The 118,237-nt window shown below is 40.7% G+C and overlaps 1 protein-coding gene across 8 annotated transcripts; it reads left to right on the forward strand.

Moving 5' to 3' along the window:
* The first annotated feature begins 18,353 nt into the window (after nucleotides 1-18,353).
* On the forward strand, nucleotides 18,354-116,399 carry ctnnd2b (catenin (cadherin-associated protein), delta 2b). 8 transcript variants are annotated; one of them, XM_044021071.1, is made up of 24 exons: nucleotides 18,354-18,490; nucleotides 31,375-31,487; nucleotides 48,911-48,945; nucleotides 53,717-53,833; nucleotides 57,085-57,236; nucleotides 57,917-58,090; nucleotides 60,263-60,408; nucleotides 61,345-61,589; nucleotides 62,530-62,661; nucleotides 67,021-67,348; nucleotides 70,420-70,476; nucleotides 76,110-76,242; nucleotides 77,502-77,715; nucleotides 89,399-89,585; nucleotides 91,674-91,791; nucleotides 93,077-93,259; nucleotides 95,420-95,593; nucleotides 96,519-96,669; nucleotides 100,627-100,888; nucleotides 103,955-104,048; nucleotides 105,152-105,278; nucleotides 109,314-109,442; nucleotides 111,066-111,142; nucleotides 112,623-116,399. In XM_044021071.1, the coding sequence occupies exons 1-24, from the start codon at nucleotides 18,359-18,361 to the stop codon at nucleotides 112,884-112,886; spliced, it is 3,744 nt and encodes a 1,247-aa protein (XP_043877006.1). In that variant the 5' UTR covers nucleotides 18,354-18,358; the 3' UTR covers nucleotides 112,887-116,399. The 8 variants fall into 8 exon arrangements, with proteins under 8 accessions (XP_043877006.1, XP_043877016.1, XP_043877038.1 ...); XM_044021081.1 differs by having other exon boundaries at nucleotides 103,964-104,048; XM_044021103.1 differs by having other exon boundaries at nucleotides 67,105-67,348.
* Nucleotides 116,400-118,237: the final 1,838 nt, after the last annotated feature.

The raw sequence follows: 118,237 nt of genomic DNA on the forward strand, positions 1-118,237 counted from the left end.
GCAAATAAGTAAATACAAAAGATTCAGGAGCATGGATGCTGTGACGCGACATGTAAAATCACTAACTGTTCAGCGAGAATTCATCAAAAAGCCTAGGTCATACTCCATGTAAGTCCAAAAAAACCGGATAGCGAGTGTTTCCCGTTTTGTCCAGTATTGATCTAACGCAAGTTACGTGGACCAAACGTTGCGGGTTAAGGAAACACGAAAAACGAAACATTGTTGAGACACATGTGAGACATATTTTTGAATCATAGCAATATAGACCACAAGCTACGACATTGTTTTCACCAAAAGAGACGTCTTTTGAGCTGGAGAAACTACTTTGATCTCTATGTGCAGTCATCAGTGAGACTGGAGGGCAGGGACCGTCTACAAAGTGCAACGCCCGAAAAAGATATTAAAAAAAACATTCAATAACTTCACCATAATACAGTGTAGTGTCATCAAACTTTCTGTAGACTTTACGGTATAAGAGCATAAAAATGTCACTTTGTTGATTTGCAGACAATTTTGTCGTTCATGATACATGGATTCATGTAAATGAGTCTGACTTGTCTGTAACACCACACCAAGTAAACTGAGGACACACTACTGTATTCTATTGTAAAAAAAAAAGAAAATCAACAAGCTTCATTTATTTAGCCTGAAGCCGGAGACAAGTAAGGGCACATTGATATTTTAGCAGCTGAGAAAACAGCACATAAGGAATTCCCAGGCCGGACTGACACACACTGGAGCTATACATGGTATGTTAGAGCTGAGTGGAAATCTCAGAGGGATTTGACCCTTCGCCAAGAAACTGCAGTGTCTATTCATCTCTCGGTCAGAAAAAAGCTGAGTCATGAGTGAGACGCTTAGCTCAACCTGACAAATCCTCACGAGGCAAAGTTAAAAGGTTTGAGAGAGGAAATATTTCTTTTAAGCTCTGTCGGTCTCTGTTCCAGTCCTATAAAGTCACTTTTTTAATCAAATGCTGATGTAATTTTTTTTTTAGCTTAACAGAGACTGGTTGGTGGGGGTACATCAATAAATGTCCCTTATAGTTTCCTAACAGCTGATTCAGAGCAGCTATAAATAGTAAAATAATCTTTGATTTCATTTCACTTCCATCTCTTCCATGTCAATTTCCCGGGGGAAATGTCCTGTTTTCTTTGTGACATCAAAGCTGATTAAAATACCTCCATCGTTTTTATTTCCCAAAAGACAATCACTTTTACAAAGTCCAGTCTATAATCTGATTGGATTATCACTGTGCACATGTGAGTCAGGGTTAAAGATGATGTATGTAAGTGCTGCACTAGTAATGGGGATGCTGTTGTTGTTGTGGAGGAAAAAAATGACAACGAATATGGATGTGAAGGTGAGGTTTTATTCTGAAGATGTGTCTCTGTTCGTCTCTCTTTATGATCTAATCTAATCAGATTAAACCAGTACAACACTCCTATAGATCTTGATGACCCTGTTCGTTCATGATCAACTGAGAACAATGAAAACATTAAATAAATGTGGAAGACGATTAATTATTTAAGAATGACTAAGGGAGAAAGGGTGGGAATAAATAAGTTGTACTTCTTCCCACTCCTTTTCAAACATGTACATTAAAACTTTAAAGTGTTTTTGCTTTGTTCCTTGTTGGAAATAAATACATTTCTGTTGAGCTCTGGACATCATGTGACTCAGTTTGCTCAGTGTCCACCATGTTGGCAGGAAAATCGTCTGGAATATGGATCGGTACCAGTGCTCGTTTCAAAGCTTTAAGAGTTCCAGCAATATATCACATATGTAATCACACATTATTGTAATCTCATTGTGTGAATGTAGTACAGTTGGTGCGACAGGTTGCTAGTCCATCGCAGGGCCAGTAGAACTACGGTCAACTTAGAGTGTCCACTTAACCTCAGCAAGTTTTTGGACTGTGGGAGGAAACCAGAGAACCCAGAGAAAGCCCACCATTCCTCCGTGTGGCCCTGTACTTTTTGTGCCATGGCTAAAATCTTTCTTGTTACGCAATTTGGCAATGCCTCTGGTAGAGTTGAATATTGCTTGCGTTTTTCCCCTGCCCCAATACTGTTGTTGTTAGCCCAGTGAGCCAGAAGGGTCATTACCTCACGCTCACACACTTCACCAAATGAAACTATCAATTTAAACCATTGGTTTCAAAGGGCTATACCTACTTATTGTTGATTTGTGATGACCTAGTGGTCCTCACTCCTCCTCCTGAACAGAGTAGTTACCAAGGGCTCATTTTCTGATTAGAAGCTGAGCACTGCTGCCAATTATGGCCTGTTTTTTAGTGTTCCTTTTTAAAAAAATCTCCTGAAAACCTTCACTAGACACAGTCTATAGCTGCTCTAACAATATTAGATAATCAAAACATGTTTAATATTTGTTTCTTGTTGGGTAGACTTTGATGGTACTCATATAACAGAAGTATATTAAGTAAAGATGGATGTTGATAGAGATGTCCAGGCTGCACTTCTGTCCATTGCTATTCTAAGCACAGCAACAATCACGGTTAGAGTCCCAGAGCACTCGTAGCACACTGGCTACAGCTACTGTAGCGCAATGCATAAAACATCAGCTGGACTCTCAGCTGGGCTTTTCTCCAAAGAAATGACATCGCTGAAGTAATTACTCGGTGGAAGGAAGCATCAAAGAGGCACAGCTGCCCTCAGCTTCTGCCTCGGACCATGGATAAACCTCTGATGGTGTCAGACGATGAGGGTTCTGGGTCACTGCATGACAACTAAATCATGACTGTCAGTGTCTGGATTTTTTTTATTAGCAGCTTCATCTAAACATAATACAACGCAGAATATGTTTTATTAAAACAGCGTTTCCCAAACTTTCTACATGGGGAGCCACCTTTTAAAGATGGAAAACTATTGTGGAGCCAATTTGTGCATAAAGTAGTGACTCATTTATAACCATATCTGATTAATTGTAACTTGTTATTTGCTTGGGAGGCACCTGCGACCCTTCTGTGGGTCCCAGTGTTTGGGAATCACTGGATGCATTCATACTAGCCCTTCTTGCCCGGAAAGTCTGGGTCGTTTGGGTCGGTGTGAACGTGCAACTGAACTCTGATGTGCATCAAAGACGCGAACTCTGGTCTGCCTAAAAAAGTAGGTCTCGGTTCACTTTAAGTTCAGGAATCGGACTACAACGCAGGCGATTATGGGTGAACACAACCAAAACATAAGAGTGTGTGTAGAACGATAGCCTGAAAGGATTTGATGCAGCTTCATGTTTTGCTTATGTGGCGGAAACAGAGGTTGTCCTGCATTAACCAACAGATTAGCCAGTTGTCTTGTTCGCCTCAGGCGAGGAAGGGAATGCGTTATAAAAATGGTTCGTTTCACTAAAGTGCGAAAGTGTGACAGCAAACTCGGACCGGCTGAATGTTGCAACCCCCCAATTGAACCGAGTCCCCAATTGTACCAAGTTTAGCCGACTATCTAGCCGACCTAAATCCCCTCTTCTGAGGCTAACTCTGCCCGATGCCGGATTTTGAAAAATGCCAAGAAGTGGGCGTGGTCTGGTAGTGAAATCTGACAAAGTTGCAACTTTGTGGAAAAATCCCCCGCCGCGGGTGGACCAAGAAAGGCAAAGGGGAAATTTTAATTGACCAGAGAGAGGCAGTAGATACACTAACTTGTATCCCAACATGTATAATTTCAATACTTAAAACCTAAAGATTTGCACCTATATACACCTGAAAAGGTATTTTAGGGGTTAAGTTACACTTTAAGTTTTGCACTCCCTTCGCTGTAGCTTATTTCATTATTATCTCCACCAGCAGAACAGGAGCAGAACAGGACTTTCTGTTGCGTTTCCCTGCAGCGCTGATGCATTTTTAGCAGTTTGCACAAAACAACACTGAGCTGCAGATGGAGCCGAGTCAAAGCGACAGCTAAAAGCCATGAGCGGCATTTCGACCTCAAGCATGTGTTTATCTAATTAAAATTAAAAATAGTGATGTCCAGTGGAGATTCTCATTCGTCCAGGTCCTAGTTCTTCATAGATCTGTAGCAACTGGACTCAGGATGTTTCACATCTCATACCAGTGATTCCTAATCATTTTTTTTTTTTATTGTTGAGTCATGCATGCAGAATAATAATGCATTCTGTCAACATTTCTGGATTTTGAAATGACAATGTCCCTCAGAAAGGTTGTTTGTTAGTTTATAGGACAACACAGAAGAAGAAATGATAATTAACATGACCTGTTCTGCCAACTTCCAGGGCGAAGGGAAGAATTTGTGGTCTTAACGGAGCACATAAAGATCACTGACATGGTTTCTTTGCTCCATATCACAAAGAAATCATTAAAACTGAATCATTTTGGTTTTTTTGGACAAAACAAGACATTTGAGAACTTTGTCTTGTCCAGGTTTGAGAAACTTGTTTTAATTGTTCAAAAAAACACTCAAACTGATTAATCGATTACCAAAATAGTTCTTCTTCTTATTGTCTTTTTACTGTGCATTACATAAACGTTAATTCTAATGCAATGACTCGTGGAAATGGAAATCTACACACACAACTCCTGACTGGCCTCTGACAGTCAGTGCTGTTAATGACATGAGCCTTTATGTGTGTTCCTGTAAAAGTGGGTACAAATCCTCTTCAGCCAAAGACAAAAACCATCCACCCTGGAGTGGATTTGGTGTGGCCGCTTTCTCTCGTCTTCAACTCCTTCTCTCCTCCAGTGCTATAAATAGTTGAGAGTGCTGCTGTCTCTCATATTTCATGTGTCAGTGGCTCCCGCAGTCAGTGGTGAAGAATGTTTTCAGCATATAGAAAGCTTCCTCTCGTTCCGTATTCCTCTCCACTCCCCTTCTCTTCTGCATTCCCCACGTCCTCTCTTCCCTCTTTACTTTCATCTTCATCCTCCAGCCGGAGAAAAACAAACTTAAACCACATTTCATGTGTCAGTTTCATGTCCCACAATCGGCAGTGAAGAATGTTTACAGCGGACAGAAAGATTCCGCTCGCCCACCGCTTCCTCACTTTCCTGTCTTCATGTTCTACTCTCTATTTCCTCTTCATGTTTCAGCCTGAGAGGAAGAAAATCGGAGGTAAAAGACCCAGAGTCACAGATTTCTGGGGCAATGTAAGTGAAAAAAGTAAAGTTCTGTCACATGGATGTAGATCAGGGGTCGGTCAAGTGGAACTTGTTGGGGCATGGGAGCAATATGATCTTACAACTGTAATATTTCATATAATTTCAAAACAAACAAGTGTTTGTTTTGTTACAGGATGATATATATTTTACAATAAAATGCATTTATGAAGAAAAAGGAATCTTTTTGTTTTTAAATAACTCACAGAAATAACAAATTTTAACGTGATAATTAGTGGCAGGCCGATTTGAAGGCCACATGTGGCCCACAGGCCGCGATTTTGAGACCTCTGATGTACTTGGCATCGACTTACAGTACTTGTTTTTGCAAGTTAACACATACTTATGTGCTCTTAGAAACCTAATAAATGTGGCATTTTAATTCATTTTGTTAATATAAGCTATTGTGCTGATTTCCGTTGTCTCCACACTGGTGCGATGTAGCTGATGTTACGTTACGTTGTATGAGACACAACTCACACTTAAAAACCTGAAGTATAACTTTAAGTCCACATATGTAGATGTGCAGCTAATGTTAACTGTCACTGATTCTAAACTGACTGTAATATTATGGCAGATTTAATGAGGTTTTGTCATACTTAGACAGATATTAATAGGTTGTGCCATTTTAAGGGCTGTTGGGTGTGTGGCCAAAAGTGACACACATTCACCAGCCTCTTTATTTTTCCAGTTCAGTTCACCTTTAGTTTCTGTTTTATTACTGGAGTTGAGCCTGTATATACAGTAAATATGGATGTAGACCTCAACATGCAAAACAAGCTCCCGTTAGGAAGCCACATGAACACAAGTAATCAAAATAAAAGCCTGATTGGAATAAAAATATCACGTCAATGTGCCAATCTGAAAACTCTACTTGATGCATGTACGCACACCTCAATCAGATCGTTTTATTTTGTGTTCATGTACATGATGAAACTGTAAATTCCAACTGGTGCTTTTCAGAAATAATACATTTTGCACATTTAAACATAGCTAGTTTGTGTATCCAAAAAAGTCTTGTGTCTCAGTCTATTTTTCTTTCAAATGGATGTATGCGCCGCCCTGTTACGCCTCAATCACGGCAATAACAAGTGACCCAGTTTGAGTCCTCACGTTGCCCATAAGAATGAAAACTTCCATTTTGAAGCCATGTTGACGTTTTACTACTGGAAGTTCAGAGCCAGGCATTTATTGGATGATGCCAGCTGTAAATCACACTGATGACCACACATGTGGCAACATAAATTCACCAATGCAACACCACGTTCTATTGAAGAAGAGCTGAAACTAGTGATTAAGACTAATGGTGAAAAGTAGAAGCTTGTTTTCTCTTAGACAACCAGTGGAGTCGCCCCCTGTTGGCTTTTACTGTTGCTTTTGTCCTACTTCTTGGGCTCCATCTTTAAAACCAGAAAACTCCATGTTTTCATATGCAGTCTGTGGATGGAGGCTTATTTGATTGTCCTGTAGTTGTACAATAACTACAACATTGCCCTTTGTATTCACTTCACTTGTGAGCTTATTAAACCCTCAGGGATTTCACAGTGAACATGCTCTGGCATCTTCTTTTTTATTATTTTCCTCCAGTAAAACAACGTGGTTTTGCTGAGCCTGTTCCTCTCTCGGTCACAAACGGCATCTGGCGTCACGTGAGCAGGGCAGCAATGCATTTTAAAATGTTCTCCTGGCTCCGTGTTTATCACTGCCGTCATAACCTCTGTAATTATATCATGTGGTAAAGCCGCTTGTGAACACAGCTTGCCCAGAGGATCTGTGGAAAATGTTTAATTCATGGTGTTGATTGTATTTTTAGCTCGTTGTTAGAAGAGATGAAGCGTTAAAACAAGGGCTACTTTGTAGTGAAGATGAGGATCCGCTACTCGACGGAAGAGCGGTTTGTTTTTCCTTCTCTTTTAACTTTCGTCCACTGTCCTCTGGGAGGTTGCGCTGTAAGAGGTGGAGTCTTGTTTCTTTAATTTCTCTGTTTCTCGGGTTCTCCCTCATGGGTTAATGTTTTTCTCTCAGTGGTTTAAGAAGAAAACTTTCACAGCCATGCTTTTCTAGCGAGTGCCATTACATTCCATGAAACATTTATTATCTTAACTTCTGACTTGCCCCTGATTTCCCCCGTTCATTTCAGTGCCATAATTGAATGTGAAACCTGGGAATGCTGTCTCTCATCTCAATGTGAAGAGGGTGATATTTGAGTCATGAGGAGCAGATCTGTAAGAGCGCTAACAAGCAGTCATGCAAGATTATTTACTTTGCTGTGTTTCTGCAAAGGACGTTTACTGGTATAAACACTAATGTCTTCTTTGTCATGGAGACCAGAGCCTTACACTTAAAGCCCACATAGACCGGAAGCTCCAATTAACGCTGCGTTTGTGTGTGCATCTGTTTCAGAACAAACAGTTCAGCCACTGCTGAGAAAATAGTGTTGTATTGTTTTCCTGGGCTCTGCGAAGCGGATCGGCACTTCCTTAATTTGATGTCGTCATCAAAAATCCTCACCACTCCTCTCACCACCGTAGCGCCTCCTGGCAGAAGAAGAAGAACTACTCTCGTAGCTGCTGAGATGCAGAGCATCCACTGTGCCAGAGGGGGAGCTGTGTATCTGAGAGCTGGCCTATCTATTACGTCACTTACAGGTACCTGGCCAATCACAGGACAGTGGGAAAGCTCTCGTTGGCTGGCCAATCACAACACAGTCCACGTTCTGGGGGTGTGGTTTTGGTCTGAAACAGCGTGGCTGACGAGAGCGTCAGTGAGGAGATATTTTGATCGGCTCGTTTGCAGCGATTAGGAGGTTTTTAATCATGAAAACAAGTTAATATATGTAAGTAGACCTCCATAACTAACATATATGTGTGATACAAGCATTCTTTGTCCCCTTTAAACAAAATATAAACAATCTTTAGGTTTTCTATGAATAAATGTGGAATTGTTTCAGGAAAACCTCCCAGAAAGGATGCAGTATGCATGCCAGGCCTGTATGTGGTGCCGTAACACTGCTTCACAAAAACTGGAGAAGAAGACGTTGAGTGCACTGTGTTCGCACACTTTTAAAATAAAGCTTTATTCAAATAAGTATACGGTACATTACGATTAGGGATGGTAACAACATGGCATTTTGAGAGTCGACTGTCGAGCCCCCCGTGTCGATTTTTTATCGCAGCAGCGAGGAGGGTGGAAAATATTCTACACAGTTCTACTTAATTTTAGGCTCAAAAACATGGCTGTAATGTCCTATATTGACCATCAAAGCAGTGACCAACAACTAAGCGAAACAAAACAATCAGCAGTGAAAGTGAAATAGGTGATAGATATGTGCGGATGAGCTGTAATGTCATCCACACCCACTGCTAAATATCAATAATCCACCCGAAGCAATTTTTTTTTCTGCAATTAATACTGAGTTTAAATTTTCAACTTCCAACTATGGTGTGAAGACCAAGCAGTGTTGAGATTATTTATTTTATTTATTTATTTATTTCGGTCATGACATTTAGATCACTCAGTTCACACAATATACATAACCGAAAGGGAAAGCAGGAGAAGCAAAGCTTAACTAGTCCCGCCCCCATTATCATCATACATTTCATTTCATAATTTTTTTTTTTTTATGACATTTTGACAAAGAAAACATGTTTCAGCATCTGGTAGCACTCAGAGATAAAGTCTAGCTCTAGACAGTCAACTCAGACTCCATGTGTGTCTGTACATCATGAATGTGAATATGTACACATCCTCGACATCCTCTACATCCAGTGCAGCAAGGCACACGACTTTCCACTTATCCCATCCGTCCCGAATGTAGCCAGCCATGTAGGTCCCAGCTGGGCAACTAGGTTCACCAGAACCTGAACTTCTTGTCGAGAACACTCTGTCGATCGCATTCAATGACCAGCTTAGCAGTTCCATCTTGGATCAATTGATTCTGATTATGATGTCACGTACTTGCCGGCGTACAGATTCTGCTGAAAATGGAGGAGAAAATGATCATTTGTGTGCTCTATGATGAGAGAGTGTGGCAAATGGTCAGCGAAGAAGTCGGTGATGTTGGCGGTTTGGACTCGGGCCGACCGGCTGATGATACAGTGGTGATCCCATGCCGCGAATGGCGCGATGTGAAAACGCGCGTTTGGTGTGAACACAGCGTTATGCTTCAGCTGCTGTTTCACTGAGGTTCGGTTGTTAGCCTCCAACTTAAATGTTTGCTCCTTCAGAGTGTGGGTCCATCATCTATCACAATATTTTTTACTGTATAAACATCACAATGTCCTGAAAGTAGACTCCTATGAATCTTATTTTCACCGTTTCTCCACTGACTATTTAATGACTGCCATCTCAGCTCATAATTTCATGGTTTTATTGTGAAGCCACCATGATTGGTTGTCTGTATTTGAGGGCGGGCCTTAGTTAAATTGTTTGTAAATTGTCTTTTGGCTTGTGTTGCCCACTATAGAGAGGTTACCTGCAGGAGCTTCAGCGTACATGCTGCCACTCGCTGAGTCATATTAGTTCGGTCAAACCAAATGATTTGAATAAAAGAGAGCACTTTTGGAAATAAAAGAAAGTGAGAGTGCTATAAACAGCACAGATTTACTGCTGTGCCGTCGTTGCCGTCAAGCTGCTTTATTCCCTCCCCTACTCTCGTTTCTCTGCGTTATTTGCAAATGTAAAAATCTGTCTCTGAGGTGTTATTGCAAGTGCACTGTACATGTGCTTGAGCAGGTAGAGGAGGAGAGAGGGCAGGCTCTCGCTGGGCCCTAGAGAGGTAGTTCCCCTTAGTTGCATTACTAATTAAAATGGGAGAGTTGGATCACAGAGAAATGCTGCTAATTGAATTCCACTGTTGGATGTTTATTTTAGCCTGTGTGGAGTTTAAATTTAGACACAAATTAACCAACACTTTCATATGTGAGTGCGTGCATTCAACATACAGTTGTTATGGCTTTGTTTAAGTGAAGAAAATGGTAAGACTGACCAAAAGTTCTCAATAAACTTTGATGTAGTAATGCATATATTGAAAACACCGTTGTGATAACAGTGCCATCAGCAGGCAGGAGGGAGCTTGATTTGGCTCGGCTTGGTCTCCCGTTACTGCAGCGACAGGTGATCATGTCGACAGCTGGGAAACGAGATGAGCTCACACTATGAGGGAGACTCCCTCACTGCAGCGACATTGTCTCCACCTGCTCTCTTGTATTTGCAATTCTCTGTGATGTTCCGCTTGATGGGAGCTCAAAATCACGCCACTCAAAAACTCCCGAGTGGTGTGATGTAAGCTGATTTCGGTGTGTGTCAAGTGCAGGGGTTCCCCACGGGTCCTTGACATCCTTGAAATTTGAATTTTGTACAAGAAAGTTGGTATAGAGGTAAATAACTCCCTTGTTTGTTACGACGCCACCAACTGTTTCATGCCCTGCTTTGCTTGATGTAGGTAGACTAGGCCTACGCAGAACAAACTTTGAGTCATAATTACTGACGGTGGACACTGTCCACCGTTGATGGGAGATTCCTTGCAGAACAATGAGCGAGTAAAGTTAAGCAAGAGAGAGCAAATTAATTGATGTCTGGGAAATGAAAATTCCAAAGTCTCTGTCTCATCAAAGAAAGTGACAAAGACTGACTTTGACCAAGATCTCAAGGACAATCACTTGTCCAGATGCAGAGCGTGCTGCAAATCAATATAAGTGGACACCATGGGCGAGGACGCTCTTACGAGTTGCCCTCAGATCTTAAGTTGTGTCAGCAGATTTGGTCCTTGAATTTGAGGGAATTGGTCCTGTAAAGATGTCAATGTGGTTCTAGTCTGTTACATCACATATTGGGAATATTGGGTCATCATATTGAGTCAATCATCTTCAGAACCTGTGGTAGGCCACATCCACTTGGGCATAGTTTTTTGCCACCAACTTAATTTAGCCATCATATTTAAAATTAAAATTAAAATTGTTGTGCACAATGCAGGAAACTCTAGCAAGAGCGGCTGTATTTATGAAAAACTACAACTGTCACATCCTGCCCCCGTCCGTTAAAGCTGACGCACGGAAGTGGACATACTGTACAGCTCCATGACTCAATAAACTCTTAATCTCAGTGTCCGCATGTCTGACTCACCCGTCTGGATATAAAGAATAAAAAAAAAAATCACATCTCCGATTAATACAAGCACTTACACACACATATAATTACCTCTCTGTGTTGCTTTTCAATCCGTTCAATGGCTCCAAAAAGCATCACCAATGTTCTCAGGTTTGGCCTCGTCTGCTAAAACCTTTTCATGTACAAGGCCTTTTGATCGTCCCTGTTTTCTTTGTTGAATGTAGTTGAAGGAAGAGTAAATTAGTGTCTCTGCCATGTTTTTTAACTCCTATCTGGCCGTCTCTGCTTCTGCATTTAAGGCGAAATGTCGAGTTCTGAATCCCGAGGCAAGTAATACCTGCACCATTTATATTTGGGCCAGCAGGCCTGCCAAAGATTGATAGATTGACGCTAGCAAATCCGAGGTAATCTGATCAACGATTGGTTGTGTTTACTTATCAGTGCACAGGCTTGAACCAATGTTTATTTAGGGAATCCTATCAGTGTTTAAATCAATTAAGACCAGCACCTTTAAACGCTTGTTAGAGATCTTCCTGAAAGTGTTTCTTGGAAAAAAAATATTCTTTTTAGAAACAAGGTTGAAAGAAAATCTCGCCCCCACACGGCAGAACTCCTACAGGTGACAACTAAAAACTAAAGACACAGTCTCTCTCTCTCTCTCTCTCTGTGCTGCTGATGCTTTGTCTTGTTAAATACACAACGAGACACCTTTAACATTGTTCATTTAAGTTTTTGAAGTGTTGTTAGCTTAAAAAGCGTGAGCTCGGGGTCTACACTAAGAGGACAGATGACTGGTGAAGCCAAAACCAAACGCACTGCAGCAAGTTTTAATGAGGCGACGGGGGACTGCCCGTCAAACACACAACAAACACTCACATCCCTGAAGAAAACACAGCGTTCAACGCACAAACAAAGGCAGGCATTAGTGCCACGATGGAACCAAGTCTTCTGGTTTTGGAAAAGTGAAGCCCAGGAACTCAGTTTGAATCAAAGTCTATGAGATGACTAAGGGTGCATTCACACCGACCCTTTCAGGGGTTCAGTTGGGTTGTGCAGTGTCAAAAATCAAGGAAACCACCACATGCTGCTGGTTTTGTTGAAATTTAATTGCAACTAAGCCCATTAGGCAGGCTTGGCTTTGGTTACACTTCAACCCAATGTGGAAATGCAAAATTGTTTTGTATTATTCCTTTTTCTACTGTGTTTTTCAACAAAGGATTTTACTTTCATGACCATTATCGTGAAGCTTTAATAGAGGAGTTCCAAGTAACCCTCCTGAATGAGGTAAATGTAGCTCGTGCCACTGGGAACAAACTACAAAATAGTTTGAAACTGAAGGATCCAATGTTATTGGACACTTTTAAATTATCATCTGGTTGTGAATGTTTTGCCTAATTGCACTTTTATTGATTTAACTGAATAATTGCTGGTTTGACTGCATTTTGTATAACCATTTTTATGCGTATTTTATATGCACTCTATATTGTAGTCAGTATGCTGTATGGTTGAATTGGTTGTATCCATGCTCTAACCTGTTTGTATGAGTTTTATTCCTTGGAGTCTTGGTTTGAGAGTTGACATTTAATGAACTGGAATGATATCATTTGTGGGTTGTGAGGAAGGCAGGGTTTGGATGTCTGGCAGATTTGAGGACCACGTGAAGGACTAAACATTCTGGCAAAGACTAGAGAGGAGAAGTTGAGTCAAGCCACACCCACACACCCACCCACACACACACACACACACAGGGAAGACAGGAAGGGACAAAAACACAGCGAAAGACAGAGAGAAATGGTGCGTCTGACTTTGGAGAGTCGTCACCTTTGTTGGTCACGTTCCAGGGGAGAAGTCAGATACATGAATGCTAACTATTGCTAACAATACGAATCAATAGTGATGCTTTATGCGGTATGTTACACACACAAACAGCGTAGTAACATGTTTGCAGATAAAAATTAAACCGTATTCTGTGTACGACTGATTTAATGTAAAATAAATAAGACAGAAATTGGGTTAGCTGTAAAAGTAGTTGGGTGTTTTTATTATTGTTGCTAGCGGCAGATATCTTGAAATCATGTGTTGGGGTTTGAGAGGTTGTTTTTGCCAGGGCCATGGCAACACCAGTATGATTGACAGCTAGTAGGAGTGGGAGTACCTTACAACACGATACATGGTCCACGATACCAATAATATCGCAATACAATGATTCTGAGATTTTTCTATTTATTCACATAGTGAACAAAGTGCATAAAGTCTATGTATTGAACATGGATGGAGCATCTCTTAAAGTAGCTTTCTCTTTCACCATTATCCCGCACAACTCCCTCTTCTTTGGTCAGGTAACTTTCGCCCAAGTTTCCCCTCATTGTACACGACTGTTTACTTTAGAGCGCCTTCATTTCTTAATTAAGTTATTGATTATTGCATTGCATGTGGAAGGACAACGATATATATCAACAAATCGTTATTTTTGACCCTCCCCTGATGGCTAGTATCGTCTAACATGCGCTTGCCCGTGTTATATCTGACGTCTGAATTTCTAAGTTGCAAAAACCGTCATAACATCAGTCAAATTGTGAATCCCAAGGCATCAAAACCACGTCCATCATTATACGCAGTCTATGGTCATAGTGTTAGAGAAAAGGAAGAGTTACCACATGCATCTTTACTGCAGGATAATAACATTTCTATGCAGATATTTAGTCGATTTGATGTTGATCTGCATTGAACTCCCGTCTTCCCCAAAAACACGCCCCGTCTCAGACTCGACTGATGGGTTTAAAGGGTCAAAAGATTAAAGCTCGATATTCCCTCAGCCACGTCAATCATTGAGCGCCAATCTCAACATTTAGAGATTACCACTTTGAAATGTAGGGGATAAATACCCAAGCATTACCGCGCTGAAATATAGAATCTAAGATTATACTTCTGTGAAATAAAGCCTCGGGGCCCTAATCCATAAATCAAAGTCTTGTCTCGATCTGGGCTGTGGGCCTCTGTATCCCAGTTCTGATGGCTGTTACTGGGCAAAGCTGCTTTGTGTTGGTCAGTTGTTGCGACAATGGCTTGGACACAGTCTGTTAAGTTGACCTATATTTGGCTCTCCGCCCTGTTTAACGTGAAAAAAACCAACCTGTGCAGTCTTTTCTGCTCACTGCTCTCTGGTCGGATTTAAGTTTGAATAACCTGTCATATGAAATATTTAATGCAGAGAGTAGACACTATCTGGTATATAGGCTGTACAGTTTTAGTGTTTAAGGCAGAATAAATACTTTGAGATTTATAGATAGAGAAAATTTACTCAAGCAAATGTACAACACATCATAATACTGTAGTGTAATAAATTTTGTATCGGTGCCTGTGTGACATCAACACCTGACTTTAATATTAAACAAAATATAATGAATTGTGTTTTTAATGGCATTTTTGACAACTTTCACATTAAATTAGAAGAGATTCCATAAAAAAAAGAACTGTAATTAAAAGAAGTGAAAAAAGACATGTTAGAAATTATAATGAACAGCTTTAATTGAATCTTATAATTAGTGCAACATTATCTTCGGTATAAAATACAAATTATTTCCTTCTGTTTTTTGTTTTTGATAAAATATTTGTATTGTAAATTTCTCTCTTCAGATCACAGCGTGTGACGTAACTTTTCCTCCTCTCGTCTATCCCTAGAGTGTGTGGCTGCATTTTTATGAATGCATTAAAAGAAGAAATAAAACAACAATAATAATAACAATAATAATAAAAGCAATTCTCCTGTGGAATAACACAGGGACCATGTCTGTATGAGTCATGCACACTGACTCAGTGTGGATTTCAAAGTCAAGCAACGTTTCTGTTGGTCCTCGACAGCTACAATTTCATTTATTGACACGTTAGATTTGAACATTTGAAAGTTACACATACAGCATATGAAATAAATACCACACAGATAAAAATAATACAAATACAATCTAATATTAATTCAAAATAAACAAAAATGCTCAGTTTAATGTCAATCATGAACATTTAGCGGGAGAAAATGGGCCAAGGAAGACTTATAAAGTCAAATGAATAAAAGAAAAGGTCTTTAATTTACAGGGCCAGTGATAAACTGGGACAAAGGTATGAGAGTATTATTAGCACAGGTGTGTCCAGGTGAGGACAGGTAAGATTAAATTTGATGAAAACAAAAATCTATATTTCTCCAAATGTACAATCACAAATGACATGTGTTAAGAATCCACATATAGATGTACAATTTAATCCTATGCAAAACGGCGGAAGAGGATTAGGGCCGCATGGAAAATACATTTGGGAAATAAAATGAAAAAATAAAAAATACAACTGACTAATCTCACAATTAAAAGTTAGAATTTTGGGAGGAAAAAAACTAAAAATCCTGGTTTCTATTCTGAGAATTCTGAGAAAAGAGAATCCTCTGGGAATTCTGAGGGGATAAAATCAGAATCCTGACTTTAATCTGAGAATTCTGAGTAAAAATAATCTGAATTTTGACTTTAATCTGAGAATTCTGAGAAAAAATGAATCCAACTTTAATCTGAGAACTCAGAGAAAAAAAATGTACAAACAGAAAATTCAAGTGACAAAAATAAATCAATATCGTGACAGAGGAACAAAATCTTAACTGTAAATCGACTCAGATGACCATATACATTTAATCTGAAAAAAACACATTCATACATTTACAAAAATTTCAAAATCTTCATTTACTCCTGATAATCCAGATTTTTGGTGCATATAGCAAAACTGTGCTCAGCTACTCTGTCCCTGAGTCTTCTTTTTGTAAGGCCACAGAGACACTCACACTCATACACTTTCTTTGAGCACCAGTAACACTGAAAATGTGGATTATAAAGATGTGATGTACCTACAGGAAGGAAGGAGACAGGAGAGGAAAGAGGCAAATTGTGACATGGTAGCAGCTGCAGAGGAAACACTCCTCCAGGTTAAGGAGGAAGGAAAAGTGAGACATCTCGATGACGGTGAAGCATGTAGTGGTGTCACAAGGTCAGAGTTGGACTTGGACAGGACGGGTGAGGTGTGCTGCAGGTTCAAATCCGCTCCCTCGCGTCAAGCTCGGCTGCGCCACCTAATGAAGCGGAAATTTGCCAGGAAAAAAATGAGAGGAGACGCCGAAATGGGTCGAGTAAGTGAAGACAGTTTAGAGGCGGAGAGACAACAGCGGCAGGGAGACGCAGGTGAAGGGGGGAGAGAATGTGACGAGGGGAGGAAAAGTAAAGAGAAGGAGGACAAACACCAAAATGGAAGACAAGCACAGAGAGGTCAGCCATATTAGCAGCTTTCAATGACCAGAGATTGTTGCCTAGCAGCAAGCAGGAGTAATCTCTACTCTTCTCTTCTCTTCTCTCTGGCTGTTGCTCTGTGCAGCATCAGGATTACATGGCACATGTGTCTTTCTACACACGGGTGACAAAAGGCATCGATTGTGTGTGTTCTTTAAGGACCACTAGTCTTCTGATAAAAAAAAAGGTCAGAATTCTGACTTTAATCTGAGAATTCAGAGTACAAAAAGTCAGAATTCTGACTTTTAGGGTTGCAAATTTCCAGAAACTTTCCTTGGGATTGGAAACTTTTGTTCAGGAATTTTTGGGGGGAAGAAATCCAAATTTGACTCTTCTCGTGGGAATTAATGGGAATTTTTGCAATCCCTAATTTTGACTTCATCTCACAGCTGGAAAAACACGTTACCAAATGCAAATGCAAAAATGATCCAGTGCAGAACTCTGTTCTTAGTTAGATCATCATTTCTGTCATGATGAATGTGCAGAAATGTGTCCAAAAATGTGTGAGCATATGGACAGTGTGCAAGGTACTGGTCCTGGTCCTGGTCCAGGTAGGACACTAAAGTGGATCACATGCACATGTACCAGGCTGACATGTGCCCTCATTTAAAGTGTGACTGGAGCGTTATATACACAGTGGAACAGTGGAATGTATAAGGAGACATTTTAAAGTCTGTGCTTTTTTATTCTAACTGGCCTAGATACAGAAAAGTACTGGTGCACCTGTCCAGGACGTGTCAGTGACACTTGCCAAATGCATGCTGGGATAAGCTCCAGCTACCCATGACCTGAACGTCACAGAGTCAGAGTGGAAAAGCAGGAAACATCGATCAGCTGGGGTAGAAGAAATGTGACATTAGTCATAATATGGACCCGTTCCAAGTGTCATTCACTCTGTTCTGAATGAGGATGAGTGTGAGGACGATGAGGTGAAATATCTTCAAAAATCACATTCTTCTAAACAATCAATGATTTGATCAAATAATAACGCGACAACTAAATGGGGGAGGGGGGGAATCTACTTTTTTAAGATAAGATAAGTCCTTTATTAGTCCCGTACAGTGTCACAGCAGCAAAGACAGTAAAGATAAAGATAATAAATCATAAACATGCATTGTTTCATAATATGTGAAAGTACAATATAGAAAGATATTAATTATAAAAAGTTAAAAACAGAATGTACATTATAGGCAGTTACCAGAAAACATGATTAAACATGATATGTGATATATGTATATTGCACTTATGAAAACTGACAGTGTTAAAATAACGTGTTGCATGAGAGCAGTGCTTGTTATTTCACAATTCTCTTATTTTATGGAATAAATAATTTACAATAATAATATTTATCAGATTAAAAGATAATGAAAATAATCTTTAACATCCACATGTGTGTTATTTATGTGTCTTTTTGTGCTTTTGATATTTATAAATATGTGTATGCTTATATAGACAGGCAGACAGTAGCTCAGTGGTTTAGAGCGAGTCATCCTTCAGCTTGAAGGTTGTGGGTTTGATTCCTGGCTCCACTAGTCTACATGTCAAAGTGTCCTTGGGCAAGGCACTTACAGTAAGAGGGCAGCGTGTGAATGGGTATGAAAGATGAGTGATAGAAAATGCGCTATGGGAATGAACTTGTTATATTGTTATTGTATATTTTTCATTTTTGTATATTTTATGTTGCTTATTTTATATCGTAGTACAACACTGTCGAGTGAATTTCCCTCGTGGGGGAACAACAACGTCAAATGTAATCTAATCTAATCCAAGTTTTATAAATACAAAATTCCCTTGTTTTCCAGGAGATATGCCAGTGCCTGAGGTGGCGTCTGACACTGCCTGCGCTGCCGCCATGTTGAGCCCTGTCCTCAATGCCTCCAACGGAGACGGCTCCGAGTCCGAAACTACATCCGCGATCCTCGCTTCAGTCAAAGAACAGGTCAGAACTCTCTCTTTTTCTCTGAATGTGTGTGTGTGTGTGTGTGTCATGAATGACTGAAATCTGAATATCACACTGATGAGGATGATCCCTCGTGTCCCAACAGGGCGACACAAGGTGACAGATCAACATAAACCACAATAATTAAAAGTAGACTCATCATAACCATGGTGTATCACGACAGAAATCTTATCTCTGTACACGTTTTAATGTAATTCAATATGGATATAAATCAAATCAATATTTCTTCAAGGCTGGCCGATATGGTTTATTAATAATATCTGGATATTTTTAGCCTGTATCCCCATGAATGAGATATATGTGGTCCTCATGAAAAGTTTTATTTTGAGATGTTTGGAGTGATACACTCAAAAATAAATAATATCTACTGTTTATGATCTGTATGACATGATCCCAAAAATACACTTATTATTATCACCTTTCATTTCACATAATACTTGCTTTATTTCTTGTGTTAGAAACAATGACATTGGCTGTAAATATGGTCAAATTCTGCTGTAACACAAGTAAGTAAGTTATTAAGTGACTTTTCTAAATATAATTTTGTTGATCCCATGTATTTTTATTTCTTCATCTTTGACTCAAACGCTGCTGCTTGTACTGCCACCTGGTGGCCTGGTGGTCACAAACTGAAACCATGTGATCCTACGACTGGAGCCTGAAGTTTGTGTGTGTGCTTTGTAAACCTCTAACTGTCCACGCCACAGTGTATTTAAAAAAGAAAACTGTGGTGATTTTTATCTCACAGGGGAGTTGCTAGTATTATGGGATGTGAGGGGAAACAACTCAGAAGCTAAAGATAACCAGTGAAAATGCTGAGAGTAGAAGAAGAAGAAAAAGGAAATAATGCATCTTTTAGACCGACGGCATCACTCTGAGTTACAGAGAGACGTCGTGGAAGAGCATTTCTAGTCCAAGTAGGTCATGAAGACGTGGACACACACACACACACACACTTATAGAGGATGTAGGGCATGATAATGGCCTTCTGAGAAGAATGTGTAAAAAGTGAAAAGCAAAAGAGGAGAATAATGGACGGAGCGTTTGCGTCAGCGATTTGCACAACGTGAACAGAGAGTTGCTCACTCACTCACTTCTCCGCCGCCTCCTTCCATCTTCCTCTGCGAGCTGCAGTTGTTATTGTCCATTCTTCTGCCATTGTTATGATTTTCCAAGTCAGTCGTTTGTCAAATTCCCTTCACACTTGTTCTTTTCAGTGTGATTTTTCTACATTGTGCAGCTATTTTCTCTGCAGTGTTTCTTCTGACTTTTTATTGTGTCATTTCATGTAGAAAATCAAGGCCCCTGAAGGTACCAGATATGGTTCCTTGCCTGTTTGTGGTAAAAAAAAAGAGGCAGTGTATATTCTGTATATATATATGTACAGATTATAAGAAAGTACAAGAAGTGTTTCCCAGTCCGAAATGAGGTTCTGCCTCATTAGGACTAGAGCTGCAACATACGATTATTTTCCTAATCGATTCATCTGCCGATTATTTTCTCGATGAATCGTTTGATCCATAAAATATCAGAAAACCTGTTGGTGTGCTCAAATGTCTTGTTTTGTCCACAAACCAAAATGTTTAACTTTCAATGATTTCTTTGTTATCCAAAGCAAAGAAATTAAGAAAATATTCACGGAACTCTTGTTTTAATCATTAAAAAGCTTCACTCCAATGAATCAATTATCAAAATAGCTGTGGATTAATTTAGTATTCGATTGTTTGTGTCAGCTCTAATTAGGACCAGGTTTTGGTCCTACTGAGGACTACTGGTCCTGACAAGGTCAGTGCCAGAAAACAGTCCCAAATACAAGAGCACCGACTCACACACTCACACACAAAGCCTGTTCTGTTTCTTCACAAAGACAAGGTCGGCCATGAGAGACCAAGAAAAGGCTTCACACACACACACACACACACACGCGCTCTACACACACACACGTACATACATGCTGCCAGTCAGAGTCCTTTGCCTCTGCTGACTCACACCAGGAGAATCCCCGCTGATGTTTTTACATCCATTTCCTTCCACCCACGCGAGATTGATTAGCCGTTTGACGTGGTATTCATCACATCTGTCAGCTTTTGTCAACGTGTCGTTCATCATCGCTGCCGTCAACACATCTGCCACTGGAGACGGAAGGAGCGATCGGGCGGGGGCCCTTTGATGAAACACCGCGTTGGCCGTGCCACCACCTCGGCACCAGGGGCCGTGCCAACCGTGTATGAAAATAGAACATTATGCAAACATGCGTTTGCATAATCTCTCTCAAAAAAATGTCATTTTCATGGTACAATTAATGACATGTTAAACAAAAGCCTTGTTCAGCCCAACTGGAAAGAAGCCAACTATTCTTAAATGGAATTAAATGTTCTAGCTTATAAATCTGCAGTCACTTTCAGACACTAATGTTCCTTAAAATGAGGAAAAATAGGCCAAATTTTTTGTAGAAGATTAGATTAGGCTGTATTGATCCCACACTGGGGGAATTCACTGTTAAAAGGACAGAAAATAGAAAATATAACAAAAAAAATACATTTAAGAAAGTTTAAATAACCACTAGGAGAGAGATTCTGCCATGTGAGAAATAATTTCTTTACTTGATTTAGCTGATTTTAATAATTCGCACTTAGAATTTCTTATACTGAATTTCCCCTCTTGGCCTGTTTTTTAAAAATTTTTTTATTAAACTTTTAGATTGAGATCATTTTTCTCATGCAAAACTTGCTCGCCAAGATTATTTTTCCCAATTCCTCCAGAAATGAGACTAATTTTTCTTTCTTGAAAATCTATTTTTGCAGTGTACACCCTGATGGGACTAGGTTTTCATGTGGACACGATACATAATTACATAGCTATTTACATTATATGTGTCGGCTACATAAATAGCGTAATGTAATACCAGCGCAGCACAGTGTAGCTCACCGATAAATTCCACAAAGAAGAAGAAAATTGACACAACTGCAGCATTGTGAGGTGTTTATCACAAGAAGACAAGCTTTGTTTTAGAGAAAGATGCAGGCATCATTTTTCTCTATAGTTGCACATAAGTGATGATTCTGTGTTAACAAATCAGTGGACTGCAGTGTGTCTAGCTCCACCCTGTCGTAGCCGGATGATTATTTTTGTTAACCCAACTGCAGGGTGCCAAACCTGGGGTGGTACGGCTCGGCTATTTTGGTACACATCTCAACGTCTGACAGTGGAAACGCAAACAGTCTACAACATCTTCAGCATATGTTTACCAGGTTAATCTCACTTTTAAAAAGCCTTTTCTGATCGAACCACTCGCTCTCCCGCACCAAACCTCATAGAGAAAATCATCAATTTTACATCACAGCACACAGGTTCTTTTCATCCATTGTCGCCTCCATTAGTAAGTTGAAAATGTATTATGTGTTGAGATCTACATAAATGACACAAACTTAGCAAACAGGGCAGCAGTAGACCAGCTGCTCCAGTGTCTCCATGAACTAAAAATGTGGATTTTATCTATGGACTTTGGTGCAAAACAGTTAACAGCTCCCAAACGTCTATTTTTTTCTGTGATGTAGATGCATCCACTGTGGCCCAGTTCTGAGAGGAATTCCTTGCTATGCGAGATGTGACCTATTTAAAAGAAGAAGTAGAAAGAAAAAAAAGCGACATTGGAGTTGTCTTGTTACTCGACAGACAACGTGAAAGTGGCACAGACCAGAGTCGCTGTCTTCTGCTCGCAGTCTGGTAACATGTCAAAACAGTCCAAGCTGGAAAAATCACACCAACGCAACCAGAGCATCGCGTTTTTCAATATTTTAGTTCTAGTAACTGCCAATCACGTGTAAATTATGGGATTTTAGCTGCAAGTTGGCTAATGATTCTGAAAGTTATTATACCAAGTACTATGGAATTAGATTTGTGTCAATATTTTCAACACTTTTTTTAAAAGCAAGCAACACTTAATGAATCATTCAAAAATATTATATTTTATTTGTTTGAAAATACACTTTCTGATCGGAATTTTGCTCCCTCACTTTTTGTTTGCGGCGTCGTTTTTTGTTTGCGATTCTGACCATGGGCGGGACTTAGCGAGCTGCCTGCTGATTGGCTACTGAGTTTTGGAGCGACAGCTCAATGGACCCGAAGTAGTCACGACTTTGAAATCACTGTCTGTCTGGAACTCTGACAAATTAATTGTAAGTATCGATCGTTTGTCGATGGCGACGTCGACTCCAAGCACAAATCATGGCAAAAAATAAGTGAGGGAGCACAAACGCAAAAGAGTCGCAGCAAACAAAAAGGGTATTTTCAAACAAATAAATGCTTGCTTCATGAAAACAGTGTCTCAAATCTAATTCCATAAAGTACAACCTGAGAAAATAATTTTTTTTCCCCTCATAAAACACATTTCTTCCGTTTGTAAATTATATGTTGTTTGATGTGAATCATCGGTGTTCAGCAGCAGCAACAGCACGCACTCCTGCTGCAAATAAAACACCGTGCTTCGATCAATGGGAAAAGGTATGTCGGGCCGGGTCAGGTTCAGGTGTAAAGACCCGCGGGCTGGATCGGGTCGGGTTGTAATTTTCAGGCCCATTGAGAACTCTATCTTGAAGTAAAATACAGCGGTGCAAATCGGCTGAGCCAAGTCAACTACAAAGCTTTCACAGGAGGCTAGAGCTGCAACTCATGATTATTTTCATAATCGCTTCATCTGTCGATTATTTTCTCCATTCAACGAATAATCGCTTGGTCCATAAAATGTCAGAAAACGTTAAAAAAACGTCGATCAGTGTTTGTCTAACCTGGAAACGAATGTCTTGTTTTTGTCAACAAAAAAACAAGACAAACAAGACAACAAACAGTTTTTAATGATTTCTTCCTGTTCATGCATGTTTGCATGATTTCTTAAGCAAATAAACCAAAAAATGTTCACATTTAAGATGCTAAAACAATCAGAAATCTTGTTTTAATCATGAGAAAAGCTTTAAAACGATGAATCGGTTATCAAAATAGTTGATATCGAGTAAATGTTTCAGCTCTACAGGAGGCAGATTTATTCCCAATAACATAATCTGCTCTCTCATCATCTTCCTCTTCCTCACATATACTTCACACACAGGTATAGTGATGATTAGATTAAGATTAAGATGACTCTATTATAATTTTTTTGTTATTTGCTCAGCTTCATGCCGATCATCTTCCAGTTTTAGTCGCATTTTAGTCATTTCTATGTGTGATAGTTTTAGTCCAGTTTTAGTCGACAAAAACTCAAAAAGGTTTTAGTCCAGTCAGTCAGAAATCTTGTTGTAATCATGAAAAAAGCTTCAAACCGATTAATCAATTATGGCGGTGATGTCGCAACCCGCCTGACCCATCTTGAAACACGGACCAAGGAATTGTTAGGTTTTAATTGACAGATTACACGCACAATAAGCAGAAATGTTGTGCATTTTGAACGCCTGACAAGCCACCCACTAACATTTCCGTCATTTTTCGTCTCATCAACGAAAACTCGTCATGTTTTTGTCATCAGAGATCCATGTTCGTAATTTCGTCATCGTCATCGTTGACGAAAACAACACTGTCACGTACCCTGGTAAATACAGTAGAACAGTATTTCTGACCGAGTACCACCAGAGGAAGCTCGCGTACCGCTGGTGGTACACGTGCCACAGTTTGAGAACCATGGAGGTAGCTTCAGAGAGGGAGTATCCATGTGGTCTCGCTTCTACTTCCAAACTGGTGAGACACTCATCACCACTGCTTCAACCCTCATTTCCATCATCCTGGCCACGCGGCCTCCCCGCTGTTCTGTTAAAAGCCTCAGCGCTGGTGAAACATATGGACTGTCAAAGAAGAGATGCTGCTTTCACCGCCTCATCAGAGGGGAGGAAAAACATGACAGCGCTTTCAAGACGGCTGAGAGGATTGAAATGGATGAAAACGAGGCAGAAAAACGTGCGGCGGAGAGAGAGAGAGAAGTCGACCAGCGGGGAAGAGATTGTTACACGGGCCGTTTTGCCAGTTATCATGGCCGCCGCGGGAAAATGAACGTGAATCATGGTGTTCTGTGGAACTGTTCACTCTTAATTGGTGCTGCAGCAGGAAAAACATCTTCTCTCTAATCTGCCCTACAACACACATGAATCCAATCAAAAGCAGTTTAGGCTGAAGTCACTGACATCACTTTCTTTTTCTCTCATATTTTTAATTCATGATATATGCTTTGGATATTTGGCACCTGATTACTTGGCTGACTGTCCTGATAATCAAGCCACCTGGATTTATTTTGATTTTATGGCTGTAGAATTGTCAATGAGTGAGCATTTCTGCCCCCTTTTTCCAAGATAACTTTCACTTTCCATATCTGGCAGTGATTCAAGCTGAGAGAAGCTGATGTCACAAACGTGTGACACGCCGGTGAATCTCGTCTGTGGTCAGACGGTCGTTCCGCAGAAGTCCTGAGGGGCTACCGTAATGACAAGTACATGGGTGCAAAGCTTCATCTTCTAAAGCTTTATCCTTTATAAGAAGAGGCTTTATTAGAAACCAGAGAACCTGCAGAAAACCCACGCAAAAAATCCTATGTATAACCCCAACATTTACGTAGGAAGGTAGGTGGTAGTCTTCCCAGCAACATGCAATAAAAAGCAGGTGTTTTTTAGTAATTCGTAAAACTCTAAAACTCATTATGGCTTTGAGCAATAATCGTCCTTGAGTTCTTTATTCTCTTTTTGCCCTGCAGTTTGAATAAACTGTATTATTGCTGACTGAATCGTTTCCCCCCTCTTCTTGCAGCACAATGAGTCTGTTTTACACTTGATCATAATGTGCCGTGTCTGTTCCTGTGCTTAAAACCATCCTTGGCTCAGTCTCGCCCAGCGGCTTGGAAACACTGACGCTGGCGAGGAGCGGAGTGAAACATCTCCGGCTACAGACGAATAAATAAAACAAGACAAATGGCTGTGGTTTGGGATGAACATTTAAGTAGTTTTGGTATCTGCAGAGCACTAAATCTCCTGGAATCTGTCTCCTGTGTTGTCTTCGTCTTTATCTTATTTCACCTCACCTCCTTTCATGCAGGCTTGCTTTCCTCTGCCTCCAGGACGACTTCATTTCTGACTTCTCGTACTTAATCATTTTTCCAGCCTCAAAGATTTCTTCGCTCCAGACGGCAGCGGGTCTTTGCTGCCTCGACATTTTTCCTCATTGGACATCCTCTCTCTTCTAAAACAACTAAATGCCAAGCGAACACCACAGGGCACAATTAGACTCCTTTACACCAGACTGCGGCCCACGCAGCCCACCACTGTCCTGCGCTCTTTCATTTTACTTTACTAATTGCTTTAATGGTGTTTTCAAGGACCAGCCTGTTCCTGTTAGCTCGTGGCTGCACACTAACTCACTGTCCGTCTTCTCCCCGTCTCCTTTAATAGGCTCAAAATGGAGCCTCGATCTTTGGTAATGCAATCAGTTGACAAGCACTTGGTGCTCATTAAAACATCGTAGTTAACTGCTGTCGTTTCTAACTTAATTGCTTATCGGGCTGTGTTACACTCACACGTCCACACCAATAAACCTGTCATTCATCCAGTGCGTTGCGTTTCTGTTGTGTAGGAGGTACTGTGTAATTCATAGTACCTAAATAACGTTGAGGAGGACGTGTCTGACACCAGGAACTGTATAATGGAAAAGTGCCATTATATTTGCATCAGGAGTGGGTATTTACCTATAGAAGCCTCTATGGTTTTAATGGACAAACAAATCAGCTTTTGAGCTTTACTGCAACCGTAGACTCTACTACATGCTTGCCACAGGCATTTTTACCACTAGATGCTGCTAAATCCTACACACTGTACATTGAAGCCACAACCAAGTGGAAAAAGGGTGTGATTTCACAGAATCTGAACTTCTCGGTTTGAAGCCTCTTTTGACGGCACAATGTTGACATTTTGCAAACTAGGGCTTCCACAACAATACGATAGTATCACAATATTGCAAAATACTGAGTATGTGCGATTGATGTTGCAAATCAAGTGAAAAGTAGGTTTATTTATTTTTTTACCATAGACGTGCATTCAAGCTTCACGGAGAAAAAGGGAAAACTAGGTCAATTTTTTTATTTACGGTCCATAGTCACACCCAATCATTGTAGCATGTGATACTCCATGTGCTCAAAATGTGGCTTTTACTTGAACTTTTCACAAAAAAAACCCAAAACAACAAAAAACAATAGCAATTTTTGTTTTTCATTTTCATAATTTCAAAGAGAAGAGCTTTTATCTGAAGATTTGCATCAACAGAACAAAACTGAAGCTTGTTTTGCTCCTATCTTTTTAAATGACATTTAAATGACGTTCATTAGAGATGCAAAAGTGAACTAAAATAGTTTGCTTTAAATTGTTATGTGGAAATTGGCAATATAATTTTTGCACTTAAGACAAACTAAAAACTGCTGAAAAAGTATGATTATACTTAATATGACTTAATTTATGAGTTCATCACTGGATGTTTCCTAAAGAAATTATTCTCCATGAGGAGCTAATTGAATGAAAAGAAACCATGACCCAGAAACAGCAATTAAAACTGAAATAAAACTGAACCATAGGTTTGCTGAACCACCTGCTTATGCACATGTATACATGATCTCTCAGACTCAGAAACACTGTATTTTCCATGTTTTTCAGCATTATTTCTTTGGCAGGTGAAAGATTTTAAACTCCCACAGAGACTAAAATCATAAAATCATGGTGTCTGCTGTGATCCTGGTGCAACCTGAGCCAATGCAAATTGGAATAAAGAAATGACTGGAGGCTGGATCTTTGCATGCAGCATGTATTCACACTGACATTCAGTGGCATTCAGACGGAGCGCTCACGATAAAAGAAAAGGTTTTCAGGAAGTGTCACAGGTTTTTTTAGTGTTGTACCTATTTCTGCTGCAAAGCCATGGCTCTGAAATTTGAATCAGATTGCATCTGGGTAAGTGACCGTGGGTCATCTGAGTTTCTACTTCATTTCTCCACATATTTGTTTTTATATGAGCACAAAATAACACGGATAAAGGCTTTTAGAAGTGTGTTCAAGTGCTATAATTAAATGTGATACTTCTTTCCTTCTTAGGGGATTGTTACGAAACTAGTGAAACTGTGAGGCTCACTGGTTACACTATTGCTACCTAAGGGCAAATCAAGAGAAGTGGATTATATTTATGTGGATTAAAAGTACACATTTTCCTCAAGGGGCTATTGAGTCTCTACAACATTCTTACTTACATTCTTACATTCATACTTACTGTACATGTGAGATTTAGACCAAGAAAAGAACAAAAGTGCTAATGAAGAGTTATTCCACTCAATTTCTGTTCAACCAGAGAAGTATCACAAATATGACACTGATCCTGAGGACAAATGTTCAAATTATACAAGGTGTAAGATACACTCAAAAGTACAATTACACAGAAAATAAAAATATTAAAATTCCCAAAATAAATACACAGAGAAGGGAATGACAGACTTTTGTACACTTACTTTTCCAACTGACAATAAACACTAACTACATAACTACTTTTTCTTTTACTTTTAAAAGAATTTCAAGTTTTTGCCAATAAACACTTGCTAGCTAACTAGCTAGCTAATGAAATAAAAAAAACTTTTATGACACACTAACTTTTCCAACTGCCACCGCCGCTAGTTAGCTAGCTAGCTAACTAACTAACTTTTATAGACTACTTTTAAAAGAATTTCAGGTTTTTATAGACTCACTAACTTTTCCAACTGCCAATAAACACTCACTAGCTAGCTAAATAAAAACTTAATTAAATAAATAAATAGACACTCGCTAGCTAGCTAGCTAGCTAACTAACTTCTCTTAAAAAATATTGTCTACCACAGAGCCACCACATTTTTAAAATGCTTAAGTACATATGTAAATGTAATATACTTGTGCTTTTACTCAAGTATCCCTTTTAGGTTCTTTATACCAGACTGGTTTCAATTCTCAAACTTTCAAGGGTTTCAAGGACCTGTAGGAACCCTGATGCATTTGCACCAATGCTGTTCAAAGACCAAACCAAATAAAAACCCACATAAAGCTGATTAAACACATTCTCACTGGTTTAAATGGGGAGTTTTTAATCACTGGGAGTGAAGTATTCGTCCACTGTTTTACAGGTTCTCTCCTACTCCCGCCCCCTATTCTCCTAAAATCCTTTTCTCTGTGATGTGGGGGTTATGAAGGAGGGATTGACGGGTGGTGGTGGGGGGTGCAGATGGTCTGGTCAGAGAAAGAGAGAGAGAGAGAGGGGTGGAGCAAAGGAGACAGAGAGTGACTGGCAAGCAGCAGGCTGTTTTTTGGGCAAGGTCGATCGGTGGGAGGGCCCATTGTGATGCAACGTTGCATAAATAATGCCACGGGGCTTCTAAATGCTCCGTTGCTATGGGGACCTTTGTGCCTCGGTGAACACACTGTGTGTGTGTGTGTGTGTGTGTGTTTCATGGCCCCCGAGGAGGGACGGAGGAAAAAGACATAGAGAGCGAGGGGAGCTCAAGTGACACTTGTAGTCTCTCCCTCTCTCTCGCTCTGTCTCTCTGTTTTGCTCGCTGTGCCCTGACCCGGGACGGATGAGTGTCTGGAGGAGGGAGAAAGGCGGGACACCCTGTGATTTTTGTGTGCGTGTGTGTGTGTCTGGTGAAAGATGGTCCATGTGAAGGTATGTGTGTTTGTTTATTTCTGTACATTCTTTTTTTTCCTCTCCTAAATCCCACCACCAATCTGTGGCAGAGCACATTCCATCATGGTGTGTGTGTGTGTGTGTGTGTGTCTCCATCTGCAGTAACAGGTGTCTGTCTGTCAGCCTTGAATTAGAGGGAGCAGAGATTGGAGAGGCAGGGGTGAGAGAGGTGGGGGGGAGGGTGGGGTGAGAGGGTATCGCTTTTGGTTGTTTTCGAGGAGCCTCACATCCAATATTCTCATGGCCTTGCTGCGTCAGTCTCGGGAGTAAAAGAAAAAAGGCAAAAAACTTCTTGTTCTGATGTGATTTTGCCCTAAAAGTAGGTTGATTTTACTCCTTTTTCAAGCAAATGAGGTTTGGTTTCTTTTGAGATGTAAATGGAGACGTTACTTTGTTACAGCGGATATGTGTTTACATCAAAGGATTGCACACGCTATATATTTTATTTTATTTTTTAAAAAGGCGTTTGTGTGTGTTGAAATGTGTACCCTGAATGGATTTTTAGTGTGTGTAATGTGATTTTTCGTCCTTTATTTACGTTTTATTACTTTTCTAACCGGGTTTATATCGAGCTCCATGTTCCATCTCATTGTTTACACTGGCAGTTCTCTTGTCTTGAATCTCGGCTGAAGTTTTAAGAAGCAAGTTTTCTTTTTCTTTCTTTGTTTTTGTCGTTTGTTATTTATTTGCTAAATAATTTATGGTCAGCCCAGTATACACAGAGGTGATTTTCTGCTCTGTCCGCTGTAGAACAGTGGATATTATTTTCTGCAGTCAACTGTAAACACGTTCCACACGCTGTGGAGCTGGAGGTGTGTAAACAGGGTCGAGTGCATGTTCCTCTCACTTTGCAACAGTATTAACACATGAGTGGGTTCGCATGAATGTGTGTGTGTTACAGCACGTTACATAGATTTTTCTGTGTCCTAATTCGCTGCCATTTCAAGTTTGATGTCACTACACTTAACTATGTCATGAAGACAATGGGAAACGTTGTCCACTTTACTGTGTGACACAACAGTTTGTCTTAATTTATGTATGGGAAAAATGTTTGTGTGTGTTCTCACACACTGTAAGAGGCTTTAGGCTGTGGACACATAACATATAACAATATTCCACAGAAATGTGTGAAAACAATATTTATGATGATATTTTAAAAGAATGGAACAATGTTTTATTGATGATTGCAGACAGCGGCATTTATTAGTGCCAAGAATGTGAGAGCATTTCCATAATTCTTTACTGAGTTGACGACTAAAGTGCATTTATTACAAGGTGGAGGCAGCAGTAGCAGCAGCACGGTTGTACAGTACTTGGTAGAGTGCATGTTTAAATATTACGGTGTTTCCTGAATGCATTTCTTGCCTTTTTCCTTTTCGCTTTGTCCCGTGTTTTTACACTGTTAAAATGTAAAACGATAATCCTTACATGTGTCCACTTCTACCACCACGATAGTATGTTTGCTCATTTATTCCGTTGTTACCCTACTAACACACAATGCTCAAAGAACGTTCCTTCAGCCTAATGTTCCCTAAATGTTGAGGGAATAAATTAAGCTCCTCGGCTTTGGAATACCCTGCCATGTTACATCAGATAGTCCCGGACTCTTGAGATCAGTGGTTACATACAGTGTGATGACCGGGTTTAGCAGGGTGCTGATTGTCGCTCGAATACAGTGACAGACGTGTGATGTTTTTGGCCGTGAAAAACTTTTCCACCCATCTTCCACTTCTACTGTATCCAGCATCGTATTAGCAAAGCATGGCAAGGCTTCGGTGTGATTTGATTTGTCAGGCGAGAATTAGACGACTGCTTTCATGTGACGCTGACACACACACACACACAAAGAAAAGAAAAGGAGACTAATTCTCCCCTCAGACTTGTTCCTCCGCTCCCCGGACTTTTCCACTCGCAGAGTAACCCCTCAGTTCTGCGACGTATCAAACTCTCTCTCTCTCAGTGAATATCTGTCAGACCCACGGCTGCCTGCTCTGTTTTACCACCACAGACTGCAGACTCCATTAAACAACGATTAAAAATGTGTTTCCGACGATGGAGCCAAAATAATGATGAGGATGACTGTAAATGTGACAGTAAATAAATGGACAGATTGTTTTGACACACACTCTCTCTCTTTCTCTCTCTAGGAGTTGCAGTTTGAACGTCTGACCAGGGAACTGGAAGCCGAACGACAGATTGTTGCCAGTCAGCTGGAGAGATGCAAGCTTGGCTCTGAGACAGGAAGCATGACAAGCATCAGGTGTGTGTATGTGTGTGTCGGCTGTGCTCGTGTCAGTGACTTTATGGCTGTACAGCTGGTCACTCTACAGAAACACGTCTTGATTTCTATCCAAATCTCATCTCTTCCTGGCTCAAACCACAGTTGAAGAACGTGGGTGTTTTGCTTTTGAAGTCAGAGGGTACAATGTTCCTGCATTCCTCTGGTGCACTGGCTCGAGTTCCTTCTCCGGTTACCACATACTTTCTACTGTAGCTTTGCGGGAGAGTTGTACTGTACTCATACTACAGTCATATTGTTGTTTTCTAAGATTTTTTTAGCTTCTGTCAGTGAAATGCTTCAGGTAAAATATTAAGATCTCATCCAACAGCTCTATATTCTTTCTAAGTGTATTCTCAGGTCTCTAAAGCCTGTTCCACACTAGATTTCGGTCTAGATCTGGACCTGCAGTGTGAGCGATTAACAGACGCGATTTTATCGCAAGTATTAAACATGTTTGATATTTACGACTGAACATTGATTAGGAGCGTGAGCATAATCCTGCAAAAACCAACGAGAACGAGTTGATTGGGTAACGGATGTTGCCTACTTTTGTTTATGCTGACAGTTAGCTTCCATGTCTGTTTACATTCTGAAATCACGCGAGTTTCTGTGAGATCTCAAATCCCTGGAATCTCCTCCCTGAAGTGCCTGGTCCTGCGTCCTAACTGGATCTTTTAGTCTCTACTTTCTCAGGATTGAAACATTGAAAAATAGGTGTCAAAGTTCATTGTGTCTGTGGTTTTCCATGTTTTTTTGTTTAGTTTCCGTTCACATTCAGCTACAAGTGAAAAAAAGTGTCTACCTCTATACCAACTGTGTCCAATATTGATACCTATATCAGTCCGATACAAAGATTTAAACGTTTATGTCTTCACGGCAAAGGTAAAGATTGTTTCCATCTGGACGTGGCCTAAATTAGGATAGAAATCCTGAATAGTTCTGCTTTCAGTACTAGTAATAAGCTTCTGTGATGCATATGCGAGTGCTTTTGGAATTTAAAAGGAAACTTGTGTGAGGTATGATGACACAAGAAACACATTCTTACATTTTTCAAACACGACGTGCAATTTTCTGTCAATTAAAACTTTAATTACTTCACACAAAGAAGTCAACAATGTGCAGCTGTCACAGGAGTCTATTATTCTACTCAGGGCCCCCATTTGTTTCCCGTGAAAACTGCACACAATGTGAAGGGACCGTCACATTATCTGCCCGCTGATTGAGTTTGAACCCGAGCCTCCTCTCTGCTCTGAGCCCAAAGAGCACATTCTACTCATTCCCCGCCAGTGTCAATGTGAGAACAGCACTGCTCAAACTGTTGTGCTAATGCACTTAGCCTCCCTCTCAGGACAATGTAACACGATTAAAGCCTCCGTCTCACCCCCCCCTCTCCCCATTCACACATAAATAGACACATACAATCCATCACCTTTTGGAGCAAGTGGGGATTCCATCCAGCTCAAACTAATTACTCATCTGCCCTGGACTGTAACTCTCATTTCAGTGGGGTTCACCAACAAAGAACAGGAAGATGCTCCAAACCTGATTCATCCACACGTCTAATTAACCAGCGTGTGCAGTTAGCTCTTCAGCGCTGTAACACGAGGGCCTCAATTTAAAATCTGCGGCAACGTGGGAGATTGAAAAGAAAAAAAAAAAACATGTTTGACTTTCCCATCTGCACACAGATGGAACAAAGACTCTGCCATTTCGCTAACTCGATTAGATGCTTTTACGGTTTAGTGAGGAGCAGATCACTCTGCCGTCTCTCACTTTCTGTATGTTGTCCAACGCGTTTGACTCGGAGGTAAATGGACAAATGGTCCAGCAGAAACGAGTCCACAGAGGAAATATGCTGGGATTTGCTTTAATGCCTGAAGTGTCGGGTTTATGGTTTAACACTCTTATGACCATCAAGACAATCAGGCCGTCTGGATTTATTTTAATTTTATGGCTGTAGAATTGTCAAAAAATTAGTGCTTCTTTCTGGCAGTTATTCAACCATTCATTTTATGTAAACTTGTCCGTTGTGAACATAGCATTACTCAGTGTATCTTGCTCTCATGCTAGCTGGCTAGCTAGAAGTGTTGCCAACTCCCCAGTAAGGGACGTAGCTATTAGCTGGTCCTAAAAGTCGCTAAATTACATCATCACCTAATTTGAGCTTTAATAAAACAAGCTTCAAAGTAGTTTTCACCAACAAATGTTGTTAGTTGCTTATTTGAAAAAGATTAGCTAGAGGAGTGTGAATACTCGCTAAGTAATCTACATAATGCTAGCTAGCTAGCGGGTTTGTCACCTGTCAAAAAGTATATAAGTAGCTAATAAACACCTGTGTTTATTAGCATTACATTCTTCAAAAGTATAAAAGTGTGAGCTGAAACCCTGACAACTAAATTGGTAGCCACTGCGATATCGGAAAAGTTGTATAATGTAAGAATTTATTCTTACATTACAGTTATTACAGTTATTTTTATACGTTGATTACAGTATACATCAGTTGAAGGATTTCTGTCGTTTAAATGGAGAACAAATTGTTTTTCTGATTTTTCAGCTTGTGAATATTTTCTGTTTTTTGAGAAATCATTAAATCGGAAATGTTTGGTGTTTGGACAAAACAAGACATTTATGTACCAAACTAGCTAGCTAATCATTTCATCTGGTAACAAAATAGTAGATGTTAAATAGATGGTACATTACAATGTACAATCTGCAGCATATTTCAATTAGGAAATGTCTGTAATGTGTAACATGTGATTGGGCTACAACAATTAATCAAATGTATTGTCCAATATTTTCACAATTTCTTAATTTTCAGTTTCTTTTATGTGATTTTTTTCTAGTTCATTTGCACCATATGACACAGAAATCATTAAAACTGAATGATTTTGGTTTGAGACATTATTTAGAGATTTGGGAAACCAATCAACATTTTTCTGGCCCAAACAAGGACTCAATTAATCAAGATAATAATCCATAATTAATGAATTATGAAAATAATCATGACTTGCAGCTCTATATCTACATCCAAACACTAGCTACAAATCTGCAGCCCGACACATCTTTCCCTATGATGTAGCTCCAATTTCTACACCCAGACAGACAATATATATAATATGACCATCATGACCAGGGACAGTGCAGTCGCCGTGTGGGGTTTTAACCTTGGCAGATGGTTGTGCCAGATATAATAAAGACTGTGTGTCACTGTGCTCAGGGTGACTTTTCATAACTTCTGGCTTAGGAAAGTTGAGAAAAATCATGTGATGGGGGGTAATGTGTCTGAACAGAAAAGCCAACACAAGAGAGTCGGGGAATGTGAATCGTAAGAATTGTCACGTCATCGTAAGGGCTTTTAGTCCTTGCAAGCTGTTTCAATTTCGCTTTAATATTTTTATATGACAGCTCCCCATAAAAAACTGTCGGGTTAAAGCATGAAGAATGTGAATTATGAATGAGCGTTACTTGCAGCTGTGTGGACGGTGGGGGTGCTGCGAGTTCAGAAAGCTGCTCCTGTTGTGTTATGGAAGATAAAGACTTTCAGAGGTGCTAATGAGTTCTTCAGCTCTGCCTTTGTTTCCAGTCTTAATCAGTCACCACAGGTCACAGTGTCTGCCACGGAATATGCTGCTGCTTTAACACCTCAAAAAGCACAAATCCTGCCTCTCTCTTGTGTGTCTGTGTGTGTGTGTTGCTTTGCAAGTTAAATTGAAACAATTATGTCTGTGAGGAGAAAAAAAAAACTGTGATATAAACTTTGTCTAAATTCAGGAGCCGTCTCCTTCACTGAACACAGCCAAGATCACAGACAATAAACTAATATTAGATCGAATATCCTTGCTGCATGTAACGTGAACGGTTTTACGTTTTTTTTAGGTCCCGCTCGATGTCTTGATTTCTTACACCAATATAGAGCAATGGTTCTCAGTCCTGGTCTCATCAGGCTTTATGCAGACCTTGATGACCAGCTGACCGTTTCAATCAGGTGTGTTGGAGCAGGGAAATCAAGAAACCCTTCTATGAGGAGTACGAGTTCAGGAGAATCTGGCTGGTACCAGTGTTTTGGGAGCCCGAAAACCAGCGTGAAAAACTCATCTTGCTTTGTCATCCTTGTCTTTTGTTTGAAGTTCGTACACGGCGCACAACATTTATTTGCACACTCCATGCCTTAGTGTCCATTTTTGGTGTATTTCTGTGGCAGTGTTACAGCGCCACATACAGGCCTGGCATATGTACTACAGGGCTTAGAGTCACTTTGGTGACATGAAGACATACACCTGAATGTCTTCATGTGTATGAAGACATTCATAGAAACAATGCTGTGTTTTAACCATTTAGGTCAAATTCTGTGTAGGGATGGGAATTGGTACCAGTCTGTCACTAGTCAAAATTCCTGGATCGGATATCAGATTGATGCAAAATCTGATTAAAAAATCCTATAAATTGCATGCTTCACTAAGCACAGACTGTAAAAAAGTAAGTAAAAATCAACAAAACCATTTTTTTTCATTCATGTTTAGGGCTGTTTATTTCTTCTTTTTGGGATAACTATCTTTGCTACACAGTTTGAAATGACTCAGCACAAATGTGTTGTTAACAGCGTCTGTCTCGGACTAATAGTTTGTGATTTTGGTGGTTTCGTCCCATGCTTAGTTCTGTTTCCACGTTCCCGCTGATATAAAGCAGACTCGGTATTTCAGTTTTTACCTGTGTGCGTCTCTGCGGCTCCTGCTTCACTCTGCCAGAGGAACGTCCTCTTCTCAGGGTGGGCTGCTTGTCTGTCTGCCTCTTTTTGGCTGTGCATATCTGTGACATTTGTCCACTAATCGGCTGTGTGCATGTCTGGCTGCTGAGTTGTATGTGTGTGTGTGTGTAATGCACCCGGCAGATACGGCCGCCTATCTTCTGGCAGGAAAGGGTGACCCCGTCATGCGAGCCCAGCGAGGGCCCATTACCCAGAAGCTGTCAGGGCAGTGAGCTGCCAGTTAGACTCACTGCACCACCGTGTGGTTCTGTCTTTATCCCCCCCCCCAGTATAAACATGTATACTAATGTCTGCAGAGCTTTACTTTATCACCATTTTCTGTTTGTTTTACGTCAAAGAACAAGATCACATGGAATAATGGGCAGATTAAATGTATTTCTTAGACCAGCTTAGACTGTCTTAGAAATATTGAGCTCTTGAAGTAACTTTACCAACGTTAAAATACAGTGGAATATTACGGACTTTTTCACAGGAGGCAGATTTATTCCCAATAAGATCATTTGCTCTCTCATCATCCTCCTCTTCCTCACATGTACTTCACTCACTGGTATGGTGAAGAAGGTGACTAATTATTTTTGTTTAATTTTCTATGCACTCAAAAAAAGCTCAAAATTCCTCAGCTCCACTTCTGATCACATACTCTACATATATACAGTCAGTAGAACAGTATTTCTGATTTTCACTATGTGTATCACTAGAGGAAGCTCCACGGTTTGAGAACCATATCCTTAGACTTGACTTGACTAGTGACATCTAATGGTTGAAACTGCAGATTGCAGGATTCTTTCAGTTTCTTTGCTCCATAAGTCAAAGAAATCACTGAAACTCAATCATTTTGGTTTGTGTAACGTCATTATTGTCGGCGTTAGACAACACCAATCAACATTCTCCAACATTTTCTGACATTTTCTGGACGTATTGATCTGACGGTGTGTGAGGAGAAGAAGAAGAGAAAAGAAAAGAAGGGAGAAGGTCATCGTTGTGTGACCTATACAGACTGAGCGGAGGGAGGGAAGAGGAAACAGAAGTGTAGCTGAAAGAAGAAGTAAAAGAAGTGTATGATTCACTCATGTCCAGTAACACATCACCAGCTTTTATCTAAACTGCAATTTCACACACTGTGATCTGTGTGCGAGCGTGGACTTCATTTATTATTATTTTCTTTTCCAATAATGAAGCAGCGTTTTAATGTTATTGGATTAATTAAGGATGGCAGGATAGTATTGTCAGTGGCTGGATTAACAGTCAGGCGCTCAGACTCTCAGGGGCATCATAGCGCCTGATTTACATTACAATACAACACACCTCACATTAATAAGAGTAATATTTGTGTTTAATCCAAATGACCTGAAACAAGAATTGCCACTTCATTTGATTTAATTCGTTCAGACTCCAAGTGTGATTTTATTAGGTGAATTTATTTTGGGTTTTTTACTGTGTAATTCCACTGATATAACATTTTAAAACTAACAGATGTAAAGAATGAGGGTAATTTAAAGTTGGAATAGACAATTTGTTAAAACAACAAAATCAATCTATAGGGCTTTAACAAAAGCTGCAGGAGACAAATGCATGGCTTGTTTTGCTTTTCCATCAGTGATAGTACCTGGTGTTTTTTTTTAGTTTTTAATGGTCTCCAACTGGTGGCCCGTTGGCCAAAAGTGGCCCGCCATCAGCATCAGTATCTGTCCAGCAGATGATTTAACAAATCTGATCTGAAAAATATTTGCTTATCTTTGCAAAAAAAAAGTCCTGTTGTTAGATTTGACAGTTAACTGAAATTAAATGTTTGCTTTGGAAAAAATGAAAATAAAAACACTGCTGTTGTCATGGAGACAGCCAAGTTTGGGCAGTAAAGAAGTGCATAGTTCTCAAAGAAGAAGCAATAATTCTTAAAATTTAAATGATGCACAATGAATATTAACAGTACGAGTGCGTATCTCACACGCAAGCTGGTGATTAAAGACAACGTCCACATTATGGTTAATTTAAAGCAACAAACGTGGGGTTTTTGTTTGTGACTGAAGACGTTTTATGGCACTTTGTCTGATGAAGATACAACGTTTTGGCCCAAATGTACAAAAATTGGTCTTCTGCCACATTAGCTGCTGATCCCTGCACTAGTTTGTGTTTGTGTCGCGTATAAAACGACGTGACTGATACCAAACTGAGTAAAGTTAGAACTGTATAAGGGAAAAGTGCCATAAACCTTGGGGAGGAGCGTGAAGAGTAAGAGGGACAGAAGTTGGAAAAGAGGACAGGAAATGAAATGGAGGAGTCGACATGGTTGCAAAGTGGGATAACATGATGCCAGGAGGCAGGGAGGAGGAGGAAGAAGGTTGAGGCATTATCATGTAAAATCCCTTTTAACCTGCCGTGCTGCAAATAACCAAACACACACAGAGGGAGGATGAATCACTCGTTAAACCCAGACACTTTTCATAAACCTCATACCACAGACTGTCTGTCAACATGGCTCTGTGTGTATGTGTATGTGTATGTGTGTGGTGGGTAGACTGAGGAAATGCTCGTACAGTGTTTCTGACACATTTCAGGAGAGAACTAACTGTATTTTCCTTTCTGACGATGTGTGCGCGGGCATTTTTCATTTAAGCCGTAAATTAATACGATGTTTAAATAATGTATCTGCACATCATTTTAATGAAGAAGGAAGTTATTCACCGGGAAAAATGGGGGAACATGGCTACCGGAGGGTTACTGGTTCGAGTCCACACCAGCTCAAAGGGCTGGGGTACCCCTGGGCAAGGTACCCAACCCCCATTGCGACCCCGGCGCCCGGGCACTGCTCAGTGGCTGCTAGGAAGGTTCTTAGTAGAGGATCCGTTAAGTGCAGAGAAAGAATTTCCCTAAGGGGATTAATAAAATAATAATAATAAAAAATGCTGTCATTATGCAACAAACACAGGTGCTGATTCAACTCTACAGCGGTTTTAAAGGCTTTTTATGATTATGCTGTTGGTGTAATGCATTCTTGGCAGAGCTAACTCAGAGGTCTCAAACTCAAATGACTTGGGGGCCACTGAGTGTCTAGTTTGGTGGGTAGTACCTAAAAGTATAAAGTACCTAAAAGTATAAAGTCCTTAAAAGGAATACTTACCAGAAAATAATGACATTTACTTAAGTTTTAGAAGTAAAAGTATTGTAAAAGTGATGAGTTAGGATTGAGTCATGGTGGCTCAGTGGTCGGGCGAGTTATCTTTCAACTGGAAGGTTGTGGGTTAAGTTCCTGGCTCTGCTAGTCTACATGTGTCCTGGAGCAAGGCACTTAACCCCATGTCACAGCGTGCGAATGGGTGAAAACTGTAGTGTAAAGCAGCTCACCAAGGCTAGAAAAGGGCTATATAAATACAGACCATAATACCGCCTCTTCTAATTTTATTTGGTAGTAATGAGTGACAATGATAGTTAGAGGAAACGTAGTGAAGTAAAGGTTGATGTACAGATACATGAATTTTGTACTTAATTACATTATAACAAAGTATTTGTACTTTGTTAAAAAGACATCTAAATAACAATAATTATGATAATACTTCACTTAATTGCAAAAATAAAAGTGTTTGTTTTGACATGGAACAATACATATTTCATAATATAAACATGTATGATTCAAAATGAATCCAAAACATACAGAAATAATTTGTTATTACTTGATATTCAGGGGCGTTTGAGTTTGAGACACATTACTTGCTGGACAGTGGCTGCAGTTGTCTTACCCGGCTCATCCAGTAAAACCCATGACCCACAAAATCCATGATAACTTCATTTGGCATAATTGAATCCATTTCCTCTTACACCCCTCCCCTCCCCGTCTCTGAGCGCCTCACAGACTAGTCTGAATGTTTCGAGTTACACCTCGACACATGGCTTGACGAGACAAAAACGGGCTCCCCGCCACATTCATCCACACATGGCCTGTGGGAGCGAATGAGAAAAAAATCGCGTACCAGTTTGTGAGAAGAAGAAGAAGTGCTGACGGCAAAAATTAATTAACGCAATCCCTTAAATGCAGTGTGACAGAGTGAAAAGCTAAGCACACACCTCTGGAGTTGGAGGCAGGGTGCTGCGACGGGAAGACGTATCGTCCGACTTTTTTTGGCCACAAAGCGATGTTTCCCTTAATTTAACGCTGGGTGTTTGCCATCCACTAAAGTGGTTTGGCTGGAGCAGATCGATGCTGATAAAGAGATCTGGCATATGGCTCTGGATAGTGTGTGTATGTACTGTGTGTGTGTGTGTGTGTGTGTGTGTGCGCCAATTCCAAAGCCATCAAATTGAATTGATATCCAGTTAGTAAGAGAGTAGATGGCCACGGCTCTGGCTTGTCAATCGTAAGTCAAGGAGAAAAAGAGAGAGGATAAGAAAATATGGTTCACTGCTACTGAGGCTGTAACAATTGTGATAAACACTGGGGTTAAATGCCAGGGCGGTTCCAGACTGTAATGCTCTAATGCAGTGTGAACTTCCGGGATTCAAAAACTGACATTTTGGCAGTGAAATCGCAAAACATCTTGTGGCTTCTTAATGTGAGTTTGTCTTGCAACTGCAAGACTACGTCCATTTTTATATAGAGTCTTACAGTTGTTTCTGTAAAGAAATCAGTTGAGTATGTCAGCCTGTTAGAGAAGACAACCTCCACTCCCACTCTGACTGTCCAAAGTTGGACTTTTGCTGATGAGCAACCGTCGCAGACTTTCTGCGTGAGAGGAAACTACTTTCCTGACCAGCAGATGGTGGTAATCCATGTTTGTCAGTGAAAGAGGGAAACTGGAGAAACTGGAAGATTTCGGGAAGCTCATAACTAAGCGCTTGTTTACCTGTTTGGTGTTGAGGTCGATGGACGTGCTGAAGTTAGCATAGAGAACTAAAACTAAATGAGGAACCTATGGGAGAAGATTTATATTGATGTGAGTTTGCTTGCTTCATCTTTTACGTGTCTCTTCATGTCTTCAAATTGGCTGGTTCTAGACTGCCAATCAAAGCAGTCTCACTGGTAAATGGACTCCGATTCAACACGTGGAATCGGCTGTTAAGCCGTTGTCAGGATCTTCTCATTTCCACGCCGACAAATGCCAGCTCTGCCCCGTCGTTCACTGATCGTCCGACAGTCAACCGTCAGTGCCAAGTGTCGCAGGATTAAGACAAAACCTCTACTCCTGCTTCTCTCTGAACTGTAGTCCCAGAGGACGGTTTGTGTCCATTGACAATTGTGCTTATTTATAGCCACTGACAGGCTCAGTATTTTGGCCCTTGATAAGTGGGGAAGGCAAGGGAGGAGACGTGAGGAGCGCTGGCTCTCTGAAGTCGGCACACATCAGTTATTGTTTGTGCCGTGCTCGGGTCTGATCGCGGCGCTCTGTGAAGTCCTGACGTGCCGCGCTCCAGGAGTCTTTTGTTGTCGTCAAGCAAGAAGCTCATTTTCGATTCCGTTTCGCGGGACCACTTGAATGCCTGTACATCACCATAAAAAGAGATTTATCACAGCCAATCACTGTTGACATCACATTTGTCAGAATGTATTCTCATCCACATCTGTGTTTGGAGAAATCCTGACGTTGCTGGAGAGTTTTCAGCGCATGGATTATTCATCTGCCAGATGGAATTATGCATCTGAAGATACCTTCTAGTGACGGCATCTACACGCACTGATGATCTGGGAAGAGTGGCTGGTGTCACGCAGAGATCCAACATGTCTTCCTCCTTTCTCTCATTTAACTTCTGGCCCAGAGTCAAAATGGCCGCCTTCCCCCACAGGCAGTCTCGGGAAGTCAATCTGACCAATTTACTGGGTCACAGGAGACTTCTGCTCCTCTCTGACTCGCTCGCCACAACCATTTGTGTGGAGCATGTGGACGGGTTAACAGAGGAGGCAATCTGCGTCTCATCCCGCTGCGCTTTAATCACTTGCTTCAAAGCCTGTTGTGTTTTTTCCTCTCTCGATGGCAGAGGGGAAGAAAAAGGAAGCCCAACCCCAACTCAACTCGCCTGAATTACCCGTACGTCAGACCCAGACGAGACTGATATCTCCCTTCACCTTCGCTGTCCTCGCTGCAGTCTGGCAGATCATGCTGAGCTTTTCTTTTTTTTATTTTATTATTATTAAAGAATGAACAGAATTTCACAAATAAAATATTATCGGTTGCAGCCAGACACAGAGCTATGCACTCAGTCAGTGATATTCTCTTTGGAGATTGCAATCCACTGCAGCACTTCTGGCAACCCAAATTATTCATACGCATTTGCAACTTCACAAGGTTGACTTTTTATTGCCTTTTTTTTCCCCTCTGCTTTTCTCTTACTTTAGTGAAGACTTATGGCACTTTTTTCCATTAAACAGTTCTAGTGCCACTCCAAGGTTTTTTTGCTTTTCCATTAGGCATGCTATGATGACCCCGCCCATGTTGAGGAGGAACTATGAAGTCATGGAAAACGATGTGACTGATACCAAACCGAGTAGAGTAGAGCCAAGTAGACCTGTAATATATAACATGATTATGGTACATGAAGTTTTCACCAGGACTTTTGCTCCTGTGCATGATTGCAGACCATAGCAAAGGGAAGAACTAAGGGAAAATTTCATTACCATTAAGTTTCTCTATGTGCTCAATATTTACTCTTTTTGGCCGGACCTCGACAACAGCCAGCTCTACAAATGCAAATGTCCTTGATTGACCGATTGACTGAATTAGTGCTTGTCAGCCGGCCAGTCATTGTGTTAATCCCATTGCATGCTCTTTAAACACGATTTAGCTGTTAGCAGTTACTGTTACATCACGAGGAAGTGTGACTCTCTGATATTCTGCTTCTAGCTGCCAAGTAGAGCATGTCCGTCGTGGGAATATTGTTGTAATGTAAATGCAATGCTGCAATAACATCATGTTCTATTTGCTCATGGGTATCAATACTTTTGTGGTATTCACCAACATTTCGGGTCGAGTATTAAGGATAAATGATTTTGAGAGAATATCTAATTGTGGTTTTCCTGACAGATCAGTGCAGTTGATGTTGTGACAGTAACAGTAACTCCTTTGTATTGAGTTGTAAAGATGAGAAGTTAAAGATATGTACTGTTTCTCACGTGATTAAGTTACTTTTTATCCAGAAAAAAACAATAAAACAGAGATTACGTAAAATACAACAAGAAAAATCTTATTATCAAGTAAATTCTTTGTCTTTTATACCTCACTAGCCTTTTTAAACCATGAATAAGACTGAACAGATTTGATATTCCATTCCACGGCTGCCACATATAGAAAGCCGCTCTGTCTCGAGTTGAATAACTAACTGAAACTGTGGCACCTAAGGAGTTAATCTCATCAGCGTCAGTGAGCTAATAAGCATGCAGTGTGTTGTTTGACCGAGATCTAACTGTGCTCGTGTTTGGCTGTCTCTGGACGTGCAGGACATCTCCACCACAGATGGAGTTTATTCCCCAAAGGAGAAAGGACAACGTATGAGAGCAGACCAGCTGAAACTAAAGAATTATACCATCATTTCTTGTTAAAATGGGTTGAACAAATTGGTATCAAATATTGATGCCATATCAAATTTTCAGGGTCCCTCATGGCTCCATGACCCCTGAATTCTTAAATCCTTCCATTAAAAGAATCCTCTACTATGTCATTCCGCCATTATCTTGCCATGTATTCTGCTCTTTATGGCATTCACTGAGTCATAATGTTCAACAGTCTCCCGAGGCTGTTGACACTTGACTCCTCCTCTCTCTCTGCATGAGATACAGCAGCTGTAGATAATACTTGCACAAAAGCAGCAACAGTTCCTCATTATTCCAGCATAATACGCAATTAGGCAAACGTCAGGTGACCAGGTGAGATAAAGCACGTAGCCACAGAACACACTGGGACGCTCCGTCTTCTGACTCAGACTGTAATGAAGGGTCCACAATAGCCCCACAGTGATGTGATGACTGGATGGTGTGGCTTTTCTGACAGTCACTGAAAATAATGACAGCAGAACATCCCAGAACATCACACCTGGAGTTTCATTTCAATAATATGAGCCACATATCTCCTTTCCTCTCTAAGGTCCAACATGTGACATTTAGAATCAGAATCAGAATATCTTATTAATTCCAGGGATAAAATGGCTAAGGACGGTTTTAATGGTAGAAAATGTAATTTATTACCCACAAATATGCGTGTGTGATGTGTTTTAATCACGAGGGCTGCAAATATATTATTAATCTGATAACCTTAAACCTGTTTAAGTTCAAAATATGGAGCCTCAAAGTGAGTCAGACTGTTTGAAGTGCGTACCAGGTTGTCCAGCAGAGGGCATTGTGAGTGCTGCCTGGCCTGACAGTGATGTTATTTTATTTTGCAGAGTAAATGGAGGACAGAAATCATCCTCAGCTGTTAGCAGCAGTGGCGTATTTACCACAGCAGATAAAAAATGTCCAAAAAGAAACAACACAATCACAATTTGCGTGAATTCCAACTTAAATCTCAGAATCGACTTTAACCTCAGAAAGCTGACGGATGAATTCTGGCTTCTTTTTCTTTCTCAGAATTCTGACTTGAATCTCAGAATTTTGACTTAAATCTCAGAATTTTGAGAAAATAACTCACTGAATTCTTATTTTTATCTTAAATATAAACATTTCCCAAAAAGTGTTCACATGTGGCCCTAATCCTCTTCCATACACACACATATTTATTTCATTATTTTGTCTTAAGTCTGCCTCATAGTGCTGAGTAAATGAACAACCACAGTGTGGCGTAATCTTTTTAAATCAAAATCAGCATGGACACAAACAACACATGCAGTGGTAGTTTCTGAAAGCTGAAAGAAGGCCTTTGCTTCACGTCTTTTTTGTTTGTCTGTATGAGTGGCTTTAGTAGTATTATTATTATTATTATTCTTGTTGTTATCTGAAGGCCGTTGTGGACAGAACAGATAAGGGATAATACTCTACGTGAGGTGAAGAAATAGATGGATTATGTGAATTGGGTTCCACCAGAATATGTTTATTGGGCGGATAAAATGACAGGATTTTCATTGCTATATCTGGCTTTCGCACTTTTAAAACCCACGTTATTGGATTTAGCAGCTCACACTCTCTCTCTCCGTCATATTCTGACTCTGGCCCTCTGTGGTTCCCCCTCTCTCTCTCTCTCCCTCTCTCTCTCTATCCCTGTATTATATTCCCACTTTTATTGTCCACCTGTCTGTGCAGCTCTTCTCTTCTCCCTCTTACCACTTGCATATCATGTTCTTCCTCTCTGTCTCTAAGTGTTTCTTTCCCTCTCTGTCCTTTCTTTCTTTTTCTTTTTTGGTTCTTTCCATTTTCCTCCAGGAATATCACAAAAAAAAAACATTAAAGCAGCTGAAAATACCAGGTCAGAACGTACCACACACACGGACTTCATCATTATTTCAAATTGTCACACATTATGCTACTCACCTGCTCTTCTCTCCAGCTGAAAATAAAAGCCTCATGAAGTGCCTTCCCTTTTTTGTGTCATAATTGGGCTCAAGTATCGCAATTGAAAGCTTTTACCTTATTTACAATTTGCTGAATTATTGGAATTGTAGCTCAAATCGGGGGAAATACGCAAAGGGGGAAAAGAGGCGCAGACGTATTTTTTTGACAATTCTACAGCCATAAAATCTAAATAAATCCAGGCTTGAATATCACGATGGTCATAAGAGGGTTAAGAGTTACTTATTTGGTTGTTTGAATGAATATAGCGAGTTTACTGCTCCATTAGTAGATGGTCTCCAGTGGGGGCGATGGAAGCTTGTCTTTGAACTGCAAAGTTCAAAGACAAAGTGTTTGAGTGTTCAATTCCCAGCTTCGCTAGTCTGGGCAAGACACAGCCGGCAGCGCGTGAATGGGTATAAAAGATGTGGGACAGAACATGTACCACCAGTGGTACGCAAGCTTCCTCTGGTGGTACATGTTCTGTCCTGTAGATCCAAAAAAGTTAAATGGTCTGTATTCACATTCACACCTATTCACTCAGCACATCTACGTGCAGCACTTTTTCACATATTTTGTACCCGTTCACGCGCTGCCGGCTTTTGAGAACCATGGGTTTTTGAAAACCCATGGGTTTTGGCTCTCTGGGTTATATCAGAAGTTGGAGGTTGGAACTGGGAGTGTTTATAAGTTGACTGTGTCCTGGTCGAGAATTCTGGGAAAAAAACACGGACACAACCGTACCTCAGGCTAGTCATTGTTAGCAATAGCGTCTACTCAGGGATTTGCACACGCAAACTGCGTAGCAGCTTGTTCACGGATAAAAATATGTAAATATATGTGAAACAAATATTACAGGAGTAATTTTTACAATTGGCGTGACGTCCAGGAATCCCACGCCGAGGTTGGTGAAGTTGGAAATCCGAGTTCCCGTTGAAGGAACACCTTCTCAATTTGGAAATTCCTTCGGCTTCAGCCGGAACACACCATCATGCTTATATTAGCTGTGCCCACTCACTGCTATGTTCGCCCTCACTGATGTCACAGAACCACACTGCTTCTTCTCCTCATCCTCTCCTGACAACTATTTCTAATTTAACTCAAATGTTGGTAAAAGACGTCTTTTCGGCGTACTCTGGAACAGTGTAGGGTGACAGCATCCGACAGTCGCTGTAATTAGTGATTATTATGAACACCTGTGAAATGGAGTGGTACGACCGTTAAACATCCCAGTGCTCATGGAATTACTCTCACACCTGGAAGGAACTAACTGTTGCATTGTTGTGGCAGGGCGGTGTACTGTATATTTGTGTCCTGTTTTTAACTGCGAATACTCAACAAACACTTAGGTTCTTTTGCTCCCATTTTCCCATTCTGAGAGAAAGTGGAGGATTAGACCTGTTTCTCTTTGACTTTCACACTCAAGAAGCTCCTTCGCTGTTGTCTCCCTAATTTCCCAAGGTCAGCCTTTGTAGCTCGTAGCTGAAGGCTTTGGAGATAATCCTGTTGTAGGAACTTCACTCGCAGCCACGTTTGTGAGGATTGTGTAACAGTTTAGCGCTTATCGAATCGCAGCAGAGGGCGAGCGCAATTAAACACAAGATACCATATTTTTCCCCCCACCATTGATGACTCTTTAAATCCATTAGCGTCCTCCAGCTGGTGCGTGTGGACACAAACGAGGCCGCACTCGCCGCTGCCTACACACACACAGCATTATATCATTAGCAGTGATGAAGTGCTGTGCCGTGGCGTGACCTGCAGCGGCCTAGTTGATCACACTGTCAATTAGTTCTCCTTCGGTCCACTAATTATACTGTCACATCTCATTGATGCGCCATAGAGACTCAATGGGGGGAGAGAGAAAAAACAAAAAACACACACCAACTCCCTGTGTTTCCTGGACCAAGAGGTCAATGAGCTGATTCACATAGTGAGTTCTGATTTGTTGCATCAGGCGTGGCTGTTTATGCATGGGATTACGTTTGTGTTAATATTTTCAATAGTTAAAAACTACAACACCACACCGGATCTAGCTAGACCGGAAACAAAACAACAGGCACGCTGCCCTCACTTGTTTGGGCTTGCGAGCCGGCCAGAGGGTAGTAGACTAACGTTACGCTTTGAGTGGATGGCGAGCGCTGTGTGCTTCTCCGTCTCCAAGCGGGCTCTCCGTATCCAACACAGCCTGGATCGTTTCTTGACGCACTCCCCAGATCCAAGTAATGATGTATGCAGTGTTAGCAACCAAGCTGGCAGACCCCCGAACCGCAGTTAGGAGACCCGCGAAGACCGCTAGCTCCTTTAGCTCGTCACAGCAACAACACTTTAAATCACGGGACTCCGTCTGCGTTGAAGAACGGCACTTTATCCACAGCACTGCAGGGTGATACACAGCCTCTCTTATTATTGTGCGGCTCTCACAATAAGAGGAATAACTCAAAATATGCAGAGTGACAGAGACATTGTCTCAATAAAGCAAGCCGATCCACTTTTCTATGTTGATAAGAGCATTAAAATGAGAAGAAATTATGGGACAAAAAGAAATCAAGGGAAATTTAGAATAGATAAAAATGTGTGATTAATTGCGATTAATCAATAGTTTGACAGCACTAATTTAATAACCCTAACCCTAACACTTTATGAATTGAGCAAACTAAAAATTAACCACAAAATCAAAATACACAAATTGCATTCGTTTGCATCGTTCTTTGTGCCGCAGGTTTTTGTTTGCAATTCTGACCATGGGCGGGGCTTAGGAAGCTGCCTGCTGATTGGCTACTGAGTTTTGGAGCGACGGCTCAATGGACCAGTAGTCACAGGCGCTGTCCGTCTTTTCCAACGTAAGCGTTAGATGCTTACAGTTATTTTGTTGGAGTTCCAGACGGACAGCGACTCCAACTATTATTATATTGATATATTATTACAAAACTTACTTATTAGCAACCTTTTGCAATCACTGTATTTGGATCAAATGTATTATTTTTTTAAAATAATAACCATAAAAAGCTTAATTTTCAGTAATTTAAGTATTTTGATGTGTTTCTTCATTTTTCTCAGCACCATGGTCTTGTAAAAACATTCAAAAACACTTGAAAAAAAGCACTATAGCGCATGATATACAGTTATAAAATGTGCTTTTGTAATTTTCTAATTTACATTTTCTTCTTTTTACAGTTCAACAGATGAAAAATTCCGCTGGAACAACCAAGGTAAGAGTCCTCACACAACTTTATACTTTATATGTTTTTGTCTGTTGTTTTCATTATTTATATACATTTCCACTGCAAAAACCAACCATCGTTCATTTAAAACATACTGAAGAAATACTTCTGCAGTTATCATGTTGAATTCAAATCCCTTCCCGGCTCCAAAACGTAAATAAGAACTTTCCTGTCTGTCTGATTCCCATTAACCAAACCCCCTGTTTGACAGCCGAGTAAAGGTCAAAACAGCATTTGCAAATAATCCCCAGTGTTTACACCAGAGATAATAAACCTCATCATCTCACTCACAAAAATCTTCCTCTGACACCGACTCTCTCTGTCCTCCAAACGAAATTGTACATGCATCTATTTATGGAATTTACAACATACAGTGTATTGAAATAAAATCAAATGTGTGCATAATACGATGTTGATGATGAGTTATACAGGAAATCACTGATGAATCATAGTCATATAAGAGAGACAAGTACATGTTTCTGTGTCTGTGATTATCATGAAATGCCATTTCACTTTGATGTTAAGTATGGGATAATGACAAGGAGAGATATCGAGGAAATTACTGATAAGTCACTGTAGCAGAAGACACAAGTACTAGTATATACACAGTCACATATTGAATCGTAAAATCAGACAATTCTTTGTAAAAGCTACAACAACTGCTGGAGTTTCAACCCCAGATAAGAGCTTTCTTTTTTCTTTTCTTTTAATTAATTGCAGCTGTTTTGGTTGGTGAAGGTGACTCACACTATAAATTGTAATCTAAAGTCATGAGATCAATATATAGATCATACTGCTCAGTTATCGGTCAGATATTCAGACTGGAGCATCGGCATAGGTTCATGTCCGTCTTCCCTGCTGCTCTAGGGATGAGCGGCCGTTGCGTGGACGTGGTGGAGCAGCTTTAGCTCCTGTGTTCTCGTCCACTTTTCCCTAGTGAGGAGCTGAGAGAACTGGGAAGAGAACCACTGATAGTCTGAACAGAATCAGAGAACTGAGAACTGTCCATCCTCCGGGGTCTGGGAGGTCCTAAGTCTAGCTTCACGACACTGCCGGGGATGAGAGAAACACCTCTTTCCCATTGTCAAGAATCTGCGGCATGCTGTGCTAAATGTGCAAGTTTTCTTGACACCTTTCCATGACTGCGTAGTACCTCCTCAACGTCAGCGGGGTCTTCATAGGACGGGTCATTTTATTTATTTTTAAGTCCTGTTGGCTCCCTCCAGCTCTCTATATCCTCTCATCAGCCACCAAACACCAATCAGTGGCCGGCAGTGTGTTGATGTCACAGTTTAGTATCGGCTCAGCTCGCTTAGAACCTCACCAGAGCATGTACCAAAAAAAGCACCAGGTACTATCACTCATTGAGTCGAGTCGAGCTGAGTAGTGCTTCAATTGTATCATGCAAAAGCACCATTAGACACGGCAGATGGACCCCCCCCTTATCACCGACTCTCGTCCTGGTTCTTCCTTCTCCTCACATGTGGATGTAGATGAGAACATCGCTGTAAATACTGTGGATGGAGTTCACCCAAGTGATGAACCACTCCAGAGGTCACTTGCAAGCACCAGAGTTCTTTGGTCCACACGAGAGGTCTCAGGCTGCACCAACCCAAACAAACCGTACTAAGGAGATAAACACACCAGGGTTAAACGTGGCTGGTGTGAACGGACCCTCAGATTCCCCACAAACCAAACGCTCTTCTGACAGCCGAGTAAAGGTCAAACAGCATTTGCAGTTATTTCTGTGCATTTAGTTTTACTTTTGTTTGTGGTGCCAGATGTTTTCAGTGAAGGACAAAAAGAATCGATGAGGCCTTCAGACGATTACAAAGTCGAAGCCAAACACTTTTCACTCTTCTGGACTGGACAAGTTCTTAGACAGGATTTTAGCTGAAAGCCCCATCTTTTCTCTCTCCTCTCAGTCTTGTCGAGATGTGAAGGGTGCTGAGAGTAGATTGATTATCTGAGTGCAGGGTTGCTGACCTCTGCTAACAAAGCGGCGACTGGAGGTCTGTGGTCAGAGCGCTTCATACACCAGGCCTTCAGCGTCTGCTGAGCTCTTCAACCATCTGCTCCGTGAGAAGGGAACAGTTTTTTCTCGCTCCAATCAGACAATTTGATCTGGAGAATCATTAAAAACCCATCACTTCTGGATCAAACGGGATTAAAAATGAGTTTGGGCGAGGGTGAGAGTAAAAATCCAGCGTAATGCCGCAGACTGCTCTGGAAATCTTTCCACCAGCAGCATCAATATCATTCTACAATTGCATCAGTCGGAGTCAATAAAATCAGCCTCCTAAATCCACACACTAAGGCCTCTACTATTACCATTCCTCTGCTTCTCTCTCACAGAGAGATTAATGTCGCTCCCAAGGCTCATTTTTAAGGTTTTTTACCCTCTTTGGCAAAACTCCCCGAAACTGATTTGAAGACACTGGGCGTGTTATCAGCCTCTCTCTGACAGACAAATGGCTTGCTATCCAAGGCCGCTGCCTATAGATCTCCATCCCACATGATTCATTTTTTTTCCCTTTTGACACAAAGCTTACTATCACATTTTACTTTGCAATGATGCATGAATAAATCCTCCCTTATTTTTGTCGTTGTTGATCATTTGTAGCAAAGTTTAGGCCGGAGGCAAAGCTCTGCTTAACTCTAAAATGTCATAAAATAAACAGTCAAATATGTACATTTCATGACTCAAAGTTTGCTCAAACATGATTCTATGGTTTTATTACTATAACCGAGTGGTTATTTATTCACCTTTAACTGTTTCTGGACTTGTTTTTCCTGCATACACAATAGTCACTGAGCCAATCTTATATAGCACCACTTCCTTTCAACCTGGCTTTAAAAATAAGAGCCACTGACTTCGGCTTTTTACTACTTCTCATGTAAAACTTTTGCAATAACACTTAAAAAACATGAAAAATAGCATAGAGTCAGTAGCTTGTAAAATAAAATACACTTTAAATTAGCCTCAACACTGAATCTACAGTGAAAGGTGTCACCAGTAGAATGTCAGTGTCATTATCAAAGCATCTTTTCTCTGTCTATTTTTTTGCCAGGAATCACATGTGTCACACGTTTAAAAATAGGCAAGACGCCCTAAAACGAGACACGTGTCTCACGCGTGAAGTGTGAACACTAATTTGTCAACATTAGCGCTGGAAATAAAGACGTGCCGTGTGAACCCGGCGTTAGAGTAAGCTGAGTGTAACACAGCCTTTATTTATGGTTACAGGAAATGACAGAAGTTACCACCAGCACTTGTGTGTGTTATAAACCTCATCAATAACGACTCACCAGTTCTTCATAGTTCAATTCTTATTGAACTGTAACCACTGATAACTGTTTACATAATCCGTAATTAGGTTTACACGTTAAAAACACCTATTTATTATGAAATGAAATTACAATGCATTTCCATTGGACTTATGTTTCACTAACAGAACTTGAAATGGCGTGACAGAACCCATATATATATATATGTATATATATATATATGTATGTATATATATATGTATATACGTATATATGTATGTATATATATATATATGTATATATATATATATATATATATATATGTAGATAGATAGATATATATATATATGGAAAGTTGGCACAATTAGCATGTCCATAGTTAGCATGTCCACAATGACTATAGCCTTTGAAAGACACAGAGGTCGGGGACTCGAGTCACGTGACTTAAGTCGCACATTTGAGGATGTGAGACGAGCTTGACTCACGTTGGTGAAATGACTCGACTCAAACAATGGGTGTCTGCTTTTTTTGCTGCCTTGTGATTTGAAGTGGAATGGAATCACAGTGGTGTTGGTGTAACCCGGTTGCCAGGTTTGTACGCAAGGCCGCAAAAGTAAACACCCAGCGTTTTCAGGGTTTCCACAACAAATTGCCACGTTAACCGCTAAATATTTGAGAAGTAATACAGTGTTTCTGTTACTGACAAAACTCTAGCAATTCAAAATGACTGTCCTTTTTAAGCATATTTAAATGTGGAATCTGGGAAATCATATATATATTATGATTTATAATCATCTATATCAGGATTACTACATTTACTGAATTTTTTTTTTTTTTTTTAACAAGGGCCAGAATTGTCAATGGTCCCTTAAGTTAAAAGTTACAGTTACAAACAAATGCCCTGTTTTATAATTGTTTTATTTTCATTCTCACAATTATCATTTTTAAATGTCAAATCTAAGCTACGCAGGAGTGAAAAAATGGAAGCATTCTCCCTTTCTTTCATAATAACATAATAACTTAATACCAGCTGAACTAATGGGGACATATGACCAAAACTGATTTTCTGTCCCACTCCGTTTCAGGCCATAAATAATACATTATAAAACCAAAGCTTACCGAGGGCCATGATTGTCCAGCGGACAGGCCTGATCTATATTCATGCTTCCTGTCTTGTAACTTGCTTGATTCTTGCAAGAATGACTTTGAACTCGCTTGAGACTTGAAGGTTTAGACTTGCGTGTGACTTGCATATGTGTGACTATGGACCTATAGAGACATGTTGTATCTGCTCATGTAAAAGCCATCGGAGTCTCCTGATGATGAATCATACAACATTTAACCATTTAACCCCTTATTATCTTCAAATGGAAATGGTTAAGGAAAGGGTTAGGAACAGAAAAGAGAAATGACGTTAGTGGGCCACAGTGTGTAGAATATGTTGTGTCCTGTTATTTTAATTGTGGTTTGCTTTGTGCCTTTGTGCATACAGATGGACAGAAGGACATAGAAGAGGAGTTGACAACAGGCCTGGAGCTGGTGGATTCCTGCATTCGATCACTTCAGGAGTCAGGCATCTTGGACTCGCAGGACACTTCGACAGGAGACAGTAAGAATGTCCAGAGTTTCTTTTCTCTCCTTGCTCTTTTTTCCTCCTCACGTTTACATTCAAGGATAGAGTGTTGGGGTTTTTTTTCAGCTTCACCCTGCACTCATGCCTTTTCTTCAGTAGTTAACCTCATGGGAAAGAAGTAGGTGTCAGGAGACATGCAGAGACGTGCTGTTGGTTTGATATGCTAATCTCTGCTAGCTGAGGTGTCAGCTGGCCTGCTGACACACACACACACACGATTGTACTTCCATGTTTGTGAGGACATTCATTCACATTATACATTCCCACAGTGGTGGGAAATTCCATTAAAATTCAGGGAGGTCCAGATAGAGTGTAGAATTATGATTCAATGCTGTAAATATCTGTGTTAACATACAGTTTTTATAGTGACTTAAAGAAATTATAAATACCTATATTCATAGATATAAAAATGCATCTTTATTATTTATTTATGTTTATTAGACCCTCACTGTGGGTCTAATAAAGGACTTATTTCATTTTATGAATATAGATGCATATTTAATTCCATTATTTGTAGAGTGTACAACTGAAACTGATGTTAATGTTTAGTGTTTGCTGTCTGCGGCGAGGTTTACGTCACATGGACATCTCTGTACAACATTTGTCTTAAGGTTGATGCCAAGTGTGATGCCAATCTGCTTCCAACAATTTAAGTGCATTTTTAAGATCCTTCTGAGAGAGATTCATTTTTAAAAAATGCTGCTGCTGCTGCTAGAAACGGTTAAAATCCATCCTGCCATGTTGCCCAAAGCTAACTATCAACTACCAGCAGTTCACCCAACAAAATCAACCACCAAACATGATGAACCTGCCTGAAATTGATATGAAAAAAATTAATAAACTATCCGCTGGCAAATGGTCAACAATAATTTGCTGAACTGTAGTTGCATATGAATTTTTAAATATACATAAAAAAATCTATTCTTCTTAGGTTACCCCAAAACTTAACCATAACTGGTTAATGCCTAACCCTAACCTAACCACAATTCAAATCTTAGCCCTAAACAGTAGACAATAGAAAAGACAACTTTTTTTTATACCTTAGTGAGGACACATCATTGACATAATACATTCCCTAGGCTCTTACCCTAACCTTAACCATCACAGCTAAGTGCCTAACCTTAACCTTTACTCTAGCCTGAACCCTATTATAACCAGGTCTTAACCCTGAAAAAAACCCAGATAAAATGTCCCCACAAAGTTAGGTTTGTTCGGTTTTTTTGGACCTCACACACACACAGAGTCAAGCTGCTGAGCAGATGAAGTGTGGTCACAGCAGTGGTGAATGCTGAGTGCCTTCATGCGTCAGCCTGCTGTTGTGTGTCGGTGTGCATGTTAATATCTGTGTATATGACTTTGATAGACACAGCTATTTCCATGCAGTCATCTCTCTCTCGCTCTCTATCTCTCTTCCTCCCAACTGCCTCCAATAGCAACCTAAAAATAGACGCCTGATTAAATATTTAAATATGTCAATAGAAGAGAGTGGGCGTGAAGAAAAGCCACTCACTTGACTTCCTGTGTGTGCCTTAAAGAAAAAAAAACCCCAGATGAATGAGCTCGAGTGACTCTCTCTGGGAATTCATGCACCTACTGTATATGCAGATGTGCTGTGTGTTCATGCGCATGATCGCTCAGATCTAGGTCATACTTTCCACATTATATACGTAGCTGCTGCACTTCCATTCATACTAAAATGAGGGCTGACGTCACTTTAGCATTAGCATGTGTGGGTTCAGGAGGGTCATGAAATGTTGAGGTTCTCGTGTACGTTTGCAGAGGGTCCACGAGCACCTCCAAAGACATGGGCAGATGATGATATTAAAGTTATATATAATATAAACATTATATATGTAATATAATACAATGGCAGACATCGGAAGCATGACCCAGGCCTAAGCAGAAGTAGCCTAAGTAGTGTGTGTGTACTTGTTTGTGTATCTTCTTCTTCAAAAAAAAAACCCATATAAACTCTAGACAGTGAGGACATTTTGTCTGGTCCTCACTTTAAGGGCTTTCTGATGGTTAGAATTGGATTTAGGTTAAGGGTTAAGGTTTGGCAATTAGTTGTGATGGTTAAGATAAGAGCTTGCTAACTAAAATGATAGATAGATAGATAGATAGATAGATAGATAGATAGATAGAGAGATAGAGAGATGAAACATTCAGTATTTATACCAGAAAAGCTCCTTAAATAGGTAAAATGAGAATACACACACACACACACACACACACACACACTTTCCCTGTCCATGTAGCCTTCAGTGTTTTCCATTTGAGAGCTAATTTATTTATTTATGAGGCCTTTCATGTTATTATACTCTGCGAAACTCCCATCCATCCATCCATTGCATTTTGCTTGTGTGTATTGGACATGGAGGCCTTGACCTAGTAAACTTGCTCTGTACCTCATGTTTTAAATAATGCACAGTTGATTCTCAAAGTGCACACAAAAGCCATTTGTTGCACTTGAAGTGAGTTTTCACTTTGGTCCGTCTTTAGTTTCCTATGTGCTTATGCAGAGTGACTGCGTTTGCTGTGAGCTGCCGACTTTAATAAAACACTGACACTCCACTATGATCCATAATCACAAATAATCACAACAGGTCAGTGACACTTTCTACATTCATGACAGTGTTAATGTATACACAGGAATGTGGAGTAGGTGGAAAAATGGGTCAAATAAGTAAAAAGGCAGCGAGAAAGCAAGTGATGGAGAGAGTGAGACAGGAAGACAAAAGGGAGGAGGAGTGTGTTTTAAATGGAGCTCAGGAACAGAGTGAGATTTAAGGGTCACAGAACATAAAAGGAAAAAAGTAGACAAAGCCTGGAATAACAGAGTGGGCAAAAAAGCAAATGGGTGTCTCACAGAGGAGGACAAGGATTTCTAATTTAATTACAGCTTTCAGCCGTCTCTTCTCTTCTCTTCTCTTCTCTTCTCTTCTCTTCTCTTCTCTTCTCTTCTCTTCTCTTCTCTTTTCTTCCCTTCCCTTCCCTTCCCTTCTCTTTTCTTCCATTTTCTTCTCATCATTCAAGGTCTGCTATAAACTGGCAGAGATTTGCTGTCTTCACATTTATTCTTTCAGAGCACTGTATAACGTGAAGTGTTGGAAAACACCTTCAAGGCCACGCCGTGTGCTCGTCTTGAAACCAAACATGTACGTGTTTATCTTTTTGTCTTTTCCTTTTAATTCTTCTTCTTCTTTGCCCCCCCTCTTTCACACCAGGACAAGGACTTCTGTCGCAAAGTGCTCTACAGCTAAATAACCAGGATGCCTATGCGGGAGCTGGTTACCATAGTAACCAAGGCCTCACACTCGGGGAGTCGGTGACAGGTCGCAGTGGCCAAGTTGGAGGAGCAGTTCACAGCTACAACCAGGTAAACACACACATTAAAGTCTGATCGCGTTTGTTTGCCTTTTTCTCTACGGAGCTCCCCCTACAGTTTCGGAGTACATTTTTTTTTACAAACATCCATCCATTATTTATCTTTTCATATCTTTCAGCATCACCATGACTCTGAAGCTGTTAATTTAGGCTAAAAATCCTCCATAACACTCAGTTCCCACTGCAATTTGTGTATCCATTCAGATGTAACTGAATGAATTTGTCAACAAATGTGGTGATGGCAGTCTTCAGACTCAAACATCATCTAACGCTCATTGTGGAATAAAGACGGAGCATTTACAAAAACATAAATGAATGCAAAGGATTCTTCCTCCAATTCACTACTTCAAATTTCATTTTGAGTTTTGTGGGCGGGGACAGTAGCTCATATTCCCTTCCTTCGTTTGGTCACTTAACACCCACCCCTCCCCCAGGACTGTGCTAAACAAATTTATACGGCAGAATATACCGAGGTACACTTTTCTCCTCCTCCTCCTCCATCTCCTGTCCCCTCTCCATGTTGTCTCACTCTTCTCGTTTTATCTCTCCTTCTCCTTTCTTCCATCCTCCTTCATTTACATGCCTTTGTACTTTCTCTCTCTCTCCCTCTCATTACCTGACCTCCTGCTTTCCCCTCACTCCTCTCATCCCTGCACATCTGTCCCTCTCTAGGTGACATCCAGCCGTGCAGCTGCCCAGTTAGCAGCGATAGACTCTCCGTCGCAGTCCCAGAGAGACTCATTTGCCCAGCAGGCTCATGGCAGCGCCTTCCACATGCCCAGTGACGGTGGACCTGCACCTGTTGGACCATCCATGTACTACTCCTGTGCCACGTTACCTGCTCAGGTAGAAAATCCCTGAAGACATTACTGGTTTGATGGATTTTTCTTCTTCTCAGATTGATGACAAATTAAAGGAAATACGGGACACATGAGGAGAAACAGGAAGACATTGCAAGACATGAATTATCAGGCACCGCTTTATCCTTCACAGTCAACACATTTCAGCCTATTTGAAGAAAAACATTTAGTTCCACAAAAATTCCCATGAAGCACTGAAGCTGTTTCTGGGGGAACGTGGTGAACTTTAATACTGTAAGACACGTTCAGATAAGGGATTCAGTCACATGCTGACAGGGTTTACTTCGACCTGGCATCTATCCTGGCTGTGTCTAAAAATATATATTTTATTAAGTCTGACTGAGAAAAAGAGTCAGGAGGACTTGGCAGTAGACCAGCAGCTTCTGCAAGTTTTCTCTATGGACGTTGGTGAGGGAGAGTGAGTAGTTTACCAACTCCAGTTCCCCATCTGAAACATAACGTTAAGTTATCGTAGGCTTAAGCTTTTGCTAAGTTGTTAAAACCTGTATATGGCAATATGGGCGCTGGAAAAGTTGGCGTAACACTAAAAGACAGACGTGGAAACAGGTTAAGTGAATAAAAGAGGAGTGTAATCATGTGACTGAAATGTCCCTCCCACTTTTGGAAAAATAGTGTAAACGGCAGATGCAACGAACAAGACGAGGAAACCACAGCATTCGTCCACTTAGTACAAGAAGCAAATATTACTACAATTACTAATGAAGCAACAAAACAGGACTTTGTATAAACAGCTACTGCTAATCTCTGTGAATCACTTGAGGGTCACAGGGGGTGCTGTGCCAATCTCAGCTGACATAGGGTGAAAGGCGGGCTCACAACAACCAATTACTCTCAAACCTACAGTCAATTTAGTGTCCAATTTACCTTATCCCCATATTGCATGCTTTTGGAGAAAACCCACACACACACGGTTGTTCCTTGTTTTTGCAAAGGCAAGAATGCTAACACTACACCAACCGTGTGGCCCATCAGTCAATCAGTCAGACTTTATTTTCCTAGCACTTTTCATACCAACACAAATTGTAGCACAAAATGCTTTGCATGATAAAATCAACACTCCACACCCTCCCTCACAGACACAAACAAGGTCTGTCAACAGAAAGCTTTGGCGCCGTGAGACATCACAGACGTGGAGGCAACAGAGACGAGACGAAATGAAAGCTTAAAAACACAGAGGACGCTAAAAGACACAATCTAGAATAACAGAAATGCAATAGAATATAAAATTAAACGATAAATAAGACGAAAAAAGCTAGGCCTTGTGTTTACTTTACATAAATACATGTGTGCAAGTACATAAATGTGCATTTCCTTAAACGGAATCTTTAAAAATGTGTGATATTTTTAATAGAATCCTATCTTATGTCTCTAAAGCTGGTTCCTGGTTAAGTATCCGTTGCTTTGGACACACGGACTGTAAACTGTGCCCACTCCTCATCTAAGCTGCTTTACTGCTATCATGGTAGCAACTGGCGCAAAAAGCTGACCCAGTATCTTTCTCACAATGAGTACAATGGGATTAAAAGGTTTGTAAGCAGGTGCTTGTATGAGGTCGGTTGTACTTGTATTAAATCCCGGCCTCTAAGGTGATGACTTACCTTTGTTGAACAATGATGAAGTAATTTCTCACACTCAGAGCTTTTAGAATTTTAATAGTCCCACGTTCATCATGTCTTTGGATTAATTTAAAAAGATGTAACACAGACGTCCACTTGTTTGGCAGAAACCTCTCTTCAGCACATCTTGACCACTCATCCCAATTAACGGAGTGTTTAAAATTATACCTTCGCCTCTGCAAATGCGACACCTCAGTAAATATTTCTTCAACTTTTCTGGCACAAAGTGAGAATCCGTGTCGAGAAATCTGGAGGAACTTTATTTTGGCGGCACGTTGCCCTCACTTTCATTCAAGTGTCTGTGGTTTTAAAAGTTCGGGTTCATCCTTTTAATGTTTTTGTCTGATAACTCCAACCTCTTCATCGCAGGGTTAAAAGTGTCTCTGGTTTTTCCCGCTCCGGGGGGAAAGTTGTTCATCTCTGTGAAAATAATGATATGAAATAAGAAGAGTGGGTGAATGTTTAAATATTTAAAGTGATTCATATTCCCTTTTTAATGAAATACAACTCCTCTTTTACAGCGTGTCAGCTCCCCTTTGCAGGCAGTGGGATCGCCCACTAAGCTGCAGCGCCTGGCTTCAGCCTCCTCTGATATGCCCAGCTACGCCACGCTACAGAGAGTGTCGTCGCCCAAACAGTCACCGAGCCGACTCGCCAAGTCCTACAGGTCAGTTTGATTTAATAAGGAGGGAGAAAAGGGTTTCACTGGTCCCACAAGCACAAAAACAATTTATTTGTAAGGGAACGACTTGATGGTTGATGATCAATACCAATCACACACCAATTAGTTCAAATCATGATGGGATTATGGGCTTTGAAGAACTCTCTTTTTCCTCTGTAGTTTGTTACCGGAACAAAAGCTTTGTGTTCGACAGATGTGCTACAGTGGTGTTTTGTTTTCATGTCTGTGGAGACGCAGCATGACGGCTTTCACAGCACGACTAGAGGGCAGTCAAGTTTAGGTTAGGGAATTAACCCTGGTTCTCTGAAACATAAGTGAGTTCGGGACCAAAACAAAATGTTGAAAGACGACTTTAGGTTAAGGAATGAACCCTGGTTCTCTGAAAACACAAGTAAGGTAGAAAGATAGAAAAATAATTGTTAATTGATGATTTTAGGTTAAGGTAACCCTGGTTCTCCGAAACAGTGACATATTAAGATACCGAAACAAAACGTTGAAGGAGAACTTTATGTTAAGGAAAAAAAAACCAGTTCTCGGAAAACACACGTGACGTAGTAAGATACGGATACGAATGTTAAGAGGGAATTTTAGGTGAAGGGAACAACCTGGTTCTCCCGAAAAGACGCGAGGTAGAACGATACTGAAAGAAATGTTTGAAAGATAATTTTAGGTTATGGAATGAACCCCGGTTCTCCGAAACCATGACACACGGAAGTTACACAATAGAGCTTTCAAAAGAATTACAAAAATGTGTATGTGCTTAAAGTGTTTTGTTATGTTGCTGTAGTCAATAGAAAAAGTGGGTGGAGTCTTCCATTTGTTGCAATCTGCGGTCTCACCATTAGATGTCACTCATTACAGTAAAAACAGACTATGACGATAACTGAAACACTTTCTCTCTTCATCTCTCTCTCTCTCCAGCACGTCATCGCCCATCAACATGGTCGCGTCGGGCGGCTCCTCCTCGCCGCTCCCCATGGCGGCGTCGCCGGGAGGTAACCACGGGTCGTCGCCGCTGCACCAGCTCAGCTCGGGAGTGGGAAGCTACGCCACGCTGTCGCCCACCAAACGCATGCTGCACCACATCGGAGCCGAGACGTACAAGATCTCCCACGAGCTTTACGCCAACGCAACCCTGCAGAGGCCTGGGAGCCTGGCCGGTAGAGGTCAAGACACGTTCTATTATTATCTGTGTTCATGTGTTCATTTCAATTCATTTTTGTTTGTTTTTCTAACAACAATAGCTGCATGAATTTGTGAGGGAAACATATTTTTTAACCACAATTTAAATGTGGTTAAAAACGTAAATTGAAGTGAGATACTGACAATTTGAAATGTTGCACGTAATTTAAAATGTGTGGACCCAGATTTAAGACCATAAAACACACAATACCAAACTTTTTATGCTTCATTTGATTGGAGGTTTTATTGAAAATTTATTTATGGATTATTAAAACAATCATGGATTAGATTTCCATTTCCAACAAAGATAATTTATTCTGTTTAAAATTGTGCCAGACTTCGGCTTCTAGGTTGAAAGTATCTTTTAAATGTGTTTAATTCCATCATTTCATATAAATAACAATGTGTTTAAAAGCTGTTATGACCAGCTACACTAGTAATAATGTTATTTTTTTTGGTCATGTCAGTTTATATCGTTATCCGAAGTATCCGAAATATTTATACGACAAATGAAAAATCATTTGTCGTATAAATATTTGATTGTTGTGTATTTACCTGTGTGTGTGTGTGTGTGTGATTTTTTTGCACTGAATTACCGAATTCAGCGACGAGCTATTCCCGTAATGTGCTGCTTAAATGATGAGGATAAATGAGGGACTTTGAGGGAGATTGTGATGAATGGATTCTTCTGGCATTTTAAAAATTTAAAGAGCAGAAAACATGAAAGCCTCCGCCGTCCGTAAATGTTTTATGAAGTCATCCAAAATTCAGAAACTCACTTCAGTGGCTTCAGAATTATTTGCTCTCTAATTTGTCTCACTTACTGATCCCATTGATGATCCCCTGACTACACGGCCTGTACACGCTCTCTCCACTATCCATCTTCCCGTCTGTCGTTTCATGTAACCCTCTGTGTTTTTCCAGGCTCCAGAGGTTCCTACAGCAGCCAGCTCAGTCACCTGGGCGCCGAGCTGCGGCCTCTGCAGTCTCCTGAGCACCACATCGACCCCATCTATGAAGACAGAGTCTACACCAAACCTGGCCTTAGAGGACAAGGTAAACACACACAGCAATGTCAGAGGCTGGGGGAGAATGAAGAAGTGATTGGTTTATGGGAGTTGAAGCGACATTTACAAGAAGATTTGAATTCCAGGCAAAGGGAATGTCAGGGTTTCCAAGGGTCCTTGAAATCCTTGAAAGTTTTTGAAAATCTTAATAGCCTAAATAGACATGAAAGTGCTTGAATTATGTGTAAGAAAAGAAGTTATGTTGATATTTAGGTAAATGTCTCCCTTATTTGTTTGTCATGACGCCACCGACTTGAGGTATGTTATGGCGCTTTTCCACGACACAGTTCCTTCTAAGCGAGCTGAGCTGATACTGAAATGTGACGGCCACTGATTGGTCAGAGAGCGTCGTCACTGAAAGAGTCATGAGTGCGGAATTGCGGAATTCAATGCGGAACTGTTAAAAAGACTTAAAAATCCTAAAAACATGCATTAATTAATCCAACATTTAACAAAGGAAATGTCTAAAATCTCACTGTTTAAGTCTGGTGTATTTAGTGACAGCACTGCTGAAAGCTGGCGACCGTTAGCCGAATCACAACCCGTTAGGTCGTATTTCAGTTCAGGATTCTGTGAACAAATGTTTTTAACTTACTGATTCTAATGATTCAGTTACAACGAAAACAACTGCTTTAAAGTCACAAGTACAACGTCACGGCAGTTTCATGCAGCCATGCTATGACGAATCCGGCCACATTGAGGAGGTATTATAGTAATGGAAAACGAGTCGAGTCGAGCCGTGCAGGAACAGTATATTGGAAAAGCGCCATTAGCTGTAGAAAATGGTGTTAAATTACCCTTCAACAGTTTTAATCTGATCCATGACACCTTAATAAATGGCTTGTGAACTATTTATACAGCCATGATTTGCAATTTTGTGAAAGGTGTCAGACGACCAGATTGAAAATATCAAAACGACTTGTACCGTTTGGATCCGGCCTGATTGCAACATTGAAGTTTCCAATAATATTCTTCAAATGGTCCAGCACTTAAAATAGCAGCAGTATCTAACTTAAAAAAAAAATCACATGCTGCCCTGAATAAAGTCATGCATCAAAGAAATGTTTTTGCATTCAGTGCAGAAAAATACACACATCTCACTAACGTTTAAAAAGCAGGTGTGTGTTATTTGTTTTTTTAAAGGCCTCTCTATAAGAGACCCTCATTTTCCATCTGATCATGTAGAGCTGTTTACACGATCAGGTAGGCAAATCCAATTGGGGTCTCAATGGCAATTTGTCTCCCAGTCACAGTCTGTTAACTAATTAGTTTCATGCTTGAAAATTAATCTCAATTAATCCCGCGGGCGTTTGCTTGGGTGCCTCGAAATCAAAGCAAATCGACTGTGTCGCAAAAAAAGCTTTGTGGCATCGCGTCGTCCCTTTATTTAGTCGCCCGAGCGCGGAGAGAGAGAAAGACACAGAAACTCACAGCTAATGTAAAACTGTTTCCCCTACAAGATTTTGCCCAAGGAATTAAAAAGGTTTGAGGTCATATGTGTTAGTGCCACGTGATTCAAGTACAAGGGCTGTGCATGCAGGTCACAACCACATCGACGACAACAACAACAACAACAACAAAAAGCAATCCACGCTGTCTGTCAAAAATAATACATTAGTTTAAATCAGTGCTGTCTTTCCATGCAACACGACAAAGCAGCCATTAAAGCCGACTATGTTTCAAGGTCACTTGTTTGAGATGAACAGAGTGGGAAAACAAGCAGACGGCGCTTCACGCCCGACTTCACATCACAGGTGAATATCCTCAGGCTCAGTCAAGGCTCCTGCAGTTATCTAGTTACACGCACACAGAGAGGAACCATGTCCCAAATGCTTCCTGGTCCGAGTTCCTCTCCCTCGGTTTGAGACGGACAAAGCATCTTGTGACGCTTCTGTGGTGTTCGGAGGTCGTTGGGGGAAAAAACAAACAAACAAACAATAACGATGGATTACTCACTTAAGGCAAAACGACGCCCACGAAAGCCCCAGGGACCGGCATATGGCAATAACGGTGTTTTAAATGAATGTATCAGCAAAACCGCCTGTTTGTTTAGTGGTATAATACAATTAAAGGGTAATATAAACAGCGAGAGTGCTGCCCTTAAAGGGATAGTTTGGGGAATACACTTATTAGCTTATTCTCTAAGCATTAGATGATTGATATCTACCCCTCTCTAAACAAAAAGAGTGCAAATGTGTTTCCTTTGGACATCCCAGAGTCAGAGTTTGTAAGGAAAGAACACCAATAAAAACAGAAACAGAATAAGGGAAAAACTCAGGATAAAAATACAATACAACTGTATATATATTATTATTATTATAAAAGAGACAAGGAAGTTGCAGGAGTTTGCAGAGACAGTGGGATTACATCAGGGATCAGATCTAAGCCCCTTCTTCTTTGGTGTGGCAAAGGACAGGTTGACAGATGAGGTCAAGCAGAAGTCGTCTATGAGACTATGAGAGTAGGGGACAGGTGGAAGCAAAGCCTGCAGAGGTGGAGGTCTGCACTGGAGAGAAGAGGAATGAAGATCAGTAGGAGCAAGCTAGTGAGACAGGTGGTACGGGCAAGATGGAAGGTAGAGAAAATGGATGAGTTTAAATACCTGGGGTCAACCGTCCAGAGCAATGGACAGTGCTCAAGAGAGGTGAAGAAAAGAGTGAAAGGGAAGGTCTACGAGACAGTCCTGAGACCTGCTATGACGTACGTATGACTTGGAGACTGTGGCACTGTCTAATGCCAGGGTCAGACGATTGGGTCCTGACCGACACATTCCCAGTGTCGGAGCCAATTATGAACGTCTGGATGATGTAACGTATTTGAAGAACAGAGATTTGGCGTCTGGGACGCTCCACGAACACGAACACTCTATCTTGTTAGAGTTTTTTCTATTTTCCTGCCTAGTCCGACATCTCCTACAATGTGCTCCTGGGCGTTGACGAATAGCATAACAGATCTGCTCTGACGTGGCGTATCATAATGGACATAAACATGGGGAAGAGGAAGAGGGATGCTGCTGCTGCTGCTGCTGCTGCTGCTGCTGCTGCTAGGTGGAATAGTGACACCGAAAAAACGTTTCGTTGAGCTTTGCCTCTTTGACATCACCTCAGGGGACTACCACGAAACTCCCAGATGAAATATGAATTCATGCAGTGTTGTGAACGATGATTGGGTCCTTCCAAACAAGACACGGCAAGAATCCATGCCACTGTGATTGATAATCTGACACGAGGACAATCGTGATAGACAAAAATATCATGGAAGACGGGAGGCAGAGCTGAAGACACTGAGATTTTTGTTGGGAGTGACCAGGATGGACAAGACTACACATGAGCATCATTCCAGGGACAGCACAGGTTAAACAGTTTGGAGATAAAGTCAGAGAATCAGGGTTGAGAGGGTTTGGTCTCAACCATGGATTATAGTGGAGAATATAGTGGAGGATGTTGAAGATAGGAGCTGCCAGGTCAAGGAGGAAGACAACTGAGAAGGTTCATAGATGTTGTGGAAACAGAAGAAGACACAAGGGAGAGGACAAGATGGAAGCTGTGGGGACCCTTAAAGGGAGAAGCTGAAAAGAGAAGAAGAAGAAGACGAAAAGTGACAAATGTGCGACAAAAAATAAAAGATATTCAGCAATATAAAGAATGTAAAGTGCATGATTAATAGAGACGCAGACTGATAATTACCCGTCACTTACGGTACGAGTAATTAAATTTAGTTGCAATATTTAGAGCTGTTCAGGCTGCACTCAGCAGAGGGAAAGAAAGTCTTAGTGAAACGAGTGGTGTTGCTTTTTTTATCATCTGCCAGAGGGGAGAGCAACGAAAAGACTGGCAGCAAAGCACGAGAAAGATGCCCAGAGCTGTAAATGTCAGTGTGGTCAGGCAGATCGTGGAACACAACTGTATATACAGTTAGGTTACCAAAATCACGGTGTCAGCAAGCTGGTCAGGATCTGTAAACCTGCTGTGTAAACAACCAGCGCAACAGAAAACAACGTAGGAAACACAACAATATGACAGCGGTTCAGTCCTTCTTTCAAATTTGATCACTTCTTTTGCTGTTTTTATGTTACGTGTGAAGTTTGATTTTTTGTTTGATTTGATTGTGTTTGCTTGTTATTTTCCATTTTTAAATCGTCTTCTTAAACTCGGTCAGCTCGTCTGAATTTACCTGCTGATTTGTGTCATCTCTTCAGTTTGTCACATTGATTTACTTTTTCTTTTCACTCCTTCCCTTTCTTCTTTTTACTTGTGTGCTGTGCTGGTGTTGTTGTTTTTACTCAATGTGTGCGTATTCTCGTGTTGGCACTTTCTTCGTACTGTACATCGCTCCTCGTCCTCCTCAGCCACGTCAAACCCAGTGATCAACCAGTTGTACCAAGAAGTCCTCAACTATCTGCTCTTTCCCTACGCTCCTCTTCCTGCTTTAGCCCCACCCTCCCCTGGTGTAGATCCAATCCCCTTGCAGCGAACGGGAAGCCAGAGCGCCACTGCGACCTTCCAGAGAGGCAGCTTCGCAACAGGAGGCGGCGCTTCTGACTTCGCCAACCCGTATCGCACCCTGCAGTTCTGCCCGTCCACCGAGTCTCCGTACAGCAAGTCTGGCCCCGCCCTCCCTCCTGAACCCGCCCTGGGCCGGTCCCCCTCTGTGGACAGCATCCAGAAGGATCCAAGGTGAGAATTAAACTAAACATTTTTCACTGTGATTCAGCTCCAGCTTTTGTTGATGAAGCCCTGTGTTCCGCTCCCTCCCCCCCTTTCACAAACTTACTGAGGGCCAGATTCACCAAAGTCGAGATAACACAATCACAATCAATAACCTGCAAAGCTTTCACAGAGAGAGAGAGACTTCAAAACAAAAAAAAACATGTCAATGTGACACCAAACGGTTCGTAGCATCTCACCAGAGCAGTGACTGTCAGGATCTGACAGTCCGCTGCAGTAAAAGACTGAATCTGGGCTTTAGTATGAGGCACACATCACACCACATCTTTCACTGTCCTCTCTCGTTCTCCTGGGTGTTTGGGCTTTGTTCACACTGCCATACAAATGTCTGCACACACGATACGAGGTCGACTATAAAAGTTTGCTGTCGCTGTTTGGAGGGGAGGTGACGACGCAGTCACGTTCTGTGCAGTGGGCAGTTAATGTGAGCTCTGTGTATGGATGTGTGACTGAGAGAGTGTGTATTTGTAGAGACGATTGAGAGACGGTGGCTCAGTCCCAGTGTCCACCCTCACTGACTCACTCAGTTCTCTTTAGACATTAGAAACACACTGAATTTTTCATCCAACTCAAACTGGACTTTTTTAAATACGTGTGAACGTATTAGTCCAACTGGAATTGGACTAAATCGAATTTCCCAGTTGAGAGTTGGGAGTTGAGCTACAACTGCATTTATATGTTCAGTCGGATCAGAGTCAGACTCATGGTGCCTTCCAGTTGTAGTCCGATGTCGGAATTCATGGAAAGGTCGGGGTGATTTTTAAACTGGAACCCTGCCCCTGAAGTCCGATTTCCAACTCAGAAAGTCTGCGCCACAACACAGGATTCCAAAAAGGCTGCCACGCTGCCACTCAATAGTAAAAAAACCAAACATTTGCTTTACTTTTAATTGCGCTTCTGTTACAGGTAGAGTGTTATCAACTGCTATAGCTAACAATGGCTAGCCATGTTAGTTCGTCCATTCTGCCCCGACTTCTCAACTGGAGTGCGACGTCAATCCCGTGGAATCAAGCTAGCTGGATTTGTACTATATCAAATTTCTCAAAGTCAGATTCACATCGATAGTACGATTCTGAGTTTTATTTATATGTAGACTTCCAGTTGTATTCCGATGTCAGAATTTGGGGCAAAGTCGAGGTTCATTTGGAACAGCGCCAACTTTTAACATTTATTGCGCAGCTAGATTGTTGTTATTGCTAACAATGGTTCGCCATGTTAGTCCATCCATTTTTGCCCCCAGTGACGTCACTCCCATTTACTACTTCCGACCTACCTACTTCCAATGGAAAGCACCATCGAGCTAGCATTCGCCACAGTTCCCCACCTTTTTTGGCTTGGTTTGACGAGTTGACTGGTTTCATTCTGTCAGCTTAAAGAATGTAATGTTTTTAAGTTAATGGATTGTAGAAAGAGTTTGAATGGCCACCACCACGCCTACTCTCATGTGTGGGCGTGGCTTATCACACAGAAGTGTCATAGAAGTAGGCGGTTAAAGGCAAGAAAGAAGTAAATATCAGCGTGCTAAGAGCAATAAATGTTTCTCAGAAATAAAGACATGTCTCTTTTTGTGGCAGTGAAGCTCAGGTGTATATATTCAGTGTATGTATATGTATATGTATATGTATATGTATATATATATATATATATATATATATATTTATAAATATATGCAAAGTCACATGTTTAGTACTTGCAATAAGGGAGTTGTTTTGTCCTGAATCGTCTTATTGTGACTTTGGTTGTTTGCAGCCATTGCTTTTTCTTTCTGTCCTCAACCCACTGTCAAGTGTGGTTTGTTTATCTCTGTGCATGTTGCACTTTCATTGTAACTTTGTTTACGCTCTATCTCTGACATCACTGATGTGTAGCCTCCAGCCTCCACACATCTGCGCTGCTACATGTGAAGGACTGACTCTGCGATGCATGGCATTTCACTTTGCATTCACAACGTGCACACGTCAGTGCAGGCTGTTGTTCACACTGCGTTAAAGAGAGGTTCTTAATCATTTTCAGAAAACATGGCTTTAGAAAGTCATCGTCTGCTCCTAGATTCCCCCTCACACTACACAATTAGTCACATGTTTATTTATTATGTTGTATTTTGTTATGGTTGTCACAGCTGTATTTATTTATAAGTTCATTTCCTTTTATTGGCTGAGTTATTTACGTAAACATTGTCAGTACAAACAAATCCGTTTTTTATTAGAATTTGCTGATAATAAGGAGAAATAGCACACTCAGGTTTTAGTAGATTCAAGTCTTATTCCTTCAATCAAATTAATTTCAGCTTATTAAGTTGCCAAAAAAAATTGCTATTACCTTTAAATGACATATATAACTATGGTTTTTCACTAAATAGTTTAAATGAATAAAGACAAAAAAGCAGAAACCTTTAATTATTGTGTAATTTTTAAGTTTTAAATTAAAGACATGAAGAATTAAAGCAGAGCTCAATAAGTTCACATTTCTTTGACTATTTTTGGTAAATTTAGATCCCTTATTTTGTTGTTATGTTTGTTGCAAATTTCTTTATCTGATTGATTATTCTTGTCTATTTTAATCAATCCACTCATAAAGTTGCAGCCACACAAACGGTGAACATGTCGATTATGTTGTTATCATTTAACAGCTAAGTTGGATGATGGCACAGTAGTGTTACTGTTTGTGTTGTGTACGTACCATACAACTGTTTTCTGTGTACATAGAGTATATTATGACCTTATAGATTCACCGGTAAACACTTGTTTATCGGTGAACATCTAAATCATTTTGAATAAGACCCTCTCTTTACCTGACATACCCATCATCTTCCCTCCACCTGCTCCATGTGCATGTCCTCCACCCTGCCCACCTCCTCCACCACTGCCTGATATCCAAATGTTGAGAGAGAAAGATGAGTCTAGTTGCTTCTTTTTTTTTTTTTGCTTTTTCACTATTATTGGTTCTACTGACTAATTTGTGACCACACAGCCAACATATACCTCTCTCTTGTTTCTCTCTGCCTGTCCCCCCTTCGATAGGTACGACCCCGAATTCCTTGTGTGGAATCAAAATCAAGCCGAGCAAAGAATGACAAAGTAATCCAACTGTTTTCTACCTACCTTACCTTTGTCTCATTCACCGAATCTCTCCATCTCCTCCGTATGACACCCCCCGACTGACGCTGATGTTAACGTTAGTGGCAGCATGAGTCTGACGGCATTTCACATTTGTATTTGTCACCCATTTTTATGCACAGTGCTGTGGAATCTCATTTATTTATTGATTCAGCAATATTTGGATTCTGAATTGGACTCTCAGTGACTTTCAAAAGACTGGGCATTTAATTTTAACCTTGCATATCACTGTGAAGGCAAGAATGTCAAAAAGAAAATGATGAAAGATAAAAAATGTAAGTGTTAAATTACTAGTTGGATTCATTTTAAATTTGTAGCTTTTTTGTAGATTGTAAATATTCCTCATTCTCTCCTTGGGCTTTCCATATTTCCACTATCCATTCATCCATCCATCATCCCTCCATCCATTTATCTGTCTGTTGATTTACTGAGTCACTCGTTTGTGCTGGTGATTTCTGAATGTGCCTTGTGACCGTTGTGTTTGTTTGGCCTGCTTGTTATTTTTGGCAACCTGATTTTGATTTTGGCTGAAGTGGTTTCCAGGTAACATTCTACCAAAGCCAAGTATAGTTACATTATACTTGATTGGTTCTTGATTTGTGAGCTTAGCCGACATAAAACACAGGTGCATGTTATGTTACGAAGTAAAATTAGTTCAATACGGCTGCAACTAACCATTATTTTGATAATCGATTAATCGAGTGCTCGTTTGGTGTATAATATGTTGAAAAATGTTGATCTTGGTTTACCAAACCTGGAATTGATGATGCTCCCGAATGTCTTGTTTTTCCTCGTTATTTGGAGCAAAGAAACCAGAGAATATTCACATTTAAGAAGCTGAAAGAATCAGACTTAGAGACTCAAACTGATTAATCGATTATCAAAATAGTTGACGATTCATTTGTTATTGGATTAATAATCAAATAATCGTAACAGCCCTAGATACAATTTAAATCTGAACAAAAAAAACCTGAATGAATCACAGACAATTCAAAGTAATCTTGAAAAACCATAAAAAACATGTTTCCCACCTGTGGAAATGGGGTCTCAGTGTCTATCTCTGTCGCTGGTGTTTTGGGGGGAATGAGTCATCATCTTGCTCAGCCCCCTCCACTAAAACACAAACACACACACAAATGTATACCTGAAACAAATTGTTCACTCCCCAGTTTCACATTGCTCTGTTCCGCTAAAAAAAAACCTTGACTCACAGAAAATCCTTTCAGCTCCATATAACAGTGAGTATCATCACATGACAGTGTGTCTCAGTACAAAAAACAAACAAACAAACAACAACTTTATTTATTTATTTAGCAGGTTTAATTGTTGGTTCACCTGCAGTCTGGTGTATCTTATTGCGGTGTAAATATTTAGGTTGTTGAAATAGACAAAGAAACACACACACACACACACACACACACACAGAAACACACACAAGTGGTGATAGATAGTCCACATGTTGGTCTGTTGTGTAGGACTAGATGTTGCTAGATGTCCCTCAGCCGAAATAAAAAAAGTAAAAAAAAAAATTGAAATAAAATAAATAAATACACACAGGACCGATGACACTCTGTGGGATGGTCAATTGAGTGATGGCATCCATTGGGGTTGTCAAGTGGGCGCCCTCCTTCTTGGGTGTTTCGCCACCCTTGGGTGTCGTGAGCACCCACCCTCTGGAGCTCACGACACCTCCAGAGGGTTCAGCAGTGAATCGGCGTCCCAGGTTCACTCCCAAGATACCATCAACTCATTTGAAGGCCCAGGCAGAGTCCTTTCTCTTCATTCACAGCCACTGGCTGCTCTTCTCAGCAGCCCTGGAAAGGTCTTTTACTGCCTGCCGATGAGCCTTCCCTCGCACTCCCATCTCCTTGATTAGCCTGGATGTTTAGGTGGCTACGAACCCTCTGCAGCCTACTTCCACTGGGCGTACGTTCACTTTCTAGCCTTGTTGTTGTTAATCGGCTGCAAGTTCAGCATACCTCAGCTTCTTGCTTTCGTAGGCCTCCTCCACTGCACTCTCCCAGGGCACTGTGAGCTTGATGATGTACATGAGCTTGAGTGAGGCTGATCACAGAATAAGGTCTGGTCGCAAGTTGGTGGATGCGATCTCAGCTGGGAAGAGCTTCATGCTCAAGTCTGCCAACAGCTTCCAGTCCCGTGCTCTGCCCAGTTGCCCAGTGTCTGGTCTTATGGTGGTGAGGCTTGATTGCCCCTCGCCCTCCCGGACAAATGGTGTTGATCACCAACAGGATGGTGGGGGAGGAAGGGCGTCGACGACTTTCCAGCACTGCAAGACACTTTAACACCTGGTTGTGCCACCAGGTGTAGCACCCTTGGGTGAGGCCGGTCTTGCATCCCACCAAGATGTGTTTCAGTTTTGCTGGACTTGGACATAGAGGGCATGTGGGGTCTTCACCATTCCACTGGCTTAGGTTTGCAGGAGAAGGCAGGACATCTTAGGCAGCCCTGATGGTAAAGCTCGCCTTGAATGCCTCCATCTCAAATAGCTCTTTCCAGGAGATCTTCCTCTTCTCCACTCCTTCCCATGCCATCCACTGCCCTTGTTTTTTCTGCGCCACTGCTTGTACCTCCTGGACCACCAGCTTGCGTCTCTCCGATGGAGTGGCCTTGTTCCATGCTGGTCTACTGGCCCAGAGGCCAAGACCACCTCTCCCTTCCTGCACTCGGCCCACGATGTCCCTGTGTCTGAGTGTTGCCTTTGCCTGCTCTGTTGCAGCCAATGGGGTCCTAGAAGATGTAGACTCTTCACAGGCTTCTCAGAGACTGTTGGAATGGGTTCCTCGCCAATGTGAAAGCAGTGGTCTGACAGTTTCCCCTTGACGATTGAGATGCTTCTGGACTTGCTCGGCTAGTGCTTCATGCGAGCCAGTTCTATGTTTTTCTGGAGCTCCCCAAGTAGCTGTACACTGCAAGCCTTGGTCGTGGTGAGTGTTGTGAGGTCGTCCATATACGCTGTCTACCAACCACCCATCGAGAGGCCCGGATGATGACCTCCATGGCAAGGGTGAAGGCCAGTGGGGATGGGGATATGGTGCAGCCGGCCATGATTCCAACTTCCAGGTTTTGCCATGCTGTGGTGTACTCTGCTGTTGACAAGCAGAGCTGGACGTCCTGGAAGTAGACCTTGACAAGGGATGTCCCACAGGAGGTTGTGAGGGACTGTACCGAAAGCGTTCGCAAGATCCAGGAACACCACATGGAGATCTGTGCCCTCCTTCTTGGCGACCTGGATCTGATGCCAGATGACACTGGCATGCTCCACACAACCGGAGAAGCCTGAGATGCCTGCTCTCTGCCTGGTTGTTTCTTTGCATCCTTATCCTGCCAGCCTGTGAGTGACCACGCTGATGAAGATTTTTCCCTCGACGTTTAGATAGATAGATAGATAGATGGATAGATAGGCAACACAGTCCTCTTCCTGAGTGAACTTAGGCTAGAACTTCAATCTTTTATTTTGGCCACGCCTTCAGAACTGACATGAAGAACTGCTTTGGTGAAATTCACCAAAGCATGCACTTAAAATTAAATATGCTGTATATTTTTTCAGTCAAGCGCTTTGGTTGGTTTTTCAGAGCAGTGTGTGATTTCCCTGCATATTATTTTCTTAACGCAGCAGGAAACCAGTGCAAACCTTCTCAACTTTTTTTAACCCAAAGTTCACAGATGGATCAGTGGTATTTGCTCATCCCGCTGTGATGTTGTCACATGTTGCTCGGGCCTGGGAGCAGCATATCCTCCTGTGGTTCCTACTCTGTGCAACTAATAACAGGGAGAGAGAGAAAATGGCTGAGTGAAAAGTAGTACAGCTTCAGGCTACAGTTAGAGAATGAATGAACCATTACAGCTCAGCTTTCTGGGGCGGAACACACACACACGTTATCTAGAATCTGACTGTAGGTACAGCAGATTTGTTACAAGTGTTAGTCGTTATATAATGTAGTTTAATCTCAGCACAGTAGCAACAAAAGTGTGTTGGCCAACGTGTGTCGTTAAACTTGGTGCTGGATGTGGATATTAGATGTGAGCAGCATTTGTCAGTCCTGCAAATATTTCACAATAAAAGCTTTGTTGAAAAATGGAATTAATGGATACAGCGAAGTGTATTTTCTTCCGTTTGGTTTGTAAATGGCTCACATTTAAAAAAAAAAAGAAAATAAAAGTGAGATAATGGTGACTGGACCTGCTCAAGTGAAGTTTGAAGACGTTTCACCTCCGCCTAACTGGTGGGGAAATCCAGGTAACCTGTCCAGACAGTTGAACAATGCAGATTTCCACCTTCTGAGGCTAAATACCTGGATTTTTCCATCAGTTGGTGACTAAGAACCTTCACAGATATAATGAATGCAGGTTTTTACTGGGTTCAGTTTCATCTACAGGCTTTACTTCATTTCTGGAACAATGCTGAAGCCCATTTTTAGCTGTTAGCATGTAAATTGCCATGAATGTTTCAAGCAAGAATTGATTTCACTCAGTCTCAAAACTCCCTGGTAATTCAGTGTAAAAGAGGCTTTAGTGAAGTGAATTGTGAATGTAAATGTGTGTGTGCATGCTTTAGTGTTAGCTTATGCTGCTGTAAACTGCATGCTGGAGTTGTTCTGCACCACTTAGTATGCAGTGTGTGTGTGTGTGTGTGTGTGTGTGTGTGTGTGTGTTAGATCAGGCTGAAGTGAAATTATCTCCACAGGGACGTTGGACTGTTTCTGCATCGAGAATAAGATGCATCAAAGGGAAATGACTTCCACATTAAACAGGGTTTACGTGTAGCTCAAATTTCTCCCCAACTATCTAAACATTCTAATCAAAAAAATGTGCAAAACACGATTTTAAAAGAAGCGGAATGCCTCACAAGTAGCTCAACTTCAGTTCAGAGGGAAGTTTACTTGTGAGGGAAGCACTGGTGTAAGCAGTCACACGGTGACAGAGCAAATCTGTTTATTTAATTCCATGTCTTTTTATTTCTTTTTCTCATTTATTCACCTTGTACCTGCATTTCTGCCTCTTTCTTTTTCTCCAGTGAGCATTTTAATTCAGGGTCACAGTAGGGAGGCAAGCTACGGGCACACACACACACATTCTCGTGTGCCATTCTAAATGAGGACTTCCATTGACATAATGCATACCCTCGCCCCTTATTTCAACCATAACCATCACATTTAGTTCCCAGAACGTTACTTTGTCCCAACATTTATATGACCTTTAGAGAATGTTCTCTAAAGGTTCCCAGAAGGTTCCCCTGTCACAACCTTCATACAACCTTTAGAGAATGTTCTCTAAAGGTTCCCAGAACATCCCCCTAACATTACTTTCCTACAATCTTCATACAACCTTTAGAGAACGATTCCCAGAACTTTTTTCCCAGAACCTTTTATGTTTTGAGGACAAAATACATACACATTACGTCCAGTTCTTTAAAAATTAGGTTCCGCCTCATGAGGACCAGGTTTTGGTGCTGACAAGGTCAGTTCTCTTTCTCGTTAGGTTCTCATTAGGAACAGGTTTACATGTGGACTATACACACACACACACACACACAAACAAACAAACTGTAGCCCCCTCTCTTTGTGTCTCTGTAGGGAGTTCGGCTGGAGAGATCCCGAGCTGCCAGAGGTGATCCAGATGTTGCAGCATCAGTTCCCGTCAGTCCAGTCCAATGCCGCTGCCTACCTCCAGCACCTCTGCTTTGGAGACAACAAGATCAAATCAGAGGTACAGAAAACACACACAGAGAGCTTGGTTTCTTTCCAAATCTCTGCATGAATTGTCTCTAACCTGCCCTGATACTTACAAAAGACAGACAAATATGCAAAAAAAAAACATTTATTTCATCTATTTATTGGACTTTACCTAGAGTTAACAGTAAAAGATTGTGTGAAACAAATATTTACAGTAACTACTTCACTTTCTCCCATTTTTGTTTGGGTATGCAGGTATTTATGTGCTGAGATTTAGAAAGTTAAAATACAAAGAGATTTGTTTTTAAAAGGATACAGGTTTTTATCTTATAGGGACACAGGAGCGGCTGGTCTTCTGCTTTGTTTAAAACCCTTCCTTATTCTTTACCTAAGTGACACAAACTTACTAAATTTTATGTAGACTAGCAACTCCTGTGGTCATATGAGCTAAAAATGCAGATTTTATCCATGGAGTTTCACACTGAGTGTGTAAGATTCAGATATGAATACATTAATAATTAAAATATGTATGTAGTACATTGCAAATTGTAAGTTATCCTTTGCACATTTTAAAAACATCATATATTTTATTTATGATATTCTATTGCATTTTATTTTGTCTGTTTTTATTGTGGTTTATTGTTTGGCTGTTGCCTTTTTCCACGTTTTTATGTCTTTTAATTTATTTTAGTTGTTTCAGATGTATCTATTTATTTATTATTCTGTACTGCACTTTGGTCCACTGTGGTTGTTTTAAAGTGCTTTACAAATAAAGTTGGATTGGATTGGATATTGGAATACATTCATTTCATAAATTGAAAAAACACTAATAAATTACCATCAGAAGTAATTTAGAAGATATATTTCTGTTCATTTGTGATTTTAAATTAACTTAAAATGTGGCTGATTTTATAAACACATTCCTTACAAAGCGTATTACTTGAGTAGCTATTCTGAATCATGGTCCAGTTAAAGACTTTCACCCACAATGCATTGGCTGATCGTTGATTCACCTTTTGCGTCGGGCAACAAGGACATAACATGCAGGACATTCTGTCTCCTTCACTTAACTGTGTTTGTGGTTTGTATGAAGGGGACTCTGTCTGTCCTTCACTGTCTCTGTGTTGTATTAAATAAAACAGAGATGGTGGAAAACATGCAGAGGGACTGAAAATCCCACGTGAGCCTCTGCACTTTTTTTTTGTTTTTTTTTTAAATTCAAGCCCTGATATTTTCAGCTACTCATTAACAGCCACATTGTATTATATTTCCTCCTCCATCCTCTGTCCTCAGATCCGGCGGCAGGGCGGCATCCAGCTGCTGGTGGACCTGTTGGACCACCGGATGACCGACGTCCACCGCAGTGCCTGCGGAGCGCTGAGGAACCTGGTGTACGGCAAAGCCAACGACGACAACAAGATCGCCCTGAAGAACTGCGGAGGCATTCCCGCTCTGGTCCGACTGCTCCGGAAAACCACAGATGTGGAGATCAGAGAGCTGCTCACAGGTAAGAAAAAAAAAAAAAAATGTTTTTGCAACTGAATAACTGGCAGCAGCTCTGGTGAATATCAGAAAGTAAGATCCCAATGTTTCCATGGAACTCGTTCAGTATTCTTTCCCAAAAAAGAAACAGTCGCTGCACATGATACAGCTTAGAATTTGTTATTTTTACACAACAGTAGGGAACACGCAGTGGGGGATTGGGTGCTTTGCTCAGGGGCACCCATTCCTTAACCCATCCTGGGGATTTGAACTGATGACCCTCCAATTTCTTTCCTCTTATTATTCCTACTCAATCCACAACAGTTTTCCACCAGCTGTCTTTGTTTGTCAGGATTATTTTCCATACATTGTTTCCTAAATTGATCCATCAGCTATTTGGTGAATCGTCACTTTTATTGGTTGGGTCAAAATGTGATCCAATGCCTTGCTCTGTGCTGTAAACCTGAATGTACATCTTACTTTAGAGGTAGATTAGTCGAGTCAATCTAAAGTCTACATTTTTGGGGGTAGGTGATCACACAGGTATGTTCCCATTCAATTCTGGTAAGAATCTACCCACTAATGACCTAACAAAAAGTGTCAAACCCATCTCTTATAATGAGCAAAACTGTAAATATCTCTTTATTTCACATATCTCTATCAAAATTACCAACATCAGATTCGAACGAAATTTGATACGTGTATGCAGGATCAGACGCTCTACCATCAGACTGAGCTTCATCCAGATCTGACCCAGATTATGGATTTGGCGTCAGTTTAAGTAACATGGTTCAGTCCCATGTAACCAGTACAGATGTTTAGATCTCAGTGACATCTGAACAGATCAGGATGAATTTTGTTCATACATAAGATGGTTATCGCTAAAAGCAGCTGAAGTTCAGATGATGATGATAATGTAGAATGGAGAGACTGATCATTGTTGTTAAACAATTATTTTTGTATTATTTGTGGTGGAGGAATAATTGACTCATATATCAATGATTCTCCATCGACTGCCCTCACTAATAAAAATTGGCATCGTCATTAGCCAAAAAAAAAACCCATCATGGTGGACAGCCTTCATATTACAGTATAAATTAAATTTTTGACAGACCATTGTGAAGAGGAAGTTTTGTGCTGATTTGTTTTGAAAACTGCACTCGCTGCTCGGCAAATATAAGCGATGACTAGATAAATGTGCCAGAGCACCTGAAAGGAACTGTAATTTAATTCGCTTACACCTGCACACAGAGACCCGGAGGTCCTTCTCATGTAAACACGAGAAGATTCAGTCTCCAAATACACAAACAAAACGTGCACCGCGCACGCTCTTCTCCTATTTACACACACAGTTGTTTACCTCTTGTCTGTTTCCCAGCCTTCATCAAGCGCTGTTGACTGAGCTTGTGTGGCGTCGGCTGCGCTGCACTCGCATCCACAGCAGATTTATATTCTCTGTCTGTAAAAACACATAAATATCATCTGTATCGTAAAAAAAAAAAGGGATTCATTAGTTCGAGGTTCTAAACCCACTGAGATCTGGATTGGAAACTCTCCGGCAAAGGAGTTAAAGGATTACCAGTAAAGCCGTATACCAATATTTTTTGACAGCTTTTGCTGTTCACATCTTGACTGTTACGTTGTAATGGGCCGTTCGCACAAAATGGTCAGAGTAAATAGAACTTTCACCTCCAGAAGCAGAGAGGACTATCACTCTTTACTTATTTACATCCAGAATCCCTGGTGGGGTTTATTCATTCCAGGAACCAGATGAGAAAAATGTATTTTTCTCACCCGCGCTCATGAAACCATCTCATCTGTAGACCTGTGCGAAGCATGGTTGCTTGACATGTCGGAAAACAAGGGTGGTCGTTTCTGCTTTCGAGAAGTGGGGTTTTAATTTCACCAGTGTCCTAGTGGGACACATTCCTCAACATCCATCTACAAATGCAAGGGCTGTCTGTCTGTCTGTTAATCACATAACTGTCCAACAGGTCACCTGAGAGGCTTCAAACTTGGCAGGTGACTAACTAAGGGCGTTTGGATAAGAAATGCAAGATATATTGAAAGAAATGTAACTGATATTTAACTGAAAGAGCCGCTCTCGCACAGCAGCTTTGGTAGTCTTAGTGTTCGGGTCATACTTTCCATGTTCCGTGTCTGTGGAGACCTTTGTCTTTCTACTGTGCTTGGGTCATACCAAACAAGGGTACATGTCAGTCTTCAAGTCCATGGTTACCGTCTTCTTCGTTGACTCTTTTTTGACCACAGCAAGAGCACCCCACTAACTTGACTGGAAATTATTGTGCTACCAGGAACCTGCTGCGTACAGTCTCCATATGTGGATGTGCATGTATTTGTCCAAAAAAGAGTCATGGACATGGGAGAAAAAAGACATTCATGTCATAAGCGGAAGCTAGTGAACCTCTCCAGGCAGAGATAAAGACAGACGGGGTCTTTGCTCAACCTTAGTGTAACAGGAATCACTCAATATCTCGACCGTCTTTAGGTCAAAGGTGATCCAGGTCTTTTGGGTTGGGGAGTCATCTGTTTATGCCGCCTTTCAGGAGATTAGTCCTGTCACCATGACTGATAAGTACTTGGTGTGCAGTAGCCGTACAGCTACCTCGAGTTGTCCAATGATCCTTGTGTTCTTTCAGCGATGGGTTGCACAGGTGTGGGCAGTTAGACGTCCTTGCTTAACCTCTCTGGTTATCAGATTCTTTATTGTTGCCCTCTTCAAACAAAATAAGAGCATGTCACCAACTGGACTGGTTGGTGGACACCATGTAGAGCTCACGTTGTGTGCATGGCAACACAATTGTTGGGTACTCATGTACGTTCACAAACATTCACATCACAACGGACTCACAGATTCAGAAAGTATTAGCCCCTGAAATGATTTCCTGTTCTTGCAAACTGCAAACAAAACCCAACTGTCCCCGTGTCTCACGGAAGCTGCCCTTGAGGCTTCATCCACCACTGGTGCTCTAAATTGTTAATTATTTACAGCAGCACTTCCACATCAGGGTGACATGAGATTCTGGTGAGGGACAAACGATTCCCGCGGTAATCGGAGACGCCCGTCAACACCCAACCGAACCCTGTCCTGGCACAGGAGTCAAGAGTCTTTATTGGGGGAGCGCGAAATAGAGAGGTGTCCTCACATTTCCCCGCACATATTTAACCCACATGTGCTCTGTGCATTTACATATTACTCATACATGTGAAGTGAATATAAGGGGAAGGGTTTCGACTCCGCGGAGATGGAATAAAAGGTTTTTGTATGCGGCTGGAGTCTTAAAGAAGATTACCATATAAATTAGAGCAGCAATTCAAGGCACGGAGCACAGAAATCCCTCCTGTCACAAATTAATCAGCTGAACGACCGACCGGACGCAGACACACTGTGACCCCCCCCCTCACTCTCTCTCATGGACCCAGAGGAAATAACCCTCTCTCTCCGTTTTTAGGCATCTCTCACTCGCTCCTGTCCCTCTGTGGTTAGGTTTTCATAATTGGTCTCCCCTTCTCCTCCTGTTGCTTTCTCTTTTCTGTCCTATGTGCCTTTCTCGGTCTCCCCCCTTTTTCATTCTTTCCCTTCATCTCTCTCTCTCTCTCCCTGGTGAGCATTTTGAATCAGGATCACAGTTGGGAGTCAACCTGCCTGCCTCGGTAGATACAACAGCACACAAACACAACCAAGGTTTCTATTCTTCTCAGGACACAACAGACTAAACAAAGCATTACCCTCTAATCTTAACCACAATTCAAATCTTAACCAGTTACTCTGAAATTAGGACCAGGTTTTGGTCTCCATGAGGACGACTGGTGACAGAATAACGTCCCAAAGAGGTGACATGTACAAGAACACACCCACATTAATTCGCTCACACGTGCACTTTGCTTAAGGGCAGAAAAATAAATCACAAGCAAGGTTGTTGTTGTTGTTGTCCTTCAGTGTCCAGTGTCTTTGGTTTAATGATCAACCACGTCATGTACATCTGTAGATTCACTGACATGGGTGAATGACAACGTTTACATCATGTAGACATTCAAATAAGCCGCGTTTCCAACGAGTGGAATGGCTCGGTTATGGTACAGTAAGGTATGTAGTGTTTATGTGTTTCCATTAGAGAATAGTACCAAAATAACGTGGGGGTAGTGTTCCATTCTTCGGCACCCTTCTCTTGGTCAAGCTCCACCCACTGGGCTGAAAAAAAATGTCACCCCCTTGCGACCGGTGTTTTTTCGATGCCCAAAGTCTATTCTCATACAAAGCTTGACAAAAAGGAGGTAGGTACTGTTCTCATTCGAAACGCAAGCCTGACCCTGGGCTACTGTACTGTTCCAAACTGAACCTCTAATTTCCCAGTTTAGCATTTCATAAAAACATAAAACTACTGGACAGAAAAGAAGAGAAACAACAAAAACAAGATGAAACAAAACCAGGCAGATCATGAAAGGTCATTAAACACAAGAAAGTAATGTGTGTGTGAGACACGTCTCTGTTTTGGCTGTTTGTCATTTAGTTTTGCAACACATTTTAATCACATTCAGTGTGAACACACACAGTTAAGTTAATTCTGGCTCCCGATTGGACAAGACAAACATTGTCATTGACTGCCTACAGTGAGTCCAAATATTTGCTGAAAAAAACACTATTAAACTTTGTGATACATTTAATGGAAGCGTCAGTTTTTCCGAACACGAACAAATGATCGCTTATTTTCCTCACTTTGTTAAAAGAAATAACGAAAGAGAAAAAACAACTGCCCTTTTGAAAAGTCTCAAATTTAGATTGGATCACTCAGAGAGAGCTGTCAAAACACACACACTCACACACACACACACACACACAAAATAAATACATTTATTCAAAGACGCGCGCTGCAATGTCGCAGTTCAGCACAGAAATGTGACATGGAAATGAAACTCTGTCGCAAATGAGAAACGGGGGAAATGGCTTCAGAGACAAAGAGCGATCGCCACCATATTCATTTCCCCTCCCTTCATCGAGCGGCGCATTCATAACCTCCTGCTGCCACTCATGATGTAAGGCTGAGGCAATTAACCTCCTTCATCTGTCATACACTCATGGCTGTGTGTGTGTGTGTGCTTTTCTCACGTAAACACTGACCTTGTCAGGACCAGTAATCCTCATGGAGACCAAACCTGGTCCTAATGAGGCAGAACCTCCCTTTTGAGGAAAGTTTAAGGCCAAAATTTGAATGGTAATCAAGTTACATTTACTGGTTAAGGCTTTGTTTCGTCAATGCAGTGTCCTGTGTAGGGATGGGAAGTGATAAGAATTTAACGATTCCAATTTCCATTATCGATATTTGCTATCGATCCGATTCCTTATCGATTCTCATTGGGTGAGGGCGCCATTTTGTACCATAAAAACTAAAAACACAGACTGCTCGGTGACATTTGTTTGTCCTCGCCTCGGTCATTTTATTCTTCCCTGACTCTGTGAACGGAGTAGCTAGAGGTGCACGAGAGCAACTTGCTGCAGCCTCTGAGGCAGCCAGACTCTGGCCATCATCATCATCATCATCATCTAACTTTGATGGACAATGACAATGGAGAGTATTCGTATTGTAAAAGTTTACTCACATGAACTAAGTAGACAGGGCCTGTCCTGTTACCTTTGGCATTAATAACAGATTGCGTCCCATCAGCTCCGCTGCTGTGTGACTGTCTTGTCTTCTTTTTGCGAGAAATATGACCACACTTTAGAGCGCTTCTGCCTCGGTGCCATGTTTGCTGCGTTCTGAACCAAAACAACGCAACGATGTGTGTGACGTCATGACGCATTTGCAACGAGCGGAACCGATAAGCGGAATCATTAAGCAGGCATACTAACGGTTCAGAGGAATCCTCAATTCCCATCCCTAGTCCTGTGTTTGTATTTATGTCTTTGTGAGGACATTTTGACCTTGTGGGGACATTTTGTCTGGTCACTAAAAAGTTAAAGTGCTTTTTTCCAGGATAAAGACATGGTTTTACGGTTAAGGTCTTTGCACTAGAGCTGCAACTAAAGATTATTTTCATAATCGATTAATCTGTCAATTATTCTCTCGATTAATCGAGACATCGTTTGGTCCATAAAATGTCAGAAAATGTTAACAAGACATTGATCAGTGTTTGTCAAACCTGGAAATGATGATGTTCTCGAATGTCCCGTTTTGTCCAGAAACCAAAATTATTCCATTTTAATGATTTCTTTGTCATATGGAGCAAAGAAATGAAGAAAATATTCACATTTAAGAAGCTAAAATAATCAGAAATCTTGTTTTAATAATGAAAAAACCTTCAAACCGATGAGTCGATTATCAAAATAGTTGACAATTAATGTAGTAATGGAGTAATTGTTTCAGCTCTACTTTGCACACTGGATACGTTTGCGAATATACAGGACAAAAGTGTGGATAATTGGGAGTGCGATGCAAAGACACCATTAAATTATGAGGATGATGGGAGATTCCCTCATCCTCATCATTTATTGGTTTCTCCTCTTCCTCACATATACTTTACACACAGATATAGTGACATTAGATTGAGATGGAGCAAGAGAGAAGGTGACACTCACATTATTATTTGATTTATTTCATCTTTTGCTTCATTTTCTACGCACTCCGGTCCGAACATCCTCAGCTCTACTCCGATCACATACCCTGGTATAAACAGCAGAGGAAGCTCACGCACCACCACAGTTTGAGAACCGTGGCTTTTTACACCACTAGCGCTAGGGAATGTGTTCTGTCTATGATGTGTCCTCACGAAGATATAAAACCATGTGCATGTGTGTAGCAGAAACTATTGTGAGAGGACACACACTGTGTGTGAGTGTGTGTGTGTGTGTGTGTGTGTGTGTGTGTTTCAGGGCAAAGATAAAATCCCTCAGCCTCTCACCTCAGACGGATGATGTCATTTCTCTGCACAGCGAGAAGCCACACTGGCTAACAGCTGATTTTTTTTTTTTTCCCCACTAATGAAAAACCATCTTCTTTTTTTTGCAGCTGCAGCATGACATCATGTCTCTGGTTTAAAAAGAAGAAAAAAATCAATACGACTGGCAAACAATAAACTCCTCCACGAGTGAAACTCTTACTATAAACTAATCCATTACGGTTACGTCATTGTCAAATGAGGTCACACAATGCTGATTGAGCCCATCAGCTCCACACGCTGCACACAGGAAGTGGTTTAATTCATGTCGAGAGACGGCAACATAGAGCTCGTAAAAGCGAGACGCTGCAAACATGATTTTGAGTTTGAGCAGTTTGATCACATAAACTCTCCTTGTCTCCGCCCGCCCATCCCTGCTCTGCTGCTGTATACACACAAACGCTCCCTGAATCAGGTCAGGTGACAGTTTTCGCTCATTATGTGACATTGTTTCTGTTACGTAAAGAGGAAACACAGGTCAGTTGGTTACCTACTGCAGCTTTAGAGCTGTGGTAAACACAATCAGGAGCATTTACAGACAGATATTGAACAAACTACCCATATATAGTGTTTAACAAATTTACTAGACCACCACCCAAAACTAGAGCTGCCCTAAATTAACAGCACTGGTGATTATCTGATTTCATGTTTCTGCAATGGTTAATATACCACAATGTAGAAGCTCTTGAACCAATAATTATATTTTTAATGACAAAATATAATTATTATTGTTATCCATGAATTTTTTTGAAAAAACTAGTAAAGCACATTATTATTTAGTGATTAAGAAAACTAGTTTTAGTGGGTGAGTGTTATGCTTTATTCTCGTAATATTATGACTTCATTCTCAAATGTATGGCCCTAATATTCTGTCCTATATATATGTGTTACCTACTGAACAATATCCTTCATAGGTGACAATACTGAAGTATTTTTAATGTAACCAGTGCCTGAAACATGGCAGACTTTAAATAAAACAGCATTTGTTCATTCCCAAACATGGAAATCAAGGTTATTTAGAATTATGACATGCCATGCTACATGTTAAGATCAATAAATAAATTTAATATAACCAGCGTCCATGTTACGGTGTTTGTCCTACTGAACACAGGACATAAGGAGATTTTTACGTGCATTCCCGAACAGAAAATGTAGTTTTAGTGGTTAAATGTCATGCTTTATTCTTGTAGTATTGTTTAATTCTTAAAAAGTATGGCACTCATATTCCGTCTTAGACATTTGTAACAACCTGCTGAACTTAATTAGTGTCTGAATCATGAAAGACTTGAAATAAAACAGCAGTTTTCCAGCATTCGCTGACTCCCAGACATGGAAATCAAGGTCATTTAGAATTATTACATGCCACGCTTAATGTTGAGGTTATCAAAAAATACACCTTGTTTGTCCTGCTGAACACGGGAGATAAGGAGACGAGACAGAGGGAAAACAGTTTTGCTGACATGACAGACTAATTATGAAGCCAGAGGCTACGGTCTTTTAAAAAAAACATCGCCCTGACCACAAACAGACACCACTGCCTTTAACAGAATCCAAGCGGCGCACGGTGGGAAGACTGATCTGTCCATCAGGGGCTTAAACGCGCACACACACACACACACACACACACACACACACACACATACACGTACAGACACGAGAACAATTTCATACAAACTCACAAAGACAGATAACAGAAGCTGTAATTACACAGTCGCTGTTCGGCCAAGGGTGAACAACAGCGAGGACACATTATTACACACACACACATATATCTAAGGGTAGGTATGGTGTTTTACCCTTAACTACAGCTGCAATTACAACAGAGGCGGAGGAAAGTAAGTGCAGATATGACACTCTCAGATGCACAAACATGTCATTACACGAGTACATGCATCAGGACGGAGACACTTGGAGACGAAGGTCAACGGGAATTATGACGTGTTTTATACAACTTCAAGGTTATCACTCTCTGTGTGTGCGTGCGTGTGTTTGCCTCCTACGTGTGTACCTTCTCTGGTCCTAAACACTGACCTTGTCAGGAGCGGTAGTCCTCGTGGAGACCAAAACCTGGTCCTAATGAGGCAGAACCCCATTTCTGAGGGCTAAGTTTATGGTGAAGGTTAAGGCTTTGTTTATAAGCTGTCCAAATGAATGGACGTCAGCGCAGTGTCCTGAGGAGAACAGCTGCACAAACCTGTGTGTGTGTGTGTGAGAGAGAGAGAGGGAGAGAGTAAAACCTCTCAAAAAATCAGTGTTTTCCAGCAAAAGGCAGTGATTTGCCTCTTATCCTCTCTGTCCTCTTCTTGAAAGGTTGAAACGACGTTGTCTATTACCCGGAGCCTATTTGTCTGTGTGTGTGTGTATGTATGTGTGTGCGCATGTGTGTGTGTGTATGCGTGCATGCGCGCAGGCAGTATTTCTGATACACATATTTAAATATTTGAATATATATATATATATATATATTTAAATATTTTAAATATATATATGTATGTGTATGTATATGTATATGTATATATGTATATATATATATATATATATATATATATATATATTTCCTTCGACAGCCAGGAAAGCACATATATATAGATATATATCTATATATATGTATATGAGCTTTCCTTGCTGTTGAAGGGCCCGTCCAAAATCAAAACAGGTTTACGTGAGTACACATACTTCTTTTGTAGGAGAGGCTTTCCGTCCACATGGAAACAGCGCTTTAGAGGACCTGAAACTGTATATTGTCTTGTTTCCATATAGACTGGATCGCTGAATCCAGTCTATACGAATCGCTGGCTCGATTCATTCTGTCTCCGTTTCTGTTATTATATATGTAATGTGTAACGTCTTCTTCTCTGTTTTTCTTATACCGTTACAGCGCCACTCACAGTCCTGGCGTGTGTACTACAGCGTCTTGTCTTAATGGGGAACTTTTTGAAAACGGCAAAGGAAAAAGATTGTTTATGTTTCGCGCCGTGTCCGTCTGGACGTGGTCTTAGAGAAATCCCCACTGCTGGGTACTGAGTGGAGGTCCCAGAAGTGGGACCTTATGCAGGTCCTTCATGGTTTCAGTAACATGAGGCCGCCATGGTAACCACAGACAAACTGTTACATGTGAATAAAATCCTCAAAAACATTCAGGGATTCTCCTGAATGTGAAAAAAGCTTTTTATTCTCTGTTGAATTTATTGTTGAGCTACACCTCCTGGTAGCATCATGTCACACTATTTAACACAGCTCCAGTTTACTCAGCCTCACACTGAAAACCAAAACACTGAGCAGGTTTGTCAGGGTAGAAAATGCAGCCGAGCAAAGGAATCTCAGGTGAACGTCAGTCGTGGGCCTCTCTGAGCCTCCGTACGTCACGGTTGTCATGGCGTTCTGTCCCAGCATCACTGTGGAGCAGCAGAACTCTCCAGAGGCAAAATGGCTTCCTGTCGTAAAGAGATGCTTCGTCGGCTCCTCTGAGATGAAAATCAGACACAAAATAAGTCTTAAAGTCTGAGTGTCTTTGTTGTTGATGCTGTGACTGATGATGATGTGGGAAAACACAGAGGGATGTTCTCCTAATTAACTTTGTTGCACCTTTGTTATTCATTATTTACAGCAGCACTATCGACCTGCAGGAATAAATTAAAGGTTATGTTTGAAAAATATACAACATTTGGCATTTGTGTCACTCCTGTGTGAGACACAGGCCTTCTAATTAATACCTGTGTGTGTGTGTGTGTGTGTGTGTGCCACTGTGTCTGCCCTGTCTTCAGTTCATTTTATCATCATGACGTTGCCAGGTTTGGTGTTGTTATGATTGTGGACGCTCGTTAGAAAGGATAGACTTTATCGTCCCAGTGGGAAATTTTGCCGAGGACTTTACAGTGTCGGCAGTATAAAAACTGAACATTCAGACACACTAAAAGATAACAATAAAGCAGGAAATACATATATATCATTTGCATGCGCACATCTGCCCAAGTGCTACGCGCAGCAATAAAAAAAAAAGGGGGGGGGAACGTGGAAAAGGCGGTGTCATCGTGTGGAGAAGCAGTTGCAGGTTTGCAACTAAACAGCATAAAAGACTGATGTGTTAAATTATTGATAATCATATATTACAAAGAATAAGTGTTTTGTAGTACTGCAGTATACCAGGGTTTGGTTTGTGTACTCGTGGAAACAACACGGAGGCTGCACACGAGGAAAAGCTGACACATAACTGCAGTTGTCAGCCAAAAAAAAACAGCCTGCGCCGAGGAATTCTGCTCTCAATGAAAACATGGCTGATTTTTAGTAACTTAACAATCTAATTGCTGCTTTAAATCATCATTAGACACCTTTTTTCTGACGGCTCACTCTCCCGCATCAAAGTCCATAGAGAAAATCCTAATTTTTAGCTCAGGAGTTGCTCGTTTACTGCCGCCTCGTTCTGTGAGTTTGTGTCACCCAGGTTGACGTGAATAAAGAATTTCAAACACCAGAGTCACATAATAACACATTTGAATTTACTGACAGAGGAAACAGAGCTGCACACAACCCCGACTGCTGTGCTGTAAAATCGTCAGTTTTCTCTATGGGCTTTGGTGTGGGAGAGTGAGTGGTTTTACAAAGCCACACAAACATCCACCAAAGTCATTTTCTAATGGTTTGTTTGTAACATTCAACATAAAAGTGACATGACATATCACTAAACTCCTCCAGGACGTCTGTTGCTTGGTTTTTCACTTCCTGTCCTCACAATGTCCTCACATTGTCCCCTGCAGGTGTCTTGTGGAACCTGTCGTCGTGCGACGCCCTGAAGATGCCCATCATCCAGGATGCTCTGGCCGTGTTGACCAACGCTGTCATCATCCCTCACTCGGGCTGGGACACGTCCCCGCACACTCAGGAGGACCGCAAGCTGCAACTGCACTCGTCCCAGGTCCTTCGCAACGCCACAGGTTGTCTGCGGTGAGTGTCTCAGACTGGTTTTTTATTTTTGTTTGTTTGTTTGTACAAAAACACGCTGGCTCAGTAAATATTAACTTCCTCACCCTGATGTTTCATAGGGTTTTTACCCCAAAACTTACAGCAGAGACGGTAAAGCATATATTTTGCATATTCCAGCTACTCTTTTGTGTCTAAGGAACAAACTTATTAGTTATTTATTTTTGGATTTTTGATTTACAGTGACAGGAAATAACATCAAACCGTTGCAGCAGCTCCATGTTTTATCCCTGTGGCTGACAGATTTTCCACAGCTTGTTAAACTTGACAAACTGCACCTAATTATTAGATTATTTCATCATTTTCGATGTGCTAATGATTCCTCTCTGTCAAACATTTGAGGCTGACAAGGACAAAAAAAGACAAATCTTACCGACAAAATAATGAAAATATAACGTTTACTTTTGCTCGTCTTTCCCTAATATTAGATTTATCTCGCTTCTGTCGTCAGAGCTGTGGTATACGATAAACACGGAGAACAAATACATTTGCGTTAATGATGCTGCATCAATGGATTTCTATTTTTTTTTACATTTGGGAAGTGGATGTTGGAAATTTGAAAATATTTTATCTTACAGACGGGGCGTGTGGTGCAGCTCACGTTGAGCGACTCTGCTCTCCTCGCTATTGGGTTCATATCAAATACGTACTCTGTTGTATTTACATGTCAATGCTAAATGTGCACTACAACGCGATTAGTACGTGTCACCAAGGTTATTATAGTTAATGAAAACTATAATTGAAAAAACATTTTTGTTAAGTGAAATAAAAATAACTTCAAATAACTGTTTATAAAACAAACTAAAATTGTGTATTTAGTGTATTTATTTTTTATTTATTACGAACTTTTTGAATCTTGCACCTGGCAAATTCTCCATGTTACAAAAAATGGAAATTAAAACTAATAAAAGCTGGCAGACCCACTGTAAAAACCTTAAAAAATGAACTCATTTTAGAAACAAAAAGTTAAAAGTAAATAAAAACTAAAACTAATGAAAAATCCCAAACTATTATCACCCTGCGTGTCATTAGTCCGTTCAGAATCAGCCGTTTATGGTTGACGACGGATCGTCTTACGTGATTTTCATATTCCCGTAGCAGCCTGCGCATTAAAACCACTTAAAGCTCAGCTTCAGCTGTTCTATGTGACGACACAGGATAGGTTTGCGAGCTCGCCGGTGAAAAATGTCACTTCCACGGAAGCTCAGCTTCTCTGAGTGGGAGCTATTTTTTGATTGACAGCGTTCCAGAAACATACACGACATCGGAGCCTTTTCCACCTTAGTGCTGTGTGGATTTTTGCGACGGAGGTCTGTAGATAAAACTTGCTAGTTGTGTGTTATTCGCTAATATATATAATGCATTTTAGCTTATGTATATACACTGTAAAGAAAAACGCTATGATTGTGTGTGTGTGTGTGTGTGTGTACTCACTTGCTCTCAGAAAAAAATACACAAAACAGGCAGAAGACAAAAATTGTCCCCCTCTAGTTCCTGTACACGTATGAAAATGTTGTGATGTGTGTGTCTGGTATTGTGTGTGTGTGTGTGTGTGTGTGTGTGTGTTGCAGCCCCCTAAACTTGACAGGCTAATTCATCTTTCTCACGCCTCGTTAGGGAATGCTGGGAGTCTGATTAAAGATTGAATATTTCATGGCGGGTTTGGTTTACCACCAGCCACCTGCTCTCTCTCACGCTCTCTCTCTCTCTCTCTCTGCTTTGTCTCTTTCGTTTTTCCATCTTTTCTCTCTCAATCACATTATCCCTCCTTTTTACCTTCCCTTCGTCTGCCTCGTCCTGTCACTGCCTCACTTTCTCTGTCCTCTCACACACACACACACACAAAGTTGTTTTTATACCTTAGTGAGGACACACCATAGACATAATGCACTCCCTAACCCCTTACCTTAACCTTAACCATCACAACTCAGTGCCCGCATAAAAAGTGTAAGAAACCACTGGTAACGTATTTACGTCGCAAAGAAAAGTGTGTAGGTTTTTCTACGACTTTGAGTCTTTATTGATGAGTGTGTGTGTGTGTGTGTGTAACAGGAATGTGAGCTCGGCAGGAGAAGAGGCTCGCAGGAGGATGAGGGAGTGTGAAGGCCTGACAGACGCTCTGCTCTATGTTATCCAGACGGCTCTGGGGAGCAGTGAGATCGACAGCAAGGTAACTCGCACGCAAACACCTCCACTCTGTGTGTGTGTGTGTGTGTGTGTGTGTGTGACTGTCCTGTTGCATGAGGATTACAGTCTAAAGACACACTGTCTATGATTTGCATACATTTGCATGAGTTATCTCTGTCTCAGCAGTCTGTGTTGGTAAACTGCAGGTGTGTCCTAATTTGTTGTTTTCCTGTGGTTTGTTTGTTTGTAAATGACCGCCGAAACGTGCAGGCCACACAGTCACACTGTAAAAAATTTTTTAAAAAAGCCTTGTTTAGCTGTTTTAATTTTTACGTAAACAGCATCGTCTTTATTATGTTTTACTTTTTTACTCCAATTTTCTACAAAGGAAATATCAGTAAATATCTTGAAACAATCAACTACAGTTTTACAACATATGATGAGTTAAGCTATTAAAATATATTAAATATATTAAAAAATTAACTGTCCAGTAGGGGGGGAATCGATACAGTGAAATACTGCGATATTATATAGCTTTTGAGACACCGACTATTGATTTTGACACTCTCTCTCTCTCTCTCTGCTGTTCCCTTTTCGGTTTATGCATGGGGTTTACTGTGAAACATTATTGACAAAAATGCTGAACTTGCTCCAAGTTTCCGAATAAAAAAGAATTGGGCGTTCCTGTTGAAGGAACAAACGCCTGGGGAAACGCCTGGGAAAGTTTCCGACACCAAATATAACTGCACCATTAGGTACATTTAGTATTAAAGTCATACACTTATACTACAACTATACTTATGGGTTGTGTAGTCAATGTCTTTCTAAGTGTTGCACACTGGACCTTTAAGAGATAAGAGATGAAATATTAACACTATGTAAAAATCACACGCTTGTCTATCCCGTCACTTTTTTTTACAGTGTACCATATATATTACTCAACCCAGATGGGCAGTGACACAGAAACATCACTAAAGAGAGAGAGTGTGCGTTTGTGTGTGTGTGATTTAATGTGAGCATTCATATGAATTCATTTGTGTGCTTTTGTTTTCTCTGATGTGTTGCTGTGTTGAGAGGAGGCTCCTCATAAGCACAAAAGACGTTTTTCATCTGAAAGTTTGTACATTTGAAAAAAATCAAAAATCTCAAGGCCCTTGAAAGTTTTTTAAAATTGCCCTAAAGACACATGGGTTATTTAAAGTGCTTACATTTTGTGCAAAAAATACAGTTAATTAGTTTGATGTCAACTAAGGTAGTTCACTAGTTTGGTCTGTCCTTTCGTCTTCTCACCTTACCTATCTTTTTCTTCTTTCCTTCTCCTCCCTCAGACCGTAGAGAACTGCGTGTGCATCCTGAGGAACTTGTCGTACCGTCTGGCTGCAGAGACATCGCACAGCCAGCAGGGGGGGTCGGAGGAGCTGGACGGTCTGTTGTGTGACACTGGTGGGAAGGACGGCGAGAGTTCCGGATGCTGGGGCAAGAAGAAGAAGAAAAAGAAAGGACATGACCAGGTGAGGATCTATCTGCTCCAAACTTCACAGTAGTAGTAGTTAGAGCGCCACTGTGCTACAAAATGGACACAGGAAGTGTTACAAAACGTGCTTGCATCCAGTCTCTTGCGTTTTGCAAAGTGCAAGTAATAAGATGTTTCTCATTCGGGCAGTGTCCTGTACTCACAGCGGTGTGCTGCCTGCAAATCTGACACTCGTGGGAATGCAAGAACCTGTTTGATGTTGCTCTCAGCACTAGTTTTGAAACAGACTTTAATTTTCTAGTTCCAATTTATATTGTGCAAATGTCTTCAGTTCACCGTCACGTCACACATTTTGTAGTCTGATGACAAGCACCTACTACCCAGATTATTTCATGTCACATCCATGACTCACAATGTCAAGACAGGCTTGATCATCCACACGGCAGCATCACAGGATTATGGCTTTTACCTGTGGATTAAATTTTTCATTTTCTGTGCTCAGACTCAAAGGCACCAAACTGAATTTCCCTCTGCATTTCCTGGGTTTGTCCTCCTGTTGCCAAAAAGCCAGAGTTTCATCCTGCCTGCAGCAGATAAAATGAGCTCTCTTTTAGTTGAAGAATTGGCAGAAACCAAACCACTTCTTTGGAGTAGGCTCTAACCTCTTGTCATGCTAATGAGCAATCAGCGTCACATTCTGGTTGAGTGGAAGAAGTCTTTTACAACTTCTAGCAAAGCTGTGGGGATTTAAAACCCCAGCCCTTCCGGTAGATCAGGGTGAATTGCTCATTAGCCCTGCAGGCTTTTTTACCTCTCTCTTTCTCCAACAAAGACAGGATATTTAAACGAATAATGATAGTGATGAACCAGGCTTTTACCTCCCATTTGTTTGAGTAAAGCCAAAACGAACTGCGTGTACCCAGGTAAAACCAGAGGGATAAGAGGTCTTACCACTAACCTCTGGATCAGAAAATAAAGGGACGAATCATAACCTCTCCTGTGGTGATAATACATAACCCTCCCCATCTATCCATCACCAACTCCTCTCCACCTTCTATCTGTCTCCACTCCAGTGCAGCTGTGGGTGATTAACATGAAGTAGCGATTTGGGAGCTTGTTGGAGAGAGCAAAACTCAACTGTGGAGTAATTAGAGCAGAGGAGAGGAGAGGAGAGGAGAGGAGAGGAGTTATAAAGGTAGAGTGAGGTAAAGTTGCAGTGAAAAGAAAGTACAAAAGGCTGAGAGACGATAGAGTAGGCCTTTTTCCGACTTGGTAGTACCGATCTACAACCCATATGCATTGTTGTATATATAATCTATCAATGTTTCTGATCACACCTGGCATTTAAATGCGTCCTATAGGCGTCTCCTGTGTGTGAACAAATCCAAAGGTACCCCAAAGAAAGGGTGCCAAAGAATGGAATGGTAGGGACTGGTTATTTTGGTACTATTCCTAATGAAAACGCCAAACAATTAAGAATTGTACTGTCACAAACCAAACTGTTCTACTCTGGGAAACATGGCTTAATGAGTCCAACGTCAGTGTGTTTGAGTTTACGTGTGACTGCTATGAAGGTGTATTTTTATGCATAATGAATAGAATATAATTTTTATTTGCACACACATTATTATTATTTGCAACCCTCTACCTACAAGCCTAAATTCCTTCCACTTGGCCAACAGTGCAGGTGTGGTGACATTCTGCAGTTCTGTGTGGACAGAAGAAAAAGAGATATAAGTGCAATGTAAATGACAAAAAATGATTTAATGTCTCAGCCTGGGAAGTAACTAAAGGTTACTTTGTTTTCATTAAAAAAACGACTCATCAGTGCAGTGCAGTCCATCACTGGGAGCATTGATTCTGTGTGAATTATTATATTCCAGATTCACAGTGTTCAAGAGCCAACAATTTGACTATTGTTATTTATGTGCAGTATGTGTTTGTGTTTTCCAAATGTATCATCAGCGCAGACGCAAAATGTCAGATTTAAATTACAGAGGAGATAGAAGAACAACGCGCACAAACCGATGAATGTCAGCTTATTTATACACTGCTTATGAATAGTAAATCTTCTGTCCCTCCCTCCCTTGTTCCTGCCTTGGGGGGAACTGAGCTGGCATCCGCCCCACTATCAACCCTGTCCTCACACAGAATTCAAAGTGCCTTTCTCTCTTGAATGATGTCTCGTCTTCCACAGTGGGACGGTGTCGGCCCATTTCCAGATTTGGCGGAGCCCCCGAAAGGCATCCAGATGTTATGGCATCCCACTATTGTCAAGCCCTACCTCACGCTGCTGTCTGAGTGCTCCAACCCAGACACCCTGGAGGGAGCAGCTGGGGCCCTGCAGAACTTGGCTGCTGGCAGCTGGAAGGTATCAGTGCTGTGGCTGAAGCTTTGTGATAGTAAAGGGCATCTGTAGAATTGTATTTAAATTCCAGTGGTTTCCAGACGGCATTTTGAAGGTGCAATATTTTGTGCTGTGCGATAGCGCACCTCACCCACTGGGCCGGATAAACACACAGACTATCTGCAACAAGTAAGCCGTCTCCATGACAACTGAACAACTCCATTTGCTGTGAAAGTCTGAGAGTTTGAGAAACAATGACTGGACCGTATGTGGAGACTATAGAATAAATCATTACATGTCAAGAGGCTCTACCCTTAATATTTGACTGCCAGTAGCAGATCAAACATTTTCTCTTAATTTTGTAATTATATTGTCAGCTCCCTGATGGATTAGCATCAAACTTTAAATGGACTTTAATATTGCCCAGATGAGTCATTCATTTTTCTCCACTGGCATTTTAAAATATCCTTGTACAAAGTGTTTTAAGCCTGGAACCATATTGACCAGCTACAGGATGAATCATGAGCATGTATCATGGGATTCAGAGCAGGGAAACATTGGAAAATATTACAAAAACGAAAAGGTAGAGAAGACTGTACATGTCCTAACCGTAGTTTGTGTCTTTGATGTAGTGTGTTCTGCATGCTATTACATTGCTATTACACCTGAGGACCGTGGGTAGTGTCAAACATTTTCTTAAAACAAAGTTGTTAGCATTGTTCTACAGTCTAGTAGCTTGTGGTGAGTCAACATTGGATGGATACAATGCTGTGATAAACAAACTGAATTGGATTATTACTCCTGCAACAACGTCACTACGCTCACATTTAGCACACAGTCTTTCATGGGAAATAACATGAGTAATGTGAATAATGCCTTAAAGACAAAACTCTAATGTCTCTATCCACCTCCAACTCCCTCACCCCTCACCCTCCCACCCCTCCACCAGTGGTCAGTGTATATCCGGGCTGCAGTGCGTAAGGAGAAAGGCTTACCCATCCTGGTGGAGTTGCTGAGGATAGACAATGATCGGGTGGTGTGTGCCGTGGCCACCGCACTCAGAAACATGGCTCTGGACATCAGGAACAAGGAACTCATCGGTGAGTAGTTCATTCAAAACAAACAAACAAGTTTAGAGGTTCCTTCCCTTCCATGGTCACACTTGGAAAGTATGGTAGCAGCAAGCAGCACAGTGCAACTCGCCATGCTGCGGTTTGGAATGGTACACCCTGACCCGGGTGACTGTGTCAGATGGTTACAGCTGCGTCACTTGTGTAAATCGCATAATGTCTTAACAGTGCAACACGGTGTATCCCACCAATAAATTCCACGCAGAAGATTGAACTCAACACAGTAAACAAAGGATAACAATGGAGGGCATCCAAAATGTCGTGGTCTTTCTTTTTGGCATGTGGCTGTTTATCACAAAAACAAGACATGCTTTGTTTTGAGAGAAGGCTGCGGCGTGTTTTGTGCTGTTACCTGCTGTCATACACAAGTGATGATTCCCTTTTTGAGCACTCAGTGGATGGCAGTTTATCTAACTCCACCTTTTAGGAGCTGGACCACTGTGCTTGTTTGGTACACCAATGGAAGGGTGCCGAAAGCTGGGATGGTACAGATTGGGTGCTCTGGTACACCTTCTTAATTTATTATCATGGAAACGCAAATAACATACAGAGATGAGGCTTTAGATCACACTCAGCATGGAAAAGAGGCGATGGGGTGGAGGTAGGTCGTTAAAGTGAAATGAATTTCTGTGAAGCAGAAAGAGTAGGAAGGCTGGGGCAGCTTAAATAAGGTGCTCACTGAGTTTGCTTATTGAATGCAGAGAAGGGGATAAGATGAGCTGTCAGCTAATGTTGGATGGCATAGAACGTGCCTGAACTAACATTATGCTCAAATTGAGTAGTTACACAGACGGACGCACTGGGTTTCTTTGAGTTATTCCTTATTTTCCAAATCAAGTCAACTTGTTCAAGAACATTTTTGATATTTCCTTGGTTCTACTGACCCTCATCTGCTGTATTCCGCCTTAAATAAAGGTAATGGCAGTGGAAAGAAAATTCACTTGCTTGAATGCACAGTATGCTGCTTGTTAAATTGGACTCACTTTTTTTGTCAAACCTGAACTGTCGAGATGTAATTTGTGGGGTTTTGCCATTATAAGCGGCTCACCGGTAGTGGGTTTGGTAATAAAAGAAAAGAGATAAGTCGCTTCATAACAGGCTGTCTGTATGCAGATATAGTGTTAGTCTTAAATAGTACCGTTGCTCTGACTGATATGGTGCTGTATACTTGATTTTGCTTTGGGAGACAAGTGATATTTTGTGCTTTTCTGTTGGTCCCCATAGCAACAACCTAATGCCTCCTTCCACTGTCTCCATCTGATGCTTGAGGCTTTGAGCTGAGTGCTTTGAGCACTGCATGTGTGTTACTGTGTCTGCATGTGCAGCCTGTCGGTGAATGTGGCCAGTCATGTGCATGTACTGTATGTAGGTTGCACTGTCACTCGTAGAGTGTTGCTCTGCCACAGGACATGTATGTGCTGCACATTTTGACAGGACACGATGTCCTGGCCTCACTTCTGTTGTATGAACATGATGACATTGTATGAGAGACAAATCCTTCGAGCTTTCAGCAGTAGACACCATACTGCTTGCACAGACAGCACCACTGTGAGTCTACACTGGCTTCAGTGCTGCAATGAAACTAATATGATGGAGAGTTCCAGTTTTAGTACTTGTGCATTTGTAATAATGTGAATATTGCCAATATTGTGAGTATATGACAGTTGCTGAATTAAGTTGTTTACACGCTTCCATTCTATTTGATAACTTACTGTAATAAGCAAGTTGTGAATTGCTTTGTTTGTCTGGAGAGAATTGTAGGGTTATTTTATTGCTGAAACAAAGATTATTTTGCACATTATTTCTCAAACGTTCCCAAAGAAACTTTTTAAAATGGGACCCTACTTTTCAAAGATGACGAATCATCGTAACCAAATTTACTATATAAATAAATCTTTTTTGTTGTTGTTTAATTAAAGGTGACATAGAATGCTTGTATCACACATATATCTTGGTTATGGAGGTCTACTTACATATATTAACTTGTTTTCATGATTAAAAACCTCCTAATCGCTGCAAACGAGCTGATCAAAATATCTCCTCACTGACGCTCTCGTCAGCAGCGCTGTTTCAGACCAAAACCACACCCTCAGAACGTGGACTGTGTTGTGATTGGCCAGCCAACAAGAGCTTTCCTACTGTCCTGTGATTGGCCAGGTACCTGGAAGTGACGTAATAGATAGGCCAGCTCTCAGATACACAGCTCCCCCTCTGGCACAGTGGATGCTCTGCATCTCAGCAGCTACAACGAGAGTAGTTCTTCTTCTTCTGCGGTTGAATGTACGCAACCGGATGTGCCCGGACTAGTGCCCGCACCAGGAGGCGCTACGGTGGTGAGAGGAGTGGTGAGGATTTCTGATGACGACATCAAATTAAGGAAGTGCCGATCCGCTTCGCAGAGCCCAGGAAAACAATACAACACTATTTTCTCAGCAGTGGCTGAACTGTTTGTTCTGAAACTTTAGGGTTTCATAAACGAGGGAATGACGCAGATACACACACTCAAAAGCAGCGTTAATTGGAGCTTCCGGTCTATGACGCCTTTAACAAAACAGGGGTTAATTAATATTTCTTTTCATTTGCTTACTTCACAGTGATTGTTTGGGTAACTTTAGCTGTAGCTCTTCTTTAACTGGGCTTTTTTGTTTCATTAACAAAAAAGGGGTTAATTAATGTTTATTTGCATGCTAGCTTATTTCACAGGTGTTAGTTTGTCTAACTTTGGCTGCAATTTCTTCTTTAAGTGGGCTTTTTGTTTAATTAACAAAACAAGGGTTAATTCATGTCTGTTTTTATTCTCGCTTACATGACAGATGTAAGTTTGAGCCACTTTAGCTGCAGTCTCTTCTGTAACTGGACTTTTTTGTTTGATTGACAAAACAGGGGTTAATTCATGTCTATTTTTATTCTAGCTAGGTGATATTGTGGCTCACTTTAGCCACAGTCTGTTTCTTTAACTCGGCTTCTGTGTTTAATAACAAAGCAGGTGTCATCGCCATACATGTCCTTTCGTAATTTGGGCGAACGGGCCACACATTCATTTCTTTGCTGGCTGCACAATTGTGGGTTACAGCAGAAACCATTTATTTGGAAATTTAATAAGCTCCCTCATGTGGGTCAGAGGTGTATTGCTGATATAAATCTTTTATATAAAAAAAAAGAGAGAAAAGAAAAGAAGAAGCAGAAATTCACATTCTTTAGGAATGACTGCTGTAGCACATTTTAAAAAACAAAAAAACAACATAAGCTGACCAAATTGTTTTATAAGAAACAAGTGTAGGAACCAGAGACATCAACAACAAAGAACCTTTTTTTCTGTCTGAAATCAGTCCCCATGCACTATATAGAATTTGTACAGCAGTGAAACGCATGTAGTGGTGATGTAAACTGTCAGTGGATCTTGATGTGCCCCACCTCCACCACCCCAAAGTGATGACCCAATCAGAATAAGGGGCAGAGAGCAGGGCGGACAAGACTGTCTGACAGCAGAATTGAGGTGTCATGGGAAATGCAGTCATTTGGTGCAGGATCATGTGACCATTTCTCTATCAGTCTGAACGCCACCCAGCCAGGCCATATTTTTACTTCAGCTCAACTCGACTCAAAACGCTGTAGTACATATGGCAGGACTGCAAGTTGCACTGTAACATTACACCATACTTACTTAAACTTTCGGTGAATAAATACTAAATGACCAAACCAAAGAGAGGATGACAAAATTTGCTGAAAAACTGGCAGATTTACTGACAGCACAATTGCCTGTTTTGTTAGCGTTATGGGGATCACTGATCAAAAATATCAATGTAAAAGCTCAAATAGTTTTTATTCCATATTTACTTCTACCTTTTCTCCTCCTTTACATTTCCGAAACCCGCTAACCTATATTCTTCCTCTGCACCCCGACACACACTCACTCCCTGCCCACAGGTAAATACGCCATGAGGGACCTGGTGCACCGTTTGCCCGGAGGCAGCAACAACAACAACACGACTGGCAGTGGGGGAGGAAGTGGAGGAGGCGCCAACAACAACGGCAGCCTGATGGGGAAGACCATGTCGGACGACACCATCACGGCTATCTGCTGTGCGTTGCACGAGGTCATCACTAAGAACATGGAGAACACCAAGGCTCTGAGGGACGCTGGCGGCATCGAGAAGCTCATTGGCATCGCCCGCAGCAAAGGAGACAAGTAAGCCGAATGGAAAGATGTGATCGGATAAAGGAAAGAGGGAGATAAGATGAGGTTGAAAGGAGAAGTAGTGTGTGACAGAATTCTTACAAAAAATATCTGTGGATTTCTTCTTGGTAACTGAAATGAACAACCTTATTTTAGATTTTGAAAGATATGACAAAAGTACAGCCATTAGCCATCAGTTGTACGCCCACAAACAAGACACACTACAAAAACACAACAGTGCAAACTTAGTTAGGCACCCTGTAAATATGCAGATTACAGGAGAACTGAACTAAAAGGGGAGTTTATTTTTCATATTGCAGTGGAGAAAAAGCTGTTCCTGAAGTGGATGTTCTGGTGGAGAGTTGTGTACCTTCTCCCTGAAGGCAGCATTTTGAAGATGTGATGAGCAGGGTGGGTGGAATATGAGAGGAATTTCTTTGTCCTGTTTGTTTGTAGTAGAGAGAGTCCATTGATGGAAGAGGGAAGCTAATGATTTTTGAGGATCTGTTGATGATTTGTGCTTGGCGGTCAGAGCTGTTGATGGCTTGGTAGAAATGTTGGTAGAGGATGTGGTTTTATGTTGAATTGCTTGAGTTGTCTGAGGAAAAAGCTTCTTTGATTTGCTTTCTTGAAGATGAGATCTGTGTTTGTGGACCAGCTGAGTGTATTACATATGTGTGTATCCAGACATTTAAGTGAAACTGACATGTTAATGATTTCTCCAGAAATGCAGAGTGGTGATGGCAAACAAGTCCACAGTGTGTAATGTTATTGATGTAGCTAGGTGTGCTAACTACCAAGTGAAACTAGTCCATTTGATAAACACAGGATGTCTTCCATAAAACACAGCAAACATGTGCACATTGTGTAATAGCATTGCTAACTAGCAAACTGGACTAGTCCATTTGACAAACACAGGGTTACTTATGTAAAAACTCCCTAGCAAACAAGTTCACAATGTTAGTGTTGTAGCTGTGTTTGTTAACTAGCCAGATAGACAAGTCATTTGACAAACTCTGGATTTCTTACATAAAAACACCATAGCAAACATGTGTAAGTGTATAATGTTAGAGTTGTACCTAGGTTTGCTAACAAGCAAGCTAGTCCAGTCCATTTAATTGATAAGCTCAGGATTTCTTCCATAAATAAAACATGTCCATGCTAGGTTTGCTAACTACCAAACTAAACATAGTCCACATGTCCACAGACACAGTTGAACAGTACTGTGTGTTTGGTTTATTACATTAAAAGACAAAAGTGGTTTAAAAAAAACTGTAATAACTACAGGTTTTATTTACTGTTGATGCTAGAAATTGAGCATGAGGAGTAACAAATTACAGTTTGGATGTAAAACATATCAGTTGAAACTTGTCTATGTCCTCAAGTGCGACGGCGATGCACAGTTATTACCTTTTGATTTAAATTAACAACAGAACATACAGTTCTATAGTTCTACAGTTCATACAGTTGATTGATTGACTCAGGATCTTAAACATCAGGTTTGTAAGATCTATAAGTTGATGTAGTGATTATGCAGAATAAATTGTAGCATTATACGGTCACATCCAACAGAACAGCTGCAAACCAACAACATCAATCTGCTTTAGATGAAAAAGAATTCTTCACAACATCTACAGCTGGACTGGGGATTATGTCTATTTGATTATCTCCATATCATATGTGGAATGCTGATTGTGAGATGCACTCAGCTGCATATTATCATCTGTTTAGGCAGCATTTGTTAACATAAAAATGATAAATTAGGTTATTTGCGTGTGAGCACACAGCCTGATAGTAGAACGGGGTATACCAGGGGATTCAAGAAGGAGATATGAATGCATGAAAGTAATGAAGGTGAATTAGTGCAGCCAAGAGGATGAGGGTGTCGGCAAATTGACAGTGGCCAAGTAGGGGGAATAATAAAGTGGCTGGCTCATGGAGATGATCGTCATAGGGTGGGGACATGCAGGGGTCAGAGAAAGTAAGTAAGAGTTTTGAGAACAGTCAGCACTTAAGAAAGTCCAATTGAAAAAGGTCACTGTCAGCCGAATTATGTTTTTAACATTTGTTTTATGTGATATTTAGGGCCTGTGGGCACGATCATCTGCAAAGGTTTTGTTTCATATTGGCTCTTTATCCTCACAGAACTGACATTTTGGGAGCTAGAAAACGGGTCACAGGGTGAAAATGTTTTTAAAATGTCAACTTTTGAACTTTTGGTAAACCATGATATCGTAGCCCAGCCTCTGTACACATTGCACAAACTTTATGCACGTGCTCCAAGTCTTCTTCTGTTTTTGGTGTATTTCCATGGCAGTGCTATAGTGCAACATACAGGCCTGGCATATAATGTTTAGAAGAAGAAAAGTTGTCATTCATATGTTTACATATGAATGGCAAAAGTCAAAAGCTAAATCTGCAAAGACATTTTTTAGCTTTAGTAAAAGTTCTGTAGATTTTCAACACCATAATGTCGTGTAAAGTGAGAGCAGATGCAACCACTAACTTCTACGCTTGTATAATAACTGCAGATTTTGGTTTACACTTCTGTCCAGATCTTGAATTAATCAATAAACATCACATTTCTCTCTGTTATTATTAAAACTGTCGATCAGGGTTGTCTGAATTGTTGAATCCCATAGATGATTTCGTCATCTCTTTCCGAAAATGTCCTACTTCCTTATGTAACGGCTTTACGTTCCCTGCAGTCTGCAATCACAGGATACTAATAATAAACATGACATTTCCTAAAATTACTTTTTTAATTTCCAAGGTGCTGATTAGGGCCAAATGAGCCAATTAGACCTGGAGCCATTAGTCAGCTGAGTCAAAGTCCGAGGGATTCAAATAATGAAATACAGGTCAATCAATCAATCATCCAAGCAATTATGTGGTTTGGGCAGAGGAGAATTATGGGGCCGTTATCTTCTGGAGGTTATGATTTCCTCACAGATATCGCAAGGGAAGTTTATTCCTGTCTCTATATTGTTATTATTCAATGTCATGTTTGTGTACTTTTAACCCACAAGTATAAAATCGGTCAAGCTTTATACTGTCTTCTTTTGTTTCTCTCTGCTGAATTCCCAGACATAGTCCCAAAGTGGTGAAAGCAGCGTCTCAGGTCCTGAACAGCATGTGGCAGTACAGAGACCTGCGCAGCCTCTACAAGAAGGTAAAGTCCACACTGGCAACAGGTCACGTCTGAGTTCTCGAGTATTTGAGACAATATTCTCACTCTGTGGAGGAAAGGATGGTAAAGTGGTAAAGTTTCGGACCAGGTCGACAGCAAACCTGGCATCTGTTGTGTGTTTTAATGCCGCAACACAGCGTGTTCTTATGGATGTTACTATATTATTTGAACATTGACTTTGTTTTAACACTATGGCACATGTTTTATCATGGAAAAGACATTGAATCACACCGTTTTTTTATTGAAACATGAACTGTAAATATGTTTTAGAGCCTGGCTCCAAGTCCTGGCTCTTGAATATTACATGCTAATTGAAATTTTAAGATAGATTTCAATTAGCTTTGATATTTTTCAGTGTTTGAGCAATGCCATATTGACCATACAGTATAATTATTTGTCAGTCACTTTATTGGAACACATCCAGAAAATAAAGGAAACATAGATGTAGTTTTGAAATAACTTGGAATCCTAATTTATGTAAAACCTGTGTTATGTCGACAAATAATCTGTCGTGAAAAAGGTCAATTTCACCAAGTTTCTTTATTTAAGGCATGTTTTACCAATTAAATACCAATGTTGAGACCAACTTTCAGTCACGTCGTTCCAGTCAAAACGCCAAAAGTCACAGAGTTTGACAGATTTAAAAGCACATTTAGTTGTTTTGTACATAAAATGTCAGAAAATGGTGAAAAATGTTTTCCACCTCTTCCAAATGATGATGTTCTCGAACGTCTTGTTTTGTCCACAAACTTCAGATATTCAGTTTTAATGAATTATTTGTTATACGGAGCCAAGATACCAGAAAATATTCACATTTAAGCTGAACAATCTGGTTTAATTATTAAAAAAACCTCTCAGAACTCTCAAAATGATTAATCAATCATCAGATTAATGTAGTAATCGATTGCTCACACTGATATCCACGTTCATAGACATGTAAATATAGTTTTGTGTCAGAGGAATTCAATTTATTTATAGTAGAGAAGGTAAACACACAAAATGTCAAATAAATAATTAGCGAGGACTCCAATGTGAGTCATGTAACTGTTTCTAACACGGTTCCTTCTCTTCCTTCCCTCCTTCAGGATGGATACTCTCAGTACCATTTCATCGGCTCTTCCTCCACGATAGAGCGAGACAGGCAGCGACCTTACTCCTCCTCTCGCACTCCGTCCGTCTCCCCCGTACGGACCTCACCCAACAATCGATCAGGTAAGTCCGACGCTCCGTCTTCTCTACGCTCTCCTGCCCCCCCGTCCCTTTTGTCCTCCATAATTCTTTGCGTCGGTGCAGTCCAGTCAAACAAACACCACGTCAGTTACGGCTCAAATCGTCTTTAACCTTCACATCGTGGAGACTTTTGACGAATGATTCTGTTGTCAAGTCAGAATCCTTGTGCTCTGGCTCCTGAAACAGCCTCACGCCCTTGCACGTATGAAATGATGGTGTGACTCTTATGAGTCTTCACTTTTACTCAGAGCAATAATTTCTTGCTGGTTTCAGAAGCTTCTGAATATGAATATGGGACAAAATGACATCCAGTGAAACCAATAATTCAAATTGTATATTTTAGATGCATTTTCTCACATACATGTGTGGAGTATGATCACAATGTTTCACCAGTATTAAGAACATCATATTCTACCGTGGGTCTTAAAGGGATAATTCAGGGCGCTTGTTCCAACATGTAACATGTCTGTCAGTGGAGACACCTAATAAAAATCTACACCTACACCAAGTCTATAATATCTTATTAAAAGTTGTGCTACTTTTTCTCACTCTTTGGCAACTTTTTCAGCTGGAAACTTCAGCTTTCTAAACCTCTCACTCTCCCACACCAAATTCCATGGAGCAAATTAACAATTTTAAAATCACTGCTCACAGGAGTTATTGAACTTCTACTGCCTCCACCAGTGGGTTCATTGTGTTAAATGGTGAATTTTGTGTATGAAATCATTTGATCATATTTAACCAAGTGGCACAAACTTACCAAACAAGGCAATGGTAGACCAACACACTTCTTTGTACCCTTGTGCTAAAAACACCAATTTTCTCAATGGACTTTGGTGTAGGAGACTATGAGGTTTGGTTTTGTAGGGCATTTCATGAAATGGGTTAAAATTACAAGCACAATCTTCTACGGTGCGTCTTAAAGGGATATACTTCACTATTTTTGGACACATTCTCAGTGTTGACCATGCTAAGTGAGTCTCCAGTAAAGACGCCTCATAAAATCTACACCTACACCAAGTCTATAATACCTTATTAAAAGTTTTGCTGCTTTATCTCACTGTTAAGCAACTTTTTCAGCCGGAAACTTCTGCATTCTAAACCGCTCACTGTCGTTCCACACCAAATTCCATTGAGAAAATCAGCAATTTCAACATCACTGCTCACAGGAGTTGTTAAAGCGCTACTGCCTCCACCAGTGAGTTAATTTGTGTTATTTGGTCTTTTCAGCATTTGAAAACCTTTGCTTGGATTTACTGAAGTGGCACAAAGTTGGCAAACACATGTTCCAGTGTGCTAAAAACGTTGATTTTCTCTATGTGCTTTGGTGTGGGAGACTGCGGGGTTTGGTTTTGTAGGGGATTTCATGAAATGGGTTAACATTGCAGACACAGTCTTCTACTGGTTGTCTTAAAGGGATAATTTACTATTTTTGGAGTGTGGTTGTATGACGCATTCTAAGCGAGCCTCCAGCTTAAGACGTGGACGCTTGTTCCCATTGAAATCATGGCTGCCAGTAGGGACACCTCATAAAATGTACACCAGCCTTATTAAAAGTTTTGCTGGCTTTATCTCACCGTTAGACAACCTTTTCCACCTGGAAACTCAAAACTGTGCCACCTTCCAAACCACTTACTCTCCCCCACCAAATTCCATAGAGAAAATCAGCAATTTTAACATCACTGCTCTCAGCAGTCATTGGTCCACTGCCGCCTATATCAGTGAGTTCATTTGTGTCATGTGGTGACTTGTGTTTTTGAAATCCTTTGTTCAAATTTAACAAAGTGGCACAAACTTACCAAACAAGGCAGCAATAGACCAACAGCTCCTTTGTAACCAGTGTGCTAAAAATGCTGATTTCCTCTATGGGCTTTGGTGTGGGAGACTGGGAGGTTTAGTTTAGAAGGGGATTTCATGAAAAACCAAAAATATCAAGGAGAGTCTGTCCTCACTGTATCACCAAGACTGCCTTCCAAATAAGTGTGGCCAGAAAAGCCCACACTGGAGAGAAATGGATTTATGACGCTGTCAGCTGACAGTGGCAAAGTGATAAATGCTGTAGTTTGGAGGCTAATTTCACTTTTTTTTTGGTTTTTTTTGTTTCTCAGTTTACACTTTTGAGGGCAGTCACACAGCTGGTCCACCGAGTCATTTGTTTTATTTTGCCGCTGCAGACATTCATCAAATATAAAAAGAAATTGTTCTCTTTGTGTATAAAAACTTCTTTGTGTGCGTGTACGCGTGCAGCTGTTTACCGCGGCTGTAGGCAGAGCATAATTAGCCGTGTACACCCAGATATGACAATGGATGATATTAGCAGAGCATTAATGAGCGTACGGATCAGAGCTGACTTTGTTAGAATGTGGGAGGGGGAAACAGAAACAGATGCGGCCGCGCAGACGGGCTGCCGGTGCGGCGTCATCGACAGCAGCTTCTCCGTGAAGAGCTGTTGATAATGAGGGAAATACGGGAGGAGACATTGAACCATATGGCACTGAAACAATAGCCAATGTGGCCAACCACATCTCATCTCACTTTCTTTTGTGGCCTCACATTATTCACTGTTCCATCATGCTGGAAGTATGGAAGTCAATTAAATATCTGATTATTTTGCAGTTTTTAAAAAAAAAGAAAAAAGAAAAATGGCAAATAAACATCTCTCTCAGAGGTGTTTGGGGATTTTAATCCTAATTTTGGCCATCAGGATTTGCTGTATGGAGACAGATTGGAACCAGAAGTTTTATTCCTGTGAAATACAAATATTTCATTTGAAAAAATTAAATTTGAAAAAAGTTTAAGTTCTTCTTCTGAACTCAAAAAATATAACAATGTATTCAAAATTGTATCAGGTTTTTTTTTTCAGGTTTTGGACGTAAAAAAAAGAAATTGAATCTGTAAACATTTGCTCTGCAACTGAAATAATAATATATAACCTCAAATATCAAGAAATATATCAGAAGAATAATTCATACATTTATTCAAAATAATTCCACATGTGTATTGTGTATATTAATCCTTTTTTTAAATTTGAATACAACTTAAACTTTCAGTTTCTTAGTTTTTCAAATTAAATATTTAGTTTTCGTAGGTATAAAACTCTTGGCTTCGATTTGCCTCCACTGTCTCACTCCAAAGTGTGTTTTTGTTGAACAGAGGTTTTCTACAAGGAAGTAAAAGTAATTTAGTTTAATTCAGAGGTTGAAGAATTGGAGTTGGAATTATATGCTGACTTAGTTGCTCATCCTTTAATTTTTTCCTCCCTCATAGAGATATTTTCCTCCTTTTTAAGAGAATTATTAAGATCATCATAAAAAAAATGCTATTTTGTTCTTCACTTGCTTTTCAGGGCTTTCCGTATGGACGCCTCCAGAGATATAGATATTTTCTCACCTAAAAATACACTCCCTTTTCTACCAGGACCTTGAAATTTTAAAATTCCTTGCTTGACGATCCGATGTGTCGGCACTTCACCTGTATTTAAAATCCCTTAATCCAGCGCTTCAAAGAAGTACGGCGGCCGTTGCGTACCAGAAAGGATATAAACCTTTTAAGCTTCCACATCAAAATAAAAAACTTATGTTCTGGCTGTTTTTTCCTGCACAAGATGGCCGTCTCCATAAATCAAATCCCATTTTTTTCACACATACTGTATAAAAGGTTTTTTCTGAGGTTGTGAAAACCAAACAATATCTTTTTTATTTTTTATTCTGGGTCATATATTCAATTTGGGCAAATAAACCCTCATAAATGTCACACTAGTTTTATTTGAAAAGCTTTTAAATGTCTGATTCTTACCAAAGTTTTAATTATATTGTTTACTTTTCTTTTATGTGTTTATAGAGTTTCTGTGTGTGTTTTATCATAAAGATGAATGTGCACTTAAGAAGGAGGCGTGTTTTAAAAAAAGAAAATCATGAAAATATTCTTGTTTTCATTGTTATTAATATTACTCTGTGTGTGTGTGTGTGTGTGTGTGTGTGTGTGTGTGTGTGTGTGTGTGTGTGTGTGTCTTTGTAGCAAGTGCACCCGCTTCCCCCAGGGACATGTTGCCGATGAAGGAGAGGAAGGCAGACTATGAGTCGACTGGCAATTCCAGTTACCATAGCAACAAGGGCGAGCACACGTCCCGCAAGGACGCCATGACAAGTAGGAATTCCACACACACATACACACTGCATGCCTGACAATAAAAAAGACACACTGTCGTGAAACTGGAATTCTTTTTCATACAAACATTAATTTGTTCAACAAAACAAAGAAAAATCTTGTATCATCTGGTCTCATTGCTAACAGCCAAATTCATCTAGGTCAGTGGATCCTAACCAGGTGTCTTAGTTATTATCTTACCACTTATGTATTTGCCTAAAAGGATCCATGTAGAAAGTTTGGGGACCGCTGATGTAGGTCAGTATTTTCCCTCCAGACTTTATTCTGAAAAACATCCAGTAATTAATCAAATCCTAAACTTATTGTGGAAATGTAGGCTCTTGTTTTTCAGCATTTTACTGTGTTCATGATTATTATTTTTGTGGCTACATCCTGTAGCTGTGTCTAAATTCAGTTGCCGCCTGCTTTAAAAGAAGTGGACTAAGCTGCTTTGATGGATTCCTCTATGATATTGTCTCTGTCGCTTAGCAACACTGGATGCAGTACAAGTCTCTAATGGCATGTAAAGGTTCTAATTGTTTTAATGTGTGAACTTATAGCTATTTGATTGAATTAAAGTCTGGTACTTAGATTTAAAAGTGTGTTCTTTGAAGGTTTTATTGTTGTTGGCCTCCATTTTCCTCAGTGAAAACACATTGAATCAGCTGAGCTGTGTCCCAGTGGATGTATCCGTCCCAGGAGAGCTTTGTCTCTCAGGGACTGAAGGACACAGAAGGCTGAGTTGCAGCATTGTGGAGTAATCAACCTGTAAATGCACCGTCAGGAGGAGGAGGCTTCTGAATTGAGACACAGCTACTATTGTTGAACACAGACACTGACAGCCTACATGTGTCCCTTTATCATTATTGATAATAATAATAATAATAATAATAATAATAATAATAATAATAATAATTTAATAATGATAAGGGATGAGTATTCAATCATTTGCATTATGTTTACTCAGTTTACATGTGCTGATGTTTTCTGGCCTGGTCTCATATCTCAGATATGAAGTTTCAAGCAGATCAGTCAACATACGCAAAGTTACAGGCCACTTCCTGTTTTGGGGTGGCCAACTTCCTGTTGGGAGGTCATGGCACAGCTTACACCTGTTGGGTCAAAACTGACTTCCCGTCAAGTTGAGGCAATGGTCACAATAGACTCTTTTGTTCGTCATGGGCTGTGACATGTTTCCACCAAGTTTCATGAAATTTTGTGCAACTTCATTTTATCTTTATTTTACCAGGTTTCACCTTAGGGGGCGCTACTGAGAAATTCATGCATCACTTTTACATAGTTCAGAAAATTTTTTGCCACTTCTAATTTGCATGCCAATTGTCGTCCGTTCAATTTGCATCATAAAAAAATTTTTTTTTTGTTTTTTTTTACTGTGTATCGTTCCGTATCACAACAAACGCTTTTACTTTGAAATTCTGTGAAATATCATCCTGAATATTGTGATATGATTTTATGCAAATGTACCCACATAGTTGAACTTTTTTATCACATGACCGGGTGTGGACAAGAGGTGTTAATCCCACTGATATTTGAGATGAATAATAATAATATGTGATGAGTTGGTTCAGTGCTAAAATGTCCTGTGTCTCACTGTCTCTGCAGCTCAAATCTCTGGTGGCTCTTCAACACTACACAGAGGAGCGTACGTGTCTCCTACTGATGACCGGAAGTATAATCAGGTAAAAGTCCTTCTCTGTGTTGAGTGCATGTATAAATGTACAAATACATGTCTAAAAAAATGACTTCTGCTTGAGTTTATGATATTATAAGAATATGTTTGTTGTCTTTTCTGGCCCGAAATAACAGTTTGTAAACTGCTCGCTCGCCTACACCAAATTCCATAGAGAAAATCAATATTTTTAGCTCACAGGGACACAGCAGCTGTTGGTCCACTGCTCCATTGTTTGGTAAGTTTGTGTCACTCAGGTAAATCCGAACAAAGGATTCCAAACACGGCAATCGCAAATTGACACTTTTGAACTTAATGACCAAGGCAGCAGTGGATCAACGTCTCCTGTGCCTTTAGGAGAAAAATCACTGATTTTCTCCATGGGCTTTGGTTTGAGAGAGAAAGTGGTCTAATTTGCGAGAAAAAGCAGGAGAACATATACTTAACATGTTATAGACAGCGACCATGCCGGTCTTATACTGGTTCTAAATGTAGGAGGCCAGCAGGGGGCGCACACTGACGGTGCATCAGTGCCGCTTCAAAAAACCTAAAATATCACTTTAATCTCATAGAGTCCCTTTTCTTTACTGCTTTCATAAGCTTCCACTCACCAGAAGTGGGAATTATTTATAAAAGAAAATAAAGAGAGATCTAAATGAAGAGATAAAATGAAAACACCACCCACAACCCAGAGAGACAAAGAAAACGTCCTTTCACTCCCTCGTCTCTCTTTGCAAATGTCTTTTATTGATGCTTTTAAGCTCCTTTTAAGACCCTTATAATAACCTTAAGATAAAGAAGTGCTGTATCAGAATCTTACACCACATCAACATGGAGATGAGACGCCACAGGAATTCCTGAAAGGCCTCAGATGAACTGCACAGGCTTTTATAGTCATACAATAAAGACTCTATTCAGTCTGCAAAGGTCACTATAAACTGGTTAACTACAAACCTGTATCCATCCACACACATTTACACATTATTGGAAGGCAGCAGTGGATTTCTTCTCTCTGGTGTCTGGAGCATTTGGATCTAAATTGTTGCCAGTAAAAGGTTTTCACGCTGTCTGTCTGGAGATGTTGTCACGTTCACGGCGGTTTAACAGACACTCACGCCACTGTCTGGTTACCATGTGTCTTCTTATGAAGGGAAGATGATGGACTTATATAAGTGAATATTGACTGAGACTTTCCTCGTCTTGTTATTTTCATTATTATAAACATGGAAATAAGTATTATTGCAATAATCAATGATCCATGATCCTGAATCTCCAATAATAAAACCAAACTAGGAGAGAAATCAAGTTAGTGACAACACAGCCTCTGTCAGACCTGACTGAGGGAGCGTTTGTGTGTATACAGCAGCAGCAGCAGAATTCACTTCTGAAACATAGTGTGGACCTTTATTAGCTCACTGTTGCTGCTGTCGTCTGTCATGATATAATCAGAATCACTTTAGTGTCATTGATGTTCTCTGCTCTGTTCACAGGTCTCCTGTCAAGGTCTGCCGTCAGAGCCTTACCCTCCTTTCCAAAACCCTCCGCCGGTCGACAGCGGCAACTACGAGGACCAGGCCTTCTACGAGAACCAGGTTCACGTGGGGGGGCGCCCCCCGCAGGGCGACCTCAACATGCACCTGCAGGGCCTCAAGTCCACCGGCAACTACGTGGACTTCTACTCGGCCGCACGGCCCTACAGTGAGCTCAACTACGAGACCAGCCACTACCCAGCTTCACCAGACTCCTGGGTGTGAGAGGAGACAAAGGAGAGGAGGAGACGAGGAGGAGACGGAGGGATGGACAGTGAATGAGTAGGTGGAGGAGAGAAGACAAAAAGGACAGTCCCTTCCTCCCCGTCCTCCCCTGCTGTTCCTGAGTAGCATCGTATCGTAGGCAGCAGGACGGCAGAGGAGGAGGATGGAGCACAAGAAATGAGACGTGAGGAGAAAATCTAAGACATTACTGTCTTCTTCTTCTTCTCCTTCTTTTCTTTTTTTACATGGAGGAGAGAGGACGAGGACCAGAGGCAAACGGAGGAGTGGCCACGCATGTGCATGCACACACCACCAACAACAAATGAACAGACAGACTTTTTCTCTGGAGAAAGATCTTCATGCACCTGAAAAAGCCTCTGGATACAGAAGGTTTAAAAAAAAGAAAAGAGACGGGAAAGTGATGGACGAAGACAAGAAGGGGACAACAGTGTGAACGGAGAACGAAGAAGGACAATGAAAGTGGACTCAGGGGACGCAAGGTTTTGGGGATAGTGCGAGAGAGAGACTCACCTGTAAATATGTGGTATAGCTAAGTGGCTTTTAGTAACGTGAAGCACAAGAGGCAGAGCTGTAGGACGTGTAGGACATGTTTGGTTTCTTCTGTGGCTTCAGCGTGGTGTTTCCTCCTCCGGGCAAAGAACATTTCCGGACTTTGTCATTTGTAAGAGATTTTTGGTTTTTCCTCTCTTTTCTTTTCTTTACTTTTCTTTCTCCTTTTTTTCGTTTGTGTTTCTACTTTTTTAATTCCGGTTGTATAGTAATCGATGTACATTGTACATTTTAAACGGAGACGCATTGTGTTTACTGTACATTGCACTATTTTCTGTGTCATGTCGGGCCTTTTTTTTTCCGCTCACCTCCTCACACGCTGAACATCACTTTGTCCAAAACGCACAGATGAAACACTGGATGAATGCCGCTCCTGGTGCAGCAGGTGTTGGTGCTTCTTTTACTGTCTTTTCCTGCTGATAGTTTGTACGGAACGCGACGTAGCATCGCTGCCAAAATATTGTTATTTTTTTTTATTTTTACCTGCCTACATCAACGCCACAAATACAAGTTTTGTTTCCCTTCTTCACGTGAACTGTGTATATAACCGTGCCAAACAAGGGTTCATTCCCGCCTCAGCTATAAGGAGGAGAAATGCGAGGAGGCGGAGTTAGTGTCGGGGTGCGTTCAAGGGTCCAAGTTCAGCTGAACATCCTCACGGTTCCAACAATGCCAGTTTGTAAATGCTTTGGTTTTTCTAAGCTGTGTTTTACTGGGATTAAAAAAACAAAGAAGTATCTCACTGCACCAGGACGAGGGACGACAAACTTTAAAAATGATTAAAAAAAACTTTAAAATACAACAAAAAAACTATGACCACGGGGGGGACTGTGACCAGGGTGGAACCTCGCTTCCTCCAAAGTTGTACAAAACTAGTTGATTTTCTGTGTTGTAAAATAATCCATGTTAAAAAAACAAAAAAACACTTTTCTGAGAGATGGTCAGCAGTTGTAACTTCATGGTAGACTAAACTGTTAATAGAGTCTGGATATATATTATATAAATATAAATATATACTTTTTATGTGCAGATGTGGATGTCACTTATAGCAGCAACGTTATGGTTAAAAAGACTTGTTTAAAAGAGAAACACACACACACACACAAAAAAATAAAAATAATAATAAAGAAATAAAGAAACAGCAACATGTAGGGATTTTCGTTCACACTTTTTTTTTGATTTTCCGGTCAAAAACACTGACGTTTGTCGACTTTTGTGTCGTAATGTTGTTGCTCTGTGGAGTAGAGTAGACGCAGGGAGCCGCGTTGTCACGGAAACAAGTCAAGTCACGGCTTTGGACTTGAGTCAGACTTCATTTGACGACTTTAAGACTTGAAATCAGTAACGGCTTCATCCAAAACTGGGTTTTTTCCTTATCAGCAGAAATCTGCACTAACGCACATATATCACAGGATCGTCTACGTACACGTTTACTCTCTCCTTCACGTTTGTTTTAAGACGTTCTGCTAACTAGAGCTGGATTCAGAATATGGATTTTTTTGTGCGATTCCTTTCTTAATTTAAAAAGGTCTGATAACGATTCATGAAATCCTGAGAGCGCTCATTTAAAGACAAACTGCCCTGCATGTTTGAGATGTTGCTCTTCCTCCATCACACCTGATTCAAACGAGTCGGTCGTTATGGAGCTTTGATGACGAGCTCACCATTTGAATCAGGTGTGTTAGAGGAAGGGAAACATTTAAAACATGCACAGGGACTTTAAATACACGCAAGATTTGTGCAGAGGACCTTGACCGAGATCCGTGTTCGCAAGTTTGTTCATTACTTTGTCACCGACGGTGTAGAAATACGCCCGAAATACGTCCGATGTCCACTCAGGACAGTGTAGTCGTCCATTGTTGCCGCAAAACAACAACAGCAAAACAATCACTGTAGGCTTCTTCTGCGTCCTCTGCTGGACAAGTAGGTGATTACTTCAAACTGTCTGATGCGTTCCCGGTCTGTATGTTTTGAACTTTTAACAGGTTTTTAAGGTTATAATCAGCCTCAAATGAGACCACACTTCTCGAGCCTCTTTATTTGAAAATACTTTTTTTGAGGTAAAACGCACAATTTGAATTCCAAATTTTTTTGTTGTCGATAAATCTCTTCTTTGTTTTATTTCTGTGACAGAATTAAGACAAAATTGTTAATAATCTGCCAAAATCCGAGGAACGACTGGACTGTCCCCACAAAGCTGGTTTTAAGTGTAATAGTTAATAAATAATAAGCATCTGGAAAGTGACAACGTCATGTATGTGCTTGTGATCCTTAGGCACAGAGAAACCTGACTGTATGAAGATAAAACATTGGTAAATGTTTTTGTTTTCCTTTGTTTTTGTTTTGTTGCTAGATCAAACGTGTTTAAAAAAAGAAAAGAAGAGAGAATTGTGAATCTTTTTATTGCCTCAAACAGATTACAACTGCTCCAAAAAAATATAAACGGACCATCAAAGGAAATCTGATTTCATGATGTTGTTTGTTCTCTTTAAAAATTCATTTGGATGCTGCTGCTGCTTTTCTGTGTGTTTTTACATCATACAAGTGTCCTTTTTTGATTTAATGTTTCCACAACGTTTTACTTTTTAGTTGTGTTTTTCCTTCTCTTTCAGTCCCAATATGCAAATGAAGCTCGGTGAAACTCGTTTGAGACACTTCATCCATCACGTCACGATCAGTATTTCGGTCAAATTAAGGCACCCCTCTAGTGGGCGGTGCATTCAAGGACATGGGGGGGGGGGAGTGGTGATCAGTTGCTAGACGGGCAGTTAAAAGTGATGAATTATGTGTGAAAACTGAATGAAAAGAAGAAACTTTGTTTCCCTCAACGTTGTTTGAATTTAAAGTTGTTATTATTCGGAAGTCAACTCTTATTAAGATGCAATCAAGGGCACCGAGAGGTGCACTGTAGGGTTTCTTATTAATAAACATGTTGTGTTTACATTCAGTGTTATTTTACAAAGTGTGTAACCTTGATGTCTAACAGAAAAAGTGCCATGTGAGTTTGTTTCTTTGACACTTGATTTTCTTTACATCCACATTTACTAAAAAATGTCCTCTACCTTTAATGGTGGTATGGATTCTTTAAGTGTTTCCGCTCACCTAATAATACTTAAGCCAATGCAAGAATATTTTTGGCGCGCTATTTCTCCAGTTAACACCGTTTTGAGACTGTAAAATGAAGTCGCTTTGTAAACCTGCTCCAAAGTCCATTGAGAAAATGAACAATTTTACCTCACAGCACACAGGACCTGTTGAGCCACCTTTTGTGCCCATTACTAACTTCAAATGTGTTATTTTGTGAGTTCTGTGTCAGAAATGTGTTCTTTGAATTCATACGAGTGACGCAAACTGAGCAAACGACTCAGCGGGAGACTAACAGCTCCTGTGTCCGCGCCAGCTAAAATCCCAGATTTTCTCAGTGGAGTTTGGTGTGGAGTCAGAAAAAGGGCCGCTCAATGATGCGACAAAGCTGCAAACATGTTCTTAAAAAGGTGTATATTTTATGAAAGGAGTGTTAAGTGAGAGCGAGCCTGCAAAACATCATTCAGAACAATTTTGTCATATGATGTAAAAATGCTGGTTCTAATGTGGCACAGAAAAGCTTTTAGTAGGAGGAAAAAGATTAGATTGTGTACGTGTGCGGTAACACGAAACCGCTCTGACTTTCACAGGGGACATGACTGCCCTCTGGTGGTCATCAGGGCCACTGCACCCACCACAGGTCAGGGTGGCAGCCATTTTACTCTCAGAGGCTTGTGGAGCCTGGTCCTCTGCAGACAAACAATCATCGTCATCATCATAGTCATCATCATCACAGGCACAGATTTGTATCTGTGAGCGGCACAGTCTCAGTGTGAGTGGACAACAAAGCACGAGGGAGGTGAGACATGAAAGACGGGCTTAAAGTTCACGTTTGTTCCTTATCTCAGGTCATAACGAGTCACAACTTTATCCACACATGAAACAAAACTTTCCTTTACGATATGTTTTCTTCTTCCTTTTTTCATTCTTGGAAAGTTTTCCGAAAGCATGCATGCCTTCGTTACATGAGACCCTCAAAAACGCCTCTAAAGGCTGATATTCTTATCATAAGTACACGTTTTGATTTGTTTTAGTAGTTATTCTTGGAAAGTGAGGAGACAAGAGACGGGGGCGAGATGATCTGTTGTGGCGACCCCTAGAGGGAGAACACACAAAACAGACAGTTAAATAAAAAAAACAAAAAACACTGATTTTAGATATTGTTTACATGTATAATTGATTGTCAAAGTAAAAACGGGATTTTGAAATTGCCTAATTTTTACAAATGACTCTACGTCCCAGGCACTGGAAGATTCTAGTCCACTTAGTTCAGTCCAAACCAGCCTAGTCCCAGAGGAACAAAAAGAAACTTTTCTTGCAGTGTTGTTTTAGTTAAACTGGCTCTAATTAGCATTTTGCCCAAACTGGATTTTAACAAAGACATTAAAAATCAAGCAAATATGAAGCCATAACTTCAAAAAAAAAAGGGGGGGCGAAATAAAACAACATACCTGATAATCATATTTAGTTCGTCTTGTTGGGTTAATTTTTCATGTACAAGTCACAGCTAAGCTTTTTTTCTTTCTTTTTTTGGCTCTGCTTTGAAATTCTCCACAAAGCCGCGTGACAAAGCCTGTGTGAGCTGACGCTTCAGGTGTGAAAGAAGCGTTTCTGTTTCCTGCAAAATACCCGTCGTGCTAAACGGCTGCTGGTCTTCACCTGCGAGCTCAGCGATCTTTTCCTGTGACAATCTGCTG

The sequence above is a fragment of the Solea senegalensis genome, linkage group LG1, assembly GCF_019176455.1.
Source record: "Solea senegalensis isolate Sse05_10M linkage group LG1, IFAPA_SoseM_1, whole genome shotgun sequence".
In the NCBI taxonomy this organism is placed as follows: domain Eukaryota; kingdom Metazoa; phylum Chordata; class Actinopteri; order Pleuronectiformes; family Soleidae; genus Solea; species Solea senegalensis.

Bases quoted from the DNA above. Each gene is read 5' to 3' on its own strand.
- ctnnd2b (XM_044021071.1), top strand. From the start codon at position 18,359: ATGCCAGTGCCTGAGGTGGCGTCTGACACTGCCTGCGCTGCCGCCATG. The intron at 57,237-57,916 runs GTAAACACACAC...GTCCCTCTCTAG, and splicing joins CAGTTCACAGCTACAACCAG to GTGACATCCAGCCGTGCAGC. The intron at 95,594-96,518 runs GTATCAGTGCTG...CCCCTCCACCAG, and splicing joins TGGCTGCTGGCAGCTGGAAG to TGGTCAGTGTATATCCGGGC.